Consider the following 135,903-nt stretch of genomic DNA (forward strand, 5'->3'; position numbering starts at 1 on the left):
CAAGAGCAGGGTCTCTGGCCCTCCCAGACTGAGTGAGAGAGGGGTGGCTCCCTGGAAGGGAGGGGATGGTGCAGCCAGGGGCAGGATGCTCATTTGCAAACTTCCAAGTGGAGGGCCGCTGGAGAAGCTGGGGTGGCATGAAGGTGTCCGTGTGGAAGGGGCCCTGCACACGGTCCCGGCCCCTCCCTGCTCCCCAGTGCGGCTGGACGGCGAGGAGAGAGGCAGGAGGCAGCCTGGCGGTGAGCAGCCGCCCACAGCACTGCGTTCAGAGTCATATAAACGGGCGTCCAGAGGCAGGAGGGCTGCTCACCCCAGGCCCGGGCAGGTCACTGGTGTGTGGACCTCGGGAAGATGAGCGCTGTGCTGCTGGTCGCCCTGCTGGCTGTGGTCTTGGCACCCAGCGCCCGGGCCGTGTGGCTGGGGAGGCTGGACCCTCAGCAGGTGATGGCTCCCCTGCGCCGGTGCGGGTCTGGGGCCACATGCGTCCTTGGGCCTTTGTGGTCTCCAGGCTCCCCTGGGGCCCCCCAGACCACAGGGGCTGCAGGAGGCTGGGCTGGGGCTGGAGGGACGGCCCCTCACCTGCACCCCTCCCTCAGCTCATGGGGTCCTGGTACGTCCTCGCCGTGGCCTCGGGGGAGAAGGACTTCGCGCTGGAGAAGGCCACGAAGAGCGTCGAGGGGGTCGAGGTGATGCTGACGTCCCAGGACACCCTGAAGATGCGGGCTTCCCGGCACAGGTGGGTGGGGCGGGGGCACGGCTGGGTGGCCGGGCCGCCCTCCCCTCCCTCTGCACCGGGCTTTGCTGTGAGCTCCACCGTCCGCCTGGTCTCCGGGGTTTACGTCCTGGGCTTCAGCTGGGGGGCGCCCCTGGGTGGGACTCACGCCTTCTCCAGCGAGGCCAGCACAGCCTCTGACTGCCCCCTCTGCCCCAGCCCTTGGGCAGCTGGGTGGCAGCTCTGGTCAGCGGGAGAGGCTGCTTCTTTGTTCAAGGCCCTCCTGAGTGGCTGCTCAAGGTGGGTCTGTGCATTTGAGCCCATATGGTCTGGGGGGCCCTGGGGGAGCCCGGAGACCACAAAGCCCCGAGCACCCGCATCACCTAAGTGTCCAAGTCCCCGCCTGTCGCTCAGGGTGGCTGGTGGGACGCTATCCCTGCCCTGGAGTCATCACGCAGGCTGAGCGGCCGGTGGCCCCGTCCCGGGAGGAGGCTGACTGCCCTGCTCCTTCCCGCAGCCGAGCCTGCTGTGGCTGCCGCCCAGCTGGGCTGGACCGGCCGCGGACAAGCCAGGACCGGGGACATGGGGCTTGGGGCGGGCGCCCTGCTGTGCTGGGTTTACACACGGTCACACGCGTCACGGGCCGTAGCCCCAAAGCCATGTGGCTCAGAGGGTCCTAACAAGGCTCCAACATGTTCCATCCAAACACGGAGGCTTGGCATCCGGAAGGCCAGGCCCCGTGGGACAGCCGTGGACGGTGAGGGGACGAGGGCGCTTGCAGCGGCGGGGGTCTCCCAGCCCTTTCTGGCGTTCGCTTGTGGGTGCCAGCGGCCTCGCTCCCTGCGGCGTGGAGGCGAATGTGGGCGGGGCCCAGGGCCGGGGCGGGCGGAAGGGGCGTGGCCCAGGGCCCGGGGGCGGGGGGGGCGGGCGGAAGGGGCGGGGCCCAGGGCCGGAGGGGGGCAGAAGGGGGGGCGGGCAGAAGGGGCGGGGCCCAGGGCCGGGGGGGCGGGGGGGGCGGGGGGGGCGGGGGGGGCGGGGCCCAAGGCCGGGGAGGGGGCGGGCAGAAGGGGCGGGGTCCGGGCTCGGGGCGGGGCGGAAGGGGCGGGGCCCCAGGGCCCGGGGGCGCGGCGCACACTTACCGCAGGGCGGAAGGACGGGCAAGAGGGCGCTCCGTTGTTTAAGGTGAATTTCGTGTGTTGGTCTTCGAATAGGAAACACGGTTACCTGGTTCAAAGATCAGAGTTCCCTGGCGCTTTCCTGGGGGTCCAAGGGTTAGGCCGCTGTGCTCTCACTGCCAAGGGCCCCAGTTCGATCCCTGGCAGCGAACTGAGATCCCGCAAACTGTGCCGAGTGGCCAAAAGCAGCGGGGAGGCGGACAGCGGGGGTCTTTACCCCCCTCTTCAGCCAGCGGCCCCCTCCCAGCAGGCAGCCCAGGTTTTGATCTGTGATGGCCCCTCGGAGATGTTCAGGAACACGCGAGGACATGCAAGTCTTTCAAGTACTCAGGCAAGCCGCAGTTTGGTGTCAGCCCCCCATGGTCCGCGCCCTCTTTTGAAACATTTAAGATTTAATTCTCTTTTGCTTTTCTTAAAGTTTTGAAAGCTGTGGTAAGATAAACATAACACCTTAAGTTCTAAGTGCACAGGTCAAGGGCCTCAAACACCTCAGGTTGGGCAAACCTCAGCAGCATCTCCGGGACTTTCTCACCTTCTCAGACGGACCCCCTGTCTCCCGCAGACCCTCACTCCCCGTCCCCTCCCGCAGACCCTGGCCGCACCATCTGCTTCCGTCTCTGTGGGGTTGATCCCTCTAGGGCCTCACATGAGTGGATCCTGCATTAGTCCTTTTTGAAGAAAAAGTGTTGTTTGAGCCTTTATGTTCCTTCTGGCCCTGCTGGGTCTCTATTGCTGTGTGGCTTTCTCTGGGGGTGGAGGGTGGGGGCTACTCTCAGCTGCACAGGCCTCTCTTCTCCTGTTTTGGAACATGGGCTCAGGAGAATGGGCCCAGTTGCTCTGCAGCATGTGGGATCCTCCCAGACCAGCGACCGAACCCTTGTCTCCTGCTTTGGCGGGCACATTCTCTACCACTGAGGTAAGGACGTGGTAGGAAGCCCCTGTGTTTGTCTTGTGTCTGGTTTATCAGAACATACTGTCCTCCAGGTTCACCCATGTTGTGAGTTGTGTCGTAATTTCCTTCTTGAAGGCTGAGTAATATTCCACCACAGGGATAGACCACATCTAGCTCCCTTTCATTCACTGATAGATGTCTGGATTGCTTCTGGCTTTTGGGCCTTGAGAACACGGGTGTGCAAATATCTCTTTGAGACCCTGTTTTCAATTCTTTTGGAGACACACCCAGATTGTGGGATTATTGGGTCATCTGCTGACTCTGTGACTTTTTTTGAGAAATTTTTTTCACAGCCAAGTAATACTCCCCTGGGCTGCCTTCCAGGGCAGACAGCGGTCTCCAGTCTTTTGCAACTGGAAACACACCTAGGGGCGTGGACGTTGGTGCACCGGCCTGGGAGGGACAAATCCCTGGAGCTGAAGTGCGTCTGCCCTTCTTTCTCCGTGTCACATGAGGCACGTGCCCCGAGCTGGTGCAGGACTGCTTGCCCTACGTTCTTGACCATCTGATGGGTGACCGATGGCCCCACGGTTGTTTTTACTGCCTCCTGTGATCACAGGGGGGCGGGCATCTCGGGGCCTATTCCTTCTGGGGCTCCTCCCCAGCCCAGTGTCTGTTCATGTCTTTTGCATATTTTTTCCTGGGGTAGGTTTTTATTGACATGCAAGAACACTTAGGTATCGGTGATTTTGGCCACGGTCTGTAATAAAGTTCAGTTGCAAATTTATTTCCCAGTCTGTCATTCTTCTTACACTTTCGAGCAGTTTTTGGTAAGAAGAGTTCTTTCTGTGTTTGTGTGGATGTAACTCCGGCTCCTTTTTAGGGCCTCTGGGTCTTGTGATGTAGTTGTTAGGAGGTCTTTACGTCTCCCTGGAGCTGAGAGGCCTCTGCTCTCTGACCTTCTCAGGGCTACGTCCTGGGGACCTGCGAGGTGTGACCGTTGATGGACGTCCAGCTGCCCTGCACCCCTTGCCCAGGGTCCCTCTTCCTCCACTGGCTGGAGATGCTTGCTTCGTGATGCGCTAACCTCCTGGGCATTTTGCTTCATTTCCGGACTCTTTCTGTTCCTTCAGTCAATCTGCCTTTGTGCCCGTGAGTCGGCTTGCTTTCCCTCTGGTGGCTCCGCGTTCTTAGGTCATCGGCTGGTTCTCGCTGGTGATGCCCCTTTCAGGCTTTTCCTCGTTACTCCTGGGTCTTGCAGGGAACTTGGCTGTGAGCTCGTCTTGCTGCGCTCACAGAAGGCAGTCTGCTCATTTTACGGGTTGACGGCTTAGGGACACTGGCCTCTTTAGACGTGGAGTCGCTTTACCCCAAACTGCAGGCCCCCTGTTGGTCTCAGGCCCCTTTCATGCCCTCAGCAGCGCCCCTAAGTTTTCTCCATGTGGATCTGGCAAAGCAGATCCCTCGGGAGGTAGCCGGCCTGCGGCCCCGACAGGTCTCCTGCTGTTGGGGGCAGGGTTTCTGGGTAACTGCGCCCCCGAGGGGTCACCTGCGGTTGAGGGCAGGGTTTCTGGGTAACTGTGGCCCCGAGGGGTCACCTGCGGTTGAGGGCAGGGTTTCTGGGTAACTGCGCCCCCGACGGGTCACCTGCGGTTGGGGGCAGGGTTTCTGGGTAACTGTGGCCCCGAGGGGGCGGCAGAGTCCCCTGCAGCCACCTGGCCGGGTCCGGGCGGCCGAACCTGTCTCCTGGTCCTGCACCTGGACCTGGGTGACGATGGATCCTTCTCTGCTCCAGGATGGAGAGATGCCACCTGCAGGCTGTGGAGCTGCGGAGACAAAATTCTGGATGGGTCTTCGGGAATCCCTGTAAGGATGACGGCCACGGCAGTCCTTCCGGGCACGTGGGGACTCCTGCAGTCCTCTGACTGCCTTCTGCCCCCAGCGGCCTTGGGTCTTCCACCCCGGCTGCATCCCCAGGCCCCTGTGCGTGGGGTCCGCCCTTCAGGGCGTTCCAGGGGCGCTCCCCCGGGAACTGGGAGGTCCTCGGGGCCAGTCCTGAGGACAGAGGGCCTGACCTCGGCCGGCAGCTCAGCGGGACCCCAGCCCTCCAGCTATGGTGTATGGGGAGGTGGGCACAGGTGGGGGTGTCCCGTGGGGACCAGATCAGAAGAGCGTGGCCCGGGATGAGGTGGGGTTCACCCACCATCCCTCGACCACCTGGAGACCCCGTGTGCCGGGGCTGGGCGGGGGCAGGGGACCAAGGGGACCCAGCCTGGGGGCTCTTGGTCGGCTGAGGCCTGACGCCCCCCGGGGACTCCTGTCTCTAGCCCTGGGCGTGCTGGAGTACCGGGTGCTGGGCACCAACTTCAGGGACTACGCCATAGTGTTCACGCAGCTGGAGGCCCAGGAGGAGGCCTTCAGCACGGTGGAGCTGTACAGTGAGTGTGCGGGCCTCCGCCCCCCTCGCACCAGCCTCATCCCAGCCAGAAACCACCCACCGGCCCTGCGCCTGCCTCCCGGGTGCCCCCTCCCCACGCACAGCCCCTCCCTGCTCGGGTCCCAGCTGCAGGAGTGATCCCGCCTGGAGGGGGTGGGCGGGGGGCTGCATGTGGCGAAGAGCCTTGGGCTCAGGGTGCGGAGTCCCGCCTCTGCGGTTTCCACCCTCAGTCCCGCCTGGCTCTCCTGGCTCCCCGGCAGGCCGGACAGCCCTAGCCAGTCAGGAGGCCATGGGCCACTTTGCCAAGTGGAGCCGGAGCCTGGGCTTCCTGTCGCAGCAGCAGGCCGAGCTCCAGAGGGACCGTGAGTGTCGCCGGATGCCGGGGGTCCGCTTGCCGGCTTGGGGACCTTCCTGGCCTTGGGGAGTCAGGCCGAGCTCAGGGGGGCTTCAAGGGGTCACCTGCTCCCTGCCCAGCGTCAGGCCTGCGGGGCGGGCGGGGCAGGCGGTGGGCGAGGGGCCGGCCGTCCTCACCGTGGCCCCTTTCCTCCCCAGTCACCTGCGCACACAAAGTCTTCCCGGTAAGTGGCCCCCCGAGCACCCCTCCCCTCCGTGTGGCAGGAGAGGCCTGGGGGCCCCGGCCCCTCTCGTCTGGAGGCTCCCCTGAGGGCAGGGCTGGGGGCCCCGGGGAGTCGATGCCTCGGCGGGCGAGTCCAGGGTGCCCGTGCTCCTCTTGGTTTCCAGTGAATGCGGCAGCCCCCAGGGGCCCGGAGGAGGCTGGCCGGACACTGCTCTCCGCGCCCAGCCACCCAGGGGCTGGGTGGGGGCCGCCTGCTCCCAGGGGCTCTTGCTGCGGATTCAAATAAAGCAGTTCCACAAACCCTCCCGTGGTCTCTTGCGTCTGTCCAAGCAGGGCCCTGGGCCGGAGACCACTGCTCCTCCCGGGGGGTCGCCCTGGGCCCTGGGCCGACAGGAGGCCTGTCTGCCTGAGCTGGAGCCAGACCCTGTGGTCTGGGTGACGTGTGGGCAGGGTGCTGGGCTGGGGCGCCCAGGGCGTGAGAGCTTGGCTTTTCCTGGGGCCCCGGGGCAGGGCAGGGGCCGGGGACCCCAGAGAGCCTGAGTCTGTCTGTCTTCCTGTGTCCAGAAGTCCTGGCAGGGGCAGGGGCCGTCAGGGAAGCCGGACCCGGAGCAGGGTGGGGGTCACCTCTCACTTGTGATGATATCGGGTGCACACACACACAGACGTATGTGAGCACACACGTATACATACAAACACGCACACACGTGTGTGCACACGTCAGGACCTGCCGAGGGCATCATGCAGGTGGCCCCAGCGTCAGCGCCAGCGCTGTCCAAAGAGCCCGCTTCCTGTGTGCACGCCCCGTGGGGTGACGCAGTGTCCCGTCCTGCCTTTGTCCCCCCGGGGTTGGGGGCTGGGACAGGAGCACCACCAACCTCCCAGGCAGTTGCCGCGGCTCCAGGGGACACTCGGTGACCCGGGGCCCAGGAGGTGACCTCGGGGTCATCGAGGCCTCTGTCTTCTGGGGTGTCCCAGGCTGGCTCCGAGGGCCAAGGGCGGGGCTGGCCCTGCCTGCGGGTGGGAGGGCCCTAGACCCCTCCCCGCTGGCCCCCCAGGCCGGCTCACAGCTGCGGTCGGCTGACGCCCACGGCCGGGCTGGCAGGCTGGGCATTTAAGCGCGGCGTCTGGGCGGGCAGCTGAGGCTGGTGGCGAGGATGGAGCTGGGCTGGCGGCCGGCCCTGCTGGCCCTGCTGCTGGGACTGGGTGGGGGCTCCCGGGCACAGGAGCTGCTCCCCCAAGAGTCCCATAACCTCAACTGGAGCAAGGTGAGCCTCGTGCCCCAGTCCCCGTGCCGGGCGCCGGGGCCAGGCTGGGCGGGGGCAGCGGGCAGAGGGCCCCTGAAGCCCAGGAGGGGCTGGCAGGGGGCTTGGGCAGTGGCGTCTGCTGGCCCCGAGGGCCTCTTCTGGGGACGGGCTGGGGCTTCAAAACTCAACAGCCGACCATAGTCTGGAGCTCCGAGACAGGTACTGCCGGGTCAGCCGGAGGTGCCCGTGGGCGGAGGGGAGGCGGAGTGAGCAGGCGTGCCCTGGAATAACGAGACCGCAGCAGGCAGCAGGTCCCGGTGGGGGCGGCCACGGGCACAGGCCGAGCAGACGCGGGGGAGCTGGGCAGCGGGCTTCGTTGCGGGGAAGCCGGTGGGATGGGGGCCAGCTGGAGGAGAAGGCCCCGAGGTCCGCATGGGCCGGACGCTCTGACCCTGCACCCCGGGCCCTGCGCTGCGCCGCCTCAGGTCCCAGACCAGCTGGGCGTCCGCCTCCACGGCCTGGGAGGCAGCGGGGCATCCAGGCCAGTCTGGGACATGGGCTGGGCCGCAGGCAGGGGTCACCGGTCCTGTGGGTCCTCGGAGACCGGGGCTGGGCGGGACCAGCGTGCCAGGCCCTGCGCCCTCCCTGCAGTTCTCGGGCTTCTGGTACGTCCTGGCCGTCGCCTCCGATGCCCAAGGGATGCTGCCGCGCGGAGGCCAGAGGAAGCTGGGGGCATCCGTAGTGCAGGTTCAGGAGGTGGGCCAGCTGAAGGTGTTGCTCACCTTGAACCGGTGCGTGGGCCAGGGTGGGGGTGCCCTGAACCCAGGGAAAGGGAGGGGGCCGGTGGGGGGACCAGACCCAGGGTCAGTCTAGAAATCCCACAAGGACTGTCCCCAAGCCCCCCATCACTTCCTGCTGTCAAACTCAAGTGACTGCTTTTTCGAGAAGTCCCCACAGCCCAAGGGGGGCTGGGGGCAGGGGTGTTGGAGCATTTCCCCTGAGCGGTGGGGCCGGCCCGGATCCCAGCTGGAAAGTCCCCGGACAGCAGAGCCCCGAGAGGTCTCCCAGGCCCCTAGCTGACAGCCCACTCCCCCCACCCAGGTCCCGGGGGTGCCAGACACACTCGCTAATCCTGCGGAGAGACAGGAAGAAGGCGGTGTTCAGGAACACCTGTGGGTACCCACGGCGCCGTGGGGGCTGGGGGAGGGTCGTCCAGGGCTGCCCGAGCCCCCAGGACCCTGGATGGGACCCCTGACCGCGCGGCCCCCAGCAGTCCTCCCCGGAGAACATGTGCCGGTGGGGACAGACGCCGGGACGCGCGTCCTGCCCATGGGCGCCCAGAGTTGGCTCGGCCGGCGTGCGCCTGGGGGGCGGGCCTGGGGGTGGGGGCCTCGCTGCCCTTCCAGATCGCCCCTCGGTGCGGGTGGTAGGGGCCCGGGGGCCTCTGGAAGGACCGCAGTGCTCAGGCGGGGACGGGCGACTCTGCTCGTCCTCCCTCCCAGTGAGGGGCGTGGAGGGCTTCCGCGTGATGGTCCCAGACTACAGCGCCAGCGTGGTCTACCTGCGCCTGGGCCGGGCCGGCCGGACCACCAGGACCCTGCTCCTCATCAGTGAGTCCAGGGGCGCAGCCGCGCGGGCCCCGCAGGGTGGACCCTCCCGAGCCTCTCCGGGGACCCCACTCCCGGCTGACGCTGCCTGTCACCCGCCGGCGGCTGCGGTTCTCTGACCCGGAGCCCGGGGGTGTTCCGGTGGGGTGGTGCTGGGGCCGGGGCGCCTCTCAGCGGCGGCTCTGACGCTGCGGCTCTGGTCCACGTCCCACCCCCGCAGGCAGACAGCTCACGTGCAGCTTCCTGAGCATGAAAAAGTTCGTCGACGCGTGTGAGGCCCTGGGGCTCGCCAGCCGTGTGGCCGTGCTCCCGAAAGACGGTGAGGCGTGGGCGGCACTGCTCCAGGGCCACCCCCAGCCTCCGGGGAGCTGGCCCCCGTGCGGGATGGAGGGACAGAGGGCGACGGGGCACTTTTAAAGGAAGTCACGGCCGCGGGCACGTGCCCATCCTGTCCCCCCAGGGCCCCCCGAGCACACGGGCGGCCGGGGCCGGATCCCCGCAGGGCGGCTGGGGGCCAGGGCCCGAGGCCCCAGGGGAGCTGCCCGGCAGACGCGGGCTCCCTCGGAGACGCCCAGCCCTCTCCTTCCCCCACAGCCTCCTGCGCGCACACCATCCTGCCGTGAGCCAGCTGCCCACCTGCTCCTCCCCGTGAGGCTTGGCTTGTGGTCCTCCCAGACCCCGGGAGCGAGTTCCAGATCGCAGGCTTCACACCCCGCTGCTTGTTGAGACGGGTCTGCAGACCCCAGGCCACTGATGGTGTGGACCTCGGGCGGGGCTGGGCCCAGCAGGGTGGGGGTGGGGGTGCACGCTGACTGGGGGGTCCCGGGGCTGGGTCCTCTGGATGGCGCAGCAGGCAGCTGCTGCCAGCCCTCATCTGCCGGGAAATAGACGGGGCCGGTCCAGCGTGATGTGCCGTGTGCCTTCTCTGCCACCGCCCTCCATGTTCCGTGACATCTGACACTTCCCAGGAAGCTGGGGAGAGAGCCCGGGGCAAAGAGGCAGACGCGACCTCTCACTGGGGAGGCCAACGCCGACACGGTCTCCCGGGTCCGGTCGTGGACCCTGAGGACTGTCCAGAGGTGCCAAATGCAAACCGCAGCAGGTCGGGGAGGAGGGGTTAGGGAGAGCATCTTGGAGGACGTGACGTTTGAGCTGAGAAAGTTATGGTGGCGCTGGAGTGGAGAGGACCACCCTGGAAGAGGAAACAGCCTGAAGACCCCCAGAGCAGTGGCATCGGCGGGCGTGGGGCCGCTTGGAAGGGGCGGAGGTGGACGGGCTGCCGGGGTCCTGGGAGAGATGGGAGCCAGAGCGGAGCTCAGGGTGGGGGACGGCCGTTAGAGTGACAGGGTTATTTAGGGATGGGGGTTGTCGGCGTGGACGAATGAGCCTGCCTACGGAGAAAAGAAACAGGACTGAATTGGTCAGCTACTATTGTGTAACAACCACACGCAGGTATTTCTATTTATCATTATTTTGGCTGCTCCTCGACTTGCAGGATCTTAGTTTCCTGACCAGAGACTGGACCCAAGGCCAGGGCAAGTGAAAGCACCCGGGTCCTACCCACTGGACTGCCAGGGAACTCCCCCCCACAAATGTGTTTAGCGTCCCCCCTGGGGCTCAGCTTGAGACTGGGGGCGCAGGCAGGCCGAGTGGTGGAACTCGGCTGGGTGTGCTCTGCCGGCTCCGGGGGGGCGGGAGATGGGCTGATCTGGGCCGGCTCAGCCCCGGGGGCTCGGGGGCCCTCGCCCTCCAGCCGCTGGGCTAACCGCAGGGCGTCTATCTCGTGGCCTCGATGAGGGCGCACGGGGTGGGGCAGAGACCAGGAGTCCTCTGAAGGCTCGGGCCCGCCCAGCGTCGATCGCCTCCGCCCTCCGAGTCACCGCCTGGCCCCACTCCCCACCGCAGCAGCTCACGTCGGGGGTCTTCCCTCCGCCTGCCTCTCCGCTCCCGGGGCTCCCGTCGCGCCCGCGTGGTCTGAGCCCTGCAGGGCCTCCTCTACACCACGCACCTCCCGGCCCAGCATTCGGCCTCCCGGGTGGACAGAGAGAGGAGGGCCGCCTGGGTGCCCCCGTCCTGGAAGGAGGAAGGGTGGCTCCCTCTGGGCTGGGGGTCCCCAGAGCGCTGGTTCTGAGGCCCCAGTGCTTTGTCCTCAGAGACACTTCTTTTTCACGTGCTCACGTGCTCGGCCACTCTGAAGGAGGCGTGGGCACGCGCGCTGGGTGGGCACAGCCCTCAGCCCATCTCCAGCTGAGGAGGGTCAGCCGGGCTCAGCCGCGAGACCCTTGCGAGGTGTGGAGGGTTTTCTGTGCATTTACCTTCGGCGTTCTCCAGGTGCCCCCGGCCACACCCACGGTTCCTCAGGAGACCTGCCTTTCTCTAGGCCCGGCGGTCAGAGTTTGGGAGTGCTCAGCCTCAAACACCGAGGGGCTCTTATGTGAACCTGGAAGCCTCAGTACTTCCCGCGGTCCAGCAACAGCGTTGCAGGATCTTGCTCTGCTCTGCACCCTGAGGCGGGGTCTCACCGTGGCACTGGGATTGGGTTTTGTTCCCTGTGTTTTAACAGGGATTTGATCCCTAGATTTGATCCCCGGCCAGCCTAAACCCTCCCCGGGGGTTTCCTCTGGGACGAGAGCCCCTCAGGTCCTGGAGGACCCCTGTCCACCCCTCCCATGGGGGGCCGATTCCTCCGGGCGTCCCCATGAGGGCCCAGGTGCACGGGTGCACACACACACAACTCAGTCACTGACTGCCCTGCTGGGGGTCAGAGGGGTGTGCACACGGGGGGAGGGGAGAGGGGTGAGAAGGAGGAGGTTGCGGACGGAGATAACGACGCCCTCAGCAACATGCCCATCCCATAGCATGGGAAGGGGGTCACCAGGGTGCCCGCCGGGCCATCCCTAGAGAGGCCTGGGGAAGACAGGGTCTGGGGTCCTGTGTCCACCTCTCTGGGCTCCAGGAGCTAGGATGAGGCTCCTCCCCAGGAGAGGACTCCCTGTAGAGGGGGTGCTTAGACGGGGTGCTCCCCGAGGCCCCGTAAGATCGCAGGAGAGTCTGCTGGCCTTGCTCCCCATCCATGACCCACTGTGCTCTGAGTCCTTGGAAAAAGCTTCTGCTCCCTGAGTTCCTTCTGAGCAGGCGGCAGCCTGGGGACGTGGGGGACTGGGGACCTGGGGGTGCAGAAGGCGGCAGGGACTGGACCACCCATCGGGGATCAGGGACAAGACCCTGCTTGTTGGCCCCTGGGGGTCCTCATTTGGAGCCCTGGTTGGGGTGAGGAGTCCTCTGGAGTGACCTGGGCATGGGGACAGTGGAGGGGGAGGGGGCGAGGGAAGCGCTGAGGTCCCTCTCGCCCAGGAGCCGGCAGGCCCTGCTCCCTCGGGGGTGGGGGGGCCCTGGTGGAACCACCGCCTGGCTGAGTTGCTGTCACATCCCGCCAGGCTCCTCTGTCCACGGGGCTTTCAGGGTAAGAGTATTGAGGGGGCTGCCTTTTCCCTTCTCCAGGGGGTCTTCCCGGTGTGTCTTCTGCGTTGCAAGCAGGTTCTTTACCCGCTGAGCCATCGGGGAACCTGGACCGCAAACACGGGATTTGGTCTCTGCCTTTCCAGCCTGGGGCTGCAGTGCTGGAGACGGCCACGCGGGGGCGGGCAGAGCGCGCTCTGCTCCGCGGAGGAAGCCCAGGGTCGTTCCGGGCGTCCGCCCGCCTCTGACTCCACAGGCGCCTCTCACTGTCAGCCTCCAGGCCCGCCGTGTCAGCTGCTCAGAGGCGGAGGGGGCGCCGAGGCCCTCGTTGATGGTCCAGCTGCTGCGCCCCCGGCACGAACGGGGGCCGTGTGAGGCCTGGGGGTGGTCTGGCCTGACAGACGGCCCCTGACCCGCAGGAGCTCACGGCCGGAGGGGCGGGTGGACGGGAGAGGAGAGCAAGTCCGCCGAGAGAAGAGCGCGCGCTCCGGGGAACGGGGTCGGGTCCTGGGGGAGGGCCGGGAGCCCGGGGGGCCCAGAAGGCTCCACGGGACACCGATGCGGAGACCAGAGGGACAGGGGCGGCCGGCCCCGCAGGCCCTGAGCGGTGAGCTGGGGCGGGGGTGGATGGGGGTCAGAGGCGAGGTCAGCCCTGCACCCCCTGAGCGGTGAGCTGGGGTGGATGGGGGTCAGAGGCGAGGTCAGCCCCGCACGCCCTGAGCGATGAGCTGGGGTGGATGGGGGTCAGAGGCGAGGTCAGCCCTGCACGCCCTGAGCGGTGAGCTGGGGCGGGGGTGGGAGGTCAGAGGTGAGGTCAGCCCCGCACGCCCTGAGCGGTGAGCTGGGGCGGGGGTGGATGGGGGTCAGAGGTGAGGTCAGCCCCGCACGCCCTGAGCAGTGAGCTGGGGTGGATGGGGGTCAGAGGTGAGGTCAGCCCCGCACGCCCTGAGCGGTGAGCTGGGGCGGGGGTGGATGGGGGTCAGAGGCGAGGTCAGCCCCGCACGCCCTGAGCGGTGAGCTGGGGCGGGGGTGGATGGGGGTCAGAGGTGAGGTCAGCCCCGCACGCCCTGAGCGGTGAGCTGGGGTGGATGGGGGTCAGAGGCGAGGTCAGCCCCGCACGCCCTGAGCGGTGAGCTGGGGTGGATGGGGGTCAGAGGCGAGGTCAGCCCTGCACGCCCTGAGCGGTGAGCTGGGGCGGGAGGGGGGTCAGAGGCGAGGTCAGCCCCGCACGCCCTGAGCGGTGAGCTGGGGTGGGTGGGGGTCAGAGGTGAGGTCAGCCCCGCACGCCCTGAGCAGTGAGCTGGGGTGGATGGGGGTCAGAGGTGAGGTCAGCCCCGCACGCCCTGAGCGGTGAGCTGGGGTGGATGGGGGTCAGAGGTGAGGTCAGCCCCGCACGCCCTGAGCAGTGAGCTGGGGTGGATGGGGGTCAGAGGTGAGGTCAGCCCCGCACGCCCTGAGCGGTGAGCTGGGGCGGGGGTGGATGGGGGTCAGAGGTGAGGTCAGCCCCGCACGCCCTGAGCGGTGAGCTGGGGTGGATGGGGGTCAGAGGTGAGGTCAGCCCCGCACGCCCTGAGCAGTGAGCTGGGGTGGATGGGGGTCAGAGGTGAGGTCAGCCCCGCACGCCCTGAGCGGTGAGCTGGGGCGGGGGTGGATGGGGGTCAGAGGTGAGGTCAGCCCCGCACGCCCTGAGCGGTGAGCTGGGGCGGGGGTGGATGGGGGTCAGAGGTGAGGTCAGCCCCGCACGCCCTGAGCGGTGAGCTGGGGCGGGGGTGGATGGGGGTCAGAGGTGAGGTCAGCCCCGCAGGCCCTGAGCGGTGAGCTGGGGCGGGGGTGGATGGGGGTCAGAGGCGAGGTCAGCCCCGCACGCCCTGAGCGGTGAGCTGGGGCGGGGGTGGATGGGGGTCAGAGGTGAGGTCAGCCCCGCACGCCCTGAGCGGTGAGCTGGGGTGGATGGGGGTCAGAGGTGAGGTCAGCCCCGCACGCCCTGAGCGGTGAGCTGGGGTGGATGGGGGTCAGAGGTGAGGTCAGCCCCGCACGCCCTGAGCGGTGAGCTGGGGTGGATGGGGGTCAGAGGTGAGGTCAGCCCCGCAGGCCCTGAGCGGTGAGCTGGGACGGGGGTGGGGGGTCAGAGGTGAGGTCAGCCCCGCACGCCCTGAGCGGTGAGCTGGGGCGGGGGGTGGATGGGGGTCAGAGGTGAGGTCAGCCCCGCACGCCCTGAGCAGTGAGCTGGGGCGGGGGTGGGATGGTAAGAGGTGAGGTCAGCCCCGCACGCCCTGAGCAGTGAGCTGGGGCGGGAGGGGGGTCAGAGGTGAGGTCAGCCCCCCACGCCCTGAGCGGTGAGCTGGGGCGGGAGGGGGGTCAGAGGTGAGGTCAGCCCCGCACGCCCTGAGCGGTGAGCTGGGGCGGGGGTGGGATGGTCAGAGGTGAGGTCAGCCCCGCACGCCCTGAGCAGTGAGCTGGGGCGGGAGGGGGGTCAGAGGTGAGGTCAGCCCCCCACGCCCTGAGCGGTGAGCTGGGGCGGGGGTGGGATGGTCAGAGGTGAGGTCAGCCCCGCATGCCCTGAGCGGTGAGCTGGGGCGGGGGTGGATGGGGGTCAGAGGCGAGGTCAGCCCCCCACGCCCTGAGCGGTGAGCTGGGGCGGGAGGGGGGTCAGAGGTGAGGTCAGCCCCGCACGCCCTGAGCGGTGAGCTGGGGCGGGGGTGGGATGGTCAGAGGTGAGGTCAGCCCCGCACGCCCTGAGCAGTGAGCTGGGGCGGGAGGGGGGTCAGAGGTGAGGTCAGCCCCCCACGCCCTGAGCGGTGAGCTGGGGCGGGAGGGGGGTCAGAGGTGAGGTCAGCCCCGCACGCCCTGAGCGGTGAGCTGGGGCGGGGGTGGGATGGTCAGAGGTGAGGTCAGCCCCGCATGCCCTGAGCGGTGAGCTGGGGCGGGGGTGGATGGGGGTCAGAGGCGAGGTCAGCCCCGCACGCCCTGAGCGGTGAGCTGGGGCGGGAGGGGGGTCAGAGACTCGGAGGAGGAAGAGACTTCGGCCAGAGGGCAGGTGAGGCGGGAGCCGGGATGGCTGGAGAGAGCTGGGGAGGAGGGCGGGTGGAGGGGGAGAGCAGACCCGGGTCTGGACGGAAGTTTGGAGTCTTGGTGTCTGAGTGGCTGGGATGCGTCGCCTCTGCAGACAGAACCAGCTCCAGAACCACCCTCAGTGTTGGTCCCGACACCCTCTACCTGCTCCTGGGCCCCAGAACTTTCCTTCCCTTCCCCCACTTCTTAGAAAAATTTTATTCTCTTGCATTTTGTATAGTGTTTTATATTTTAGGCTCTAAATTAAAACTAATCAAATATCACCTTGCCTCATTTAAACTGAGCTGCAGATGAACGTTAAGTCCATTCCCGATTATGTGCAGCCGTCACTCCGCAGAGGGAGATCCGAACCAAGACCCGGAGTGCTTGGTTCCCGGCCCCTCCCCCAGCCCTGGACAACCTCAGGTCTGCTTTCTGCCCATCCTCACTGTTCTGGACGTTTCCTATCAATGGACTCATACAAGGTCGCTTTTTGTGTCGGCCACGTATTTAAGAGGGGAGTAGTTAATTTTGTTTTCTTTTTTTTTTTTAATTTGAAATAGCATTTCTGTTATTTGACAAGGAAATCCCAGATGAATTAAAGATGACATGTACAAAATGAAGTCCTTCTAGTAAATATGTGCCTAGTGTCCGGGCAGACCCCGCTATCCTCAGTGTCACTCCAGAGACAGAAGGGCTGATTTTTGCCTTGGCCAAAATGAAAATAGGAAAAATGTAGAAGGCGGGAAAGATAGACCGTAAACTGGAACCGCATCCCTCACATCCCAGGGCCAGAGAAAGATTTGACATCCCTGAGGCAGACGTGGGCTCAATCCCTGGGTCGGGAAGATCCCCTGGAGGAGGCATGGCAACCCACCCCAGCGTTCGTGCCTGGAGAATCCCACAGACAGACGAGCCTGGCGGGCTGCAGTCCGTGGGGTCAGAGTCAGACACGACTGAGCGTGCACGTCTATGTGGTCCTCAAACTCTGCAAAGATAATGTTTTGAAAAGAAACAAAGAACAAACAATTCCGAGAGGCAACCCCCGTGGCCCGTGCCTGTGAGATGCCACATGCTATCAGACCCTCTCCCTGAAATGTCCACAAGAGAGAATCCTCGGTGCTGGAGAGCCGACGGGTGGTTCCCGGGGGCGGGGTGGGACCCAGATGGACGTTTGGCGCTTGGTGGGCAGGGGGACCCTGTTTGGGACGACGGGGATGTCCTAAAAGTAGGTTTCGCTGAAGGCTGCACGGCGCCTCAAATGTACTAAAAATCACTGACTTGTTCACGTGGGATGAACGATATCATGGCAGGAATAAACATCGCGGCCTGTAAAGTGTGTGTAGAAGCTGTTAAAGTGCATGTAACAGAGCAATCAGACCTGGCCGCCAAGTGATTCTGGCCCTCGTCGGAGGCAAAGGAAGGAGAGAGGACTTACTCGAATCTCCAGAACCAAACCAGCAGGTTTTACAGGAGTGCCCCCGCTGCTGGCGTCTGGAGCAGAGTTCAAGGTGAGGTGCGTCACCAGACTGCGTCCGTCTCACTGTCTGGGGTGGTTTCGACCACGACCTACAATGTCCCGCATTCACCCAAGCAGAGGAGATGGAACCCTGAAGAAGCTTGGGCTGCAGAGAGAGCTCTGGGTTTCTTAGGATGGAAAGGCGGTGGTTGCTGAACTGGCCCTGAGAAGCCGGCGGTCCGCCTGACCCGCTCTGGGGGTCAGTGCGGGGCTGCAGGTCAGCCCCCGCCCCGTTCCAGGCCATCCAGGACAGCCACCAGCTGACGCCGCACTTGGACGCGGGTGCTGCCCCCTCACGGGCGTGGTGAGCTGCGGCTGGAGGGAAGGCGGCGGCGCTGGGAGCGAGGTCGCGGCTCCTCTGCGGTTGTAAAGGTCACTTGCTGTGGAGGCACTTCCTGTTGCTTTGTCCTTGGGCCGCTTCCTCGTGGCTGGAAGCCAGCAGCGGCTGCCCTGGCTGACCTGTGCAGGGCCCTGCCCGCCCCGACCCCTCGCTGCCTGGCGGCCCCAGCTCCCTCGGTGCCCACTCTGCGTCACCCCCCCCCACCGCCCTCGGTCCACGGTGTCGGATGCCCCGAACACTTGGCGTCTGAGCCAGCATCACGCTTCGTCTCACCCCGCTGAATCCACTGGGAGCGTGCCGGCTCGAATGGCTGGACCCTAAGCCCTGGGCAGCCTTCTGCGATGCCCCTGGGTGCCTGGGCGCTTTCCCCGTCTCTCTCCAGGGTCCCGAACGATCACTCAGGCCAGGGATGGGTTACCGCAGACCCATCAGGCTCACCCTGGAGACGGGGGGGGGGGGGTGAGGGGGGGGCTGTGTCTGCCACCAGCACCCCAGCGGGGCCCTGAATCCCGGCACCAACGCCGTCCCCTGCCCCGCGCCACGTGCAGCAGCCCAGGACGCTGTCTCACGGGCCACTCAGGCGCCCTGGAAACCCTGACCAGCCATGTTCATCACGACAGGGAGCGGCCGGCCACCCCAGGGGTTCGATCAGCCCAGATTAAACGTGCGTCTGGCGACAGCCCTGTCACACTCCCGGGGGACACGTGGGGGGAGAGATTTTAGGCAGTTTCCACTTTTCCTTGAAAGATACACAATTACAACGCAAACAATTTGCCTGCTATTTAATGTGAATAGCCTTTTTTTTTATTCTGATGACACAAAAATCAGAAAATGCTGAAAACTCAAAAGTAGGAGTTAAAAAAAAAAACCCTATTTGTCCAGAGGGCAGCCTTTCGGTTGGTACTTGGTATGTGGGGGGCCATCCCGTGGGCAGTTCCAACCAAGGGCTTGCCAAACCAAGGAAGGAAAGAAATGAGAGAGAATTGCTGGGCGTCTGGGTGAGTCCCCGGTGAGCCGGGGACGAGGGCGGTGCCGTGGGCAGCGTGGGGGTGAGGGTGGGTGACGGGGCACCCGGGTGGAGGCAGCTCCTCGCAGAGCTGAGACCCCCACGCGACCGCACCAGGGAGTCCAATGTGACCCCTGGGCGCCGACGACCCAGGGAGCCCCGCCTCCAGAAGCCGCGTTTCCCGGATCTGCTCTGGGACGTGGGTGTGAGGAGCCAAGGAGCCCCCCCCTGGGCTGGCAGAGCGGAGGGGAGGCTCGCAAACCTCCCAGGAACCACGTCCGCTGGCTTGGACCTGGCAGAGGAGATGGGAGGACTTGGGTCCAAGTGGCCTCCGGGCATTTCTGTCTGTTCACCGTGACATGAAGCTCATTGCTGGACAAAGCCGTCGGCTGTTCAGACAGGCCGGGGCCTTGCCAGAGTCTGAGAAGGAGAAGCAGCCGGAACACAAACATGCTTGACCTTTCCCGGAGGCTGCCCATGGCAAGGGTGCAGAACGGCCCAGCCGCCACCTGGACCCGCTCAGCCGGGGCGGGCTGTGGGCACCAGGCCTGTGGGAGTCCAGCCCTGGGGTAGCCAGGGACCCCGGGATGGGGCGGCGGCCGCCTGAACCTCCGGGTCCCCACCCTGCAGGCCAGCAGGGGGGCAAGGACAGGCCCAAGCTCAGGCAGGCGGGCGTGGCGTCTAGCCTGGAACCCTCGGGGAGGCTGACAGCAGGGACGGATGGGCACGATGGATGGGGAGCAGAAATAATAAGAATCATGAGTCCAGGTTTGACAGGAGGATAAACATTCATCGGGAGGGAGAGGTCACCCACAAACTTACACATTAAAAAAGCTGGTAAGTACCAACTTCAAGAAAAGCCATAACGCGTGAAGAGTTACCACGTGGCACACTTCTGTCAAACTTCTTTTGCCCATTTTAGCCACTGCTCCGACGGTCAGCTCCTGTGAAACAGACTCATCGCTTATTGTGGTTCTGCTGTAAAACGACTTTCGATCGATAATGTGGTCGCCATCCAAACGGCATAAAGCCGGCATGTATCTGGAGAAAACTGTAGTTCAGAATGATGCATGGACCCCGATGTTCACTGCGGCGCTATTTACGACAGCCAAGACAAGGAAGCAACCTGTGTCCGTCGACAGATGAAAGGACGAAGAAGAGCTGAATGCACCCAGCATTCCACGGCCACACGGAGAAGGGGATGATGTCTCTGCAGAAACAGGGATGGACTGAGAGACAGTCACGCTAAGAGAAGCCAGTCAGACAGAGAAATACAACGCCATGTGGCGTCAGATATGCGAAATCTAAAAAACATGATTCAAATGAACTTATTCACAAAACACAAACAGACTCAGAGATAGAGAAAAGAAACTTGCAGCTTCCAAAGCAGAGAGTGGGGTAGCGATAAACCAGGGGCTTGGGATTCAAAGATACACACTACTATATATAAGATAAAGAGCAGGTCTTACTGTGTAGCCCTGGGAACTATATTCATATGTTGCAATAGCCTATAATGGAGAAGAATCTACAAAGAGTATGCATATGCAGCAATCCGTTTGCTATATGCCTGAAACTAATACGGCATTGCAAATCAACTATGTTTCAATTTGAAAAACGTCTCTGATTAAAAAAAAACAAAACAGCACAGAACCACATGTGAGTTTACACAGGTCCCACTATGAAGAAATTTTGGACAGTGAGGGGTGGGGTTTAGACTGGACATCGACAAGGACTCTTCAAGTTAGGGATGTGGACCCCTTGACCCCAGACTCACTTCCGGGCTCACGCAGAACAGAGCTCCCCTGTTCTCCGCTCCCCGCCGCTCACCCGCACACGCTGGGCCCTTGGCCGGCATCACTGGACCAGGCGGCAGGTGCAGCCGCCCGGAGGGTGGGAGGAGGCGGCTGAGCTCAGCCCCACAGTGAAGCGCCGGTGACCTTGACGTGCCCCATGAGCCTCACACTGCCCACGCCCCCCAGCACGTGGCGGGACGGCTTCCGCTGACTCAGAGCCCTGCTGGGGCGAGGAGGGGCCTTGTGGGAGCACCGCGGGTCTGAGGCAGTGCCGGCACGTGGAGCGTCACCCGGCCGCCTTGGACCTGGGCATCCGCCCTGGCAGCCCCTGTGGACCAGAGGGGACGCCCGAGCCCCTGGCGCCCGTCCGTTTCGGTCTGGTCACACCCTTGCCGTCATCCTGTCTACACTCTGCTCCGCATCTGTCCAGCTGGTTGTCTTTTTCCAGCTTGTTTGTGGGGCTCTCTGTGGACTCTGGGTGGACGCTTTGCGGCGAGCTGGTGGTGACTAGTCCTGCTCTGTCTGTGTCTTTCACACCTGTGGGGCCTTCCTTATGGCACAGAGGCGTTGCCACTCCCTTCTTTCATAGGTTTCTACAAGTCGGTTCATCTTCACGCCTGCTAATCTACCAGGACTCGATCGTATGTGGTGAGGTGTGGAGCCACACTTGTGTATCTTCTGCATACAGACACCAAGCTCCTTTCATTCAACGTTCTCTTGACAAATTCTGTTGCTACCTGTTCTCTACGTGCTCAGTTGCAAAATGGTGTCTGACTCTCTGCCACCTCAAGGACTGCAGCATACCAGGCTTCCTGCCTTCATTATCTCCTGGAGTTTGCTCAACTCATGTCCGTTGAGCCAGTGATACCATCCCACCATCTCATCCTCTGTCATCCCCTTCTCCGCCTTCCCTCAATCTTCCCCATCATCGGGGTCTTTTCCAATGAGTAGACTCTTCACACCAAGTGACCAAAGTATTGGAGCTTCAGATTCAGCATCTGTCCTTCCAAAGAATATTTAGGGTTGATTTCCTTTAAGACTGGTTTGATCTCCTTGCAGTCCAAGAAACTCTCAAGGCTCTTCTCCAACACCACAGTTCGAAAGTGTCAATTCTTCAGCACTCAGCCTTCTTTATGGTCCAACTCTCACATCCATACACGACTACTGGAAAAACCATAACTTTGATTGTATGTACCTTTGTCGGCAAAGTGAGGCCTCTGCCTTTTAAAACACTATCTAGGTTTGACATAGCTACTCTTCCAAGGAGCAAGCATCTTTTAATTTAGTGGCTACAGTCACACTGTCCACTGAGTGTGTGAATCTATGTCTGGGGCTGCCCTGGTGGCTCAGACGGTAAAGAATTCGCCTGCAATGTGGGAGACCTGGGTTTGATCCCTGGGTCGGGAAGATCCCATGGAGGAGGGCTTAGCAACCCACGCCAGTATTCTTGCCTAGAGAATCCCGTGGACAGACGAGCCCGGTGGGCTGCAGTCCACGGTGTCGCAGAGTCGGCCACAACTGAGCGACTAATGCTTCCACATTTATCTTTGTCTGAGCGCGTGTGTCTGAGTGTGTGTGTCTGTGTGAGGGTGTCGGAGTGCGCACGTATGTCTGAGAGGGTGTGTGTGTGACTGTGTCTGTCTACATGTGTGTGGATGAGTGTGTGTGCCTGTGTTGTGCGTGTCTGAGTGTCTGTGTGTGTGTGTGTGTGTGTCTCAGTGAGTTTCTGAGTGAGATCTTTATCTGAGTGACTCATGTGTCTGTGTGTGTGTCTGTCTTGGTCCTCTCTCCTCACATGTGATCCATTGCTGCTCTGTGTGTGGAGCAAAGAGGGGACGTCAAAGTGCCCACTTACAGCACGTCTTGTCAGGAGTGCACACGTCCCCTTAGATCCATGGTTGTATTCACACAGTGTACGCGTCTTGTCAGGAGTGCACACACCCCCTTAGATCCATGGTTGTATTCACACAATGTACGCGTCTTGTCAGGAGTGCACACGCCCCCTTAGATCCATGGTTGTATTCACACAGTGTACGCGTCTTGTCAGGAGTGCACACACCCCCTTAGATGCATGGTTGTATTCACACAGTGTACGCGTCTTGTCAGGAGTGCACACGTCCCCTTAGATGCATGGTTGTATTCACACAGTGTACGCGTCTTGTCAGGAGTGCACATGTCCCCTTAGATCCATGGTTGTATTCACACAGTGTACGCGTCTTGTCAGGAGTGCACACACCCCCTTAGATCCATGGTTGTATTCACACAGTGTACGCGTCTTGTCAGGAGTGCACACGCCCCCTTAGATCCATGGTTGTATTCACACAGTGTACGCGTCTTGTCAGGAGTGCACACGCCCCCTTAGATGCATGGTTGTATTCACACAGTGTACGCGTCTTGTCAGGAGTCCACACGTCCCCTTAGATGCATGGTTGTATTCACACAGTGTACGCGTCTTGTCAGGAGTGCACACGCCCCCTTAGATCCATGGTTGTATTCACACAGTGTACGCGTCTTGTCAGGAGTGCACACACCCCCTTAGATGCATGGTTGTATTCACCCTGTGTACGCGTCTTGTCAGGAGTGCACACGCCCCCTTAGATGCATGGTTGTATTCACCCTGTGTACGCGTCTTGTCAGGAGTGCACACGCCCCCTTAGATCCATGGTTGTATTCACACAGTGTACGCGTCTTGTCAGGAGTGCACACGCCCCCTTAGATGCATGGTTGTATTCACACAGTGTACGCGTCTTGTCAGGAGTGCACACGCCCCCTTAGATCCATGGTTGTATTCACCCTGTGTACGCGTCTTGTCAGGAGTGCACACGTCCCCTTAGATCCATGGTTGTATTCACACACTGTACGCGTCTTGTCAGGAGTGCACACGTCCCCTTAGATGCATGGTTGTATTCACACAGTGTACGCGTCTTGTCAGGAGTGCACACGTTCCCTTAGATCCATGGTTGTATTCACACACTGTACGTGTCTTGTCAGGAGTGCACACGTCCCCTTAGATCCATGGTTGTATTCACACAGTGTACGCGTCTTGTCAGGAGTGCACACGTCCCCTTAGATCCATGGTTGTATTCACACACTGTACGCATCTTGTCAGGAGTGCACACGCCCCCTTAGATCCATGGTTGTATTCACACAGTGTACGCGTCTTGTCAGGAGTGCACACACCCCTTAGATGCATGGTTGTATTCACACAGTGTACGCGTCTTGTCAGGAGTGCACACACCCCCTTAGATGCATGGTTGTATTCACACAGTGTACGCGTCTTGTCAGGAGTGCACACGCCCCCTTAGATGCATGGTTGTATTCACACAGTGTACGCGTCTTGTCAGGAGTGCACACACCCCTTAGATGCATGGTTGTATTCACACAGTGTACGCGTCTTGTCAGGAGTGCACACGCCCCCTTAGATGCATGGTTGTATTCACACAGTGTACGCGTCTTGTCAGGAGTGCACACACCCCCTTAGATGCATGGTTGTATTCACACAGTGTACGCGTCTTGTCAGGAGTGCACACACCCCCTTAGATGCATGGTTGTATTCACCCTGTGTACGCGTCTTGTCAGGAGTGCACACACCCCTTAGATGCATGGTTGTATTCACACAGTGTACGCGTCTTGTCAGGAGTGCACACGTCCCCTTAGATCCATGGTTGTATTCACACAGTGTACGCGTCTTGTCAGGAGTGCACACACCCCTTAGATGCATGGTTGTATTCACACAGTGTACGCGTCTTGTCAGGAGTGCACACACCCCTTAGATGCATGGTTGTATTCACACAGTGTACGCGTCTTGTCAGGAGTGCACACGCCCCCTTAGATGCATGGTTGTATTCACACAGTGTACGCATCTTGTCAGGAGTGCACACGTCCCCTTAGATCCATGGTTGTATTCACACAGTGTACGCGTCTTGTCAGGAGTGCACACACCCCTTAGATGCATGGTTGTATTCACACAGTGTACGCGTCTTGTCAGGAGTGCACACGTCCCCTTAGATGCATGGTTGTATTCACACAGTGTACGCGTCTTGTCAGGAGTGCACACGTCCCCTTAGATGCATGGTTGTATTCACACAGTGTACGCGTCTTGTCAGGAGTGCACACACCCCTTAGATGCATGGTTGTATTCACACAGTGTACGCGTCTTGTCAGGAGTGCACACACCCCTTAGATGCATGGTTGTATTCACACAGTATACGTGTCTTGTCAGGAGTGCACACGCCCCCTTAGATCCATGGTTGTATTCACACAGTGTACGCGTCTTGTCAGGAGTGCACACACCCCTTAGATGCATGGTTGTATTCACACAGTGTACGTGTCTTGTCAGGAGTGCACACGCCCCCTTAGATGCATGGTTGTATTCACACACTGTACGCGTCTTGTCAGGAGTGCACACGCCCCCTTAGATCCATGGTTGTATTCACACAGTGTACGCGTCTTGTCAGGAGTGCACACGCCCCCTTAGATGCATGGTTGTATTCACACAGTGTACGCATCTTGTCAGGAGTGCACACGTCCCCTTAGATCCATGGTTGTATTCACACAGTGTACGCGTCTTGTCAGGAGTGCACACACCCCTTAGATGCATGGTTGTATTCACACAGTGTACGCGTCTTGTCAGGAGTGCACACGTCCCCTTAGATGCATGGTTGTATTCACACAGTGTACGCGTCTTGTCAGGAGTGCACACGTCCCCTTAGATGCATGGTTGTATTCACACAGTGTACGCGTCTTGTCAGGAGTGCACACACCCCTTAGATGCATGGTTGTATTCACACAGTGTACGCGTCTTGTCAGGAGTGCACACACCCCTTAGATGCATGGTTGTATTCACACAGTATACGCGTCTTGTCAGGAGTGCACACACCCCTTAGATGCATGGTTGTATTCACACAGTGTACGCGTCTTGTCAGGAGTGCACACGCCCCCTTAGATGCATGGTTGTATTCACACACTGTACGTGTCTTGTCAGGAGTGCACACGCCCCCTTAGATCCATGGTTGTATTCACACAGTGTACGCGTCTTGTCAGGAGTGCACACACCCCTTAGATGCATGGTTGTATTCACACAGTGTACGCGTCTTGTCAGGAGTGCACACGCCCCCTTAGATGCATGGTTGTATTCACGCAGTGGGCTGGTGCTGAATCTGAGGTTCAGAAGCCGCTCAAGGACACTCTGATCCGAGCCACATTCTCCCTGGCGGCGAGCGTGTCGCCCTGGTGCTGGCACTGTGAGGCTCCCTTGCCTGGCCCCCCCTGGGGATGGGCCTGCAAAGCCTGGCCTCCAGCCTGGGCAGCACGGTGATGACTCTCGAAGGTGAACGAGGGTTGTTCAGCAACATCAACAATAGTGACCTTTATCTGCTAACTGCAGAATTGGCCACGGTTTATGGCCAGGAAGGGATTGGGTGATGGTCTCTGCCAAGTTCCATGGGGCCCCTGGGCTGTGGGACATAAAGGGCCGCTGCCTGAGTGGCTGGCACAGCCTCTCTGCGCCCAGCGAGTGACCTGTCAGCGGCCGTGCGTGCAGACCCCAGGAGATGAGGGCCCTGCTCCTGACCCTCGGCCTCGTTGCCTCCCTGCAGGCCCAGGTCGCCCCAGTCTTGGACAGCTTGACTGAGGACGTGAGGCTCGGCTGGAGCTGGGATAGCTGGAGGGGTCCCTGGGAGAGACACCAACCCTTGCCCCCGAGGCTGTGGTCAAACTGAGCGAAGGGGGTCTGAGACAAATGGGCCCAGGGTGCGGTGGGGCTGGCGCCCACCTGGGGTGGGTCCGGCGAGGGTGCTGAGGGGGGGAGGTGGGAGGCGCGCTGCGCTGCAGCCCGGGAACGCTGAGTGGGGCTGGGGCTGCTCAGCCTGAGCCCTGATAGCAGGCAGCTCTCTCCAGGTGTCAGGACAGTGGTATCTGAAGGCCGTGACCACAGACCAGGACGTTCTCGGGAAGGATCAGGAGTCGGTGCTGGCCATGAGCTTCAGCGTCCTGGAGGGGGGCGACCTGGAGGCCAAAGTCACCTCGCAGTGAGAGCCGCCTCCCCCCTCCCCGCTGACCCCTTCCCACGGCAGGAGAGCAGTGTCTGGGGGGTGGGCAGGTCCGTCCTGACCCCGGGAATGACGCTCAGCCCTGGACAGCTCTGAGGGGTCACTGCCTCCCTGGGGACCCCGTGCAGGGACGGGTCCCAGATGGGACCTTGTGAGTGGCGGGGCAGGGCTGGGAGACCCGGGGAGCTGCCACGTGAGATGCTGAAGGCCCCGCTGGAGCCTGGACTTGGTGGGAGAAGCACCATGCTCCCAGGGCTGCCTCGGACCCGGGCCTGCCGGCGGCTGCCGTGGGCGCGGTGCCCGGGCTGGGCCGGGTTTCCAAGGTGGAAAGCACGGCCTCTGTGTCCCAGGGCTGACGGTCGGTGCCAGGAGGCGAGCCTGTTCCTGGAGAAGACCGACGATCCCGGGAGGTACACGGCCTGTGAGTCCTGGAGCCCCAGGTGGGGGTGGGAGGTGGATCCCGGCACGTTTCTGGGGGTCACCGTTCGGCCAGGGAAGCCCCACTCCTTTCTGACCCCCTTAAGTGCCCGGCGACCCCTCCCACCGGTCAGTCTGCCTGAGAGGTGTGAACGCCCGACGCCACGTCCAGGTGTGATGAACTCGTCCGGAGGGGCTGGCCGGTCTCCGCTCCGGCTGGAGCAGAGCTGGAGCTCCCCCTGCTCTAGCCTCTTTGGACCCCCCGAAACCCCCTGGGACCTGCCCGCTGGGTGACCACGTCCTGGGCAGGGCCTCTCCCGGGAGCTGGGGGCCCAGGGCCTGGGGGTCAGGGGCCAGGTTGTTCAGGACCGTGTGCCGCCCTCTGCAGACGGAGGCAAGCGTGAGGTGTTCATCTTACCGTTGCGGGCGCGAGACCACTTCATCCTGTACTGTGAGGGCGAGCTGGCTGGGCGGCAGATCCGCATGGCGAGGCTTCTGGGTGAGGGTCCCGCATCCCGGCCCCGCAGAGCCCCTCCCGCCCCCTCCCCTGTGCCTTCTGCTCAGGAGAAGCCCCCGAGGAAGCAGCAGGCGCCACGTCACGGCTCGGTCTCCGCGGGGGACGCGGTGGGCGCAGGACGCCCGCGTCAGTGTCAGGGCGGGCCTCGCCGCTCACCAGGCAACTCCTTGCAGCATCACCCTCAGCTCCGCTCCTCGGGGGGCTGCCTTCGGGGGGAGAGCGGTGTCTGCATGGACCCCGAGTGGGAAGGAAATTCCAGCTCCTGGGGCTTCATTACGGGGACGAGGCTCAGGCAGGCATCGGAGCGTTAAGACCTTCCTGCCTGCGGACAAGGGGCCCCGAGGGTCATGGAGGGTCCCTGTGGCCAGGAGCACAGTGAGCGTCAGCCCAGGGGCCGGCGTGGACTCCCTCCCAGGCAGACCTTCCATCCTCGGGGCACTTCCTGCCCCGCCCCGGCTGGCGTGTGGGCGCCCCGTGCCCCCGAGGCTCCCGGGCGGGTCTGCTTACCCAGCCTGGCTCTCCGCCCGGCCCCGGGCCCGTGAGTCCAGCCCCCGGTGGCTGTGTGGCCTCCCCTCCGGCCCGAGACAGCCCCTCACTGCCCGAGGCTGGGACGCGGTCACTCTTGGTTCTGCCCTTCACCCTCCCATCTGGTTTCACCAACAGGAAGAAACCTGGAGAACAGCCCGGAGGCCTTGGTGGAATTCACGGAGTTCGCAACAGCCCAAAGTTTGAACCTGGACATCTTCAGGCCCCTGCAGAGCGGTGAGAAGTCCATGGGCCTGCTGCGGGTTGGTGCCCGCGGCGGGGCCGTCGGCAGAGCCACAGCTGATGAGGACAGGCCGCAGTGACGGGAGCTCCGTCCTCGCTGGGGTCACGTGAAGCGCTGGCTGACGGAGGGGCCCTGCGCTAGGGGATTCCCTGGGGTCTTCTGAAATGTGCTTCCTTTTTCTGCAGAAGCTTGCTCTCCCGGAGGAAACTAGGGTAAGTGGACAGCTGTAGCGCACACTTGGGGTCTTGGGGTCTCTGGGGCTTTGAGAGGTCAGCTGGTCGACTCCCCAGGCCTGCTCCCACCTGGGCCAGGCGGGTGGAGCGTCTGCTCCTGGGCTCACCTGGCCCCTGGGCAGCGCCTTCAGATGGGCTCAGAGCGTCCGTCCTGGGCAGCGGGGAAACCCCTTTGCAGGGGGGAGGCTGTCTGCTTCCTGGCACCACCCCCCCCCCCCCCGCCCCATGTGCTTGCCAGCAGGTGTGAAGTCCCTCCTCAACCCCATGCATCACCGTGACTCTGATTCCCAGTGAGCCGCTTAGAAGGGTCAGAGCTGGGGTGCCCCACGCAGAAAGCTCTGACCCCTGGGTCCCTCACCGGCGGCAGGTGCCTTGGGAGGGTGGCGTTTCAGCAGCGTGCCCAAGGTTACCTGCCGGTGTGAGCAGAGTCAGAGTCCAGAACGTTGTCACGTTGCCCTCACTGGCCTGAAGTCACGTCGTCACACCTTCACACGTGGGCTTGGAGACCTGAAGACAACCTCGTGGAAGGCCGCCCTTTACTTGCCCAGGGCTCCCTGAGGGCCCCATGCCCCCGCTGCGTCCCTCGGAGCACGCTGCCCCTCCCCCGTCCTGGCATCATGACCCGCCCCCTCCTCTGCAGGGCAGGGGGCACCGAGGGCCCTGGCAGCCCCGGGCAGGAGCGTCCACCCTGCAGGACGAGGACGGGGCCCTGTCCCCGGGGCACGGGCCGCTGCACCCCTCCCTCCCAGCTCCCCACCCCTCTCCTGGCTTCAAATAAAGACTTTCAGCATCCCCGCTGGTTCTGCTTGTCTGTGGGGTCGCTCGGAGGGGGCTGAGGCAGGGAGGGGGTGCCGAGGTGGGACCCCCCTGGCCTGGAGGGGGAGGACCCCAGGTCCGTGCCTGGGCAGCAGGGTTCTGGACGGCCCTGAGCACAGAGGCCTGCCGGGCAGGGCCGCGTCAGGGCTGCGCTGGGGACGGGGTGGCCAGGAGCTGGAGTCGTGGGGCCGCTCAGCTGGGGTGAGCGGGCTTTCCTGGCCTCCCTGTGGATGGGCTCTTGGAATAACTTCAGGGGCTCCGGGAACAGGGGCTGCCCCAGCTTCTGGGGCCTGGCCCTGGACAGTCGGGCTGTCGCATGGGGGCCCTGAGCAGGAGAGCCTGATGGGCAGGTGTGAAGTGGGCGTGGCCGGCCGCTCGGGAAGGGGAACTGCCCGCGCCCGGCCGCGGCTCCCAGTGGGCAGATGGCGCCGAGCCGACCCACCACACCCGGGCCTGGCTCCCCGGTCTCAGAAGGGAGCTGGGGTCTTACCCAGCGTCTGAGGGTCTCCACGCGGCAGGTCCTCCGGACGCCCAGCTCCGAGGTCACCTGCGGTGGGCGCACAGGCGCCTCGGGCGCGGTCACTCGGCTTGGCCGCACTCGGGGCTCACGGGGGCCACTCTGCTCCAAAGGGCAGCCTGCGGGCGTGGGTTCCCTGACCGCTCATCTGGGGAGGGCCCAGAGGGGGTGCACTGCGGCCCCTTCCCCTGGGGGTCTTGTCCGCAGCTCCTCAATGGCATCACCCCAGGGTGGAGCCCAGGAGCTCCGCGGCAGCTTCTTCAAGCCGCAAGGGCTCAGGGTTCCTATCAGAGCTCTGCCCGCTCCCGGTGGCGGACACAGGGCTGGCCGCAGGTGAGCAGCAGGGGGCCGAGGTATCGGGTCCAAGGCCCTTCGCTACCTTCTTCCGGGGCTGGCTGACCTGACCGTTCTGCCCCTGGTGGCTCTCCAACACCTTAAATGGGTGTTTTCACGTTTTGTTCCGAGTTAATAATTGCTCGCTGGGGGAGGCGTGGAGCCCTGGGAGCTGCTTGGCCAGCCTGGAAGTGGCTCAGTTCAGTCCAGTCGCTCAGTCGCGTCCGCTCTTTGCGACCCATGGGCTGCAGCGCGCCAGGCCTCCCTGTCCATCACCGGCTCCCGGAGTTCACTCAGACTCAGGCCCACGGGGGCGGTGATGCCATCCGGCCGTCTCGCCCGCTGGAAGCGGCTCAGCATTTCCTGAAGCACTCGCAGCTCACAATCCCGGCGGAAGGGGGCGCAGCGGTGGCCGGCGAGCGCCGCGTGTCACCGCTGGCTGACGCTGCTCACAGCGCTGCCGCCTGAGAAAGCGGGGCAGCGTCTTAGGCGGCTTTGCCTAGAGCCAGGCCCTGCGCGGGGCTCACTCCGCTGCCCCCGGCCCCCGTGCGGGGCGCGGTCGGCTGAGGAGCAGCCTGGCCGTCCGGCGCTGCTCCCGGTGAGCTTCTGCCCCAGAGGAGGCCCTGGGGGAAGGAGCCCGGGGGCCTGTGGTCAGGGCTGCCTCTGGGCCTGGAAGGACGGCTCTGGAGGTCCTGGGCGCCCTGGCATGACGGCCCCCTCACACGGCTCAGATGACCTCCTCACCCCACGGCGTGGCCACTGCTCCTCTTCAGTCCAGTTCAGCTCAGTCGCTCAGTCGTGTCCGACTCTGCGACCCCATGGACCGCAGCACGCCAGGCCTCCCTGTCCATCACCGACTCCCGGAGTTCACTCAGACTCATGCCCATCGAGTCGGTGATGCCATCCAGCCATCTCATCCTCTGTCGTCCCCTTCTCCTCCTGCCCCCAATCCCTGCCAGCATCAGGGTCTTTTCCAATGAGCCACTCTTCCCATCAGGTGGCCAAAGTATTGGAGCTTCAGCTTCAGCATCAGTCCTTCCAATGAACACCCAGGACTGGTCTCCTTTAGGATGGACTGGTTGGATCTCCTTGCAGTCCAGGGACTGTCAAGAGTCTTCTCCAACACCACAGTTCAAAAGCATCAATTCTTTGGCACTCAGGTTTCTTTATAGTCCAACTCTCACATCCATACATGACTCCTGGAAAAACCACAGCATTGACCAAACGGATCTTTGTTGACAAAGTAATGTCTCTGCTTTTTGATATGCTGTATAGGTTGGTCATAACTTTCCTTCCAAGGAGTAAGCGTCTTTTAATTTCATGGCTGCAGTCACCATCTGCAGTGATTTTGGAGCCCAGAAAAATAAAGTCAGCCACTGCTTCCACTGTTCCCCCATCTATTTCCCATGAAGTGATGGGACCAGATGCCATGACCTTAGTTTTCTGAATGTTGAGTTTTAAGCCAACTTTTTCACTCTCCTCTTTCAGTTTCATCAAGAGGCTCTTTAGTTCCTCTTCTCTTCCTGCCATAAGGGTGGTGTCATCTGCATATCTGAGGTTATTGATATTTCTCCTGGCAATCTTGATTCCAGCTTGTGCTTCCTCCAGTCCAGCGTTTCTCATGATGTACTCTGCAAATAAGTTAAATAAGCAGGGTGACAATATACAGCCTTGACGCACTGCTTTTCCTATTTGGAGCCAGTCAGTTGGTCCACGTCCAGTTCTCACTGGTGCTTCCTGACCTGCTCTCCTTAGGTGCATATAAAAACGACAGAATGATCTGTATTCGTTTCCAAGGTAAACCATCACTATCACAGTAATCCCAGTCTATGCCCCAGCCAGTAATGCTGAAGAAGCTGAAGTTGAACGGTTATATGAAGACCTACAAGACCTTCTAGAACTAACACCGAAAAGAGACGTCATTTTCATACTAGGGCAAAGGAAAAGGAAAGTGAAGTTTCTCAGTCGTGTCCGACTCTTTGCGACCCCATGGACTGCAGCCCACCAGGCTCGTCTGTCCACGGGATTCTCCAGGAAAGAGCACTGCAGTGGGCTGCCACTTCCTTGTCCAGGGGATCTTCCCAACCCAGGGATCGGAGGCAGGCAGACGCTTTACCGTCTGAGCCACCAGGGAGACAGGTCATCAAAGGGGACTTGAATGCAAAAGTAGGAAGTCAAGAAATACCTGGAGTAACAGGCAAATTTGGCCTTGGAGTACAGAATGAAGCAGGGCAAAGGCTAATGGAGTTTTGCCAAGAGAACACACTGGTCATAGCAAACACCCTCTTCCAAAAGCACAAGAGAAGACTCTACACATGGACATCACCAGATGGTCAACAGCAAAATCAGATTGATTATATTCTTTGCAGCCAAAGATAGAGAAACTCTATACAGTCAGCAAAAACAAGACCGGGAGCTGATTGTGGCTCAGATCATGAACTCCTTATTGCCAATGCAGACTTAAAGAAAGCTCTGCCTGCTCCAGGCGGCGCACATGGGGCTTGTGGGGGCGGCACCCCTCCTGCACAGAGTCTGGGGGTCTCTGGGGGTCGTGCTCCCTCCAAGAAGGTGCAACGGACCGCCTGCCTGGTCCTGCATTGCTCTGGGCTCCAGGTCTTACCTGCCAGTGGTCCCGGCAGCCACCCGCCTAAAAGCTGCATTGCGGGGCGGGGGCAGGAGGGCGCCCGCGGGGACCCCAGACCTCGGTTCTTCCGGATTCTCTGCTCTGTGGTTCTGAAGCTTTACCTTCTGCTTTGCCTCTGTTCACAAGTACCTCTCGTGTTTGCCTCTTCCTTGATCTCGTCTATCAGTCCTCCTAGGAGAACCAGTGTTGACTTTATTTACTTATTTTTAATGTCTGTTTACTTGTTCACTTATTTCTTGGCTGCGCTGGGTCTTCGTTGCTGCGTGAAGGCGGGCCCTGGTTGCAGAGAGCGGGGGCTGGTCTCTACTTGTGGTGGGAGGGCTTCTCATCGTGGAGCACGGGGGGCTGCGTGGCCCCTGGGCATGTGGGCCCTTCCCGGATCAGGGGTGCGGTGGGTGCCTGGGCACTGGCCGGTGGGCTCTTACCCGCTGGGCACCAGGGACGCCCAGCTTGGCTTTAGACGAGGCTTCCTCACGGCTCCTTTGCAGGGTTTTGGCTTCTTGGTGTTAAATCTCTCTCTCTGTCTCAGGTTTGCTCTGTGATTTGAACACTCAGTTTGAAACCGAGTCCCCTTAAAACCGAGTCCCTCTGCCAAGTTTAGCACTAAGCTCTATCCAAAACTGTCTTCCCTGACTTTTCCTGAACCTGCTCCCCTCAAGATGGTCAAGTATAAAAGAAAGGGGGGATTGAGACCCAAAACCAGCTCCTGTGTTCCTAGCTTTTGCCTCCTGGCCTCCCTTGGTTCTCAAAGGGTTGGCTCAAGACATAGTGATTAGGAAATGCGGAGGAGAAACCAAGAACAACCGTCGGGCCAGGAAGCTGCTGACAGGTTGGGCCCGACACACGCTTTAAAGGTGTTTTTACAGGAAGCGGACCCCCACCAGGCGAAAACTGCTGACCAGAAGCATGGAGACTTCAGACCCCTGAAACCAGCAGGCCGGCGATGCTCACAGCCACCCGAAGCTTTGAGCACAAGCTGCTCATACCTTTGAGGCCCCCTCCCCACGCGGCCTTTGAAGCTGGTCTCCTAACCAGCAGCTCGGGACGGTCTGGGGCCCTGGCCCGCCGTCCCCCCAGGCTGCCGGCCTCCTGAGTGAAGCAGCTTTTCCTTCTTCACCAGCTCTTGGCGTTGAGTATTGGCCTTTTGAGCAGCCGAGCGTGGGTTGGGTAGCGGTCTCATCTGATTACAGGTTCACTTACTGACTTCTTTGTCTGTCTGCTTCCGGCAGATTAGGCTGTGATCAAGGCAGAGATAATTCAGAAAGGGAGGCTGAGGCGAGGGGGACACGGAGCTGCCCCACGTGCAGGTCGGTGTCAGCCGCTCCAGCACAGGCTGTCGAGAAGGTCATCCTTTCTCCCAGAACTGCCGGTACACCTTTGTCCAGAGAACCCGTGGGCCTCCTGCTGACGTGCGTGCCTGCCTGACCATCACTCACACGGACCTGCGTCTATAAACACGGGCTAAATGACTTCTTATCTGCCTCGGGCTGGCTGCTCAGAGCCTGCTTGGCCAGCCAGCTTCTGCCCATTTCCCAGCGAACCTCAGCTGGGCCGTGGACCAACACTGCCTCTTGGGCTCCCGGTACCCGGCTGTCCCCTTCTGACAGTGGGCCGGGCTGAGGGGCCTCTGCAGAAGCCAGGGTGTCCTGGGTCCAGGCGACACCCTGCCTCTCCAAGACGTGGCAGGGGGCACCGTCCTGCCAGGCTCCGGGAAAGGGTCACACAGACCAGGAACTCGGGAGCCTCCCCCTGGGGCCGGACCTGCCTCCCCGTCTGCTGAAAGGGCACTGGGCCTGCCCCCTGACCACCCTGGGGAGGGCAGGCCGCTGCTCAGTGGCACCTTGGGCGGTAACTGTGGTAATTACTGGGTCCAGCTGAACGTTCGGTTCCGTCCCCGGGGGTTAGGGTCATGCGAGTGCATGGCGGCCGGAGGGGGCTCACCCTGCCCTCTACGGGCACAAACACGCCTTTGTGGGGCCCCAGGGCCCACCTGTGGCCCTGGCCGCCTTCTCGGATCAGCCCCGAGTCCCAGGAAGGCACGCCAACACCAGAACCTCCTCCGTCCCCGGGAAGAGAAGGGGGCCCTGGCGCTGGCCCAGTGCTCTGTGTTCCTGATCTGGCTGCTGTGAAATGCAGACAGCTGGACACCGCAGAGGGCGGCCAGACAGGGCGAGGGGCCGCCACGCGGGAGGCCTGACCTCCCCGGGGTCCGGGTGGCCCTCTGAGGGCCGGGGTCCCTCCGTGCCCTGGACGTGCAGTGTGAAGAAGCAGGCACCACCCAGGGTGCAGATGGGTGGACAGACGCCAGTGGGGCCATTCAGGCGGGAGCTCCAGGGCAGGGGGCTGGGCGGCCCCCGAACGCCCCATCCGGGCCTTGGAGGTGGGACTGAGTTACCGATGGTGAAGTGAGAGCGCCCTGCAGCCCAGGGTGGTGTCCAGACAGACATGTAGGAGGAGGCGTGAGGAGACAGAGTGGACGGTCAGGGGGTGGCCACAAGCCAGGGGCCGCCGGGGGCTGCAGGAGGCAGGAAGGACCACGCCGCCCCCCGGAGACTGCAGGGGGCCGGCCCTACGGGCGCCTGGATCTCAGACTTCGGGCCTCAGCTCTGGGAGGGGATACATTTCTACCGTTCCCAGCCTCCCCAGTCTGGGGCCCAGGACATGAAAGCTGTTCTTCACAGACAATCCATGGGGAGTGTGACACAGCTGGGGTGTACCTGGAGGGCTCCCCAAGGAGGCCGTGATGAAGCTCAGCCCTGAATCCTCAAAGACGGCAGAAGGTCACGGGCCGGGGGCCACAGGGACAGCCGGCCGCCGGGGCAGAGCGGCCGGGACTGAGCCGGACGCCCCCACCGCCTTCCTCGCCCGCCCTGTTCTCCCGCGGGTCAGACCTCCCGCTCATGGCAGACCCTGCAGGAGGGGGAAGGTGCGCTCAGAGAGGGGAGCAGGCTGAGGGCGAGGCCGGAGGCCCCCTCCCGTCGCCCCACCTGCAGGGCGGCCCTCCGCTCCCCACAGACCGCGTGGGGCCCTGTGGCCCGGCCCGAAGGCTTAATGAGCCGTGGGTGGAAATGACAGGTTCCCTTGCCAGCTGGCCACAGAGCGCCGGGGTCTGTGCCAAGTGCCCCGGGACCCTGGGCCGGGGGTATAAAAGGCGGCTGAGGGAGGGCCTGCAGAGCCTCTCGGAACCTCAGTGAAAGGACCTGCCGGTGGCCTGAGCCCAGAGCCCCCAAGATGAGGACCCTGACCCTGACTCTGACCGTCACCCTCGGCCTGACCTCGGCCCTGCAGGCCCGGGACAGCCTGTCCTTCCAGGGGCCGGATGTGAGGCTCTGGGGGACGGTGGGGGTCGGGGGTCCCAGGCTGAGCCCTCCCTGTCCACGGAGGCCAGCGTCTCGGGGTCAGGAGGGAGACACGGTTTCGGGCTCGGCCCTGACCCTCCCCACAGACAGTGACCGCCTGCGCTGGGAGACTGGGGGCCGACGGGGCCTCCGCCCCGTGCGCTCAGCCCCACGCGGTGCCCCAGGAAGCTGCTAGAAGGAGGGGCCGCAGATGTGCCAGGGGAGCAGCCTGGGGGCGTCCAAGGGGCTGCAGGGGGCGTCGAGGGAGCTGGCTGTGGGCGGGGTGGCTGGTGAGGCGGAGGCGAGGCGGCCGCCAGGATCACACATGTTTCAGGTTTCGGGGAAGTGGTTCATCACGGCCTTCGTGGAGAACAAGGGCCTCACAGGGCACAGGGTGCTCCCCATCACGTTCTCCGTCCTGAGCGGCACCCACGTGTGGGCCTCCCTGACGCACAAGTGAGTGGGCGGCTCCTGGACGCACACGGGCCCTGCTTTCCTGGCCCGAGGCCCTTCCTCAGGCCGGGCTGGGCAGCGGCCGCGAGCCCACCCCCTGCTGGCCCTCCCGCCATCCTGCAGGCGCGGGGAGAGGCTGGACGCCCGCTGAACTCTGCAGGATCAGGGGCCGGGGCTCTGCTGGGACGCGGGCGGAGTAGCGGAAGGCTCCACCTGGAGTTGGGGTCCCCTGCGCTGCTCCACGGTCGGGGCGGGGGCCCCGAGCGTCCCCAGGGTGGAGGGGATCTCAGGCCCCTGAGCACGGGGCTGTCTTCCAGGGACCGGGGCTACTGCTACGACGTGGACGTCGTCCTGGAGAAGACCAACGTGTCCGGCACGTACACTGCCTGTGAGTGTGGTGGGGTGGCCCCCAGAGCCGGAGCCCCAGGCCCGGACCTGTGGCTGGAGGGGGCCGTCAGGGTGGGGCGCCCCCTGCTGGGGCTCAGGGCAGGCGCGGGCCCCAGGGGACAGGTGACTAGATCTGGGGTGGGGGGCGTGGCAATCCGGGGCCCCCCGCCGCCCCCAAGCCGGGCCCCAGGACTCGCTGCTAACACGCCCTGCCCTTGGTCCTCCGCAGCGAGGGGCAAGACCCACATGGACGTGGAGGAGTTGCCCGTGAAGGACCACCTCCTGTTTTACTGCGAAGGGCCGTTCGAAGGGGAAATGTTCAGAGGAGCCAAGCTCTTGAGTGAGTCCCCCCCGACCCCGGGCTGGCCCCGTCTCTGCTCCAGGGGCCCTGTCCGCCCGGCAACAGCCCTTCTCTGCCCAGGGCTTTGGCACCTCCGAAGGGGCAGCGCCTGAGGGCCCGAGACAGGCGCAGGCCCGCGCTGGCTCTGGTGCGCCCAGGGGCCTGTGCAGGCAGCGACCTCTGACCCGACAGACCGCTCTGGAGGCACATTCCGAGTCCCGCTTCCTGGGGTCTCGGGCCAGGGCCGGGTCAGCGTGGGGGAGGCAGGAGGTGCGGACGGAGGAATTCTCCGGGCAGGGACCCTCACGGGGGGCAAAGGCCAGGCTTCTCTGCTCAGAGGGCAGTGCAGTTCCTCTGGTAGGGGAACCCTACCAGGTCAGGGGCCTGACCCTGCAGGGGGCTCTGGGATCTGGCCCGAGTCCCCCAAGAGCCCCTAGGGACTCGTCGGAAGCCCCCGGGGCCTCCCCCGCTCCTTCCCCGGGACCTGTTGGCTGGAGGGGCCGTCTCCTCCGCGCCTGCTCGGCGCCCACCCCAGACGGACCCCTCCTGCCCTGCGCCCTCCCTGGGTGATGGGAGGTACCCTGCTCCCGGGTGTCCCCCGGGGCCTGACTCACCGGGCACCTGGCCTGCAGGTAGAAATCCCGACCTGAGCCCAGAGGCCCTGGAGGCCTTTAAGAAATTCGCACAGCGCAAGGGCTTTTCCCCGGAGGACGTCTTCACACCTGAGCAGACAGGTGAGGGGCCGGCCCGCTTCAGCCCTGGGTCCTCTCTGTGTCCTCTTCACATCCCGGGTCTCTCCCTCCATCATCTCCTGCTCCTCCCCGGCCCCTGGCCACTCCTGCCCCTCACCAGCCCCTCCGTGGGGAGCCGTCAGCACTGTGACGGGTCACAGGAAGACCCGGGGACCCCGCTCTGGATCTCCGTGATCCACGTCCAGGCTGCGGGCGGTGAGGGGTCTGGATCACTGTGCGGGGCGTCTGCTCACTCGTGGGCTTGTCTTGGTCTCTACAGAAAGCTGCGAGCCTGCAACTGACTAGGGTGAGTGGTCCTTGAAGCTGTTGAGGGTCCCGGTTCAGTGGGGCGTCCGGGTCCACCTGGCCCGCCAGGGCAGGCAGGGGGGACTCCGCGTGGCCAGGAGGAGGCGTCTCTGCTCTGGGGGCCCCCCGGCCGGCCCCACCCTGCAGGGTCTGTTCCTGGGCTTCACTCCGCACGTCAGGCGCCCTCTGCACCCAGGGCTCACTGTTGTGTAACTCGGGACGTCTGTGCCTGCCCAGCTGTGCACCCGGGAAGGTGCATTCCACCCCCCACGCTGCAGCCCTGGGGGCAGGGAGAGCCCTGTCTGCCCCCTTCCTTCATGACCTCTCCCCTCCTCTCCCGGCAGGGGGCACCGAGGCTCCAAGGCAGCCCCTGCGCAGCGCCATCAGGACCCGCCTCTATTCTCCCCCAGCCCTCCCTCCCCACCCCCCTGCTCCCCGCCCCATTCTCCCCCAGCCCTCCCTCCCTCCCTTCTCCTGGCTTCAAATAAAAAGCTTCAACCTCCCCGGTGGCTTGGCCTGTCTGTGGGGTCCCTCGGGGGGTGTGGGGGGAAGCCGGGGAGGTGGAAGCATTGCAGGAAGGTCCAGAGGACCTGTTCCTGTCCTGGGTCCCCATGGTACGATGTGTCTCTGTCTGATGGCCATGGGGGTCCGGGGAAAGGTAGGTGCTGGCAGCTCTGCCTGAAGTCGTGGGGGGTCTCTGCAGGTCTGATGCCCACGAGCGCAGGTTTGGGTGGTCGTGTAGCTAGGGGAGGCTGTGAGGGTGGCGGGGTCAGCCCCAGCCCCAGGTGGAGACATGTGTGCAGGTGGGGATTGCCCGGCCCCCTGGGCCCCACAGGCTGGAGGCCGAGGTGGGAGTGAGGGGGGCCAGGCACCTAGGACAGGACGGCCGGACACTGGGCCGCGGACCCGGACGCCTCTGCTGGTCCCCCCGCCCCCAGGCTGGCTGCACACAGGCGCTGCCCCTGGGGAGGGGACCGCGTCAGCAGTGACCTCTGGCCTCTTCTGACGCTGACCTGCAGTTTCCCCAGATCCCCCTGGGGCATCGCACCACCTGACAGCCCGCCGATGGCGACCAGGGCCTCCTTTCTTGTGGTGGGAGGGGACCCCAGCCCAGCCTCCCTGGAGACTGAGGACGAGGGGTCCCTCCACACAGGGTCAGTGTGGCTCCCCAGTGGGGGCGGCCAGCTCGCCTGGGCCCTCCTGGACACAGCAGGCCTGCCAGGCAGACGAGGGGCCCTGGGCACTCTGTTCCCTCCTGACGAGGAGACACCAGACAGGGGGTCCCCCGCAATGCAAGCCCCTCCCCAGTGTGGGGGCGCCCGTGGAGCCGCCATGCTGGGTCCTCGGACGTCCCACCCCCACGTCCTCCCTCCTGCCCTCTCCCCATATCAGGGGTGACAACACTGGGCCCCGGGATCACCAGGATCGTCTCCGTCTCACGCTGAGCTGACCAGCCCCTCCCACCCCCTCCCCATATCAGGGGTGATGACGCTGGCCCTGGGATCACCAGGATCGTCTCCGTCTCACGTCCTCCCTGCCCAGCCCCTCCCGCCCCCTCCCCACATCAGGGGTGATGACTCTGCCCCCAGGATCACCAGGATCGTCTCCATCTCACGCTGAGTTGACCGGCCCCCTGGTCCAGCCGCACCTTCAGGTCTTCGCCCCGAGCCTCACCTCGTCCTCGACTGGCCGGGAAGGGCACGCAGGCGGCGCTGCCAGGACCAGTGAGAGGGACGGTTCCGGGGCTTCTCGGGGGCAGGGCCCATGCCAGGCTGACTGCACGGAGCAGGCGTTCCTTCCTGCCACCAGACAGAGAGGAGGGGCCACCGTGTGTGAGGAGCCACAGTGGGGGGGGACTCACAGAAGGGCTGAGCCCCTCGGGAGCAGCGGGGGGACCTCCCAGGAGGGGAGCCCCGGCCTCGTCGTGACCTCAGGGTGATGCGCTCCAGCAGAGGGCTGCACGGTCAGGGGGAGGGGTCACAGAGGGTTCTGGGGTCTGAGGGGGATGGGACCCCCACCATGGAGTCAGAGCTGTGCAGTGTGGGGTCGGTCTGGAGCCTTCCCCTACCTGCGCACAGGCAGACACACTCACTCACACACACTCAGACACACTCACTCACACACACTCAGATACACTCACAGACACACTCACACACGCACACACTCACACTCACAGACACACTCACACACACTCACATGCACTCACACACACTCACTCTCACACACTCAGACACACTCACTCACACACACTCAGATACACTCACAGACACACTCACACACGCACACACTCACACTCACAGACACACTCACACACACTCACATGCACTCACACACACTCACTCTCACACACTCAGACACACTCACTCACACACACTCAGACACACTCACTCACACACACTCAGATACACTCACAGACACACTCACACACGCACACACTCACACTCACAGACACACTCACACACACTCACTCTCACACACACACACACACACATGCACACACTCAGACACACTCACACACACAGACACACACTCACAGACACACACACACACACACACAGAAAGACGCATGTACACGTGAACGTGCACAGGAGACACACATCAGTACACGCTCACACACGTGTTCACACGTGCACACACACACGTACACTCACACTTCACACAGCCCTGCACCATGTGTCTGCACAAGACAAATTCTGTGTGCCCGTGCACACACAGAAACATGCATGTAGACACACACACACTTTATAGCATTTAAATATCCCCCAGGGTGGAAGATGTTAACATCTCCCTTGGAGACCCCTCAGCTGTCTCTCTCCTTCTGTCTGTCTGTCACATGCAGATTCATTCACCTCTGTGTGTGTCTCCCTGTCAACATCACATCCATGTGGTCTCACAGCCGGGATCCTGGATGCAGAGGGTTGGGCCACGTGTCTCAGGTAAGACCACCCTGGGATCTCCCTGCCAGCACCCACTTTAGTAGCTATGGGGCATTCAGTCATCCATGTGGACCACGCCTGGTGGATCCCATCCCCTCTCCATGGACACGAGTGTTTCTAGTCCCCTGTGATGGAGACTCTTGACAATGCATCTGTGAAAAACTGTGAGGATTCCTAGGGTGAGGTCCTAGGATTCACTCTGCAGGCGCACGCCCCTGGGATCCTACCCCCCGCCACCCCCAAGCGCACAGGCACACACGTGCACGCGGGCACACACATCACGCGAGGATCCCTGTGGGTGAGCTCCTAGGAGTCGCTCTGCAGGTAAAGCGATGCACCTGTGGAGCTCTGGGTCCCACACACGGCTCTCCCAGAGGGGAGTGTCCTTCCACGCCTCCCTCGGGGGCTGCTGGCCCCGCTTCCCCACGCTGTCCCCAGCGCTGCTCGTCAGCAGACTGGAAACCTGCCAGGGCGGGGCGACACGGCGTCCCCAGGCTTCCGTCCGTGTCATCGGGCGGCCGAGCGTCTCTGACACGCACAACCACGTCGCCTCGTTAGACGGGCACGTGTCTGTCCTCTGTCCCTTTCTAGGACGTTGACTTTCACCATCTGGGGGCCACCTGGGATGCGAGGGACGCTGTCCCAGCTTGCGGTCTGTCCTCCCAGCTCTCTGCATGTCTGTCTGTCTGGCCGCAGGAGGAGCCAGGAGCTTCCCTCTGTCTTCCGGCTCTGGGGCCATGCTTAGAGCAGGGGTCTCTACACTGAGATAACATAGATATTTACAAAACAGATTTCAATTTATGCATCTCATCTTTAACTCACCTGAAATTTCCCTTTCATATGACAAAAATGCTACTTCCAATTAAAAAAGAAAACAAAAATTAACTACTCCCCTCTTGAAATATGTGGCTGATACAAAAAGCGACCTGGCATGAATCTGTTCACAGGAAACACCCAGAGCCAGGCAAGAGAGAGACAGAAGCAGCTTAGGACTGGGGCCAGGGGGGGGAATGGGGGGGGGGCGTGAGCGCCTTGGGTCAGGGCTCCCTTCTCGGGAGGAAGTCCGTCCGCCTGCGGCCGTGGGGAGAGCTGTAGGCTGTGAACGTCCTCCACGCTCCAGAAGTGCACAATTTAAAATAAAAAAAGACTTGCTTATGTGAAGACATAATACTGTGTATTAATGCATATACACAGAATTGAGCAAGATGGTTAATGCCAATCCTACACGCAGGGCAGCAAAGGAGACACGGATGTAAAGAGCAGACTTTTGGACTCTGTGAGAAGAGGAGGGTGGGATGGCTTGAGAGGACGGCGTTGAAACATGCACATTAGCACATGTAAAATCAACGGCCAGTGCGAGTTGGGTGCATGAAGCAGGGCACCCAAGCTGGTGCTCCGGGACAACCCGGAAGGATGGGGTGGGGAGAGAGGTGGGAGGCAGGTTCAGGATAGGGGGACACGTGTGTACCTGTGGCCAACTCACGTTGATGCATGACAAGAACATCACAATATTGCAATTATTCTCCGATTAAGAGATAAAACAGTGAAAACAACAAAAAAGACACCATAAATGATAGGAAATGAAATAATGAAGTTAGAAACAGAGACAGTGACAGGGAAGTCTGGGGTGGGGGTGACGGGCAGGCTGGTCTCCGGGCGGGCGGCAGGTGCGGGCGCTGCAGCAGGTACCCAGAGCCTGCCTTCCAAAGATGGGAAACATCCCGCCACCTTTTCCAGAAGCCCCAGGCTGCGGTCCCCGGTGGCGGTCCCCACACGGGCAGTCTGAGGCCAGTCTCTGCTACCCCCGTGTCCCCCTGCCCGCCTCCCCCTCACCGAGGTCCGCGTGCTCTAGGTCGGAGCCGGGCGTGTTGAGCTGCATGGAGGCCACCAGCTGCCTGAGGCAGGGAAGCTCGGGGACTGACGAGTCCTCCGCGCCCTGGCCCAGCCAGGTGCCCAGGATGGAGGAGACAGCACGGGGGCGGGCAGGCAGCAGTCAGGGGCCTGGCCTTTCCTTCCTCTCGGCCTCCCCTGGCACCCGCCTGGGGGCTGGGCTTCTGGGCTCACCGCACCCATCTGGACGCCAAGGCCTGGTCGGCAGCGGGGGCGGGCAGTCTCGGCAGGAGGGAGGCCTCTGTCCATCGTGACCACATCTCCCCTCCTGGGGGAGCCCCACTCACTGTCTGACCGCCACCAAAAGGGAACCGCAGGAGGGCAGGGAGGCCACGCCACACACAGTAGGCGCTGCGTACGGATTTGCTGAATGAATGAACCCCAACCAGCACCTTAGACACCTGAGGGGCCCTGGGGCTCTCTGCTTCGGCTGCTCCCAGGAGGGGACCCTGAGACAGGATCCTGACCTTCCTTTATGAACGGGAAGACAGCTCTGCGCCAGGGCTGGAGGTAGAGAGCTTCACGGGGGAGGAAAAGCCTAATGAAAACCACCCCGTCCCCCAGGAGCCCTTTCCGCAGGGCCAGGCACGAGGCCACACCGTCCACGCGCATCCGATGGTCCTGACCACCCTGTGAGGTCTGGCTTCTCGTCGCCCAGCTTCAATGTGGACAAACTGAGGCTCAGAGACTTCCCCAAGCCACGCAGCGGTCGCTGGGCGTGCGCCTCTTGAACAGCGGGTCCAGGACCTGCTGGGCGGGGGGAAGGCTCGTAGGCGCATGGGGAGCTGGTGACGTAGCAGGGGTCGCTCCCCAGAAGGCGGGCACCCGCTGCTCCAGCGGTTCCTCCAGGGGGTCTGCTGTGCCCACCCCCACCCTGAGGGGCTCATCCAAGTGCGGGAAGGATCCATTTACACACGGGGCTCATTTTCAGACAAACAGGGACAAGTCAAAAAGCAAACAGAGCAAGAATACTCGAGCTCATGTCCTCAAATGCAAAGAACCACCTCGGGACACCACCAGAGCCAGGCGTGGATGGTGCCGGGGTGGAGGGGGAGCCCGGCTCCTTGGGTCGGGCCTGGCCCTGGAGGCGAAGGTCTGTGTTGGACCTGGGGGCAGGGCCAGGTGGCGTCTGCCCCCAGATGCCCAGGCCTGGTTCTGGAACCCGCTCTGCACCCACGCCCACCCGAGCCTCTGTGGCCCAGCTGGTGGTGGGCTGCGCCTGCCTCACCCGCGCTGGCCCCAGGTCCCCCTGGACCCTGCTCTCCTGGGCCCAGGATACCAGCTGGTCACAGCAGGTCCGATGGGCAGCGGGAGGGGAGGGCCTTCATTGCCAGACCCTTCTCAGGGTCTGTCTCCAGGCGGCCCCTCTGGGGTCCGTCCCGCTGGGTGGACGCCTCTGTACGCAGAGGCGGCTGTGAAGAGGCACAGGTACCACCAGCTGTGCCAACCGGTGGGACGCCAACCCCCGACCAGGACAGCAGCCTGTTCCGCGCCCCCTCCCCACTGAGCCCCCCGGGGGGCCCGGGCCGGCCCTCACCCTGGCTCCATGCCTCCCTGCGGGTCCTGCGCACCTAGACAGTCCAGCTCACCCGTGTCCGCCTGACCGGCGAGTCCCCTGCTCAGGGTGGCCACCCGTGCCTGCGGCTCCCAGGGCCCCAGGTTCCAGGGGAGGCAGGGCTGCTCCCCTCGGCCCAGGCCCAGCCCAGGGCAGAACCAGGCCAGCCCCGCATCTCAGGTGTCCGTGACCCCATGTGACCCCCGCCACCCTGCCCGCTGTCGCCTTCCCTAGACGGCCTGCTTCTGAAGGGTGCGGGAACCCTCTGCCCTGGGGAGGCCCGTTTATGGCCAGTGAGCTGCCTCACGCCGCACCTACCCCAAGGGCCTCGGCTGCCCACACTGGTGTCCCCAGGCGCAGAGGAACAGTCCGTGAAGAGCTACACAGACGGGCTCGGAAATGCGCACCCGCACACTGTGAGGGAGGCGCTCTGCAGTGGGAAGGCCCGTGAGGGCCCCTCAGCTCACCTCCCTGAACGTCTCCATTTCGTGTTCCTGGATTAAAGCAGCGCCTGCCGTCAGCAGGTTTCAGGCTGCCGCTCGACTCCCTCACCTTCCGAATGGGACCTCCGCCGTGCACCCCCGCCCGAGGGACAGGGGCCCCTGGGTCGTCTCCCTGCCCCCGTGGTTCCTGGGCGGGCGTGTCCATCCACAGCAGGGCCACCTTGTGCCGACCCCACCAGACCCCGGGCAGCAGACAGGTTCCTGGGGCGTCAGGTCTCCCGGGAGCCCTGGGGTGGGGTCCTGGGATGCAAGTGCTGCCCGGGGGGTCCCGCGGTGAGGAGCATCGAGTGGTCTTTGTGAACAGGGGGCCCCCTCCCCCACCCACGCGGAGGTGGCCCATCAAGGGAGCTGGGGGTCACGAGGCCTCCGCGCCCTGCTGAGCCCACGGCCACAAGTCACTGGTCCACCCGAAGCTCAGACTCGGCGGCGAAGGCGGGGGTGGGCCTTGCACGCCCTGTGGGCGCTGATGGAGAGAGACCACACAGAACAGGACCAGGGGCCCGGGCCCCACCCTGCCCGGATCCAGGTTTTATTTCTGTTGCAACCATGCTGTCTGCTTTGCTCAGCCTGGCCAGCCGAGATGGGACCCTCTGAACCGCTCACCCTGCAACCTAACGTTACGAAACAGCCCCTGAAACCAGGCGACCGGACAGCAGCCCGACCCGGGTCGTGGAGTCGACCTGCCGTGTGATCGCTCCGAACACAAGGGGCTTGTCTCAAGGTGGACACAAGCACTTCACGCTCCGGGGACACGGTGTTTTCCGAGCGGTCCTTTTCGGACAGGCCTCTGGCCAGGTCACCCCCGGGACGGGCCGCTGCTGAGCGCATTCCTGGCAGCAGGGGCCCAAAGCCTGGAAGGCCTGGAGGCGCCCAGGACCTTGGTGGGGCGAGGCGTGCCCAGCTCAGGACAGGCTGCTCCTTATCTGGGAGGAGGTCGAGCTGGTCAGGGGGCAACGCCCAGGCCCAGCCCGGCCTGCGCTCCCGGGGAAGCGGGGTCGGTCGGGTGGGGGCCTGGGGCGCCCTGCAGCCGGTACAGGGCCTCGAGCTGCCGGCGCTTCTCCTTGGCCCGGGTGACTGCCGTCTGGAAGAGCCGGCAGTAGAGCTGCACGGCCGGGGGCGAGTCGTCGTTGCCCGGGACGGGGTAGGTGATGAGGCAGGGGTTGCAGTTGGTGTCCACGATGCCCACGGTGGGGATGTTCATCTTGGCCGCGTCCCTCACGGCCACGTGGGGCTCAAAGACGTTGTTGAGCGTGTGCAGGAAGACGATGAGGTCCGGCAGACGGACCTGGGGGCCCAGCAGGAGGGGCGCGTTGGTCAGCAGGCCGCCCTTGAAGTAGCGCGTGTGGGCGTACTCGCCGCAGCTCCGGGCCGTGTTCTCGATCAGGTGTGAGAACTGCCGGGCGCGGCTCACAAACAGGATGACGCCCCCGCGGTAGGCCACGTGGGCCGTGAAGTTCAGGGCCAGCTGCAGGTGTGCGGCCGTCTGCTCCAGGTCAATGATGTCCTGGCCCAGGCGGCTCCCGAAGATGTACGGCTCCATGAACCTGCCGGACACACGGCCAGCGTGAGCCGCCCGCGGCCACCTTCCCCCGCCCTCGCTCATCCTGCTCCCCGCCACCCTCCTGGGGCCGGTACCGTCTGCGGCCTTCCCTGGGACGACACAGTGAGGACCCCGCCCCAGGAGTGACTCCAGGGGCAGTCAGGGGGCTGGGCTGCAGGCCGCGTCCACGTCTTGGGCAAGAAGACTCTACTCTCTGAACCTGCACCTCGTCACGTGGTGACCCTAACAGAAGGGACCCCACACGGACGTCTGGACACTCACACGTGACGTCCGGTGTCCTGCCCAGGGCTGCCTGTCTGGCGGCGACCCTCGTCATTATGGCTTTACCACGGAGACCACCCAGGGCCGGGGGACCAGCAGGGCGGGGGTGCCGCTGGAGCAGGAACCAGCCAGGCCTCGGAGGGGAACCCTGCGGCCCAGACCGGCCGGCCCCGGGCAGAGGGGCCAGGTGCAAGACTGCCCCCTCGTGTTCGTCTTCTCCCACCCCGTTCACGTTCCTGCTCACTGCCGCCTGGATTCTGTCCTCCCCACAGACGCTGCCCAAGGCCCCACAGGCCCAGCCGCCCTCAGCGCAGGAGACTTCCGGGAGGAACCCCCAGCAGCGCACCCTCTCACTTCCTGGCCCCTCCTCCTCCCCGACTCTGGGACGCCGGTCACCTGGGCCCCTCCCAGGGCCTCCTCTGCCCCACACATCCTCTGGAGGCCCTGGTGTGGTGGCCCCGGCCCAGCCTGCTTCTTCCGAGCGTGCCTGTGTGACATCACACTGTGGGGGCCAAAGCGTCACCCCGTTCGGGACCTAAGCTTCTAACGTGAAGAATACAGACACCTGCTCTGCTCGGCTCACCCCCATCACCCCAGGCTCAGCCACTGTGCGGCTCTGCGCAAGGAGCGGCCACCCCCTTCCTTGCAGCCACCTTCCTCCCCCGTCCCCCCGTCCCCCCCGCCACTCAACCTGGCCCTCACAACGGCCACCTGAGAGGATGGCCAGTCACTGCTCCTCTACCTGCCCCTGGGATGTCCCTCGAAGAGGGTGCCCTTGCCAGGCCCCGTCCATTGCCAGCTTACAGGACCAGCCAGCCTGCCCCTGCCCAGGACCATGAGCCCCACGGGGGCTTGCGGGGGAGCAGCAAGCTGATTCTGAGAATAAGCACCCGTCCCTGCAGGGGGCTCCACGATCTCATACGAAAGAAAAGGGGGTACACTCTCTGAAAACAAGCTGAAAAGAGGGGCCTGGACCTCAAGGCAGGGGCCCCAAGCGCCCTGGACAAGCCACACCCACCAGGGGCCACGCTCACCTGTGCCGACAGCCGGCTTTGTGGCCCAGGTGCACCCGTGCGTTGAAGAGACTTCTCACGGAAAACAGCTCCTTGACGTTAAAGAAGTCGGAGTGCTTGAGGGGCTCGCTCAGGATCCGGGCGCTGAGATCTGGGCGGGGAGGTGGAGAGCACGCAGGCCCTGGGTCCCGGCACCCCAGAGCCTGGGGCCTGCGGAGGGCGGCGGCAGGTGCTGGGGGCCCCCGGGGCCTTCTGCGGAGGCTCGGGGGAGGGAGACGGGATCTGACCATGGCTCCGCTCCCGGGTAAACCGGGCCACGTCCTCACCCGGCGAAGAGGAAGCCGGCTGATGTCTGTGTCTGCGGCCCCCGTGGTCCCGACGGCCGCCAGCAGAGACAACTCCCTCAAGGTAGCAGTTCGGGGCCCGCCGGCCTCGGCCCGCTCGGTGGCGGGGCGGGAACTCAAGAGGCCTTGGCAGCGCGTGCGGCGCGTGGGGCTCCCCCTCCCGGGCCCGCACCCCCTCCCGGGCCCGCGCCCCCCGGGGCTGCACGAAGACCCAAGGCGCCCGACCCCCGGGCCGAGGGCCCCCTTACCGCTGTCGCGCTCTGGCTCGGGGGCAGCGGCGGCCTCGGCGCTCCCCAGCGTCCTGCCTCTCGGCGCGGCCCGGCCTCGGGGCGCCGCCCGGACACCTGCGCGGACAGCGGACTCAGGGCGCGCTCCCCGCGCGGCCCGCCCCCCGGTCCCGGAGAGGGCCCCGCCGCGCCCGCCCCCCGGGCCCCGGAGAGGGCCCCGCCGCGCCCGCCACCCCAGGCCCCTCACCCGCGCCGAGCAGCCGGGACAGCACCGCGCCAGACGCCATGGCGCGGGTCCGGGCGGACGGACTGGGGGACGCGCGGACGGGGGGACGCACGCACGCACGACGGGCCCGGCGGCGCGGCCGCACGAGCGGCTCCTCCTCCCGCCGGGGCCCGCGCCGCTCTCGCCGCAGCGCCGCCCGCAGGCCCGGAGGTGCCACTGCGCCGCCGCCGCCGCCTCGTCCCCAAGCCCGGCGCGCCCCCGCCGGCCTCCCCGGGTCCGAGCGCGCGGTCCTCGGGGAGCCGCACCCCAGGCCCGCCCGGGCGGAACCGCAGGGAGGGCGTGGCGGCCAGGGCCCGTGGTCCGGTCGGGCGCGGGGCCGGGGGGCCCGTCTCCCCGCCCCGTCCCCTGCGTCCCGGCGTCCTCGCCCCCTCCCTGCACGGGGCCGGGCGGCCGAGGAGCCCCCACGCTGTCCGTGGGGACCCGCCGGGCAGCGGGGCCGCGCTCCCGCCCGGCCAGTTCTTACAGCAATGTGTGGCTTAGAAGGGCTCCATCAGGTTAGTCCGGTGTGCTGTCCAGCCTCAGACCCGGGGTACCGGAGGGTCTGCCGGCGGGGTGGGGAGGTCAGGGCGCAGCCCTGCCCGCGCGGTGAGCGCCGGGTCCCCGCAGCAGAGCGGCCTCGGAGCACCGAGCCCCCCTGATGAGCCCGGGCCGGGGTCTCCGGTGCCCCGAGACCCGTCCCGCATTTGGGGAAACGTGGCGTGCGTTCGCGCCGGTGGCTCCAGAGCACAGGGGCCTCCACACTGCGGCCCCAGCAAGTGATTCCTTATTCTCACAGCCAGTCCAGGGCCGCGGAGCTCGCCAAGGAAGCTTCTAGAACTCGGACTTCTGCCCAACCCGCCGAAGGGGGTGTGGGGAGGCTCCAGCCCGGGGGTCGCGGCGCCTTTAAGGACCCCGCCCGCGCATCGGGTAGCCCGGTCGTTGCTTAGTAACAGGACGCCGCTCCGCCGCCCGCTCCTTTTGCGCCCCCAGAGCTCGGGGCGACCGAGGCGGGATGTCGGAGGAGGACCCCCAAGCGAGCGCGGAGCCAGAGGAGCCCAAGGCCGGGCCCCCGCCGGAGAAAACCAGCGACTGCTACCGCGTGAGCGAGGACCTGCCGGCCAGGTTCAACAACCCGGCCTGGTTTCGGGGCTACAGGTGAGCACCCGGGAGTCCGCTCAGGGTCCGCCTTGCGTGCAAGCAGGAAAGACCAGTGCTCCTGGTCCGGCGGGCAGCCGGGTGCCCAGCTGGGCCTGCGCTCGGCTCAGCCCACAGGCCCCAGCCTGACCCTGAGTCAAAAGCGGGGTCAGCGGATCACCATCACGGGGCGGGAGGTGCAGGTGGAGGCAGCGGGCCTCCGGCTCGGGCGGTGGGCGGGGCGTGTCCGGGGAAAGGCAGCCCGCGGGCCGATCGCAGCCACACCCCTAGGGCGAGGCCAGCCTGCTGTCCTGTCCCGGAGGAGAGAGCCGGTCTGCTGGAGATGCGCGGGCGACGCGTCCGTCACCCGACTGCCGAAGGGCGCGCGCCCTGCGGGCTCTAAGACGCAGGCTGCGCGCCTTTCCTGACCCCCACTCAGTCCCTCTAGAAGCCCCCGGGATCGGCTCTGTTAGCATCTTCATTTCCCAGCAGGGAAACGAAGCTGGGAGGTAGAAAGATACGCTCTTGCCCACAGTTAGTATGAGGCAGAGCTGGGGTGTCAGAGCCCACAGCCCCGCGGTTACACTGCTGTACCACTAGCTGATATCAGGGCTGGAGACGGCAGGAACAATTTCTCCTGGAGGCTCAGAAGTGGAGGGGCGGCCCCCCCCAGTCCCCCCACCCAGGTCTGGAGGCTGAGTCACAGATCCCAACTTACACACCCACCCGGGAAATGACAGCATGGGCCCAGGTCTTGCTGGGGCTGAGAGCCAGCACTTCCCACCTGGGAGTTGTTTAGGCTTTGGCAGAGGTCAGCAGAGGGGTCAAGGGAGGCTGAACGAACCTGCCAGGAAGGCCAGCCCTGCACCCCACAGGAGCCCAGGTTCACGGCTGCATCGTGTGCCTACAAAGCTCTGTCAACCGAATATGGTAAAGCTGTGGCTTGGGCAAGCTTAGAGCAAATGAGTGGAAAATAAAGTGTTCTTCTCATCTGTCAGGACCAAGGAGCCCCTCTCAGTGTACAGGACCAGCAACCAAGCTTATGGGAGCAGAGCCCCCACCGTGCACGAGATGCCGGTAAGGAGGAGGCACGGAAGGGCGCTGGGGTGTGTGTGTGTGTGAGTATGTGTGTGTGTGTGTGAGTGTGTGGGCGTGGGTGTGTGTGTGTGTGTGTGTGTGTGCGCGCACGTGCGTGGGTATGTGTGTATGTGTGTGTGAGTATGTGTGTGTGTGTGTCAGTATGTGTGTGTGTGTGAGTGTGTATGGTGTGTGTGTGTGTGTGAGTGTGTCAGTATGTGTGTGTGTGAGTGTGTGGGCGTGGCTGTGTACGGTGTGTGTGTGTCCCGGAGTTCCAACATCACAAATGGAAAGGGGTCACCTCAAATCCTTTTGGAACAGGGACAGGGTAGAAATAAACGAAGGACTGCATTTAGCAAACCATTTCTAAGGTTGGGAAAGCGGCATGGTAGGCTTGTTTGCGTGCATGTGTTTGCCCAGCTGTGTCCAACTCTTTGGGACCCTATTGACTGTAGCCTGCCAGGCTCTTCTGTCTTTGGAATTTTGCTTGCAAGAATATACTGGAGCAGGTTGTCATTTCCTCCTCCAGGAGATCTTTCCAACCCAGAGATCCAACCCGTGTCTTTTGTGTCTCCTGTGTTGGTTGGCGGCGTCTGTACCAGCTGAGCCGCCGGGGAAGCCCGTACCCTGGTTTCCAACATCCCAAAGGACTGGCCCCATTCACTCGTACAACGAGCCAGCTCTTATAGGCAGTAGGTTTTGAGGCAAATAAATGAAGAACTGCTTTCATATTGGAGTGATACCTTATTTTATGAGATTAAACTGTGACCCTAAGAGGCAGCACTGGATGATGAAAGCTCAGATTCCAAAAGGACGGGAGTTCGTGCACCTTTGGGGAACCTGAGCCCTTTTTGATCGACTTCACATGGCAAGGGGCCTCCTCGAGCCCTCCGACGGCCCTGCTGCGCCACGAGAAGGGCTGGTGGGCTGGTGTGAGCCACCCCTGGGGACCCCAGACAGCGGGCCATCTGCTTGGGGGGCCATGTTGGTTTTTTTCCAAAATATTCCTCATTTTTTAAAGCTAACTGTGGTTTATGTATTTGACTTAGACTGTGCTGGACCCTTGTTGCCACACGGACTTTTCTCTGGTTGCGGCGAGCGGGGGCTGCTCTGGGTGGTGCTGTGGGGGCTTCTCACGGCGGCAGCCCCTCTCGATGCGGCCCACGGGCTCTAGGCACAGGCTCAGTAGTTGTGGATCACGGGCTCGATTGCTCTGAGGCGTGTGGGGTCTTTCTGGACCGGAGAGCGAACCCATGTCTCCTGCAGTGGCAGGCGGATTCTCTCCCACTGAGCCCCCAGATATTCCTCATTTTAAAAGATCTGGATAATCGCTTCTTTAGTTGTTTTGCGTGAGGGAGTACAGCTTTTAACAAAAAAGAGATTGTTTACTTAGAAAGTTTCCAGAGCACTAAAGGTCTTGCTTCGAAAGCCAAGGGATCAGGTATTTCCATGCAGAAGACCAGCATGCTCACCAACACAGGCCCGGATGTTTGGCTTTCGTGAAAAGGCCATTTGCTGGTCTCTCGAGGCAGAGGCAGTGGGGTGAAGCATGGGGTTCTCACGAGGCAAGTTTAGAAGGAGCTTTTCCTGCTGACGGTCGAGCTGCTGTGTCTGGAGCCTGGTCTCCAGTTTCCTGGCCTGAGTGTGGCCGCCGGACTCGGCGAGCAGGACTGTTTCCTTCCCGTGTAGGAACAGAAAATAAACATGCGTGTTTTGCGCTTTACAGCATATACTGAAGGAAACTATTCTTCCTGACGCTGTAATGGTGGATGCGTGTCATTCCTCGTTCCTTTGTTACAGCCCCGAGTGTACCGCTCGGAAAGTGGGCCCGAGTGTGTGGGCCTCGGTTAATGGGCACCCGCCCACAGCGGCTCAGCCGTTCTAGGCGCTGCGCTAAGAGACGCACACGCCGCGGCAGCTGTGTGTGCTGCAGGGGAGCTGCTGCTCTGGGAAATAAATGCACTGGGCACGCCCTGGCGGCCTAGGGGTTAGGACCGCGTGCGTGCATTGCAGGGGTCGAGAGTTCCATCCCTGGTTGAGGAACTGAGGTCCTGCAGGCTGCACGGCATGGCCCATGAAACCTCCGAAAACCAACAAAGCAAAACCAAACACAAAACAGCAAAAACTCACACACACAGAACAGCCAAAGACCTCCAAAACCCACCGAAGGCCGTGTTTCTTCGCATTTGCTTCCTGTTGAGACAGAATGTCAGGTGACCTTCTTGACACAGGGGGACTCTAGAACAGGTCGCCTGTCCCACAGTGCTCCAGACCCCTTCCATCAGAGACCCCCAGGTCACCTGGCGATGCTGGGTTGCTGAAATGACCGCCACCCCGGGTGCCCACACGGCAACCCCGCCTCTTGAGGGCAGCCCCTCCCGAGCCCCGGTGGGGTGGGGCCCTCGGAGTGGTTCTAAGGTTCTGCGAAAGAGTCTGATTCCCTGTCAGGGCTGAAACCTGAGTAGGTCATTTCTTTTCCACAGAAAGCTCAGGCTCAGAGACGTCCAGTAACTTGCCCTAATTGGCAGAAGCAGAGCTGGGGACGGCTTGGGGCCGGGATGGCGGTGCCTCGCCCGGGTGTTACAATCCACGTGACGGCGGAGGGCGGCACCGTTCGCCATGACCCCCCGGCATTAGGCGTAAACTGGGGCGGCCGAGGTGGTTCAGTCGCTCAGTCGTGTCTGGCTCTTGTGACCCCACGGACTGCAGCCCGCCAGGCTCCTCTGTCCCTGGGAGTCTCCCGGCAAGCAGGCTGGAGTGAGTCACCATGCGCTCCTCCAGGGGATCTTCCCGACCCAGGGGTTGCACCTGGGTCTCCGTCATCGCAGGCAGAGTCTCCCGGGAAGTCCAAGGGCAAACGAGGGCGTTCTGCACACCCGCCCCCTCCCGCCCCCCCGGCCTCTCTGTTTTCTAGTTTTAGGAACGACATTTTCTCACAAATCCTTGTCTGTCTTCCAAACGTGCGGGATGACTGACTGCTCGAGAGTTACTGATCCCAGTGTCCCCTTCTCACTTCCAGAAGGTGTTTTATCCAAATTCATATAAGTTTTCCAGACAAGTTGCAGCAGGTGGAATGTTCCAGAACAACACGCTCAATGTCTACATGGAGAAGAGCATCGTGACGGGTCCCGACAACTGCATCACCTCCTACGACCGGCTCAACTTCCACCCCAGCTACAGAGTCTGCAGGCCGTCCATCTGTGACTGAGGGGCTCCCGGCTGCTCTGGACGGCTGTCTGCCCCAGTCCTTGGTGGTTCGCCCCATCATAAAGGGACGCACTTCGAGACTTCCCCGAAAACACCTTTCCTCTCCTCTCTAGATCAGCCGGCAGATGGGGCGGCGATGCTCTGCTTTCTCTGTTTTACACCTGAGACGAAAGAGCCGATGGCTTGACTTTCCATTAAAAATCTTGCCACGTCCTCGGTTCCTGAGTCATCTGCGATCCAGGCGCAGGGTACTGGGCGTCCCGAGACCCCGAGCTCGGCCTGGATGCTGGGAATGCCTGGAGCGCTCCGCCTGCGTCTTAACCGGGATGCATCTTTGTTTTTATCCTCATGACAGATTGTGGGGTTTTTCTGTTCTCAAGTAGCCCGCTGGGGCACGGTGGGAGGGTCGGATCACCTGCCCAGGGTGTGGATGAGAGTCGGGTGAGGGAACAGGGCCTCCCTGGAGCGGGGAGGGCTCCCTGGAGCGGGGAATGCTCCAGGCGAGACCGGGAGAGCCCAGGCCAGGCTCAGAGCGACCCTGGGCACCCCCTGGCCACTGGGCACTCCCTGGCCACGAGCAAGGAGTGACTCTGAGCACTCCCTGGCCTCGAGCAAGGCCCAGGCGGAGGCAGAAAGAAGGCTGGCTTGCTGCTGAGGGGCGGTGTGTGCATGGGGCTCCCTCCTTGGTGTTCACCCAGGGAAGACCGTTGGTGGGGGTGATAACCACACGGGGCTTCCCAGGTGGGGCTCAGTGGTAGAGAATCCTGCCCACGCGAGAGGGGTAAGGGCCGCGGGTGTGACCCCCGAGCCGGGAAGATGCACAGGAGGAGGAAAGGGATTCTTGCTTGAGAAACCCCGCGGACGGGAGCCTGGCGGGCTACGGCCGTGGGGCTGCAGAGAGTCGGACGCGCCTGCGCCTCTGAGCGGTGACTGCGTGGAGCGGGTGTCTGTCTCTGTGCGCTGACCTCTCAATCAGCGTTCACTACGCTTAGACGTCCTCAGTGAGCCTTTTGGGGGGCCCCCCTGGTGGCCCAGTGGCTGAGAATCCGCCTCGCGGTGCGGGGGATTCTATCGGGTTCCATCTGGTGCGCCCCACCCGTGAGCCCACGCACCGCGCTACGGAGTCTGCGAAAAACCCCGCGGGCCGCAGCGAGAAATCTGCCACAACTAAGACCCAAGGCAGCCACGTAGCTAGACATTAAAACCATTTTCTCCGACAGCATGTATGTTCCAGACATCGATCCCGCTTCCCTTATGACCACTCGCTGCAGGAAACCTGGGAAGTGTTGGGACCAGAGAGACGAAACGGTTAAAGACTTGACGCTGCTTGTTTACTGAGGTTTTTATACAAAGAGAGTTTTTACTCACGTATGAATTTGGGAGGAAACGAAATACCGCGACCGGTTATCTCTTTATTAAAAACTTTGTGAAGCAAAAGTAAGCATTTCAGCAACATTCTTAAGGTTCCATTTGCGGTGGAAATGGTTTCTAGAGAAAATCAGCCCCTTGAATTGAAGCGATACAAAGCTGAGGCTGGAGCCAGGGTCTACTGATAGGTCACATCCTTCTCCTCTGCTGGAAAACCAGCACAGACTCCAGGCATCAAGCTGAAAATGCGTTTTTCACAGCTTGTCACCAAAAATAGCAAAATACTCAGAATGCTTCTGCATTCTACCTCTGTTGAAATACAAAAGGGGGGATAAAAAGAGCGCATATCAGTCCAGTTCTGAAGCTCCACGGAAGAGGAGCATCGCTTCCTTTGCGCTGGCCGGGAACGCTGAGTGCTCAGGGTGGACGCGGCCGTCCGGCCCGGGACTGTCTGCCCGCAGCCTTGACCGTGAGCAGGGCACTCCGGGGCAGGACAGCGTGCGACGGCCGGGGCCCAGGCTGGGCCGGTGAGTCGAGCCGACGTCCACAGACCCAGGAGGTGCCGAGCGCGCCGGTGAACTTCAGCGAGTTAGTGCTGGCATCAGGGTCCGGCGGTGCGGTGCTTTCATTCATCCTCACAGCCGGTCACCAGCGTTTCTGAACCAGTTGCTAATGAGTTAATGGGGAGTTAGACTGTACAGTGAATAAATGTCTGGAAAGGTGGAGGACCTTTTGTATCACGCACGTACCCGTCTTCCCGAGAAGTCACCCACCGCCTCCGGCTCCAGTTCCCGGTCCGCACGCCTCCTGGGGCTGGGCCCCTGCGAGCCGCCCGTCAGCCACGGGCCTCCCACCCATCTGCTGTCTCACGGTTTTCAAAGGGCTGGGCCGGTGTCGCCTCAGCCGATGCTCGCGCCTGCAGCGGTCTTACTCCACCTCCCTCTGTGGATGGGGAGTTAGGGACCAGAGGGGCTGCCCTGTCGCAGGCCCTGGGCCCCTGCCTTGGCGGTGGAGCGGGGAGGGTCCTGGGAGGGACAAGGTCATCGGCGTCGGACCCCACAGAGCCCCCCTGACTTCCTAGCTTTGCGTGGGTCATAGAGGAACTCCAGTGATTACCATGAGCTTTATCCTTTTAGCATACTTTCAGACTGCAGTCTTTATGTGCTGAGGGAAGGGAAAAGAGTTTAGATTGACAGGATGATCTTTTTTTTCTTTTTTTTGACAGGATGATCTTACGGCACAAGCCCGTGCCTTCTATCCGGGGTAACAGCACATAGAATGGTTGGTTGAAAAATGGAAAAAAATCACATTTCTGACCGCTGTGCTGAGATCTTTCAAAATCTTAAATCTAATCAGAGCAATTACAGGAAAGGGGATCGAAACACTTAGGGTAAGAAACACCAGTTTCCGCTGATTATTACATCAACTGCACGGCCATAGAGAAACCCTGTCTCCACTCAGGAGATGCTGTATCTGGCCTCTCTGCTACACTCTTAAATGAAACGTTGACACTTTCACGGCACTTTTCTCATCGCTTAATTTAGCTGCTGAGTCGGCCTAAAACCAGGAACTTCTTACTCCAGAAGTGTATTTTCATGTGTTTCCCTATTTTTATTCAGTGATATTTCATCTTTTATTTATAGTTAATTAGAATAAATGGTTTCAAATGCATAGTAAAATATGTTGATGTTGGGAAGACAAACCCCTCTGTCCAGCACACAACACAGCAGAGATCTCAAAGATTCAAAATACAAATAATGTATCTTCCTCCCCGGCATTGCCCGGCGCTGGCCTGGAGGAGGTCTGCAGACAGCGAGGGTGGCATTTGTTGCTGTTTGTCCCCGTCTACACCGGCCCTTAAGTGAATTTTGGGGAAGGGGTGGGATCAAGGTGGCAGTGCTTCCTAGATGAGCAGATGAAGCGCTGGTGTTTACGCTGAGCGTCCGGGGTGTTGCTGGCGGTCTAGTGGTTAGGGCTCTGCCTGCCAACGCAGGGCGCAAGGGTCGCATCTGTGGTTCAGGAGGCTCCCGCACGCCACGGAGCACCTAAGCTGGGAGCCGCGGTGACTGAGCCGGCACACCTGGAGCCCAGCTCCACAGCAGGAGAGGCCACCGCAGTGAGGACCCGGAGCACCGTGACCAGGGCAGACTCCGCTCGCCGCCACCAGAGGAAGCCGGTACGCAGCAAGGGAGGCCCAGCAGAGCCGAAATAGCAACCGTAATTAAAAAGAGCAACTAAACTCAGTGCCTGGGTGTCCAGGCTCCGCGCGTGTGTCTCCGCTTGGGAAAACCTGCTGACAACTCGGTCGGACTCTGAGCAGCAAACCTGGGAGTGACTTCTCTCGAGGAAGACCCTGTCCTCTGTGCGGACGGGCGGGTGGTGAGCATCGGACGCTCACCCCCGGGGCTCTCCCCTCCTCCCACTCCACTCCTGCTGTGTTAGGACCTCTGACCTGGGGTGGTTCTTGCAGAAACCCAGAGCAGCGGACCTCCACAATCGGGTCTCCCCCGCTTTGCGTTACGGGGAATGAGCCTGTGGCCAGCACGCAGCCTCCTCCCTCCACTGGGAAGCGAGAGGGGCCCTCGGGGTCGGACCTCTCTGTAGGGCCCCCCCCTTAAGTCTTTTCCTTCTGGCTGCGCGGGGTCTTCGTTGCCGTGCGGGCCTCACTCCCGTCGCGGGGAGCGGGGGCTGCTCCCTCCTTGCCGCGCGTGGCTTCTCTTGCTGAGCACCAGCTCCGGGGCCCTCGGGTGTGTCGCTGCGGTTCCCGGGCTCCAGAGCTCAGGCTCGGCAGCCGTGGAGCCCGGGCTTAGTTGCTCCGTGACAGGCGGGATCCCCCCAGACCAGGGAGTGGCCCTGTGTCCCCCGCCCTGGGAGGCGGATTTGTGACCACCGGGCCAGCAGGGAAGCCCTCCCCTGCTGGTCTCGGGACTTTCGACCTGCTCTGGCCACACGCCCGCCCCAGCGTCTTCCCATGGGCGGGGGCGCATCGGCCACCCAGAGCGCTGGGACCCACGGATGCGAGGTGGGGCTGGGGCCAGCGGAGGAGCTGGACTGGGGCTGCAGATGAGGCCGTCACTCCTCAGCCGTGCTCCCGCCGCCCCAACGGCAGCGCCCCACTTAAAGGAAATTGCCTAGTTCTGGCTGTGCCGGGCCTGCGTTGCTGTGTGCGGGCTTTCTCTAGCTGAGGCGCGTGGGCTCCCGTTTCTGTGGTTTCTCTTGCTGGGAGGCACAGGCTTTAGGCACCTAGGGTCAGTAGTTGTGGAGCCTGGGCTCAGGCGGCCCTCGGCGTGTGGAATCTTCCCGGACCAGGGATCAGACCCCGTGTCCCCTTCACTGGCAGCTGGATGCCACGCCAGCCCCCTTTGCAGACAGGCTGCAGGACCTCCCACCTTGGCCCCAGGGAGCGCCAGAGTTGATCGTGGAGGGGGGTGGGGGGGGTGGGAAAACAAAAGCTGTTATGCAGCCTGGCTTGTGGGCAATCCAGGGATGGGCCCACGCTAGCATGGTTATGACCAGTTCGTGAAAACCAGGCATGGCCTGCGCTGCCCAGGAAGCACCCAGAACAGGGGTGGGGAGGCTGGGGGAGAGGAAGGAACGGAGGGTCTGGGGGGCGGCGATGGGGCCAGGAGCAGAGAGGTGCCCACGGCTCAGTCCTCGATGGCAAGGGTGGAAGCCCGGCGGGTCCCGGACGCTGGGTCCTCACGCCAACATCCTGCAAAGGCCACGCCGCAGAGGACAGACCGCATCAACTGAGGTGTGAGCAGTGCTTGATTTATTAGCATTAAAAAAACCCACTTCATATATACAAAACAAGCTGATTCCTGTTGTCAAGTGTTAAAAGCACTCCTTTAAAATTAAATACAATTTAAAGCATGGATTAATGAGTTGTTTTCCTGGGAAGCACTTAAGTGAAAGAATATTTGCCAACGGAAACATCAGATGCACACCGTGGGAGCACCAGGGGGTCGCGGGATCCGCAGGCCTGCTCGCCGCGGCGTCTGGCCCCGCACACGCCCCCAGCGGGTATTCCCGCCAAGACCCAGGGCGGGGACACGACCTGTGAAAATCCACTTGCACTTAGGATAACGACCAACTTCAGCTGCACCTGAAACCTCGCCCCAGGCCGACCACAGCTGCAGCGATGAGCTGTGACACTCGGGGTGGCCGGTGAGGGCTCGCTGGACAAACACGCGTGAACACCCACGCTCGGCTGCGGCAGGCGCAGGGCAGCAGGCTCGTCCCGGCTGTGCGTGGCATCGTCAGGCAGACACGCCGAGAGCACGGGGCGGACGTGTGCGCCTGCCCGCTGCCGGAGCCCGCCCCGCCCCGCCCCGCCCCGCCCCGCCCAGTCCCCGTTGGGCTCGGGCCTCGGTCCTCAGGACTGCGGGCACCAGCCGCTCCGCGGGCACGGATGAGGACAAGGACACTGGAAACACACGGGCTGGCTGAGACCATCTGGAGCTGTGATTAAACGTGAGGGACGGCAGCTTCCGTGTGGAAAGGGGTTTACTGAGCTGGTGGAGTCGTGTCAGAACTGAGGACTGCACGCCGAACCACAGAGGCTCCAGGTGTGAACGGCTGGCCGGCGACCTCACCGGGGGTCTCGGCGTGCGCCCCGGGCGGCTGGTATGCCCGCCGGCCTTTGTGCTTTGAGACGCTCTTCCGCTGGAGGACCCCGTCGGGCCTCTGTGGGGGGAGGCGGGGGCTCTTTCACGTGGGAAGTGCTGGCCAGCAGCGCCCCGACAGGGACTGCTGGGGTGCCTGGTGAGTCTCGGGCCGGGCTCCGGCTGCTGCCTTCCCGAGGCTGGCACTGTGGCTGCAGCAGGCCCTGCCCACCAGCGGCCAGCCCCGAGCACGGGGTGCGCGGAACCGGATGTCCGCTGATCCCAGACTCGTGTGGAGACCACGGAAAACCGCTGCGAGGAACGCCCGGCAGGATCCAACAGTGGCGTTCATCAAAAATAGTTTCTACAGCACTTTAAATAATTTACAAAAAAGGCTACAAAAATCATATTTACCAGGACACATCTGTTAAATAAAAGCACGGTTTCACGTTAGTGTACAAAAGTACAGGCTGCATGGGGCCTCCAGGGCCCCCGTTCCATCAGGAGCGTGGCCGCGGGGCAGATGCGCGCCGCTCACAGCTGCAGGGCCGGGCCCTGGGCCGCGGGCCCGCCGCCCTCCTCCACAGACACGTCGCTGAGCTCGCTGGCATCGCTGCCCAAGGCCTCCGGCTCCTCCTCGTCTCTGTCCAGCCCTCTGCGCCCGAAGCGCAGGTCCAGGACGCCCTCTTCCGGCCCCGAGCCCCTCCTGTCGGACAGGCCGAGCCCTGCCCGGGGCTTCCTGCAAGGCCAGCGGCCACCCTCCTTCACCAGCAGGCGCGGGCTTCCGAACACTGGGCCGCGGGCGGCCTGGGCCTCCCGGAAGGCTGAGAAGGACGGGCCCTGCAGGGGCAGACCCAGGCCGGGGCTGAAGAGGCCGGCCTGCTTGGCAGTGCCCCAGGGCACGCACTTCCCGAAGTGGAACAGCTGCGTGGAGAGCAGCGGTGAGAAGCCGGTGAAGGGCAGGCCCCTCCGGGGGTCCACGGCGAGGCTGGGTGAGCCCTGGGCCTGGCTCCCCGGCCCCTTCTCCCTCTGGCTGCCAAGGCCCCCTCTCCACGCGGCCGCATCCCTGCCTTCCGGGCCCAGTACCCAGGTGCTCTGCAGCCGGCTCTGGGGGGCGAGGCCGGCCCGGGGTGCCCCATCCCGCTCGGAGCCCGGGGTCCGTGACAGCAAGCCACGGCCCTCTGCCCAGGCGCCAGCCTCCGCGCGGCTCGGGAGCTGGCCGAACGTGCCCTCCCCCGCAACCCCCTCAGGCCCCCTGGGGCCTGAGTCTCTGGGGGCACAGACGTTCCTCCTGGGGGCCGGCGCCCCTCTAGCAGGGGCAGGCCTGCTGGTGCTCCTGGGTGGCGCCAGCTCGCACCAGGCCAGGGTGGCCGGGGGGCAGGGCTGCTCGGGGTGCGGGCTGCCCCCACCGCCTGGAGTGAGAGCTCTTCCTGGCCCCCGGGGTCCCTCGGCCCCTGGCTGCGGGCCCCCTCTGACCCTCTGGCTCCGCGTGCACACGCCTGGCTGGGCAGCTGGGCCCGGAGGCTGTGCTTTCCGGCCTGGGAGCTCTGGCCTGGCCCCACTCGCAGTTCCCAGGACGGCCAGGCTCCCTACTGGAGTTTCTGATCCGCTCACAGACTCCTTGGCCTTTTCGGCCAAAAACTTCCTGATCTCCAGCTCGATGCTGTCGTCACTGTCTACAGAGCTGCTATCATCAGACAGGGAGCTGGGGCTGTCGACGGGACCGGGAGGCTCGCGGGCTTCCGACTCCCTGGAGAACAGGCCCCCGGCCGCGGCCCTGCCCCGGGGCCAGGGGGCAGAGGGGCCCGAGGGTGCGTCCTCCGGCCCCGAGCCGTCCGCCTTCGTCCCCGCTGTTTCCCGGGAGGGGACGTGCGAGGGTCTCCCTGGGGTCGCCCTGCTGGGCTTGCAGAGACAGCTTTTCAGCAGGCGGGGGCTTTGGTCCCTCCAGTCCTTCTGGAAGCCCCCCAGCTTGTCCAGGAACTGTGTCTCCGTGGTGCTGAAGCGGACCCTCTTCTTGCAGCCAGCCCGGGCGTCCCTGCACCTCTTCCGGAGCCGCCGCTTGGAGCGCAGCAGGTCCTTGATGGCCGAGTCCAGGTCCGCGTCGCTGTCCAGCGAGCTGCTCTTCTCCTCGGAGCTCCCGTCCCCGCGCCTCCCCTCGGCCGTCTGCACGGGCCCTGGCCGTGCAGCTCCCGGCGGGTCCGGGGCCCCGAGCTCGTCGCCCGGCCTGCCCGTCTTGAAGAGGGGAGGCTGGCTGCGGCTCTCGCCCTCCTTTCTGGGGGCCTCGGGGGCTCGCCCCTGGCCAGGCTGCACCCGGCCCTGGCTGCGCTCGGCGTCCTGGGCGTCCTGTGTCTCGGCCGTGTCTCTGGGCTGCCTGGGCGTGCAGGGCGTCCTGCCGCGCCTCCTCCTGCAGCCCAGGGACGGGTCTGGGATGCTGGAGGCCGGGGCGCTGAGGCTGGGCGGCAGGGGCGGGCTGTGGGTGGGCCGGGCGGAGGTCTCCGTGCGGGGCAGCGGGCCCCCCGACTGCGCCTTCAGGGCCAGGAACGTCCGGATCTCCCGCTCGATGCTGTCGTCACTGTCCACCGCGCTGCTGTCGCCGTCGGGGCGGGGAGGCCCGTCGGGGCCCTCGTGCAGTGCACTGGTGGGCGGGGGCCTTTCTCCACCGTCCACGGGGGCCGGCAGGATGGTCTTGGAGATGTCCAGGATGGCCTCGGCGCACATCAGCTCGGCAGATGCATCTGCCTGGTGTGGGGACCCGTCCATGCCCGGGGTCCCAGCAGCCGCGCTCCCCGGAGGCATGGGAGCTGTGGTTTCCCTGGGGGGCCTGGGTGGCTGGTCAGGGTCTGGGCCGCCCGGGCCGAGGTCCGTAGCCTTGGGGGCCGCTGGCTTCTTTTTGCCGGGGGTTTTGCTGTGGGCCTCTGGCCAGGCGCCCCTCAGGCCGTGAGCAGGGGCCGTGGGGCCCTTATCTTCCGCGGGCGGGGACCCCTGCTGGCCCGTGGCCTCCCGCCGCCGCTCCCGCTGGTACAGCCGGATGGCCTCCTCGATGCCGTCATCGCTGCTCGAGTCCGGCTCCTCGCGCACCAGGGCCATGCCCCTCGGCCGCCTGCCCTTCCGCGCGGAGCCCACGGCCCTGCAGACCCCAGCTTTACCTGGCGCGGCCTCTGCAGGGGGCCCCGTAGTGGCGGCAGCAGCAGGCTCGGCGGCGACCTTGCACCTGAGGCCTCTGGGCAGGGCGCTGGCCTTCGCGGACCTGGGCAGCTTCCGGAAGACGAACTCCTTGCCGGCTCCCGGCAGGCCCTGCTGCGGTGCCTTCAGCGGCGGCTCTCTGCCAGGCCTGTAGGTCGCTCTGGCCACACTGTCGCCGGGCTCTGCCTTTCTGCCGGCAGGGAGGTCACCTTTCTGTAGCCTCTTCTCGCTCAGGAACTGTTCGATCTCTGCCTGGATGCTCTGTTCGAAGGAGTCGTCGCTGCTCACGCTGAGTGGGGAGGCGGAGCCCCGGACCTGGCCGGGGCCAGCTGCAGGGTTTGGGGGACATGGGGCGGCTGGGGCGCCGCTCAGAGGGGGGTCTGGCCGGCACCGGCGGGCCGCATCCCCGGCTGCGGGCGGCGGGGCGGCCCCGCTCTTGGTCCTGAGGTACTCCTGGATGGCTTCCTCGATGTCCCGGTCCACCGAGTCGTCGCTGTCCGAGCCCGGCACCAGAGGCCCGAGGTTGGAGGCCTCCTCCTCCCCCTCCTTGGGGTCAAGACCCGCGGCAAGACCACAGACCGCAAAGGCGGGGCTGGTGGCTGGTCGGGCGCCCCGGCCCCTCTCCGCCCTCTGGCTTCTCGGCCGGGCATGCTCGCCGCTCATGCCCAGGGCTGCCCCGTCGCCCTGAAGCCTGCTGATGGCCATCTGCACCTTGGCGCTCACCGCTGCTCTCGAGACGCCCTCTCTGGGCTCCGAGAAGCATCTGGGAAACCTACAGCTCCCGGGCGGGCCAAAGGCCTCCCATGTGGACCGCAGGGCCAGCACAGGAGGCGCGTTCATGAGAAACATCCTAGCGGGCGTGCGCAGAGGCGGGGCTTCGCTTCTCTGCCCGCTTCACATCCTGCAGCGGGCCACGCCGGGCGGGCGACCCGGGTCAGGTCGCGCGGGAGCCACAGGCCCCCGGGCCTCAGCTGCCTCCGCTGGACGGGGCCAGTGGCCGAGGAGACTCATGAGAAAATGCTTCCGAGCGCCCTGGGCCGAGCTCGTGGAAGCTGACACGGGTATCCTTCCTCCGTCATCCCTCCGTCCATCTTCTCCAGTAAAGGAGCAGGAGCAGAGGCGTGGTTTACCTTCTGAAGTCGTCAAGAGCGAGCCACGGGGTGAAGACGCAAAGCCACTGGGCGGGTGGAAAGGTCGACTGGGGGAGTCAGGGTCAGCGACACATCACGGGTTGGTTGACTCTTGACACGAACCAGCAGCTCCTGGAAACAGAAGTTAAGTGATGTGAGCACCTAAACGCCTTTGAAGAGTAATTTACACAAAGGCCTTTTTATTGGAAAAGGTTGAATGTGTATTTGCCAGAAGATCTCAGGGGACCGTATGGCTATTTGCATGTAATTAGCACAGACACTGCCCCAAACAGTCACGTGCCCTTTCTCAGGCTGTGTGGCTTCTCCGCTTTCTGCTTCTCAGTCCAAACGTGGATGGGCTGCCCTTGGGAACACACTGAGGACTTGCTCCGAAAGGCCTTTACAGTGGAGGTCTGGGGCCACCGCCACGGAGGGGACATAACAGGTTGTACACAGTGGGTTAGAAAGACGCAAAATACACCATAAACTATCAATTCCGAACACGTCTCTCTGCCCTCTCCCGACCCCCCACAAACTGAGATGCAAAGCGACCGGGATGCAAGAAGAGAGCTTGGCTCCTGGAAGCAGGGAAATCGAGTTCCAACCCCAAACGGCGCTGGGCCAGGCCGATGCTGCCTGGGAGCCTGGGGGTGGGGGTGGCCGGAAGTGGCCTGGGTGTTTGCTTTGCTTCCCTGCAGATCCTTCTCCCGGAGGAGCTTCCTTCCTGACGAGCACAGAATCCTGTGTTTACACACCACAGTCCTTTCCAAGAAAGCCTGGCCCGGCCACCTAGGCATAGACGTGCCCAAACAGGTGTGACCAGCAATTAAGCAGAGGGTGTGACCAAATCAGAAGGAAGTCCTCTCGCTATGGCTATTTATGCTCAAAAAGTGAAACTGCAACATCAAAGAATTTGCTACAATTACCTTCCATTCTTTTCAAGTCCAGGTTCAGTATAACATTTGCAGAATGGTTCAGGGACTGGGTCTTCATCTCCCTACGTGTACTCTTTAGCATCTTGGGCCCACTTTTTAAATAGACTTTTGACTGTCAGGATTAAAGAGAATCAGAGACTTAATTCAGAGGCTGAAACTATAGCTGGTAAATATTCGGGGGGAAAGAAAGTGCATTAATTTAAGGGCTGGAAATTCAACTTTGGAAGAACTGACCCTGAGTCCAAACACAGCTAACCACGACAACTGATGGCTCCAACCCCCCTGAGCCACTGGTCTGATGCACCAGGACACGCCGGCTGTGGACGCGCGAAGGCACGTCCACGTCCTCAGACAGAGCCCCGACAGCCGGCGGTCCTTCCCACAGCGCCACACCCAAGGAGGTCCCCCCAAGGACAGTGGGGGCCAACAATGCCGAGGGAGAGGGTTCTGCCCCTGAGCTCTGCCCACCTCACTGTGGTCACTGTTCAAGCTGCCCTGGCAAAATAACACAGCATACAAGACACCCCCAGAGGCCTTCTCAGAGTCTAGATCAGGAATGTTAACTCGATGAGCAGCAGTGCCGTCTGAAGAAGAGGCCTGGGGATGGATCCCGGTGAACCAGGCTGCAGTGACTTCCACTCCAGGCAACAGAGGGTGCAGGAGGGAAAAACGCTCCTCTCTACTCCTCACCTTGACCGTGGTCACTGCTTCTAAATGACTGCCTCGAGCTCAGACTCCCAGGGAGTCGTTTTCTGAACTGTCAGATTATCTAGCCCAAGAATGAGGTTAAAAGCTCAGAGGGTGTCTCTGGCGACAGCTTGGCTTGTGGTTTTAAAACAATGGTCTGCATAAGATGAATCATTCTGGAAAACTCCCCTCAACTGTACTTTGGGGGACTGCGGGCTGAAACCAGAGGGCTCCCACTTTGTCACACTGCTAGCCTGCACCCCAAGAGCCCTGGAACCAGGTCTGGAGAGTGACTGTGGGGGCCCCAAAGCCGTGTGGTGCCAGAGTCTGAACCGTGCAGGGGGGCCCAGGGCCTCTCTGTCTAGACAGACACCTCCTGTCTCCGGGAGGGCAGAACCTCGCTAATGCTTATCCCCGGACAAGCCTGGCTCCCTGCACGGATGCCCAGCACAGTTCTGGGTTTCCCACAATGCTGTGCACCCCCGGCTGGTCCCCTAGCGTAGGGAGCTGAGGGTCAGGGTACAAAGACCAGGAGGGCCTCTCGGATTGCCGGCCTGAAGTGGGCGTGGGCTGGAATTTCGGCCTGTCTTGCCAGAAGGCGAGGCTTCACAACACAGCAAGGACGGCTCCAAGCGGGTCTGCAGGGCCGCTGTCCGTGCCTGGAGGGCCGCAGGCAAGGCGCCACCCTAGGCTGGCCCTGCCCGCCCTTTGCTCCCGGCCTGGGGGCGCTCACCCCCAGCGCGGCCTCTCCCAGGAGGCATCCCTGCGCCCGGAGCAGCGACCCGGTCCTCCAGCAGGAAGGGGTTGGGCTGCGCCCTGGCTTTATATTCTGGGCTCCGAGGGTTTGGGGGCGAGGGGCTGGCCGGGTGGACCCTCCCGGAAGCTGCGTGGGGCGGGACGCGAGGCGCGATCTCTGCTGGAGGGCTGAGCGCGGCCCCACCCCACCCCCCCGCCGCCGGCCCTCACCTGGCCTCACCTGGGCCCCGCGCCCGGCCGGCTTCGAGGAACGCGGGCGCGCGCTGGCGGGGGCCCGGCCCAGGAGTTGCCTCTGGGGCCGCGACCCCCGGCCTCCCGGTCGGTTGACTAGCCGGCGCACGGCCGAGTCCACGCGGCCCGCGGCGGCCCGTTCCCCGGCGGCCTGGCGCCGCGGTGCGGCCTGCGCGCCCGCCCTCCGGCCCGGCCCCCGCCGCCCACTCGGCCCTGCGCCGGCCCCCAGCCCTCGCCCGCGTCGGTCCCGGGTAGGCTGCGGGGTCCCGGACCGAGGGGCGGGCTGCGGGCGCCGGGGGCGCGCGGGAGGGCGGGGCGCGCGCAGGGCGGGCGGCCCCGGAGCCCCATCCCCGGACCTACCGGCGGCGGCGGGGCGGCGGCGGCCGCGCTCCGGAAGCCGTGCCCGGTGGCTGGGCATCATGGGAATGGCACGGCCGAGTTCCGGGGGAGGCGCGCGGCGCGGCCGGACCCCCGCCCGGCGAGCGCGCGCCCACCTGCCGGCCGCGCCGCGGAGGAGCCGCGGGAGCCGCGCGCCGCCCCCGCGCCCGCCCGGCGCCCGCGCCCGGCGCCCCGCGCCAGCCCCGCCTGGAGGCGGCCCGAGCCTCCGGAGACGCCCCTCCCCTCCCGTCTCCGGCCAGCCCCCAAACTGCGCCCGGGGCGCTCCGAGTGAGTAATCAATCGGTTTGAGGTCTGAACCCCGTCTGCTCCCGGCCAGAGGCGGGGCCCTCCGGCGCGCGGGGTACCTCTCCCCGGGGGCCCCCAACTGCTGGGCGCTGAGTCGGTGGCCGGGTCGGCAGACACTGCCTTGCCTCCGCGGTCCCGGGTGGGAAGTTCAGGCCGGGAGTGTGTGGGCCCCCGCCGGGCGCGCAGATGGGCTGCTTTGGGGCTGGTGCTGTTCCTGTGGTCGTCAGTCCCGCAACCAGAAACTCCTGCCCGACCGGGGGCCACTGTGTGCCTAGCACCGTGCCCCCTCCTCCCCTGGGCTGGAGGAGGGGGTTTCTTGACTCTGCACAGAGCTCAGTCTGGCCCCCTGGAAGCCGCCGGCCCCTCTGCGTCCCCCCACCGGCCCCCGGCGCCCCTACCAGTACCGCGAGCTCTGGGCTGCCCGTCCAGCCTTCTCTCTAGGAAAGCTGCCCAGGCCTCCAGCTGCCTTTGCCCAATGCCGCTGTGTCAGCGCCTCCTGTTTCACCTCCACCTGCGGGAGAAGGAACAGGGGCCGCGGATGGATAGGCAGCCCCCCAGGGGCAAGAGTCCTGCCGCAGGGGAGCTGGGCGGCAGACTCCAAGCCTGCTGTGCCATGGAGGCAGGGCAGTGCAGGGCGCGCCTCCTCACTCAGGGAGCGTCTCTGAGCGCCTGAGTGTGCGCCCGGCTGGCCGTGGGGAGGCCGGGCGGAGGCTGGGGTACCCCGGCCTGGCTGCATGGGCGTCCCGCAGGAGGAAGTGTGCTAAGACACACCTGTCATTGGCCGGTTTGGGGGGGGGAGCACTGTCTTCTAGGACCCCCCTCAGCAACCCCCAGCAGTGAAGGCAGGTTGTTTCTGGTCCCCGCCGAACTTCCCTGTGGGTTTGTGTGATTTTTCTAACAGCTCAGAGATCTTCACTCAAGGCCCCTCAGGGTCCTGAGGCCGGTGGGGCGGACCCCGGCCCGTGCGAGGGGCACATCGAAAGGAAGACGAACCCTCTGCTTCCGCCCCGGTGCCAGCCTCCGTGGCCCCGACCTAGACCTCTCTCGGGCTAAACTGGGGTTTGTTTCCTGTGTAGAAAGTGCCTGAAGTTGGACAGGAGAAAACAAATCAGAGGCTTTATTCCTACAGGGATGAGAAGGGGGCTGTTTTTTATCTGCCTGGGGAATTTGGGGCCAGGTGTCAAGAAACCCATGAAAACATTGAATTAATCCTTCGGTAAACTGTTTAATAAACACTGTCTTCCCATTATGAGAGTAATACTTCTTTCTTTATTACCGAAAGTTTGGGAAAAGGTATCTAATGAGCCAGAACTGGGGACTCCACATATTTTGGCATGGTTTTTTCACAGTTTTTAACTAGTGCCGTGATGAACATCTTTGCTGATGTGTCCCTGGAAGCCGGCTCAGTTTTCCTAAGGGTAAATTCCTAGAAGAGACACAGCCGGGCCAACGACTGGGGATATATTTTGGCCCAAATGCCCTCCGGAAAGGCCCAGCTGAGTACTGTCCACCCTCCGGGGCTGGCTCGAGTCCTTCCATTTGTCTCTGGCAATCTCACAGGTAAAACAAGCCTTTCCACTTGGAGTTTAATCTCTTTGCCTCCCGGTGGTGTAGAGCACCTTTTTATTTTTACTATTGGCCGTTTGGAAAATTGCCTGCATGTGTCTGTGCATCTGTAAATACTTTTCTGTGGGGCGCGTGTCTTCTTCTCGTTCACAGCTTTTCTCATCGAGGATTGAACCCATCTCCATCATATACACGTTTATTTTTCGGTTTGCCATTTTTCTTTTAACTTTGGGTTTAGCTTTTGGTTTGTTTTGTTGGTGATGCTTGGGTTTTCAATTTGTGTAGCCAAACCTATCAAGTTTCTTTCATGGTTGCCCGCTTGGAGACAAGACCCAGGGCGGCTATTAGCACGCTGAGGTTCCCTAACCCGTTTGCCAATTTAATGGCTGAACTTACAAATAAGAACTACTGAAGACCTGGAGGGGCCTGAATTACAGATTCCTGTGGCCATCAGAAGCCCAGGATGTGACGGGCAATAAACAAATTCTGGAAAGGGAGAGGCTTTCTTCGCTTCTTATTTGAAGCCTCGGCCTTCAGATATCTGTGTATGCACGCAGGGTTGTGTGCACATATACACAGACACACATGCACACGCACACAGACACGTGTGTGGACACACAGACATATATGCACGTGTTTATACTTTAGCTGTTAGGCCATCACTGGGAAAAGGGCCCCTGTTTTTATCGAAACTCTCCTACTGCAAGAGGTGCCGACCTTGGCGTTTAGTTCCCCCAGTCAGGCTCCTCACTGTGCGGGTTCAGGGCCTCCTGGGATCAGCCCCCAGGCCACCTTCCCCCGGTTCTTGCAATGGACCCACCAGCACCGTGAAGTGGGCTCCCTTCCCCAAGGCAGGGGTCCCCCAGGCAGGGGTCCCCCATGCATCTCTGCTCAGCCCAGTCCGATGTTTCTAGAAGGACAGCCAGTAGCTCTCCTGTCCTGCAGGTGGGTGAGTGGTGGGAGCGGGGGCCGGAGTGGTGGCTGGGCTTCTGGCCGGGCTCCAGGGCCCCTTGCGGTCACTGTTGACCTCTGGCCCTCCCCTTGTCCTTCTGTCAAGGGGAACAGGGAATTCTTAGAGACTGTCTCAGTTATTCTCTGCATGGAGGTGACCTCCAGGGAGGCAGCTGGGGTCCTGGGACCAGAGTCAGTGCCGGTGGCAGAAGCCAAATGCCCCCTTATTTGTCTGTTTTCCCTAAAAGAGTGAAGAGCGCCTTCACGATGAAAGAAACTCACATGAAAGGAGGCGCCGCGCCCCCGCCCCACACCAGGAGCTCTGACAGCCCCTGGGATGCAACACCCTAGCCAGCTGGCGGGAGAATGAGGGCGTGTCTCCGTCACGTCTGAAACGTGAGGCCTGCTGACCCCACTCCGAGGACTCTGTCCTGCGGTTATGGTCACAGTCCATGCGGGCGAATCGCCACAAAGACGATGCTTCACTTAGCAAAGAAGCCCCCCACACCCGGCTGTTAGGAGGGGTGGAAACACTCGCTGCAGGGTGCCTGGAGTCTCTGCTGGAGAGGACGAGGTGGGGCCCGTGGAGCCTCGGTGGGCTCTCCCCGTGACCGTGGGGTGGCCTGCCAGCAGAACAGACGGCATAGTGGCATCTCACCCTTGGATGCTCCAGCCACCGTTAGCAGTGGGACCTCCTCTGCAAAGGCCCCACGAGGCGGCTGACCCCTTCATACTGTTCCAGCTTTGATCGTTTGCTTTTGTATATACAAAGACCAACTTGTAAAGTGTGGAATGGAAATGTATGAAGGTTCATGTAGGAAGGCCACACACACATACCACCCAAACCAGGTCCATGTAATAACTCTGCGCACTCAGTTCAGCCTCGGCAAGTATTTTTCTGCAAAACTGGTTTTTAAAATCACTCACCTCCTGAATGGGATTGACGTATACACACTACCGAGTATAAAATAGATGACCAGTGAGAACCTCCTGTCAGCTCAGGGAACTCAGCATGCTCTGTAGTGACCTAGATGGGAAGCAAATCCAAAAAAGAGCGGATCTGTGTATACACGGAATTAATTCACTTTGCTGTATGGTGGAAACTAGTGCAGTATTGTAAAGCAACTAAACTCCAATAAAAATTAATAAAGAAGTCTCTTGCCTCAGAAGCGACTTTTATTCAGTTTGTTTCTCGAGTGTCGATTTCTTAGAGTTTTCCTGGTGTAATTTTCACCCAATTTATTATTTGCCATCTTAGTGACCAACCTGACTTTAAGATTGTCCGTTTACAAGGCAGCTAAACTAGGCAGAAATAAGCCCCTTGCGGGCACAGTGTTCGTCCCAAATGGAATGAAGACATGTTACCTCCAATTTATTCTCAGAAGAGCAGGGTACTTTCTAACCCCAGGTTTGAGAGAAAATCTTTTTTCTCTCTGATTCTTTGCAGAAAATAAGTTGGACAAAGGCCCTTATCCCACAACTCTGGGAAGCTTGCTCTCGCCTCTCGCTGGATCCTGGGGGCACCAGGGATGGAGCTGGGAGGTGGCCGGACGGGGGCTCAGGCTGGATGAAAGTGGGGAGACCCCTTTAAAAGCAGGAAAATGTGCTGGGCAAAGGCAGAGCAATGAGGCTGGCAGGAACGGGACACTCTGGTCCAGCTGCACTCTGGGCCGGAGGCCCCTGGGGACGGTCCACACAGCTGAGAAGGCCGCAGTATCCTTGGACACAGGCCTCGGTGAGGGGAGCTGGTGGTGACGTGGGTACAGAGAGGCCACGGGTGAGATGACCCCTCAGGCTGCCTGCTGAGGACGCAGCCGGGACTCTACATGCCTTACTTGGGGGCCGCTGCGCGTGGGCGCCCCTGGGAGGGGGCCCTCGGCCAGCAGCGTGGCCAGTGCAGGCCCATTCCCGCTGTCTCCACCCTGAAGGGGTCTGGGCAGCGGCTCTGCGTCCGCCACAAACAACTCCTCGAATCCCGTACATCAGAAACGTTGCTGTCTGCCCCTGTTGCAGGCCGGGGTCAGTTAACTCGTTACATCTTATAGGAGTTTTATCCCAGCTCCGTTCAGTGGAGGACGCTGCTCCAAATTGGTCAAGGGATGACAAGGTGGTAAGACTGGGGCGTGAAAATCTCAACTGGAGTGTTAAACGTCATGATGAGCAGGACGGCAGATGTCGCAGAGGAAACCGATTCCGGCGGAGCTTGTCCCGAGGACGCCTCTGTGCTCCTGGGAGATGAGTTGGCGCAGAGTAAAAATGGGAGAGTTCACACTTCAGTCTCAAAAATCTCCCCAAGTCTGCAAAAATGATTCTATTTCAGCTTTCTTTTGGCAGAAAGAAGAGGAATCTACTGCACGTTCTCTGAGTTTGGGAAAGGCAATATGGAAAACTCGACCTTTTTTGGTACAGAAATCTCCTTCTGTCCTGAATCACGTCTTCCCTTCCTAGGACGTGGGAGGGGGATGCGTGTCCTCAGACTGAGGAGGGAGCCTGGTGTCCTGGTTTCTCGGCCGCAGCTAGTTTGGTGCCATTGGAGGACAGCTGGGCATTCCCTCGCACCCCCATCCCCTTCCAGAAGGTGCCGTCTCCTTCCACACTAAAGCCACTTTCAGAAACATCCCCTCCACGACACCCTCTGTGGTCCATCTTGGGAGTGTATAGAACGATCGACAGGTTGGGAAAAAGTCAGGAACTTGCAGTCCGGGGAAGGGACGCAGGGTCTCAGCTGGTGGGTGGCGACCCGCTGGGAGGGTCCGGGTAAGGCAGTGCCCTGGGGTGAACGCCAGCTCCTTGGCGGGGTGGCTCCAGTAGCTGGCTCCTGGGCTGAGCACGGAGCTCGGACAGTGAGGCTTTTCCCCTCCCTGAAATCAGAGCGTCAGACTCAGCTTTCCCCTGCGAGCCTGGGTTTTACTTTCTTAGTTTCCGAGTGGCGGCGTTTCACTGCCTGGGGGTGACCGCCTGAGGGGGCGCGGCGAGGCCATCTGCGGGCCTGACCCGGGCAGCGCCCAGGCAGCAGGCAGGCCAGCTGAGCAGACCCGCCGCCCCACGGAGACGGCGTGTGTGGGCGCCATGGCGAGTGCGCAGAGGAGGACCCCAGCATGTTCCGCTCTGTTTATAAAGCGGGACGAGCCCCTTTATGAAAAGCAGTGGATGCACTTTACCCCACATGCAGAAACCACAGTCTCCAGCTACAATAGACAAGGATTTCCTCTGCTAGGAGGCAGAGGTAGGTTGACCAATAAGACAGACATGAAACTTAGCGTAACTCTTAGAGTGGAAGCCAGGGAGAAGGGGAGAAGGAAGGTTTAACCTGGGCCATCCTGCACCACTGAGGTTTTATACCAGAGACTCGCTGGGGACGGGCTGTCTGGTTACATGAATGGCGTGGGCAGAGGTGACCTTTTCTGTCACCCTCGGCAGTCCGCTTGCTTGTAGCCTAAGGACGCAGTGTGTTGGCTTCCCAGTGGTCAAGAATCCGCCTGCCAATGCAGGAGACGCAGGAGACACGGCTTTGATCCTTGGGTCGGGAAGATCCACTGGAGTAGGAAATGGCAACCCACTCTAACTCTTGCCTGGAAAATTCCATGGACAGAGGAGCCTGGCAGGACCATGGGGTTGCAGAGAGTTGGCCATGACTGAGCACACGCGGGGAGTTAGCTTCAGCCTTAATGCACATGTAGTGGAGGCGTGTGTGTGTCCGGTTTAGCTCGGCAGCTTTTAAGGGCATTCAGGGAAAGGAGTTGGACCACTAGAGGCAGGCTCAGAGCGGACTGTCTGGGGCGGTCAGGCCCCAGGGGAGCCCAGCCCTGCCTGCCTCTGCAGCCCCCGTCCCCCGGTACAGACAGGGCCCGGAGTGCCGTTCGAACCCTCTGACTGAGGAGCCGCCGCGTTCTGCTCTGGGAGCCTGGAAGGGAACACGCAGGCACAGTGTGAGGTCTTCGGGGCCGAGGGGCTGCCGTGGGCCCATGGTGACAGGCCTGCTCTGTCAGCCTCCCTGGATGCCAGGCTGACTGGAAAAGGGACTCCACCTGAAACCTGGAGGAGCCCAGGTGTTTAAAGCTGAGGCCTGGGAGAGAACGCACGTTTGCCACCTGGTTTCTGCTCTGAGTCACCTCTGTGCCTTTGGGAGAACTTCGGGGGAGAAGGGTGGAGCTTGGTTTTGCACGGAGACCTGGAGGAGAGAGGTCTGCTGGGAGCATGCTAGATCTTCCCGACGCGCCCAGCGCTGCCCTTGCCGTCGGGGTCGAGGGTGGTGGTAGCGGCTGAGACAGCGTCCTGTCGTGTGGTCTGGGGACCCCTGCTTTGGGTCTCGAAGACCAGGGAATGGAGGCCGGAACATTTGCGACTGGAAAAGGAGAGAGCTGCTTTGGGGGGTGTTTTCCTGAAGAATGCAGAGCTGATTGAGCGGCTGGTGCCGGAGGTCACTTCCGGAGAAGGGTCGGAGCACAGACCCTGACTCTTGGCTGAAGGTCCTGAAGACACGTCGGGGCTGCTTCTGGGACTGCCCGGCCCAGGGGCCCGGAGACGCCAGGCTCTAAGGACAGGCCAGAGGCAGAGAGAGCTTCATCTAAGACCCAGACTCATCCATCTTGGTAAATACGCTAAAACTTTAGGAAATGTGTTGCAGCCTCGACCTTGACAGTGCCGCCTGGTTTTCCCGCTGCTGGCGTCAAGACTTAACTGGAGCCCTCAAGCGGACAGAACGACATTGACCTTTGGACCTGAGACCTTGACCTGGGGCGGGGTCAATTTAAAGGGAGAATCTGCTCTGCTTCTGGGCTCTGTGTACCCTCGCAGGAGCTGGCGCCCGCCTACCTCCCTTCCCAGACCCGGGAGCTGCCCGCTTGGTCCTCTGCCGCGAGGGACGTGGACCCGCCGTCTTCCTTCACTGGCGGGACGGCTGCAGGTGCCCTCCTGCTGGGCACTCAAAAAAAAAAAAAAAAAAAAAAAAAACCCACCCACACACACACACACAACTCAGTAGAACTTGGAAATAAGTCAAAGTCCATGAGTTCACTCTAAGATTTCTAAATAGCCCAAATAGTCACCTTTCAGAACAGGAGTCAGCTCCGTATGTGGAGGCTGTGAAGAGGAGAAATCCAAAGTTTTTCCTGCCTTTCCCGAGTAAGCTGTGTTCCCGGGGAGCCAATAGTATATGAGTGAGTCTTTTTTTTTTTAAATTAAAACATTCCAATTAATAAATGAAAGAGAGTTGGAGAATTAAAATATCATCCTTTTGCAGCTCCCAGGGAATTAATGGGAATGGCAGCCACTGGTTCCTAAGAGGGGATGTTCAGACATTCTGTGCCCAAGGGTGGCTGAGGGGAAGGAGGCTGCCATCTCGCGGGGGTCCACTCGCTGGATGGGGGCGGGCTGACCGAGCGCAGGCAGGAGGCGGCCGGCAGCACTCCAGCGCGCGGAGAACCCGGCCGGGCGATCAGTCTTCCCCGATCAGCCGTGAGAAGACGGCAGCTTGGGAGCAGGCTCTGGCGTGTCCTTCCGCCCCACCCTGGCTCGGGACTCCAGGGGTCTCATCAGCTCTTCCCCAGGGCAACCTGGTGGGGTCCTAGAGCGAGAGCCCTTGAAAATATGCGCCCCGGCCTGTGGCCCCCGGGAGGTCCCCACGTCCCCATCCCGGCACCCTCTCCAGCCGTGGCTGCGGCCCCTTCTCGTCCAGGTGTCTGGGCTTCGGTGTTCTGAATTCCCGTCTCTGCAGGTTTTGGGGTGGCTATGTGACCCGAATCTCAGTTCTCCAGTGGGTGGAAGCGGAGTCGTGGCTTTGTGTGTGCAGTTTTCCTCCTCTTGAGGATGGGGTGACGGCCTTCCAGCGCTTTACATGCTGGGGGCTGAGCCGAAACCAGACGTGTCCCCTCTGCGGCTCTTGTCACACGCCTTCTGGATCCACGCTCCCTCTTCGCCTCTTGTTTGTTTCTTTGTCGTTCAGCCGCTCATTCGTGTCTGGCTCTCTGTGACGCCACGGACTGCAGGGCTGCAGGTTCCCTGTCCTTCACTCTCTCTCGAAGTTTGTGCAAACTCATATCCATTGAGTCCATGATGCCATCCAACCGTCTCATCCTCTGTCACCCCCTTCTCCTCCTGCCCTGGTGGCTCAGATGATAAAGAACCTGCCTGCAGTGCAGGAGACCTGGATTCGATCCCTGGGTCAGAAAGATCCCCTGGAGGAGGGAATGGCAGCCCACTCCGGTGTTCTTGCCTGAAGAATCTCATGGACAGAGAAGCCTGGCGGGCTGCAGTCCATGGGGTTGCAAACAGTCGGGAAATAATGGGGTTTCCTGTAAATCTGTCAAAGTAGAGGAGAAAAAGTCAAGGAGATCTGACGTCTGAAGAGCCAGAGTCCCTTACGGGGAACGCTCCTCCGTGCTGGGTCCGAACACTCTGATGCCGGGAGCTTGGGTTGACAGCAGACAAGTCTTCTCGGATTCTTCCAGCCTGGCCTCAGCCTCAGACGCCCCGGCTGCCCCAGGCAGCAGCCATGACGTGGCCAGGTGGCCGTTATCTGGTCAGGTGACTGTCCTCTGGGGCCGGGCTGGAGTAGCTCAGACCAGCCACTTCCTTGCTGACACCCTGCCGCAAGGTGACTTCCGAGGGTGGGTTGGTGACCAACAGCTGGGACTGCCTGGAGGACACACGTGGCAGACGTGGCTCCCCCCAACGAGAATCTGGAAGGTAAGCCTCCTGGTGTGAGCAGGGCCACGTGTAAGGGGCGTCCAGGCTCAGAGGGCGTGTCTTCCACCTCTACCCAGGAGACCCAGGGGGGCCTGGCAGAGCGACGGCACTCATTCAGAAAGCAAATAAAAATAGCCAAGCAGCCAGTCACCCATGGGGAAGTCTACCGTGACCCAGGTAGCCCGGGGGCTGCCGGGGCCGCGGTGGGGAGCTGGGGGCGGGGGAGGGTGGCAGCTGAGGGGCAGGGGTGCCGTGCTGAGGAGCACGTCCTAAAGGCAGCTGTGGTGATGGCCACCCACGCGGCAAGCTCATTAAACGCCACTGAGCGTGACGTTTGTCCAGGTGGTGACTTCACTAAAAGCCGTTGAACTGTACACTTTTTTTTCATTTGTGGAGCATCATTCACTTATTACAGTAACACAGCTGTGACTAATTTTTGAAACTCTTGGAATTGGCCTCTGTGCCTTGGATACATTTTGACAAGTTCAGTGGTCATATATCCTTACGTTTTTGAGATTTGGGATTCAAATTTTGGAAATAGCTAGTAGTGTCTTAAAGCCAAGTCCAGTGGAGGGCGTGGAGGGACTGAGTGGATCACTTCCATGTTGGGTTATCAACAAAGTGCAACTTATAAACTGTTTCTGCAGTTGTTTCTGGAAGAGAAGTTAAAAGCATCTGGACCGAATCAGCATTATTCAACCAAACTTACAACTTACAAAGGTAATCACTTTGAAGGACACTGCTCATTTGGCAAATAGTTTGTATCTGTATTATTCCTTCCATTTTCTTTGGATTAACTTTACTATTCTTTCTCTAGTATTTTTTTTTTTTTTAGATGGATGCTTAGCTATTAATTTTTAGCATTTCTTATTAATTTTGCATACCTTTTAAGGCTATACGTTTTTAAGTCATAAGATGCACAAGTTATATGGTATATTAATTTGCAATTTGATTATTATTTTAAGATATTCTCATAATAATTTAATGGTAATTTCCAAGCATGGAATTTTCCTAATTTTTCTGGTTATTGATTTCTAGCTTAAGTTGTCTCAGTTACATATTGCTTTGTGAGAAACCACCCCAAAACACAGAGATTTAAAATGACAACAATGGTGGTGTTTATTTTGCTTGTGATTTGAAGTTCAGGTCGGGCTCTGTGGGGATTTTTCTAAGGTGGGGCGGGAATTGTCTGATTTCTAAGGGGAACCGGACTCCATCTCTTCACAGATGGGAGGGGTGCCAAGGTTCTGGATGATCTTGAGACAGAAATACTGTTGTAGCTTCTTCTTTTTTGAAAATACAATCTGCTCCATTCCCTAGAGTCAGAGTCTGTACCCTTTATGATGTTAGCCCTTTCACATTTTTGAGAATTCCTTTCTGGCTCAGTATATGGTTAATTTTTATAAATACTCAGTGTATTTGGGAAGAATGTGTGGAGTTGTAAGAAGCAACCAACTCTCAGTTTTGTTGGGCATGTTGATCAAACATTCTATATATCCATACTGACTTTCAGGTGACTGTTCTATTTCATTACCCAGAGAGAGTGTATCAGAATCTCCCATGATGTGTAATTGTCTACTTTTCTTCCTTTATTTGAAAGCATTTGCTTTATGTATTTTGAGGCTACTTTATTAAGTACATAAAAATTTAGAATTATTATTATTACTGATATATTGGTTACTTTATCAATATGAAGTGTTTCTTTTTATGTCTAGTAATACTTTTTGCTTTAAAGTTTATTTTTCTGATATTAATATAGCTACCAAAGCTTTGCTTCGATTAGTATTTTATGCTATGTTTACCTACTCTTTACTTTCAACTTTTAAGTATATTTATGTTTTAGGTGTATTTCTTGTAAAGAGTATATAGTTTCCTAATACCCCAACTCATCTATCTGAAAATTCTAGTAGACTGTTACTATTATTACTTTTAGCACTCCAAAGGTATCATTTCATTGTTTTTTTTGTGAGAAAATCCAACAGCCTTCTTTATTTCTGTGGCTTCTTATGATTTTCTCTTTGTTGTGGATTTTTAAAGAGGTTTATACTGTGAATGTCTAGTTGTAGATTTATTCTCCTTGGTTTTCCCTACTTTCTTCAATTTAAGTCTGATTTGGCAACAAGGAGTTGATGATCTGAGCCACAGTCAGCTCCTAGTCTTGTTTTCGCTCTCTGTATAGAGCTTCTCCATGTTTGGCTGCCAAGAATATAATCAATCTGATTTTGGTTCCAAATAGGGAAAGGAGTACGTCACAGCTGTATATTGTCACCCTGCTTATTTAACTTCTATGCAGAGTACATCGTGAGAAATGCTGGGCTGGAGGAAGCACATGCTGGAATCAAGATTGCAGGGAGAAGTATCAATAACCTCAGATATGCAGATACCACCACCCTTATGACAGAAAGCGAAGAAGAACTAAAGAGCCTCTTGATACAAGTGAAAGAGGAGAATGAAAAAGTTGGCTTAAAACTCAACATTCAGAAAACTAAGATCATGGCATCTCGTCCCATCACTTCATGGCAAATAGATGGGGAAACAGTGGAAATAGTGACAGACTTCATTTTTTTGGGCTCCAAAATCAGTGCAGCTCGTGACTGCAGCCATGAAATTAAAAGACACTTGCTCCTTGGAGGAGAAGCTATGACCAACCTAGAGAGCATATTAAAAAGCAGAATCATTACTTGCCAACAAAAGTCTGTCTAGTCAAAGCTATGGTTTTTCCAGTAGTCATGTATGGATGTGAGAGTGGTACTATAAAGAAAGCTGAGCGCCAAAGAATTGATGCTTCTGAACTGTGGTGTTGGAGAAGACTCTTGAGAGTCTCTTGGACTACAAGGAGATACAGACAGTCCATCCTAAAGGAAATCAGTCCTGAATATCATTGGATGGACTGATGCTGAAGCTGAAACGCCAATACTTTGGCCACCTGATGTGAAGAACTGACTCATCTGAAGAGACCCTGATGCTGGGAAAGACTGAAGGCAGGAGGAGAAGGGGACGACAGAGGATGAGATGGTTGGATGGCATCACCGACTCAATGGACATGAGTTTGAGTAAACTCTGGGAGATGGTGATGGACAGGGAGGCCTGGCGTGCTGCAGTCCATAGGGTTGCAAAGAGTCAGACATGACTGAGTGACTGAACTGAACTGACTGATTCTCCTCAGGATTCACAAGGTTTCTTGAATCTATAGACTGATGTCTTTCATCAGTTTTGCAAAATTCTTAACCAGTACTTCTTTGAGTATTTCTTCTCATTCTGTCTTTCCTCCTCTGCTGGGGTCCTAGTGAAACGTGCGTTAGGCTTTCAGTCTTCATCCACTGTGTCTCTCACACCCCTCTGTATTTTCATCCTTTTGTTTTATACGTTTAACATTCATTTACATTTACTTGCATATTTACCATTTTCATTTTTCTTCATCACTTCCTCCTCCATTTGAGATCATGTGTAGCCTTGATACTTAGAAAGGTTTGAACTTTTGTGTTAGTGTTGCCTTTGTTATTATAAGTGTAGATATTAAACCTTATTGCTCATTTTCTGTAGACAGTATTTAACGTATAATCCTCTAACACATAATTGCAGTTGCTTTTTTCCATTTCCTGACATGCCATTGGCAACCTTTTATTTTCAAACTTGATGGTAATTTTAGATATATTTCTGTGAGCAGCACAGAATTGGGTTTGCTTTGAGGTACAATCTGAAAATCTGTTTAATAGTGAGTTAAATCCATTTATATTTAATGATATGCATGAGTGTTTTTCAAAGTTCTCTCCCATTTTGTTTTCTGTTAGTTTGGCTTTTCCAGACTTCATGTATAAGTGATGTCTTTGCCTGTCTGTCTCTGTCTGAGTGTGTGATTTCACTCGGCACAGTGCCCTCAGGGTCCATCCTTCTTGTCACAAACGGCAGGATGTGCTGCTTTCTCGTGGATGAATGATACTCTGTCGCAAACATGCACCACACCTTCTTTATCTGGTCGCCTGGTGACGGACACTTAGGTTGTCTGCGTATCTTGGCTGCTGTGATGATGCTGCACTGAACATGGCAGTGTTCCTCCTCTCGATCCTGTTTTCATCACCGTTCAACAGACAATCAGGAGTGGGACTGCTGAGTTGCTGGTAGCCCTATGTTTAGTTTTTTGAGGACCCCCCCCCATACAGTTTTCCGTAGTGGTTGCTCCAGTTTACATTCCCACCAGCAGTGCACGCGGCTTCCTTTTTCTCCACATCCTCACCAACACTTGCCGTCTCTGTTGTCTAGACAGCAGCCGTCCTGAGGGGGGTGAGGTGACACTCTTTGTGTTGCATTTCTGTGATGCAGAGTACCTTGCCATGGAGCTCTCGGCCATCTGAACATCTTCTTTGGAAAAACATCTGTTCAGCTCCCCTGCCCTTTTAAAATGTGGATAGTCTTTTGCTACTGTGCATGAGTTCCTTATCTCTTTTGGATATTAACCCCTTCTCAGACGTATGGTTTACACGTATTCCTTCCCAGGCTGGAGGTTGCCTTCTCGTTTGTGGTCCGTTTCCTTTGCTGAGCGCTTTCCTGCGGCGCCATCCACGCGTTAATTTTTGCTCTATTCCTTCTGTGGATGCTCTGGAGAGCTCAGGGCACCCCCCAGCCTCACAGCCCAGGGCTTGCTCCCTGCTGCCCTGGCGCCTCTTCCTGCAAACACCGCCGTCTGGGGCTCCTTCGAAGTGGCCTGGGCGTGGGGGGACTTTTAACCCCCTGTGGACTTCCTCCTCTTCCTGTGGGTCCCACACTGGTTACACGCAGATGTTTTCCTTCTAAGCGAGCCTCTTCCACCTGCAAGGACTGCGTGCTGCTGGCGATTTTTGGGCTCCCGCACACAGGGTTCTGCCTGCCGCCGCGGAGCTGCCCTCCCCACATGTGTTTTCAGAGTCTGTGTTTTACACTTCGCTCCTACTTTTCCTGAAAGATGGAGTTTTGAAAAAGATCTTGTTTTAACATGATATCTAGGTAGACAAAGGCATAAATTCTGGTTTACACAGCCATCCTCATAGCAAAACGCTCAAACTCATGCTTTTCAAGTAAATATTTAAGTTTTGTTTTTTTTTTTTTTTTTTTTTTTAACACAGTGACACAATGGCCTCCTTTGGGAGATTCTGTTTTTTTTTTTTTTTTTTTTTTTAAATTTATTTGTTTGGTGGCCCCAGGTCATAGTTGTGGGCATGCAGTATTTTCAGTCTTCTCTGCAGCAAGTAGCATCTTACTTCCCTGACCATGGGTTGAACTTGGGCCCCCTGCATTGGGAGCACAGAGTCTTAGCCACCAGACCTCCAGGAAGTTCCATGTTCTGGCTTATTTTTTAGGCAGCACTCGTTTTTCCTTAAAGAAAATTTTGAAGTCATCTTGGCTTTAGGAATATCTTCTGCAGCACTTTAGCTTGATAAAAACACATTTTATGATTAAGTTCCAATAATTTAAGCAAACCCTTCTGGTAGATCCAAAAGGTAGAAAGAGGCCACCTTTCGCTGGATTTTATTAAAAAATAGAAAATAACCAGGCATTTCTCTTTCTCTTTTCCTTGCTTAGAATTTTGCTTATTTGTATAAATGCCTTGGAGGAGAATAATGACTTTTCCTTTCTGATATTTGACGGAGTAATAAGTGCAGAGGTCATCTCCCCCTGGCAGGAGAATCTGAGCCTTGTACTGGAAGGTTCTGGTTGCTCCCAGCAGCTCACGGAGTTGGACGTAGGAAAGGTCCCACCCCACTCCCAGATGAGGAAGGGAGGCAGGGACTGAGGGTCTCCAGCGCCTGAGGGATGAGAACTCAGAAGCACATCCACATTGCATGGAGAGGCAGCAGCCAGAGCTCGGGCTGGGGCTGTGTCCTCAGAAGTGACCCCCTGGGGTCCCCTGGGGCTCCCGCGGCTAAGATTCCACTCTTCCAGTGCGAGGGGCGTGGGTTAGATCCCCGGTTGGGAACTGAGGGCCTGTGTGCCGAGCGGTGAGGCCAAAAAATTAGAACAAAAGAAGCGGTGAGCCCCTGGCTCCCGCCCCAGCTCCAAGCGCCTCCTTTGAAGCAATTATGCTCGGAGCGTTTCAGCGACTGCCTCTCTGGTAGGGAGGCTCCTTGGCTGTTTATATTTAAGATGAAAGGCTCCGGGTTAACATTTCTCTCACAGGAAATTCATTCAAACCGTGTTCAGTGGGGGGAGGCTGTCGAGATGTATCAAGAATGACAAGGCTCAGTTAGAAATAGAGCCCTGGGTGGACCGTCTGATCGCTGTGGGCCGGGGTGTGGAAGGGGCGGAGGTGGAGGGCAGGGGGCTGCCCAACCTGCTGTCCGAGGATTGCTCGTGAAAGCGTCCTGCTCGCTGGACCTGTTTCCTCGAGAAGGTGTTCTTGGCCGAAGGACCGTCCCCGCAGGTAAAGGAAGCTGTTATTTTCTCTAACGAGGCTCAAAAAGACTCAAATCTAGGAGTATTTCCTCTGAGTCAGTGGTGCTGGACAGCTGGGTCACGTGATGGTCTGGGGACGCCCCGGCGGTCGCTGTGAGGGCTGGCAGGGCGGCACGCTGCCTCACACCGCGGGCGCCCCCGACCGTCCCGCGACAGGAAGTGACCCCACGCCCGACCAGGAAGTGATCCCGCGCCCGACCAGGAAGTGACCCCGCGCCCGACCAGGAAGTGATCCCGCACCCGACCAGGAAGTGATCCTGTGCCCGACCAGGACATGATCCCGCGCCAGGAAACGATCCCGCGCCCGACCAGGAAGTGATCCTGCGCCCGACCAGGAAGTGATCCCGTGCCCGACCAGGAAGTGATCCCGCTACAGGGAGAGATCCCGCGTCCATGTCAGCCCTGCCGGAGCCGTGGCCCTGCTTCAGATGAAGCTCTCAGGAGAAGGGAAGTGGGAGTCTGCACTTTGGAGCAAATAACAGGAGGTTTTAGAGTTTGTGTAAAAGTTGTCTCTCTCAGGAAGGCCAGAGCGCGCTGCCCACTGAACTGCTGCCCTGGAGCAGCCTGCACCTCGGCGGTTCACGGCCATGCCTCTGTGGTGGGTGAGCTGAGGCTGCAGGAGAACGACGGGCCTAAATGTTCCCACCGGAAGGCGGGTCTCCGCTGGTGGATGCACGCAGCTGGTGAAGACGCTCGGTCAATATTTGTAGAATAAATAAAGGAGTGGGCGGCTGGCCGGGCGAGAGGCAGACGGAGCTTGCAGCTGCACCTCCGTCCTCAGCTGGCTGGCCGAGGCTTCGAGGTGGGAGGCCCTGCATGATCGTCGGCTGCAGTGCCTCGAGGAAGCCTGGGGGTCAGCGTGCGGGCCCAGGGGTGCAGGTCAGCCTCCAGGGCCCCTCCAAGGAGGCTGACTCCGCGAGAAGTGAGAAACAAGCTTTGGGGTTCCACACCCTACCAAGACACTTTCCAGCTTCAAAGAAGTAATTAAAAATGCTCTTTGGAGGAGCAATTTTACATTTCCGTGCAAGCATTTCCCTCTGTTAGATGGCTTTTAAGAAGGTCTGTTCGCCCTCCTCATGGAAAAGATAGGAAGCACGCGTTCTGCCATCCACCTGGTCTTGGAAAACTTTCGGTGGCCATGGCAGAGCTGGACCAGGGCAGGCGGCCCTGGCGTGAGTGTGGGAGGTCAGAGAACCCAGGGTGTGTGCACATGTGAGCGTGTGTGTGTGCACGTGTACCCTGTGCGCCTGTGCATGTGTGCATGAGCGTGTTTGCAGCTTCTAAGGAGTGATAAATGATGTATATTATAGGTGAGTCCTGCCCGTGTGTGCACGTGTGTGTGTGTGAGTCTGCGTGGGTGACGCACGCTGAAGGGACGTCTTCTATCTGGGTTGCTGACGTGGGACGTTGTCCATCTGGCACGTCTACCCTTTTCTGGCCTCACGGGGAAGGTTCAGGAGGGAAAGAGGCCCTCAGAGGCAGCGACATTATGAGAGGCTTGGGGACGCCCACGACCTCTCCGTGGTCCCTGGACCGGCCTGAGGCTGACCCGCTGCGCCAGGACCTGCCTTCCTGGGCTAAGCTGCTCTGGGCCGTGTTTCTGCTCTTCACAACAGAAGGTTCTGAGCAGTAGAGCTGTGTGGCGGGGTTCGGACTTTCTGAGATACCGCGGTTCACCAAGCTTTACATGGGAGAGCTCTGATGTCTGCAGAGCGTGAGTTTTTAGATAGAAAAGATAGCAGTTTGAGGTCATTCAGATTGGAAGCGACGGGGCAGCCGTCCCTCAAATCTCTCTTGATAATCTGGTTTTCTGTTTCTGTGAGACACACCAGCTCAACCTTAATTGTGTGAGAAAAAACGGCCACGCTTTCATGGCGCTCACGGAGGGCGTGGGGGGCAGGACTTCGGGCCGGGTGCAGGGGGCGGCTTTGCCTCTGTGTCGGGTTGTGTGGGCCCCGGCGGGAGGTGCCGGCGCCTCAGGCTGGGCCATCTCGGCGGTCCTGAAGGCTCCGAGGTCGCGCCTGCCTGCGGCTGGTCCGTGCAGCCTGGGCTCCTCCAGGCGGTGGCCGGGTTCAGAGAGGGAGTCTCTGCCCGGGAAGGCTCAGGGAGCTGATGTTGGGCAGCCCACTGACAGGCCTGTGAACAGACAGCCTCCTACCTCCTTCCTCTGCTGGAGGAGCCCTCATCCAGCTTGAAGGAGGCGACAGAGACCCCACCTCTTAGCGGGGAGAGGGTCTGCGGCTTTGGGGCCAGGTTTTACAGCGGCCATCCAGAGTCCCTATGACCTCTTCGAGGCTGCGGTACAGCCTCATGTGCAAGCTCTGATGAAGGCAACTTCTGGCCTTGGTGTCTGGGGGCATGATGGATGTATGGTACGATAACTGTTTTATCCCTCCAAAATCTGGAGCTCCCCATGTTCTAAATTACCCTAGACTCCGTAGATGGGCTCAGAATGTCCTGCAGGGATTCAAGCATTTCAAAAAAAGTTGAGGTGAAATTCATGTAACATGCAACGCACTGTCTTAAAGCACTTGATTAGGCGGCATTCAATGTCCACAGAATTTCCATCACTGTGAGCGGAAACCCCGGGTCCCTGGAGCAGGCGCCTCCAGCCACTTCTCTACTTCCCGTCTCTCTGGATTTGCTTCTGGGGGTTTTTCTCCAGAAGGAATCAGGTGATACGTGGTCTTCTGTGGCATCGAGTCTTTGAGGTTTGTCCCTGCAGGACAGCACCATTCTTTTTTATGGCTGAGTGACACTGCCCAGTGTGCACGGACCACATTTTGTCTCTGCATCGCTCGAGGGGCATTCGGGTTGCTTCCGCATCTTGGCTGCCGTGAATAGTGCAGCTGTGAAGTTCTGCATAGAAATTTTTGCTTGAATGTGTTTTCAATTCTTCTTGGAAAGAACTAAGAGAGAGAGAGAGAGGAGCCGATGGTCAGCGCAGGGGATGGTCGTGAAGGGGACTGTTTTGTAGAAACAAAGCCCACCTCTGGCTGTGCCTCTAGAGGGAAAACTGTGAACCAGACCCTCCTTCTCCCCAGCCAGCCCACTTCTGTGGGAAGGGTCTAGAACCTCTAGCAAAATCTCCCTTGACCTACTTCTTTCCCAATTTTGAATCAGTTGTTCCATGTCTGATTCGGTTGCTTCTTGACCTGCATACAGGTTTCTCAGGAGACAGGCAAGGTGGTCTGGTATGGCCATCTCTTGAAGAATTTTCCACAGTTTGCTGTGACCCACCACAGTCAACAGCTAACCCTAACCTACACAGTCAGTGGAGCAGAAGTGGATGCTTTTTGGAATTCCCTTGCCTCTTCTGTGACCCAACGGACATTCGCAATTTGATCTTTGGTTCCTCTGCCTTTTCTAAATCCAGCTTGAACATCTGGAAGTTCTTGGTTCACGTATTACTGAAGCCTGGCTTAAAGGATTTTGAGTATTACCTTGCTAGAATGTGAAATGAGCACAACTGTGTGGTAGTTTGAGCATTCTTTGGCATTGCCTTTCTTTGGGATTGGAATGAACACTGATCTTTTTGAGTCCTGTGGCCACTGCCGAGTTTTCCAAATTTGCTGGCACGTTGAGTGCAGCACTTTCACAGCATCATCTTTCAGGATTTGAAGTAGTTCAGCTGGAATTCCGTCACCTCCTCTAGTTTTGTTCATGGTGATGCTTCCTAAGGCCCACTTGACTTCGCACGCCAGGACGTCAGACTCTAGGTGAGTGACCACACCGTCGTGGTATCTGGGTCCTTAAGGCCTTTTTGCACAGTTCTCCTGTGTGTTCTCGCCACCGCTTCTTTACTCTCTTCTGCTTCTGTGAGGTCCTTGCCATTTCTGTCCTTTATTGTGCCCATCTTTACACAGTTATTGACGTGGAACATTAGTTTCAGCTGTACATTGTAGTGATTCAGTGTTCCTATATATTGTAAAGTGATGACGGTTCAGTTCAGTTCAGTTGCTCAGTCGTGTCCGACTCTGCGACCCCATTGACTGCAGCATGCTAGACCTCCCTGTCCATCACCAACTCCCAGAGTTTACTCAACCTCACGTCCATTGAGTCTGTGATGCCATCCAACCATCTCATCCTCTGTCGTCCCCTTCTCCTGCCTTCAATCTCTTCCAGCATCAGGGTCTTTTCCAATGAGTCAACTCTTTGCATCAGGTGGCCAAAGTATTGGTGTTTCAGTTTCAGCGTCCGTCCTTCCAATGAACACCGAGGACTGACTTCCTTTAGGATGGATTGTTGGATCTCCTTGTAGTCCAAGGGGCTCTCAAGAGTCTTCTCCAACACCACAGTTCAAAAGCATCACTTCTTCAGTGCTCAGCTTTTTTTAGAGTCCAACTCTCACGTCCATACGTGACCGCTGGAAAAACCAGACTTATTGACTGCAGTGAGTCTAGTTCTCACCCATCAGCACACATAGTCTACGTTTTAATTTTCTTGTGATGAGCACTTTTAAGGTCTGTTCTCTGCGCGACCCTCACAGGTACACTATAGTGTTATTACGTGCGGTCCCCATGCTGCGTCACGTCACTTTGTAGCTGGCAGTGTGTGCCCTTAGACTCCCTTCACCAGTGCTCACTGTCCTCCGAGGCCCAGCCGGCCGCAGGGAGGCCCCTGGTGCGGAAATGCCGGCTGGGCCCACTGGGTGTCAGGACTCCCCCACCGGAGAGACGGGTGCAGGCGGCGGCGTGCCCAGCAGGGGGCAGCCGTGCCCGCAGGTTGGCGCGAGGCAGGCTGCCGGCGCTGAGACGCTGGGAAAATCAGCCCTCAGCCCACCCTGGGGAGCCGGGGCCGCTAGGCTCCCTGGCAGCTGAGTGGGGAGGCCTCTGCCGCCCACTGCCCGCCCTGACCGTCAGCCTTTCGTTTCCGAAACGTGCATTTGCGGTTTCCTTTTTCTCACCCGCCGCCCACTGCCCTTTCTGCCCTTAAGTCCCACGCGGCCCCCCGGATTAAGAGTGACCGACACACCCCGATGCCGACAGCTCAGTAGGGAAACATGCGAAGAGCTCATTCATGATTTTTATGTTGGTTACCTGTTGAATTGACAGTTGATAGGTTTGGTTGAGTCAAATATCTGATTGGAATTCTCACCTGTTTCTCTTTGCCTTTTCAAGCACGGCTCTGTTCCAGTCCTCGGGCAGGCTCCTTGCCCTGTCAGTCTGGGGGCACGGGAGGCTTGTGCCCGCAGCTGGGGTGGAGCCGCGCGGCAGTGGGACGGCGTGCCCGATGGAGACGCCGGCCTGGCAGCACCAACGCCACGCTGGGCCCTCTGCACGCGGGAGGCGTGGGCCGCAACCCCTTGGCCAGTCCATTCCTGCTGCGGGCGCCCCGAGTCAGCACAGAAAACCAGGCCCTGGACAAGCCCAGCATGTCAGCCTGCAAACCCAGTGGGGGCCCTTCCAGGAGCCGAGGCCCGGACGCGGGGCAGACAGTCCGGCCGGAACGCCTGAACTTCGGCGTGTCCCGGGGGTGCGCCCGGCTCTGAAGCCCCCTGCCTGCCCGGGCTGGGGAGCCTGACTGTGCCCTTTCCCGGTGACGTTTTCTTGGGAGACGGGAGACGTCAAGGCCGAGCCTTCCCCTGCCCGTCAGCCTCTCCTGGCGGCGGGGTCACCGGCCTCGGCCGTGGGGCCGGCAGTCCCCAGCTGCCCCCTCCAGCTGTGGGCACAGCCTGCTTTGCCCCAAGAGGACGGAGGCCCCAGGGCCCGGGTGTGCAGGTCCACGGGGTCACCCTGCCCCCTCCCGGCCCAGAGCTGGGCCCAATCCCCCCTGGGCTCAGAGCCCTCCCGTCTCCCTGGGGTGTGTCAGGGTCCCCCAACTTCCTGCCCGCTGGATGTGCCCCATCCGTAGGGTTCTCGCCCTTCCCTCTCAGAGCCCAAGCTCTCCCAGCCTGCTGGCAGGGTGGAGGGGGCGTGGACTTGTAGGAAGACACCGGAGCTGAGAATCCTGTCTGTGGGGATTTCCCTGGTGGTCCCGGGGCTCAGTCTCTGAGCTCCTAAAGCAGGGGGCCCTGGTTCCACCCCCGGTCATGGAACTGGACCCTACATGCCGCAACTCAGAGTTCACACGCCACAACGAAACATCCCATGCGCTGCCGCAAAGGCCGAAAACCTGTGTGCTGCTCCTGAGACCCAGCACAGCCAAATAAATGAATAAATATTAAAAAAACGAATCCTGTCTATGAAGAGACAGATTAAAGGGAACAAAGAGCAAGCTACGGACGGAGTGGAGAGTCTCACTGCAAACAACGGACAAAGGACAGGGACCCAGCAAATGCAAACAGTCCTGACGATCAGGAAGAAAAGGACTCACGCCGCAGGGGCCAAGCGGGCAGAAGCCGTGGGCGGGCAGCCCTCCGACACGGGAGACGGGCAGCTGACAGCGCACGTGACGGCCACGAGTGCCTCCGTTTTACACTCAGTCTACAGTCTGCCACATGGCGAACGGGCTTGGGTCTGTAGGACCTCCTCTCGCCGGTGGGAGGATGAAAGTGAAAGTGAAGTTGCTCAGTCGAGTCCGACTCTGCGACCCCATGGACTGTAGCCCCCCAGGCTCCTCTGTCCATGGGATTTCCCAGGCAAGAGTCCCGGAGTGGGTTACCATTCCCTTCTCCAGGGGATCTTCCCGATGAGGGGTCGAGCCTGGGTCTTCTGCATTGCAGGCAGATTCTTTACCGTTTGAGGCACCAGGGAAGATTTGGACAATCACTTTGGGAGAACTTGGCTCGTGTCGTAAAGCTGAACATTCATGTGTCCCATATCCGGAGCACGGCTTGTGCAAAAGGCAGGAGGCACTGCTGAGCATCCGGGAGAAGACGGGCCAGGGGTGGCGCGGGGACACGGGGTGGGGGGAGGGCCCGGGCAGGCCGTGAGCCGCGCCGGTGGCTGGTGTCATTCACGAGCAGGACGTCGGGCTGAACGTCAGATGGCTCCCACACACCTCTGCACAGACAGCGCTGTTTACCAACCGCAAAGCAACGAGCACACGTCCATTCGGGCTCGAGGTCACCCCTGGGGTGAGGAGGGAGGGTGGATGGAGCCGGTGAGGTCTCGGGGTACTGGGGCTCCCTGCATTCTCAACACTGCAGTGAGCGCACCGGTGCACCCACAGATCTGTAGGTACGATAGCGGGGGCCCCGCATGGATGCGTCACGGCTGTGTCTCATCACTGCCTGCCTCACCCGCTCTGAGCCCGAGGCCACAGTGAACGGACAGGAGCGCCCCCCCTGCCCCGCAAATCAAGTGCCTGCTTAGCGTTAAAATTCACAGCAAGGTCACAGAGGACGCACCCGCCGCCCCACCCGTGGTCACCCTGCTGCGTGTTTCTTTCCCCAGTTCCCCGGAGCCTGCTCAGTGTCCATGGACGGGGATTTGGGAGCCGAGGAAGGGCTGGCCTGAGACCGCACAAGGAGATGCCTGCCTGGCCCCCCCAGGCTTCTTCTGAGCTCCGCTTTATGACGGCGATGATGTCCCGGGCGCAGAGGCGCTGGGTGGAGAGTCAGCATCATCTCCCCGGAGTTACTCGGGTCCCTGTTCAGCCTCGGATTGGGGGGAGCCAGGGGTGCTGGTGAGCTTCCTCTCCGGTCATTACTGAAATTGTTCACAGTTCTTCCCTCCCAATGCTAGCTGGAGGGAAGACTGCCAATTTCTGTTTTTCTGGAAAATCCATTTTGTGAGCGTCTGGGTCTGACCCAGTCATGGACACGGGCGTAAGCCGCTTCGTCAGTTGAATGATTTCCTGTCTCTGAACAGAGAAGAGCCTGAGGACAGGTGAGCGAGGGGTGGGGAGGTCACACCCACCCAGGCGTCCATTTGTAAAAGCCGAAACGCTTCCAGAGCCTGAAGGCGAGGGGGCGACTTCGCTGAAGCAAAGCGACCAGAAGTGACAGCATCGCTTCCGTGGGAGGAAGGATCCCACGACTTGCCCACGCCTTCTCTCCGCTCGCTCTTTCCTTCAGCAAATGGCTGGAGAGCAGGCCGGCAGCAGGGAGGAGCCGCCCCCTCGTGCTGGGGTGCTCAGCAGGGCGAGGTGACCCCGCAGTAACGAAGCGGAGGTGGCTGAGGCCCTGCTGCTCCCTGGGTCACCCCGAGGCCCTGCTGGCCACGTCCGCTGTGCCTACCCCCGCACCCGCCAGCGGCTGACACCAGCTCCCACGGAACTGCAGAGCCCCCCAAACGGTCCCTGATCCCCTAGAAATCCTCCTCTAGAAATCTCTGCTCCTGGAGCGCTGCCCCGGCCTGGGAACCCCGCTGCCCCTCACCCTGTGTCCCCCCATCACCGGGCCTGCCCATGTGGCCTCTGCACTGCTGTCTGCTCCTGCCCTTCCCACTGCCCCAGGCGGTCACCCTCCACCCCGCCCTGGACCCCGGGACAGCCCCCTCCAGGCAGGGCCCTCCCCACCGCGCCCTGGACCCCGGGACAGCCCCCTCCAGGCAGGGCCCTCCCCACCGCGCCCTGGACCCCGGGACAGCCCCCTCCAGGCAGGGCCCTCCCCACCGCGCCCTGGACCCCGGGACAGCCCCCTCCCGGCAGGGCCCTCTCCTCCCCGCCCTGGATCCCGGGACAGCCCCCTCCCGGGCAGGGCCCTCCCCATCGCGCCAGCCTGACCACGTTGGTCGTCTGTTCGGAGCCCCTCAGCTGCTGCGCCCAGGCCTGCCCAGAGTGGCCCCTGCTGCCCCCTCCCAGACCCTGCAGCCTGCCCAGCCTGGTGCCCCCTGCCCTGCCCATGACCCTCTGGGAAACACCCCTCCTCAGGCCCGGGGGGGCCCACGCACACCCTTCTGTGGGTGACCCCCAGCTCACTCACACTAGGGAGCACCCCGACATGGGCACTCCGTGAGTCGGGCCCCGAGCTGGGCCCTGGCTGGGGTTCCCGCACACGGCGCTCAGTGAAACGGTTAGCGGAGTGCGTGGACGGGGCCAGGGGCCCCTGGGCCCTAATGCCTGCCCCTGGATGAGGACCTCTGGGTCATCCCTCAGTGGGGTCCCAACCTTTCACCCTGGGAGGTGCTTCTGCCCCCGCTGGGCAGCTCACCGCCGGGCGGGCTCACTCGGGGGCGGCGCTCCCTTGCGGACCCCCGTCTGCTCTCCTGAGGCCAGAGTCTCTGCATTCCTGTGGCCTGTGCAGGGGAGGCTGGGGTTCCTGCCAATGCCTTCTGCCTGGAATTGGGACGATGGCTGGCCTGCGACGGTCCCCGGGGGGCGCAGGGAGCCGCCAGGTGGTGGGTGGCCTGGGGAGGGGTGAGGAGGAGGAGGCAGGGAGCTGAGGCCCAGCTGTGAGCGCCTACACGGCCATGAGCAGGCTAGTGCAGGCGTGCCCTCGTCTACACAGGTGGCAGGGCCTGGGTGAGGGGGTAGAGGGGCTTCTGCTGCAGGAGGGTGGTGGACCAGGGCGGCCACCTGGCGGGGAGGGGCGGGGGCGACCGGGGGACCGTCCGGGGGGACACGGTCTGCAAGGGAGTGGGGGTGGGCGGGGCGGAGAGGTGAGGGGCAGACCTGGGCGTCTTTCCGGGGCTGAGACCAAGTTCTCCAGGAGGAAGGGAAACCGGACCCTGCGGGAGCAGAGGGGCAGGGGCTGGGGGCTGGCAGGGGTCGCTTGGCTGTGGGTGTGAGAAGGTGCAAACTTGGGGATGAGGGGGCGGCGGGCCCCCTGGGAATTGGGTGGAGGAGGCTGGGCGGAGTCACGCTGGGAGCCGGCCCGGGGTGCGGGCTCACCCTCGGGGCGGGCCTGGGGTCAGCCCGGGGAGGCTCAGGGCCCTCCCGTGTGCAGCTGGTGCCCGCCGGGGTGTTATCCAGCTGAGGGGCTGCCACCTTCCCCAAGAGAGGGGTGTGGGGAGGGTCCTCACCCCCCACAGTCAGGCCCTCCCGGCCCTCAGGCCTCTGCTGCCCTGGGGACCGGTCTCGACAGTCACATCCTTAGGGCCGCTTCCCGGGGCTCAGGTCCCAGCCCCCCTGCTGTGCCAGCACCCATGTCCCTCCCGGCGGCCTTGAGGGTGACGTCGTCACCACCCTGAGGGGGGCGGACCAGCAGGGCCCCCTCGGTGGATGCCGATGGGAACGGGCTTGCTCTGAAGGTGCATGAGTTTTTGGGAAGAGGCTGGACGCGGCCCCCAGGCCGTCTGACCGCGGACTGCTGCCCGCTGCCCAGGGCTGAGCCCCTGCAGGCCTCGCCGGCTGTTGCCCCCTTAGCAGGAGGCACCTCCAGGGAGCGGGGCGGGTCCTCCCAAAGCGTGTCATCTTGGCCGAGGGCCGAGTGTGGACCAGGCTCCCGGGCGGTGGGGGCCAGGGCTCCGTTTGGGCTGGGGGAGCGCTCGCCATCCGCCACAGCTGCGCCCCAGAGTCCGCGGCTCCTGCAGCTGACGTGGCTCCAGGCGAGCCGGAGTAAGACGGCGCCTGGCCTCCCCGCCGGCTGGACGCCTTCTGAACGGATGACTAATGTGTTTTAATTCGTCCCCACTTGGCATGGAATCCCCACCCCCACGCGAGTAACTGGGTCGCCAGCAAAGGCACGCTGGGCTGACTCCAGCTCCCCGCCCTTTCCCGCAGGAGGGCCCTGGTCTTGTTAGCACGCTGACGGTCCTCACAGGGCTCAGGGCAGTCCAGAGACGGGCAGGCATTGGGGAGCTTCAGGGCGGCCCCGGAATGCAGCTCTGCGTCCTCAGGAGGGGGTCATTTCCACTCCTGCCTCTTGGGGAGGCAGAGTCGGAGGACTTGAGGGACCCCTCGGGAGCCAAGCCTCCCCTGCCAGGCGCTGAGACCTCTCAGGGCTGGGCTCCCTCCCTGGGGGCAGGGTGGGAGTGTCCTGGGGTGACCATACCTGTCTCAGATGTGCCAGTGTTAGGGACAGCACGCGTCCCCGGAGCCCACTGGATTCTGGGGCTGTGCTCTTGGCTCTGGAGTGTCCTTGAGCCTCCTTCCTGCCTCCTGGGTTCCAGGCCAGTCCAGATTCATCTGCAAGTGGTGGGCAATCCTCCCGACGGCCATGTGCTTGGAGGCGGAGACGTTGCCCAGTGGCCCGAGGCACACCTGGGGTCAGCTCCAGCCTCTGCCTTCTTAGCCAAGGCAGGTCACCCCACCTCTCGGAGCCTCAGTCTCCCATCTTGGGGCTGAGAGGCACAGACTGGGCAAACAGCCTTGTGTGGGCTCGGGCGGATGGGGCATGCGAAGGACAGCTGATCAGCGGTGGTGAAGGGGAGCCCGGGGTGGGCCGTGGGTGAGGGCAGAGCCCTCTAGAGCGCCTGCGGGCAGCCTGAGCTGGGCGAAGCTTCAGGCCCTCGGTGTTTGGGTCCCTGACTCTTCCTCGGTGCAGAGAGGGGCAAGCGGGGGCCCCAAAGGTTCGGTGGAATTGTCCTCAGCAGGGACCTGGGGGCTGAAGGCGCTCTTGTCTCCTGGAGACTCTCGGTGGGCAGTGTGGCCCTGGGGCTGTGGGGAGACCCCCAGGCCGGGGTGGGTGCTGGGAGCCGCGCAGACTGCAGACTCCCCCGTGGGCATCCCCTGATCAACACCCTCAGGATGACGGGGCTGCTGGGCTCCGGGGACTTAACCACACCTGGCTCCTGGCTCTGCCCAGCAAACAGCCCTGCTCCCCTGGGCCCGCTGACCCAGGGCCTCCAGCCTCGGCGTCTGGCCTCTGTACATCTCCTGCTTTTCTGCATCTCAGGTTAGGCCTCCACTTGTGTGTGGGGTGTGTTCATTGTCCAGGTGTCTACCCACTCATCCAGCCAACCATCCATCTTTCTATCCATGCATCCATCCCCTCGTTCTATAAATGTTCTCCTTGAGCAGGTCGCACAATGTTTAAAGCTGCGAGCAGGCAGGCAGGGAGAGATCCAAAGGGGAAAACCAGACAGTTTCTGCTCTCATGGAGACGAAGGGTTATGGGGCGACGATGGGTAAACCCACTGCATCCGCGGAGTGGAGCGGGCGGGATGAGGCAGGGCGGCTGCTCAGACGACCACAGAGCTTGCCTGTTGGGAGCAGGGGCGATTAAGGAAGGCTTCCTGGAGGACAGACAGCCTGGCTGAGATCCTGGAGGCCTGTCTCCCGGCCGACCGGTTCTCCCCACGTGTCTCCTGACAGGACTCGGGGAGGCATCACACAGACGTCCGCGTTGACGGCCCACACGGGCGGGGCCACCAGCCTGCCCACGCGCCATCTGCCGGCTCCTGCCTCCTCCGAGCAGCGTGCTGGAGTCCGTGGGCTGCCTGGCTCCCGCACGGTTGCTAGCTGCACATGTGGGCCTTGGAAGTCCAGCCGTACAAACGCCCGGGGGTACCGCGCCCCGGGGGAGAAGGCGCTGGGCCGGGAGAGCCGACGGGGCGGGAGGGGTGGCCCTCCTGGGGCGCGGCGCCTCACCGTCTACAAGCTCCCAGGTCCAGCGCCTTGTCCCTTTGTCAGGACCGTCCTGGGGGGCGGCCAGGTGGCGGTCACTGCTGGAAACGGAGGATCAAGGAAGGCGGTGCTCTGCTCCGGGGCACAGAGCCCCCGCCCGGGCCAAGCCCTCTCCTCCGAGGTGTGTGGTTCCCCCAGGGGCGCCCCCAGCAGTGTGACATCCAAGTGTATCTGACATCGCTGAGTGTTCCCTGGGGCCTTTCATCTGCAGCAGGGGATGGGGCAGGGCCCCGCCACCTTCATGGAGCTGAAAGTCTTCGCGGGGACACAGAGAAGGAAACAGCCAGGTTGGGTCGCCGAGGGACCCAGGAGAGGAGGGTGGCGGGTCTCACTCGGGGATGGGCATTCCTGGAGTTTCTGGAACATCCATGGGTTGTGGGAGGAAAGGAAGAAAGTGAAGGGCTCGATGAAGAGTCTCTGTGCTCTGATTCGGATCAGCTCCGTCTTTTCTCAGAAGCAAAAACAAAGGCCGGGGTTTCTTTTACTAACTGACTCTGGCCGTCGGACTCTTCGTCGTTGAACGTTACCACGGCCGGGTCGGGCTCGCTGGGACCCTGGGGGGCTCTTGGGTTTCGGAAAAGACACACAGCAAAGGGCAAACACCCTAACCCTCTCGGGAGGGAACACCTGCTTCGGAAGCGGCTCTGAGAAGCTGCTTGGAGTGGAAAATGCTGGTACAGAAGTGGGAGTGGGTGTCTCCTGGGCCTCAGGGGAGGGATGGGGGTCCCCGGGAGCTGAGGCTGGGTTCATCCCCAGCGGCTTGTGTCAGCCGACTTGATGTGGCCCTCGAAGCGGCCGGGAGCCCCCACGTCTGGGTCCCACGGCTCTGGGCCAAGACCCGTGATTCCGAGCCCCCACGTCCTCCAGGCTCAGAGGACTCACTGTCAAAGGCCACACGGCCAGCAGGCGGCCTCGTCAGTCGTCATTCTCACCCCCGGGCCCTCCCTGCATAAAGGTTCCTTCTTCACCGAAGGCTGAGACTGTCCACAGTGGCCACTGGTCACGCGGCCCCTCACCGGTCTGTGCGTTAGGGTGTGGCAGGGCCCACTGCCTGCAGATGCCCCCGAGCATCGCTGCGCCCAGCCTGGGCCCGGGGCACAGTAGGCGCAGGGCGTGCTGGCTGTCCACGGGCGGGAGGGGTGGACGACCGGCCCCTCAGACTGGCCCCTCCTGCTGCGTGCGGCCGGGCGATGCCCTGGGGGGAATCAGCAGGTGGCCTCTGAGCAGGCTGAGGCAGTCCTGAGGTTGGGGCGTCCAGGGCAGGGGCTGGGGAAGACCTTGGGGTCCCCTGGTGGGGGAGGCTGGGAGATCCCACTGCAGGTTCCTGCTTGTGTGGAAGCCACAGAGGCTCAGGGCTTCCTCTCCTTCCTGCAGAGCCGGGAGGGGCCAGCCCAGCTCCCCCATGCCCAGGCCACACACCTGCTGTGTCCCTTCAGGGGTCGCCGTGTCTCTACCCCACTCCCTGCCTTCCTCGCGTGTGCAAAGACGATGCACCCTTCTGGGTGCAGGTAGTGTGGGCTCACGAAGAGGGGGGCAGGTTTGGGCTTCACACAGCCTCAAACCTGTCTCCACCACAGGGTCCTGGGGCCTAGGCAAGTCTGGGGAGATGTAGGGCCTCAGGCTCTTCCTCTGGACACTGGAGACTTGAAGGGTCCCGTCTGCAGACCGCTCTGAGCTAGGACATGCTGGGGACCCGAGAGAATGGGGGGGCCTGTCCCCCCACAAGGGGCTGACCTCCCGGGCTCTCCCCTGGGCAGAGCTCCTGTCCTCACAGCTCGACAGTCGTATTATCTTATTCTATCACTTTGACCTATAAAATGCCCGTCTGCACCCAGTAAAATCCTGGCTCAGAAGGTGCTGGCTTCTGCCTCCCTTTTTAGCAGTGAAATACGGTGTTTAAACGTTTCATGGTCTGGTGGTAAAGGTTTATGAGCGAGGCCCATTGGCTGGAGGTCAGTGGCTTGGCTGGCTTTGTCTCTCCTGGGACCCAGAGAAGCCAAGGAGAGCCGGGGGACCCTTGGTTCCGAGACAGCCGCCTCTGGGACCCAACCCTGCGGGCCGGGCAGAGGGGGGACCAGGCTGGGAGTTGGAGGGGAGGTCAGGCTGGGCCTTTTGTGATAGTGGCCGTGTACCCGGGTAAAGAGGACGATGGTGACGAAATAACATTCCCGAGAGCCTCGCGGAGTCCCTCCCTTCGCTCTGGGCCTCCAGACTCACCCCGGCTCCTGACCCGGCCCAGAGCTGGCGACCCCAGGGGTGTGGGGGGGATGCCCCGCTCTCCGTGGGGCTCTGTCCTTCCAGTGGGCCCGCACCGTCTGTGCCCTGGGCCGTTGGCCCCGCCCTGACCAGTCTCAGAGAAGCCTGGCTGGGCCTCCGTCTGCAAACAGCCTTTCACCAGGGGTAAAGGCAGGCGTTTCCTACAGACCAGCGGGGAACGGAGGCAGAGAGGCGAGGCCCGGTGGGGTGAGGCCCCGTTTCTTGTCTCCCCTTAAACATAGGAATGACAATGGCAGTGACGATGCTGGCGCCGCCACCCAGACACGGGCCGGCTCAGGGCCCCTGCTTCGGGCTCAGGGCCCCCCTGAGGTCCCAGTGAACGTCTGCTTAAAGCCTTAGTGTTCCCCTCCGCTGCTCCCCAAACCTAGACATAGCCTATGAAACCACGGTTTTCAGGACACTGCACACCAAGCCAAGAAGGACAGTGATTGCTGAGAGGTGGAAGCGGGGGGCGGGGATCGAGCCCCACAGGTGCTCCCAGCTTATGGCCAAGAGGGGGCTTCCAGCTGCGGCACAGGGAGGGGACCACAGGAGGATCTGGGGAAGCCCTGGGTTCAGGAACCCAAGAGCCCAGGGAGACCAAGGCATTTAGAGTCACAGGGCAGAGCCTCAGAGGAAGAGCCGATGGAGATTTGGACCCCCACATATTCATGTCACAAGTGAGGAGGGTTCCTGAAGTCTAGGAGAGGACCAGCCACCCAAAATGATGAGAGGAAACAGTCCGCAGGCTGACAGAGCTGGGAGGCGGTGTCCTTCCCACCAACCAGAGGAGACACCTCATGACTCGTGGGTCCCTGGGGTGAGCGCCCAGCAGGGTCTGGCCTCAGTTACGAGGAATAACCAAAGCCAAGTTAGCCACTGTCTGGGCCTGCATAGTGAAGCTTAAAAACAAGACCCAAGAGGTTAAAACTGTTTCAGTGTAAATGTATCCCCAAACGAAGCTCTGAAGAACTGATGCTTTTGAACTGTGGTGCTGGAGAAGACTGGGAGTCCCTTGGACTGCAAGGAGATCCGACCAGTCAGTCTTAAAGGAGCTTTGGAACTCTGTCGCTGGAAGGACTGATGCTGAAGCTGAAGCTCCAATACTTTGGCCACCTGACGCAAAGAGTTGACTCATTGGAAAGATGCCAATGCTGGGAAAGATTGAAGGCAGGAGCAGAAGGGGACAGCAGAGGATGAGATGGTTGGATGGCATCACTGACTCCATGGACATGAGTTTGAGCAAGCTCTGGGAGTTGGTGATGGACAGGGAGGCCTGGTGTGCTGCAGTCCACGGGGCTGCAAAAAGTCAGACAAGAGTGAGTGTCTGAAAAACAAAACAATAAGCAAAGATCAAGACTTACTTCCCTGAGTAGAAAAGATTCAGCACCTAACAAAGTGAATGTCACAAGGCTGGACATTCAGTAGAAAATTACCTGGAGCACAAAAAGCAGGAAAATATGACCCTCAAGGAGAAGAAAAATCAGTTAATTGAAACCAGCTCAGAACTAGCACAGATGTTAGAATTGGCAGATGAGGATGTTAAAGCAGTTGCTATAACTGTGTTCAGAATGCACACACACAAATTGCACATATTAAGTAGACACACGGGAGCTGAGAAGAGACCCAAATCAAACTTCTGGAGGCGAAAATGACAAACTGCAGTGTCTGAGATGAGAATACACTGGATGGGGTTAAACACTGCAGAAAAAAAAAAAAAAAAGTAAACTTGAAGACATAGCATCACAAGATGTCCAGAGTGAGACCCACTGAGGAAAACACTTCCCAAGTAAGAAGAGTGTGCAGAGGGCCACGGGACAAACTCCAGCCCAACGTGTGAGCCCACGGAGCCCGAAGGAGGGAAAGGGAGGGCAGAGCGACACTGGAGGAAACGATGGCTCACATGTGTCCAAGCTTAACAAAAGCTGTGAGCCTGCAGCATCAGGATGCTCCATGAACCCCGAGCACAAATCACATGAAGAAAACAACAGGAAGGCGTGTTTTAACAAAATCACTCAACAGCTGTGATGAAGCAGCCAAAGAAAAAAGACACATCACACTCAGAGGAAAAGTGATGAGGGAAGCAGTGGGTTTCTCATTGGAAATCAGCAAGAAATGGGGGGCTAGATCTTTAAAGTGCTGAAGAAAAGAATCATCAGTCTAGAGTTCTATACCCTACAAAAACATTTTCCGCAACAATGTAGGTGAAATAAAAGATTTTCAGACAAACCAAGCTAAAAGAACATATCGCCAACCATCCACCCAACAAGGAACACGGAAGGCTGTTTTTCAGGAATAAGAGACGCAAAGCGGAATTGTGGATTCACACAGAGGAACGAAGTCTCCCCGACATGGTAACTTCGTGCGTAAACACAGTCTACATCTACCTGCCTGTGATAATGGTGTTAGACGCCTTTTGCTGAATACTTATTTGCACCCAGCCCTCCACGTCTTATACCACATTCCATGTTTCCTCTCCATTTTGCAGATGAGGAAACTGAGGCCACATGACCTGGACGACACAGCAAAGACCAAAAGTCCCCCTGGAGCTGAGCTTGGCTCCTTTCAGCCCCTGAGCTGGGCGGCTCACTACTCTCCTTGCCTTAGACCCTTCCTTTCTGGTCCTTCCAGGCGCCGCCTCATCCCGCAGCATCTCCCACTCTGCCCCCGCGTTCAGGGCCCCGGGGTCTGGCCAGGAGCAACCTGGGAGGCTGAAGCCCCTCCCCTTCCAGTCCAGCTCTTTGCAGCACTGGTGGAGCTTTCCTGAGTCTTTAGGAGATGAAATATGACAGGGCCGTCGCCGTGGCAACCACTCATCATTTATTGATAGTCTGAAAACCCACTTGCTCAAATAGCCGGCAGTGATCCGCCAGCTCTGTTCCCTCTGGTAGGCTTGCTGAACGGTGGGCTCTGCACCAGGTACTCTTGCTTTGACTCGGGGCGGGAGCCGGGGGAGGGGAACAGGGCGTGTGGGGGCTGCCCTCTGGCCTGGCTGCTTGCCGCTCACCGTGTTCTCTGACACCAGAAACCACCTTTCCTGCTTCTTCTGCAAGTGCTCAGTCACACCCAGAGTCACTCAGAGCAAACTCCACCCCAACCTGTGGGCTGAGAGCTGCATTGCCAAAAATTTTTTAAAAAATTATATTTACTGATACTGAAATAAATTACATAAAAACAAAGGTAATATATAATCAAAACTCATCACTTTCTAATTATTTACTACATTTTATTATCACCTATGCTCTTGAGACATTACTTTGCCAACAAAGGTCCGTCTAGTCAAGCTGTGGTTTTTCCAGTGGTCGTGTATGGATGTGAGAGTTGGACTGTAAAGAAAGCTGAGCACCGAAGAATTGATGCTTTTGAACTGTGGTGTTGGAGAAGACTCTTGAGAGTCCCTTGGACTGCAAGGAGTCCAACCTGTCCATCCTAAAGGAAATCAGTCCTGAATATTCATTGGAAGAACTGATGTTGAAGCTGAAACTCCAATACTTTGGCCACCTGATGTGAAGAGCTGACTCATTAGAAAAGACCCTGATGCTGGGAAAGATTGGGGGCAGGAAGAGACGGGAACAACAGAGGATGAGATGGTTGGATGGCATCACCAACTCAACAGACATGAGTTTGAGCAAGCTCCAGGAGTTGGTGATGGACAAGGAGACCTGGCATGCTACAGTTCATGGGGTCGCAAAGAGTTGGACATGGGTGAGCGACTGAACTGAACTGAATTTGAACCCATGTTGTATTTATAATTGTTGTGTTGTGATGAGTGCAAAAAGCTGAAGACATACTCTTTCAGCTTTCAGGAACTACTACCTGACTCAGCAAAGAAATCTGTCACTGACGAGCAGATGAAGTTCTCATATACGTCTCTGTTGTTTCTCTTTTGTCTTACTCCTTAAACAGTGAAAATATTAACCAACATTCATGCTGGAATTATACTCACTTGTTTAGTGACATGAGCGCCTTCTTTGCATTTGCGTGCTTCCCAAGTGGCGTTAGTGGTAAAGAACCTGCCTGCCAACGTAGGAGATGTAAAAACGTGGGTGTGATCCCCGGGTCAGGAAGACCCCCTGGAGGAGGGCATGGCAACCCTCTCCAGTGTTCTTGCCTGGAGAATCCCATGGACAGAGGAGCCTGGCGGGCTGCAGTCCGTGGGGTCGCTCAGAGTCGGACACGACTGAAGTGAGTGAGCAAGCGCAGCACAAGCGTTTACACACGTTCTGACTTTGTCAAGTCGTGGCTGAATTGCCAGCTTGACTATGAACACGAGAGTTCCATGAAGGTCCATGAAAGCGCCGTGAGAGCCTCCTGACAAACACAACGTCCAAGATCCCGGCCTCAGCACCCCCACGTGCAGAGCTCGGGCATCACGTCGCTGTGCAGCCGTCGCCACGTCCATCCCCACGGTTCCTTCATCTTCCCAAACCCGCGCCCCGCCCCACCCCCGCCACCGCACCGACTTCCTGTCTCTGTGGGTTTGGCTCCTCTCGGACCTCGCGTGGGTGGGCCCGCGGGACTGGCCCTTCTGTGACCGGCTCATTTCACTGAACACAGTGTCGTCAAGGTTCACCCGCGCTGTCGCCAGGGTCGGAATTCCATTCTTCTTGAAGGCTGAGTGACATTCCTGCCACGGACGGGCCACACCTAGTTTCTGCATTCATCTGCCATCAGACGCAGGAGCCTGTCACAGGCTTGTGGGAGGAGCTGGACCGGGAGGTGGGAGCAGATGGCATCTGTTCCTTCTTCTGGTTGGGCTTGGGCGCTCCTCCTCTGCCCTGCTTCTCATCGCTGATGAGGGATACATGGTAACAAACGGTCAGACCCTTCTCTGACGTCAAGCCCTTGTCTTCACGGGTGAGCCCCTTCCTGAGAGAGGAGGGGGTGCCAGCTGAGTGAGCCCCAGGGCGTCTCCCCCACCCACCCACCTGGCTCCAGCTGAGTCCTGCGGGGCCGGAGGCAGAGGAATGCCCGGGACGGTCCCTTGTAACTGCTGCTGGGGCCTGCCAGCCGTGACAGGCTCCTTGCAGTCCTTGTCTGGGTCTGGGAGACCTAATCTCTGAGGATCTCTCGCAGTGGGGAGCCTGCTGGCTGGCCGACCATCACTGCCCTTCTCCTGGGGTCACTTGCCCACTCCAAGTGGCCTTTCTAGGAGGGGTCTCTTTCGAGATGACCGGAGCCCAGGTGCCCTCCTGGAGAGAAGCCCAGCGGGGTCCTTGCCCCATGGCCGCGACACACACGGCCCAACTCCTCGTCTGTCCCCGGGATGCTCCGGGCACAGCCCCTCACCCGGGATGGTCAGGGGCCCAGCCCTCGTCCCCTCGCTTGACCTGCAGTGACGGAGGATCCCTTACCTTCCTGCTATGGGTGGGGGAGCAGAACACAGCCTGGGGCCGTGTTTTCTTTGGGGAAGTGCTCATCCCGCGTCTCTAGCCTCTCGTGGGCTCTCCACGACCCCTTCCAGGGTCGGGCGGTGTGGGAGGCGTGGGTGCTAGCAGGGCTGCCCCTGGCCTCCAGGTGGGCCCTGCGTGGGGGTCTGGCGCTAGGATGTACGGGTCGCAGGTCTCGGACGGACACTCAGGGGGAGGCGCTCATCCCCAGGAGCGCAGTGGAGCCGTCAGCCTCACAGAGTGGGCACCAGCTGCGCAGGGGGCCACGGGCACTCTCCTGCCTCTGTCTTGGGGAGCGCCTCCCCAAAGGGCGGCAGCGCTCGGGGGCCAGAAGGGGCCACTGGGAAGGGACAGCAGCCCACGAGAGTGGGGGCAGCGAAGATCCAGCCAAGGGGCTGAAGATGCCGCCAGGGTCAGCGGATCCACGGGGCACACGGGCCCGAGGACACCGCCCGCAGCTGCACCTTGGGCGCTGCTCGCCGGCATGGAGGAGCTGTTGGAAGGCAGCTGCGTGTGAGAGCCTTCATCCCACGACGTGGGAGCTGGGCTCCGGGCGGCGACGTCCCTGCCCCTCTTTGCGGGGCTGTGCTGAGCGGCGTGGCGGGTGAGGCGGGGAATCATGTGGTCTCTGCAGGGTGGGCTGGAGGCCCTCCTTCCCTGGGGGGAGCAGAGGTGAAGGCCGGAGGCTTCACCCCGGGGATCCCCACATGGACGGGCTGCTCCACAGACCCAGAGAGGTATGTGGTCACGCGGGTGGGCGGGAGGGGAAAGCGTGTCCTCGGCCACCAGGAAGCCAGCACAGAGAACCCGGAGGCCCAGGGTCCAGGGAGCCTCCTGTGCTTTGGGGGGTCCTTCTGACTCATCAGTGACCCCGACAGGTGGGGAACCCTGGCCTGCCTGAGCTACTTGGGGTGAGTTAAAGATGACTGCCAATTCTTTGTTTACCTTCCTGTTGAGAGCCAGAGTTAGTCCCCCACCTCCTTGAGGCTGGGTGGGTCCCTGTGACTCCCGTGGTTGATGGACGTGCAGGACTGGGGCCAGCAGGGGGGGGCCTTCTGGGGCTCGGTCGGAGGCCAGGCTGCATCTGGGCCTCTTGGAACCTAACCCTGTGGCCAGAGCTGCCGGGTAAGAAGACTGACTACGCTGCTGTCGGGACCACGTGACTCGCAGAGGAGGGGTGCCCAGCGGAGCCCCCGCTTCTGGCCGCCCCTCCAGGGGTGGGAGTTGATCTCCGTCTTACCTGGAGCAGCAACAATATGCATCTACACCTTCTCCGAGGCTGCGCGGACTCAGCTGCCCTCTGCATGTATATTAACTACCTGGGCCCCTGGACGCCTCACAGAGCGTCACATGGATCCACAGGACGGGTGACACCTTGGTGGCGTCAGCAGAGGAGGCCAGCTGGGCGTGAGTCCACGTGTCCACCGGGCTCGGGTCACACCTCCAGCAGAGGGGTGGGGACGCCCCAAGCGCCAGCTACAGCGCAGGGGCTGGGTCCGTCCCCCCAGCGCCCACCCATGCCTCTCTTGGGGAGGAGGCCCTGGGGTCCCGGAGCAGCCGCCCTCCCCTGGGTGCCCTGCCCCTGCCCTCCCGGGCGCAGGTCCTCCTGGCGTCGCTCGCGCAGACCTTGCTTGCTGACGGCCGCGGCGTCCGCACCCCTGGATCAGGACCCAGTGGCTCAGAGACAGCGGGGCGTGATGCGCCAGCGTTGTGTCTCCAGCCAGAGGCTGAATGCGCTGGCGAAAACCCAGGGCTGTGCTGACAAGAGGTGGGGGGACCTGGGCGTGTCTCAGGCACTTCTCCAAACTCTGGTGATTTTCTCCCTCCAGGTACTCCTTCCCAGGAAGATCTCCTGACAGGACGGGCTGTCTCGGGCCTCCGTTCGGGAGGACTTAGTGAAATCATAAAAGGTGTGAAGTTCACTACGCGCGGCCACCTCTGTGTGTCCCCCATTGAGAACGTGTTTTCTATTCATTATGGTTCATTTCTGTCCCCAGGACCGCCAGGAAGGCACGCGATCCCCCCCAGATCTTTGCGGGTGAGAGCCAGGCTCTCTGCGGGAGGCTCCAGGGCTGCAGAGAACCCGTATTTCAGGAACGACCAGCAGTCACGGGCCACGAGGGCCGTATGACCGCATTACTAGCAGGAAATCTCGGCAGACGCCTGAAAGGCATCAGAGTGCCCCATAGTCCGCATCTGATCATAATTAGAGGTTGAAAATCCGGGCCAGAAGGGGCTGGGTGTGGCAGACGTGTGGCTTGGGGCACACGCAAGTATGATTAATGAGGGGAACTTGCCGGAGACGGGCTTGGCAGGCCGCTCCATCCCAGTGGGCACAGACAAGGTGATTGTTGCCCCAGCACCCGAATCACGGTGGATGACGGCTCTGACCCCCGAGCTCTGCCCTGGACCCCCCTCTTGGGGTCCCCACCTTGCTGGGTGGCGGCAGCTGCGGGGCCAGGGCCGGGCGGGGTTGGGTGTGGGGGCTCGGACGACGGGAGAGGCGGGTGGTGGGGGCCGTGCGGGGCCGGCACCGGGACTCGGGGGGAGCGGGGCCACGCTGCCCGGGGTCCCTGCACCTGTGTGCCTCCGGGGAAGCAGGGGGCTCCCTACAGACTGGCCCGCTCCCGGCTGAAGACGGCAGCCCGGCTCTGGCCCGCGCCTTCCTCTGAGGGCAGCCAGCCTCCCAGACTGCTCGATGTGGGGCTGGTAGGGCTTGGTCTTCCAGACCTGGGACGGCCCTGAGTCCCTGCAACACGCTTCCCTGGGAGGGCTCCCAGAGCAGCCCCACACTCCATCTCCGTCTCAGGGACAGCGTCCAGAGAACCCACCCACCAGGGGAATCGAGCGGTCCTGGGTCTCGGGACAGCTGGGGCCGGGAACAGAGATGCAGAGACTGAAGGGCATGCCTCCCGGGGCCTCCCGGGGTGCTCACGTCACCCTGAGCCCACCCCCCAGTGAGAGCACAGAGAAGGTTCGAAGGCCCGCCGCAGGCATCGGGTGCTCAGATTGAATTCGAATCTCTTCCGACTGACTCAGTCTGGCCGCCTGGTTTCTGCTTTCCCGCCCGCCTCCTGGGCTCGGGGTGGCCCATGCGGACGCTGGGCCTGGGGTCCTCCTCACCCTCACAGCGGTGTGCGCGGGGGCCCTGTGGGCGGGGCTTGGCACAGCACTTCACTTTCTGCCCAGGTTTCCCCCTGTGAGTGGGGGAACTGTCATTAGAATCGGATTCAGACCTGAGTCTTGCTCAGCCAGAGACAGCCTGGGCTCCAGGCATCCAGAGATGCTGCATCTGAAACGGTACCGCGCCTGGGATGTCCTGGGGGTCTGGTGAGGTCCAGAAGTGGGACCTCCCTGCTGCTGGAACAAGTCAGCGCCCCCCGGGTGTCTGGAAGCAAGGGTTTTGGAGGTGAGCCTGGGCTCCAGGGTGCAGGGCTGGGCTCCCTCTGGAGACCCCAGGGCCCTCCCGTCTCCTCCAGCTGCCGGTGGCCCCAGAGGTCCTGGGTTCGTGGCCCCACCTCCCAGCCTCTGCCCTCTCAGAGCTTCTCCTCTCTGGTGTAACATTTCCCGCTGATCAGGATGCTCGTGGGGGCGGGCAGGGCCACCCGCAGCCCTTAACCCAGTTACACCTGCAAAGGCTTGTTTTTTTTTCCCCACATCAGGTCACCTCTAGGAGTTCCAGAGATTAGGACATGAATACCTCTGGGGCTATAGTTCAGCCGACCCCAGGTCGTCTAGGGTGGGACCTGCCCCTCTCCACTTCTGACGAGCTCCTGGCTGGGGCCGGTGCTGCCAGCCTGCAGACCCTGTGTGGAGTGGCCGTGGTGGATCCCTTGCCTTGGGGTGGGCAGGTTCCAGAAGCTTCTGGGGAGGGGGTGGCAGGGCCCCCCAAGGTTTGCAAGCGGCTCGCGCTGCCTGGGGTGGAGCCGAGCCCACCGGGAGGGCACTGAAGTGGAGCGTCTACTCCAAGGGTCATTTCCCGGTAGGGGCAGCTGCAACAGGAACGTTCTGGAACCCGCACGGCTCCTGCCTCCTCTTGATGTGATCTGTCTCCTTTCTCTTTGCCGCAAGCTGCTGCTCTGAACTGAAAACCTGCCCGGCTCAGGCTGGACCCCAGTCCCGCAGGGTCCGGAGGGCCGTGAGTGATGGGGACCGCGGGTGGGCTTTGTCCTGGCCCGGGCTGGGCTGGTGATGCTTCACTGTGATGAGTCCACATACCGTGAAGGTCACCTGTTTACAGAGTGTGATTCAGGGCTTCACATGTGCTCACAACGCTGTGAAGCCCTCACCCTCAGAGAGGTCTGGCCCACGCCCGCCGACGCTCCACACCCCGCCTGGCCCTGCTCACCCGCTCGCTCAGGCCTGGGTCTGTACAGGCCTCTGCGGGCAGCCATCGGGTACCGGGCAAGCCCTGAGCGTGCCTGTCCCAGGGCCGGGTGACGTGTGGGCTGGCAGAGAGCAAGTCCTCGATGCTCAGTGGCCAGCGGTGGGGGTGGGGGGTCCTGGGGAGCCTGGCCACTTCCCTTGATTGCTTACCCACGCCACCCCCACGACCAGCCTGGAAACAGAGTTGGTGTCCCCTTTGACAATCCAGGAGAAAGGAGCTTGGGAGGTCACGTGCCTGGCTAAGGTCTCAAGGGCTAGGAGATGCCAGGACTCAGAACTCGCCTCCTGAGGCCCCTTCTCCAAAGAGCCGGCCGGCTGGGGACCTCAGTGTGGGACAAAACCATCCCTGTTGCCCCAGCTGCCACTGTGCAGGGGACAAGCAGGAGCCCAGGATGGACCCAGAGACGGTCTAACAGGGGCAGGCGTGGGGGGGGGGGGGCAGAGTTCTCACAAAGGTGTGACCCGGGGTGGGTGACCGCGGGCAAGGTGCTCCCTGGAGCCTCGAGGTGCTCTTTCCTGGGACCCCTCCTGGGCAGGCGCAGCACTCCCTACGGGGGCCTTGGTGGGGGGTCAGGGGTCTGGCAGGGAGGGGATGGCAGGCATGGGCGCTGGGCGGAGGGGGCGGTGACAGGCAAATACACAGGGTGGACTTGCACCCTCTGAAAATTACAAAGAGCTGATTTATGAGCGCGGCTTTCTCGGTGGCCTGTATCTTGCGCGGGATCCTGTAAATGGATAAACAGGAAGGGATTTAATTAGGTGCCTGGAGCAGAGGAGTGGTGATTAGCAAGCGGATCCTTTAATGCCCTGTGTTACATGCAGTTAATTACACAGATTGCAGGGGAATTAATGTCGGGCCCTGCTAATGATTTTTTGGGGAAGAATAATTTTATTTACACAACAGCAGCTGCACGAATTATTGAAACAAGAAAAATGGGAATGGCTGAGGAACACTGGTTCCCAGGGACAGGGGTTCTTTGGTTCCGGGATGGTGAGGGCCATGGGGACTGGGGCTCCGCCCAGCTCTGCCATTCCAGGCGGACATACGGTGGCCTCGGCGTCCAGCATCCCCCACGTCTGTTTGTCGGATGACCTGCTGAGGTCACTGCCCCACCCTGTCTGGTCCTGAGGCTGCTGGCCCAGCCCCCTCCCACCAGCTCCCCTCTCCCCTTCTCCCTCCCCTCCTTCTGTTTCCTACCCCACCCCACCAGCATGTAAGTGTCTGAAGTGTCAAATCAAATCTCTGCAGGACAAGAAAGGCCTGTCCCTCTCGCAGGCTATCATGGTTTGCAGACACAGAGACACACAAAGAGATGAGCCCCACGGCCCGGCGTGGCTTGGAGTGGCAGGCAAAGCCGGTTCTCGGGAAGCGGTGGAGGGCTGGGCGTGCAGGGTCAGCTGCCCAGGGAGGGCCTGGGGGTGAGCAGCGCCCTGCACCTGGGAGCTCTGCCAGCCAGGCCCTTTCCCCGGGAGTCGGGAGGTGACCAGGCCACCGTGGTCCCCAGCGGTCTCGGCCATCTGAGATCTGGCCTTGGCCACCAGAGGCACAAGAGGGTCTGCCCACCGTCTCTGAGACTTGGACCAGGGTGCGGTCTACAGGCTGAGGGTTTCCTGGCAACAAGGATGAGCCCAGAACCAGGTGCCTATCCAGACCTGATTAGCTGCTGCCAGAGAGCGGAATAAATCACATGGCTACCATTCACAGGAGAGTGGTCCCTAAACTCTGGAACCCCACACCCCATGTGAAAACTTCCAGGTTTAGAGAAGGACATTGGGGAGGGTGCAGAGAGACACAGAGAGAGACAGAGACCGAGGCCCTGGAAAGACCTGATTCCCACTTGTGAAAGGCTGGATGGTGTGGAGACCAGATCCTATGGGGGGTGTGTGTGTGTGTGTGTGTGAATACATGGTGTATCTGTGCACACACACACAGACTCACATGCTCACTGCTTGCCAGACACGAGGTCTGGGGTCACCTGGGGCTCGACCGGCAGGTGTGAGGAAATTCACCTGAGGGGTAAGTCGGGGGAAGTCGCGGGCAGGAGAAGCTGGGGGGTGTCTGAGTGAGTGTCCTGATGCACAGACGGGTCCTGAGCTAGGCGGGATAGCGGGGCGGGGGCAGTGCTTGGGTGCCCAGAGCCGAGGTGCCCGGGGTGAGCATGGACCTGGCTCTGCACGCTCCCGAATCCTCGAGAAACTGCCTTCTCAGGGATGTGTGTGTGTTGGGGGGGGTTCAGGCTGGGCGGCAGCACCCTGTCCTCTGGGCCATTTCTGAAAGCACAGAAGTGTGAGCAGAGCACACCCACGCGGGAGCCTTTGCCCCAGCCCCGTCTGCTACCTGTGTCCTGGGGCGCAGGGCAAGCCCCCGTCACCTGACCGAGTGGGCTGGGGGAGGGGCTCAGCTGTGTGCATCCCTCGGTGGCCGGCAGGAGGGGAGCCCAGCGGCCGGGGCCGAGCTGGTGCACCGGGTGGGGGGCGGCAGGTCCGTGCTCTGCCTGAGCGTCTCAGGGGCTCCGTGGGGCAGGTCCCGCCCGGAGGGCCTCCGCTTCCTCCCCAACCCCCCTGAGTTTGGCTGGGCTTGACCCTTCGGCTCTGTCCAGACACGCCTCAGGAGCAAGCATGAAATACAAACTGAACAATTTCAGTGATTCCACTCATGACTTAGATGCTCTGATAAAATAATCAGAGAAGAAACCAGGATGAACGGTAAAATTCATGCTAATAAGCTACATTTACAAGTTTTCTTTACAGAACGACATTAACTAGCAGCAAGTAAGAAACGTCACGGGAGGCAAGGGCAGGGCCTTGGATCTGAGAGCCTCTGCGGGCCCTCCTTGCCTGCTTTCCTCAGCAGGACCCTGATTTCCTCACGCCCTAGGCCTGCGCCTGAAGCCCCCCCCAGCTCCTGCTCACTCAGGGCCCGCCCCGCCTCCGCCCCGTCCTCCCAGCCTCCTGGCCGCCCTCTCTGTCCAGGCGTGGGGTCCGGCCCTCCGGGGTCCCTTCCCGTCCCTGTCCTGGTTAAACCCCTCCTCTCCCCGGTCCCCGTTGCTCCCGCACGGCGGGTGCATCCAGAGAAAACCTGGCCGCTCTGCTGACCGGGCGTCAGGGCCGGACAAGGTGTCCAGTGAGTACCTGACGGGGAGCAAATGATGACTCCTGGAGCCCTTTGTCGCTTAGGCACCGGCTGCCTTGCCCTGCCACTCGAGGTCCAGCCCCGCCCACCATGCCAGAGCCCCGCCCACAGCCCCACCCACTGCCCCTCAGCCCCTCCCCAGCCCTCCCACTATCACCATAGCCCCGCCCACAGCCCCACCCACTGCCCCCTCAGCCCCTCCCCAGCCCTCCCACTATCACCATAGCCCCGCCCACAGCCCCACCCACTGCCCCATAGCCCCTCCCCAACCCGCCCACTATCACCATAGCCCCACCCACAGCCCCACCCAACATGCCGGAGCCCACCTTGTCATAGTCCCACCATAGCCCGTCCCGCCCCATCCATCATCACCAGAGCCTCGCCCACAGCCCCACCCACTACCCCACAGCCACTGCCCACCCCATCCATCATCACCAGAGCCCCGCCCACAGCCCCACCCACTACCCACAGCCACTGCCCACCCCATCCATCATCACCAGAGCCCCGCCCACAGCCCCACCCACTACCCCTCAGCCCCTCCCCACCCCATCCATCATCACCAGAGCCCCGCCCACAGCCCCACCCACTACCCACAGCCACTGCCCACCCCATCCATCATCACCAGAGCCCCGCCCACAGCCCCTCCCACCCGCCACGCCCCTGGGGCCTCTAGGCAAGGTGGCATGGACCTCCTCCCAGGTGATACGGGCTTGGGACCAGTAAGAGGATCAGATGCCTGCTTGGGGCCCCACCTCGGTAGAAGTCAGCTCGAGGCCACGAGCACAGGAGAAGACCCCGAGCAGCGTATGTCGCGTTCCCTCCATGTGGGCTGAGGGCAGGGGAGACTCTTGCACGGGAGAGGCCGTGGAGTAGGCCGGCCCTTCTCTGGCCGCCACTGTGCTGACCCCACTGGATCTCCGCGGAACTGCCTCCGCGCCTGCAGGAGGGCGGGGTGTGTGCGTGGGGAGGATGGCGGGGTGTTGGGGTGGAGGTTCCGCCACAGGACCCCCACCGCCCCTCAGCACAGATGCCACTTTCCCAGGGTTCCTGCCCCCACCCTCCCCCTCCCCCCACCTAGCTCCTTAGCCGAGGAACCCCCGGGGAAAGGAGAGGAGCACGCACCCCCGTGGGTGCCACGCCCCAGGAGTGGCTGTGGGACCACGGGGTCACCCCTTCCACCAGCAGGAGCGGACGGGTTGGTAAGAACCTGACCGAGTGTCGGTTGGGGCACCCCACTTTCCATGTCAGGGGGGTGCCTCTGCTGGGGAGACAACTTGGGGCAGCTGGAATTGTCAGGAAATGTGCCCCAGTTCCACCCCTTCCTCCTCGGCCTCCTTCCCGTCTCTGCTGGGTGGGGCTGTCCTTCCCTGCACGCTGGTCGTGGAGGCAGTTTAGGAAGGGCATGGCCAGGCTCGGGATGCCCACAGGGGCTCCTGCTGCAGAACGGTCTGTGGCTCCCACTGGGGCCCCTGCTGTGTGCCCTCAGACACACCTCTCCACGCCTCTGCTCACACGCCCCTTCTGGTCCAGCCGCCCCTGTCTGCTGACTGCCTGGGATCTCAGTTTACAAAGCAGAAGGTCCGTTTGCCCCCATCCTAATCAGGCTGACGGGGTGGAATTTGGCAAAGCCGGAGAAGGGAGCCTGGTTCTCTCCACAGACCGCCCCCCGGGGAGTGACTGGACCCCAGGCAGTGGGGCCAGGTGGTCTTGTCAGGGTCCTCCCCGTGAGAGCCTCGGTTTCCTCCTCTGTGGAGTGGGAATAATGCTGGCGTGGCCCTCCCAGGGCTGCTCTGGGGCATCTTACCCAGAAGGCTGGAGGCCAACGTGCCTGGGCTGCTCTTTGAGGCCTCCTCACTGACCAGGAGAGAAAGACCTGTAATTAGCACCTCCCAGTGGACCTGCTCCTGACGGCTGACAGCTGCTGGCCAGGAGCTGCTTCTGGCTTTTCAAAGGTCCCTGCGATCTTGTCTGCTTGTTAATTCGCACTGTCTGTGCAAATGTCACTTTCTGCCGGCCCCAGACGGGCTGATCACAAACCCCTAATTAGCGGTGTCTCAAATAATGAGGCTTCCCTGTGTTCTCATTACATGGAAATTACTTCCGAAAAGCAACTCCGAGGGGCATGTGGGCCCGAGGCAGCCCTTTCCAGAGGGACACTGGTCCTTGGAACAAGGGCGGCCTTTGCCCTGGGCAAGAGCTCACAGGGGCCAAAGCCAGAGTCAGGGGCTGAGCTGGGCTTGTGGGGACCCTGTGGGCCTGCCCGCCTTGGGGCTCGGTGACGGGAGATGCAGGGCTGGTTGGGGAGGGATCTGTTCATCTCAGCCCCCACTTCCCCGGGCTCCATGCAGGTGCATTTCTCGCTCTTCACTTAAAAGGATGCTTTTTGGCAAACCTCAGCATGTCATTAAAATTTCATGGGCTCCCCTTAAGTGGAGGACCGTTGGCTCTGACCTCAAGCCGAATCCGCGCCCGGCCCAGGTGTGTCTCCTGTCGGCGAGCCGTCTCCTGGACCTTGCGGGAATGAGCCATCAGCCGCGGCCGCAGGACAGGTTGGCTGGGCCCTGACGCTCGCGGGCTGGGATGCCGTCAGCTTGAATTCACTTCCAGACAGAGCTGTGTTAACACAGCTATTAAATGCCAGATGACTCTTTCTGCCTTCTCCATGCCGTATTTCAGGGCTTTGCCAGCAGCGATGAGCGCTGCTTTGTACATTGCTGTGTGGGCCTTGGTATGCCCCTCGCTGGCCATCGTGGTGGGTCAGCCAGGTGGGTCCTGACGACTCGCGGGGCCAGAGGGGCCCCCAGCCCGCACAGAGTGGACCTCAGAGACAGAAGCCTGCCGTGAGCCAGCAGACTCCCGGCATGGTGGCGAGACCTCTGCCGCTGGGAGGGCTCACTGTTGTCTCTGCTGCTGTGGGGCCTTCCACGCAACCTACTGCAATTCCATGCCTTCTGCACCAGGAGCGCGGAGGGCCCCTCCCCAGGAAGCACGCCTGCCCTCCTGGGGCCCCCGACTCGCCGCCTGCAAACGCCACACAGACCCTAGGGTTGAATGCCTGCCTGCCTGCCTGCCTGGAGTCTGTGGACATGTTGGTTCATAGATGAACGTGTGGGCTCCTTAGGAAGGTATTTGGCACACATTAGATGTTCGTGAAACGTTTGAAAATGCACGTGTGGCTGAATGAACACATGTATGAATGTGGATTGGTCCATTAATACACACCTGTCTGTGTGGCTATTGTAGTAGTGATCACCAGCTAACACACCCTGAGGCCTGGACGCAAGCTGGTGGCTCAGGCCAGTGACCCTCCTGGCTGCCACTCCCCCACCCTGCCTGGCACTCGCTCCTGCATCGTTTCCAGGGGTCAGTTCCCTGCACCCAGGGAGATCTGGGAGCCTCCCCACTGGGGTTGTTCAGTCACTCAGTCGCGTTTGACTCTCTGCGGCCCCATGGACTGCAGCACGCCAGGCTTCCCTGTCCTTCATTATCGCCCTGAGCTTGTTCAAACTCATGTCCATTGAGTCAGTGATGCCACCATCTCATCCTCTGTCGACCCCTTCTCCTCCCACCTTCAGTCTTTCCCAGCATCAGGGTCTTTTCCAAGGAGTCAGTTCTTCGCAGCAGGTGGCCAAAGTACTGGAGCTTCAGCTTCGGCATCAGTCCTTCCAATGAATATTCAGGGCTGATTTCCATTAGCATTGACTGGTTGGATCTCCTTGCAATCCAAGGGACTCTCAAGAGTCTTCTCCAGCACCACAGTTCGAAAGCATCAATTCATCAGCGCTCAGCCTTTAGGGGCTCCTGGCTTAATTGACCTTCTCACTGCTCATCTCAGAAAGGAGAGCCTGCTTGGCATGAGGCGCCCCTGCCCACGGTGCCCTGGACAGCATTTCTGAAATGATTTCCCTGGTAATGAGAATCTGAGACACCTCATTAACCCTGACAACTCTGACTGAGGTGACCAGTCGTTCTGCGGGGGCTGGCGGAGCTTGGAAGCGGCTTTCTTCTTAGACAAAGAAAGGGACTAAATGCATGAATGACTAAGTCTGTGAATCATGAACAATGAAGGCCTGACTCGCCAGTCACTCTGGGCACCATGCTATCAACATTTCGAAGGAATGAGTGAGTGAATGAATGAAGGCACGGGAGGTGTGCAGAGGTCCTCAGAAGCCCGAGTGGTGGCCCTCAGGGTCCTCTCATCTCCAGGACTCTCAGCCCTCCCACGGCCCTGGATGGAGATCAGTTGACTGAGAATAGCTTAGGCCCACTTTATAGATGAGAACACTGAGGCTGGGCTCGAGGGCTGTCTTTTCACATCTCGCTGCATCCTAAAAACAGCTGGTGCTTCATCTGAGTCTGAACTAGGACGACTGGGGCACCTCATTCACCCAGAACCCCTAACACCCCATTTTAACCTTTTAGGGGGCCTTAGAGGGAAATTATTTGTCCCCTCCAAAGTTCTGCTGGAGGTGGGGGGAAGCGAGGGATGGTGGGGGCTGCCGGTGAGCCGGTGGGAAGCAGCCTGGTCCCGTGTGTCTGGCAGCCGTTCCCTCCAGTTAGCAGGAATGAGCAGGCCTTGCCCTCAAGAGCCCCCAGCGATTAGAAGGTCATTATGCTATTCCTTCTGGTAATTACATTTGGGAGATGGCCGTGGCCACAAAAGAGCAAGGGAGTGACCCTTGCTCCTGGGGAAGAAAAGGAGAGAGGCCCACGGCCGTGAACCTGGGGGGGCGGGCCCTGCACCGTCCCTGCTGCCTTGGGACACAGCCGCCCACCCAGGAGGGGGCGCATCCGGGTGCTGTGGGGGTGCTTGAGGCACAGGCCCCATGGCCGGGCACCTTTTGGCGACTGAGCTGTCCTACCAGGTCCTGTCTGCAAACGGGGATCTGAGCTCCAAGCTGCAGGAATGCACCAAGGAGTTGGTTCTCACTAGAAAGAGCCGTGGCTTTTGTGGACACTGCGGCGTATGGACCAGGCTCACAGGATCCTGAAATCCTGCGGGTCCCTGTTCAGAACCCAGCATGTGCCGGACGCTTCCTGGGCACGGACACTTGTCTTTCCTAAAGCCAGCATCGCTGTTGATGCCCAAAGTCACCCAGCTTGTGGTTGATGAGGGCTGGAGTCACATCCACGTTTGTGGCCCCTAAAGCTGTGTCCTCCTCAATGCACTGTGCAGTCGGTGGAGGAGGCCTGTGCTTGGGGGCGGAGAGTCCCGTTTAATTCCCTTGCCCACCATCTGCTGGCTCTGGGGCTTGGGCAAGGAAGCCCCCTCTCCTGAGAGCCATGTTGGTGACCTCTGAGAGGATATAGGCCAGGACTGGATCTCGGGGGCACATGTGAGTGAGCACACATCTGCACGCTTTGGAAGCTGCTCTGCAAAAGCTGGTGTGTATGTGGAAAGAACTCAGGGCCCAGAGCTCCGACTCTCACCTCACAGCTCCGACTCACACGCTTCATCTTGGAGCCCAGAGGGACCACAAAATATGACGTAGTGCCCACAGGTCGCTCCAACATCGTGGGCAGGCTGGACTGATGACAGGGCTTCAGACTCCAAACGTGACTCTCTCCACTCCTCTGTGCTAGTGTGCCCTGAGAAGCCAGCACCTCTGCTGAAAGACATCCATCCTTCCATCCATCCTTCCATCATCCAACCACCTATTCGTCCATCCATTTATCCATCTGTTTCCCCCCCACCCATCCATCCAATATCCATCTAGCCTCTATCACTGTTCCATTATCCATCCATCCATTCAATATCCATCCATCCATCCACCAATCATTCACTGTCCATCCATCTACTTATCTATTCCTCAAGCACTGGTCAAGCAGTTATTATGTACCAAGACACAGGGCAGCTAGCACAGCCAGACCAGGCCCTGCTTAGAATCTACTGGGTGAGAGGCGTTTCTTGGCCCTCATGTAAATACAGCTGTAATATTCACCTTGCCAAGTGTCCACAGGATAAAGGCTCGGGTGGCCGGGTGGGTGTCCTGGCTCCAGAGAATCTGAGCGAGTTACAAGCTTCTTTGCGCTTCAGTTTCCCCATCTGTCAACGGAGAGTAACCACAGAGCTGACCCTCTGAGAGCATGTCCAGTATCAGGTGCTGGCTCCTCCACGAGCACCATGTTCTCAGATGAGTCTGCTGACTGGTTTTCTGTTACTGCGACTACCACCATCACCCTCATTGTTGCTTCAGGTACTGAGAAGGACGGCTTGGAGATGTGAGGTCCAGGAAGGGGAGCATCCCAAGTGCAGGGGCTCTCGGTTCCTTCTGCTGTGGGTACGATCGGAGCCATGCCTGCCCCGAGACCTCCAAACTTGCTTATCTTCACCCCGGGGCCTTGGTGAAGTTGGGGAGAGGTGATGTGATGGGGCAACAGTGGAAACTTGGGGGGGGCCTAGGAGTGGTGACCACTTCTCATGGTCTTTGGGTGCTAGATGTTACTTCACATAATCGCTCCCAATCTTCTGGAAGGTTCTAGTGCTGCTGCTATTTAGATATGTAGAGCCTGAGGCTCAGAGAGATTAAGTAACTTGCCCAGTGACGCAGCTAGCAGCCAGGTCTCCCACCTGAAGCACTCCCTTCCCGCTGGGCTCACTGTTTCTGGGCTTGCTCTCTGAGTGTCCTGGGCTGTCCAGATGCACCGGGGGGCTGAAGCCAATGGGAGTTTGCTGTCTGCCAGTTCTGGAGGTCCGAGGTCTGAAATCACGGTGTCGGCAGGGCTCTGTCCCTCCAGAGGCTCTGGGGGGGTCCTTCCTGCTTTTCCTAGCTCGTGGTGGCCCAGGCATCCTGGCCCGTGGCCACATCCCTCCCGTCTCTGCTCTGACTTCTCCGCTGTTGCTGTGTCTCTAACAAGGCTCCTTGTCATTGTGTTTAGGACTTACCTGGTCAATTGAAACTATGAACCATGAAACTATGGGCCATGCCGTGTGGGGCCACCCAAGACGGACGGGTCATGGTGGAGAGGTCTGACAGAATGTGGTCCACTGGAGAAGGGAATGGCAAACCACTTCAGCATTCTTGCCTTGAGAACCCCATGAACAGTATGAAAATGCAAAAAGATATGACACCGAAAGAGGAACTCCCTAGGTCAGTAGGTGCCCAACATGCTACTGGAGATCAGTGTAGAAATAACTCCAGAAAGAATGAAGGGATGGAGCCAAAGCAAAAACAATACCCAGCTGAGGATGTGACGGGTGATAGAAGCAAGCTCCGATGCTGTAAAAACAGTATTGCCTAGGAACCTGGAATTTTAGATCCATGAATCAAGGTAAATTGGAAGTGGTCAAACAGATGACAAGAGTGAATGTCAACATTTTAGGAATCAGTGAACTAAAATGGACTGGAATAAGTGAATTTAACTCAGATGACCATTTTATCTACTACTGTGGGCAGGAATCCCTTAGAAGAAATGGAGTAGCCATCATAGTCAACAAAAGAGTCCGAAATGCAGTACTTGGTGCAGTCTCAAGAATGACAGAATGATCTCTGTTCATTTCCAAGGTAAACCATCCATACCACAGTAATCCAAGCCTATGCCCCGACCAGTAATGCTAAAGAAGCGGAAGTTGAACGTTTCTATGAAGACCTACAATACCTTCTAGAATGAACACCCCAGAATGATGTCCTTTTTATTATAGGGGACTGGAATGCAAAAGTAGGAAGCCAAGAGATACTTGGAGGAACAGGCAAGTTTGGCCTTGGAGTAAAAAGTGAAGCAGGCAAAGGCTAACAGAGTTTTGCCAAGAGCATGCATTGGTCATAGCAAACACCTCCAAATCTGCTGGCATATTGAGTGTATCATTTTAACAGCATCATCTTTTAAAACTTGAAATAGCTAAGCTGGAATTCCATCACCTCCGCTAGTTTTGTTCATAGTGATGCTTCGTAAGGCCCACTTGACTTCAGACTGCAGGATATCTGCACTCAATGTGCCAGCAAATTTGGAAAACTCAGAAGTGGCCACAGGACTGGAAAAGGTCAGTTTTCATCCCAATCCCAAAGGAAGACAATGCCAAAGAAGGTCCAAACCACTGCACACACACTCATCTCACACGCTAGCAAAGTAACGCTCAAAATTCTCCAAGCCAGGCTTCAGCAGTGTGTGAACCAGGAACTTCCAGACGTTCAAGCTGGGTTTAGGAAAGGCAGACGAACCAGAGATCAAATTGCCAACATCGCTTGGATCGTAGAAAAAGCAAGAGAATCCCCGAAAAACATCTACTCTGCTTCATTGACTATGCCAAAGCCTTTGACTGTGGATCACAACAAACTGTGGAATGTTCTTCAAAAGATGGGAATGCTAGACCACCTTACCTGACTCATGAGAAACCTGTATACAAGTCAATAAGCAATAGTTAGAACCGGACATGGAGCAACAGACTGGTTCCAGACTGGGAAAGGAGTACGTCAAGTATGTTGTCACTCTGCTTATTTAACTTACATGCAAAGTACATCATGAGAAATGTTGGGCTGGATGAAGCACAAGCTGGAATCAAGACTGCCGGGAGAAATATCAATAACCTCAGATATGCTGAAGAGAAGAGGAACTAAAGAGCCTCTTGATGAAAGTGAAAGAGGAGAGTGAAAAAACTGGCTTAAAATCCAACATTAAAAAAACTAAGATCATGGCATCCAGTCCCATCACTTCACGGCAAATAGATGAGGAAACAATGGAAACAGTGACAGACTTTATTTTTTTTGGCCTCCAGAATCACTGCAGATGGTGACTGCAGCCATGGAATTAAAAGACGCTTGCTACTTGGAAGAAAAGCTATGACCAACCTAGACAGCATATTAGAAAGCAGAGGCATTACTGAGAAAGGTCCACCTAGGCAAGGCTATGGTTTTTCCAGTGGTCATGTATGGATGTGAGAGTTGGACCATAAAGGAGGCTGAGCACCAAAGAATTGATGCTTTTGAACTGTGGTGTTGGAGAAGGCTCTTGAGAGTCCCTTGGACTGCAATGAGATTCAACCAGTTAATCCTAAAGGAAGTCAGCCCTGAATATTCATCGGAAGGACTGATGCTGAAGCTGAAGCTCCAATACTTTGGTCACCTGATGTGAAAAACTGACTCATTGAAAAAGACCCTGATGTTGGGAAAGATTGAAGGCAGGAGGAGAGGGGACGACAGAGGATGAAATGGTTGGATGCATCATGGACATGAGTTTGAACAAGCTCTGGGAGCTGGTGATGGACAGGGAAGCCTGGCGAGCTGTAGTCCACGGGGTCGCAAAGAGTCGGATATGACTGAGCGACTGAACTGAACTGACTGTCTAATTGAGGATGACCTTCTAATCTCAAGATCTTTAACTTAATTGCATCTGCAAAGACCTTTCCCAAACAAGGTTGCATTCCTGGGTTCCAGGGGTGAGGACATGAAGACACCTTTGAGAAACCCCATTCAATCCACTGCATTTGGGAGCAGATGAGACATGTTCCTAGCTTCTCTGGTGACTTAGCGGTAAAGAATCCGCCTGTGGTGTAGGAGATGCAGAGATGAAGGTTTGATCCCTGGGTCAGGAAGATCCCATGGAGGAAGGCTGGAAACCCACTGCAGTATTCTTGCCTGGAAAACCCCATGGACAGAGTAGCCTGGTGGGCTCCAATCCATTTGGTCACAAAGTCAGACAGTGAAAACAACAAGTCGTGTTCCCGCCATAGGAAGAGTCGGCTGAAGGCTCTCTTAGTCCATGCTGGGGGCCCAGGGTCCCCCAGATGACCTCCCTCACGCAGTGAGCACCCGGACCCAGCTTGGTTATGTTCGCCCCTCCAAGCGTGACTTCTGCGTGGCCTGCCATCCCCCTGCTTCTGGAGAGCAGGACACTTATCCCGTCGTCTCTGCTCGCCCGGGCGCGCAGAATGGGCAAATTAAAGGTCAGGTCCACCAGGGAGGGTCGGGTTGATGCTGAAGTCTGACCCCATCCGCCACTGCCTGGAGGCCCCCCAGGCTGCTCTGGGGACCCCGAGCCCCGAGCGGGACCTGGCCACCCATGCGGCCAAGCTGCTGAGCCCAGTCCATCGGCTCTCTCCCCGCCTGTCCTCTCGGTGACACTGCTGGGGGTGGCTGAGCAAACCCAGGGTCCGGAGAACCCTCTCGGGCCTGGAACTTCCAATAGCATTTCTTTGAAGTGTCACAGCTGATCGGCATCTGTGGCCTCTGATGGTTTCAGGGGGAAAAGAAAGTAATTTGGACCCAGGAAATGGCTATTGATTGAGCAAGAAGTTACTGCAGCCGGGCTGCCTCTGCCTCCTCTGCCCCGATTCCCCCGCTGCCGTCCCGTTGGCCCCGAGAGCTTTCCCACTTACCCGTCTCGTGGTTGCAGCTGTGCTAACAGAGCCCGCCTCCCGGGGCAGGACAGCAAGGCCGGGGGCTCCCTGCTCAGGACTCACTCGGGGGTCCTGGAGGCTCTGCCCTGGCGCCCTCCTCTCCGGGTCCTCCTGCACTCTCAGTGTGGGGGGTGACCCCACGCACAGAGGCCCCCACGCCCACCTGTCCGGGTCCTCCTGTCCTGTCTGGGGGGTGACCCCACACACAGAGGCCCCAGCACCCAGGGGTGCCCTGAGGTTTGACACCTGTGACTGGAAAGGCTGCAAGCTCACCTGTACTGGACGTCACAGACTGCACACTGTCCCGTGAGACACACAGACCTTGGGAGCTTGGATGCCAGTCTGGGCTTCTAGAATCTCTGTCTGCAAATCCGAATGCAGACCCAGGGAGGGCGGCACCCAAGGGCAGGTTTGAAGGGGGTGGAGTTTTGAGGAGACTTTTCTTCTGTGCTCAGCTGGGTGGTTTGGATCCCCCCCCCCCCGCCTCGGTGGCCCAGATGGTAAAGAATCTGCCTGCAATGCGGGAGACCTGGGTTCGATCCCTGGGTTGGAAAGACTCCCTGGAGGAGGGCATGGCAACCCACTCCAGTATTTTTGTCTGGAGAATCCCATGGACAGAGGAGCCTGGAGGGCTATGGTCCATGGGGCCGCAGAGGTGGACACGAGTGAGCGACAAGGCACAGTCTAGCCCCGACAAGCTCCGGTATCTTCGAGGAGAGAAAAGCGCTGCTCTTATGAACGCAGCGATCTCCCGGAACGGCCTGCATCTGGGAAGGTCCTGCCGGGGGTCTGGGGAGGAAGGGGCCAGGCCCCTCCCCCTGCCCTGCGTCGGCTCCCCCTGAAAAGGGACCCAGGCGGTGCCCTGAGATTTGACATCTGTAACAGGACCCGCCAGGTCCTGGGGCTTGGCAGCCACAGCCCGGGCGGGGGGCGCCCTGCCGTGGACTCGGGCTCGGGACCAGGGGGCTCGTCCCTGGCCCGTGGCAGGTGGAAGCTGAGAAGGTCTGGCCTTGGTCACAGCCCTCTCTGGGCGGATGGGGTTGCCCCGACCCTGACGGTGCTCTGCGCCCTCGCAGGCTCGCTCTTCTGGCCCGGCGGGCCAGCCGTCATTTGCATCTGCTCACGGCAGCCGCCTTCTGCACTGGGCCTCCCGGGCCCCCCGGGGCCTGTGCCAACGACGAGCAGACACAGGTGGCGAGGAAGCCCGTCCCTCCCGCCTCGGGTCGGGGCAGCTCTGCGCGGCTGGCCTGGCCCTGGAGAGCACGCCTGGCCCCGCCATGTGACCAGTGGCGCCTCGGTGGCTGCACCTTCACTGAAGCACCCCGTCCCCAGGTACCTCTTACAGGGGCCTCGGCCCGGCTCCAGCAGCATCTCCTGGGAAGCAGGGCTGGCCCAGGCCGTCCCCCGGCGGCAGGCCACCCTGCCCCTCCTCCCCAAGGGCATAGGCCTGTCCAGCAAGGGGATCCTGGAGACCCCATGCTGCCCTGGGCGTGACCACCGGGCCCTGCCTGCCTGCCCCATCGGCCGTCCAGACGGAGCCTCTTCCCCGCCTCCCGGGGGACGGAGCACAGCCCCCGCCCCAGCCTGGAGGCCCCTGCGTGCTTGGTGGGCAGCCCGACCCTGGCATCCCAGACCCTCGGCGGTGAGCCTGGCGCACGCTTCCCGACTCAGGGAGACTGACGCCTGGGCCCCACTTGATTACTAGCTGGGGTATGACCTTCCGGAGCCCCGTCTCCTCCTCTGTAAGGGCGGGCGCCCTGCTGGTGTGAGGAATTTTTCCTAAGGAAGTAGGGATGTGCACAGAGATACATAGATGTCTTCATACTTTAAAAAAGGCGCTTACATGTCCAGTGAGAGGGCGTTGAATAAACTCCGGTGCACGCATTCACTAGAACACTGCACATACGGTAACTGACAACTATGTGGCAGAAGCGCATTTGTGGACACACATGTGTGTTCACGATAAATTGTGTGAAATTAACAGGCTGCAGACAGTCAGTGTGGAGGCTGTGAAGTGACGGGCCTCACGCACACGGAAGCTGCCACTGAATTATGCAGCCCCTCCAGCTGAGGGGTTTGGGAGGATCTTTCCCCTCGTTTTTTCAGTTTTCAGGATCATCCAGCTTTTCTGTGTTGACCCGTGTTGCTGGGGCAATAAACTGATAGGGCTTATTCTCTGTGGTGTGAGAGCCCATCAGAGCACTTAGCGCGTGCTCAGTTAGTGTCATGGGCATAACGGGGCCATGCTGTCCCTCTGCAGCAGCCCTGCCCCTGTCCCGACGGAGCGTCCGGCCCCGGAGCCCACGGGCTGGTGCCCGGGGTGGTCCTGCTGCACCTGGGCAGGCCGTGGAGGGGTGGGAGCCCGGGGCGCGCTGGGGGTCACGTCCGGCAGGCCTTGCGTGTTGCTGTGATTGCACTAGGCTTCCCTCTCCCTCGGGGGGGCAGATGGCGCTGTCAGCTCTGCTCAGGCCCAGGCTTCCCAAACCCAGCGGAGCGCTGGGACGGGAGGAGCTCCACCCAGTGGCTGGCGGGCCCAGACTGGCCTCTCCCAGGCTGGTGATCCTTGATGCTGACCCGCATGAGGTAACGCTGGGGGCAGGCCCAGTGCCCGCCTGCTGGCCCGGGGCCTGAGCTCATCCTCCCGGGTGAGGAGGGGCTTCCTGCACCCCCGGCTGGCCGCCTCTTGGGTGGCTGCCTCTGGGGCTGAGCGTGGGAGCTGGAGCCCAGGGGGGTTTGTCGTAGATTTTATGCCCGACTGAGGGTCAGAGGGGCGGGTGTTGTCCAGTCCTCGGCTCCAAGAGTCCTCTCTGCCCGGGACGCTGCCCCCTCCCAAAGGACCCGGTCTGCTCAAACCACACCGTCCTTCTACGCCCCTGGGCTCCTGACTTGCCCTCCCTCAGGCCATCCCCAAGAAAGAACCCTATTGGTGTATTTCCCCAGCAACACCAGTCAACACAGAAAAGCTGGATGATCCTGAAAACTGAAAAAAGGAGGGAAAACATCCTCCCAAACCCCTCAGCTGGAGGGGCTGCATAATTCAGTGGCAGCTTCTGTGTGCGTGAGGCCCGTCACTTCACAGCCTCCACACTGTCTGCAACCTGTTAATTTCACACAATTTATCATGAACACACGTGTGTCCACAAATGCGCTTCTGCCACATAGTTGTCAGTTACCGTATGTGCGGTGTTCTAGTGAATGCGTGCACCGGAGTTTATTCAACGCCCTCTCAACCCTGGACCTGTAAACGCCTTTTATAAAGTATGAAGACATCTATGTATCTATATGCACATCCTATTTCCTTAAGAAAAATTCCTAGAAGTGGAAATTGCTAGGTCGGAGGGTATATGTGTATGTATGTGTGTTTATTTTCAGAATAATGTGTCATCATCATATAGTGATTTTATAAAGTTTTATTGAAATATAATTGACGTGCCATACAACTCACTGATTTTAATGCCTTCACAGAGTTGTCCCAGTGCCACCGTCAACTGGAGGACATTGCACTGCTCCTGAAGGAAGCCTGTCCCCGCTGGGACTTGACTCCACCCCGCCTCAGCCCCCGTGTTCCCGGATTGACCTCTTCTGTGCCTGGGATCACCCAGAACGAGGGGAGGGCGCCCGGCGTCCTGGCCCGGCACACCGCTCTTGAGGTCATCCGTGTGTGGGATGATCCTTGGAGCTGCCCAGCGACGCCCACCGGAAGGGCAAGTGTGTTTTCTGGCTCTTCATAAGCGCTGCGCCTGCTGCGCCCCAAAGGCCGGAGCCGTCCCGACCCCAGCCGTCCCGGGGCTGGGACTCCTCCTCGTCCCCACGCCTGGTTGGGGGCGTGCACTGGGGTCTCAGAGGGTGGGCAGATTGCAGACGCCGTTACAGCCGGGCTCAGCCGCAGCCCCAGGGGGGCAGTAATGATCTCCAGGCTGTCACAGCAGTCTTTAAAATATCTTCAAACTAGAGATTCCTAGTTTACATTAATTAAAAAATGCCACGGTGTAGAGCAGCTTTCTTTTCCTTTCCTTTGGGTTGGTGTTGGAAAAATTGATGTCAGTCTCACAACATCTAACATACAGTAGAAGGCTGGATACTTTTTAAAAATGTGGTTGCTATGACAATACCGAAGAGGCCATTAATATTTTCCACGTTGTGGGGGACTGAGAAACTCCCCGTCCCTTTGGGGAGGTCCTTGCCCGGAGGTATGTGGAACCGGGACTGCCCCCCGGGGCCCCCAGTGATGCCTCCCCCACACTGGATGGGCCCCCCTCCAGCCCACACCCCTCGGTCAAGCGCTGCGCTCCCTCTGGCCGGCCTTGGCAGCCCTGCCGTGGACCACCTCTGCTCTGATGGGGTTCATGGCTCCGGCCGCGGTGCTCCCCGCGGGCTCGGCTGGGACGCGCGTGGTAACACAGACCTCGACTTCGTGGGCGCTCTGTCCCAGGGCCTCCGTTGCACAGCGAGTCCACCTGCTCACAGGCGGGAAGCAGGGCCCCGAGGAAGGACATGGGAAAGTGTGTTCCTGCTCCAGAACTCGGCTCGCACCTGGAGTCTGTCACCAAGAGCCATCCCGCCTGGAGACACCCTTGCCCTAAGAAGGACAGGCTCCTGGCCTCCAGTGGGCTCTCAGCTTGGTGGAGATGGGGCACCATGGGGGGCCAGCCTGTCCTACACGCCCACCGTGACGGGAACTGGCTGAGGACCCCGGCTGGAGGAGAGGGCTCCTAGCTGCTGGCCGAGCAGCGGGCAGGGAAGGGTCAGAGGGCTTAGGGCTACTTCCGGTCAGGAATGGCCCTGCTCCAGGCTGTGGAATGGATTCGCAGGCCCTTCGGAGAACACAGCTGAAATACAAAAGAGGGGCACCCTGAACCCCGCTCCCAGGGACAAATGGCCTCTGTGCAAAGAGATCTCATAAGCTCCCTATGCTCAGAAGAGGGCTGCACCTGTCACCGAGCCCCATGCCCCTCTGAAGGCCTCTGTCCCCATGGGTGGGGGGCTCTGTGCTGTGCCCTGAGCCTGGCCCAGGGGGAGGAGTCCGTCTGACACTGGCCGTACAAAGAAAGGTGCGTACAAACCCCTGCTCCCGGGTCGGAGCTGGGGTGTGATGAATATTTCATACCTGAGAAGACGCTGACATTTTGCTGGATGGCTTCAATTAGCTGCACAGCCTCATTCTCAAGCTAATAAGCAGCTTGCTTATCATAATGGCTTATTAATCTATTTCCCACTGTGAGGTCAGACAGCGTGTTTCGCAGATACCTCCTGCTGCTGCCTTGATTGGATGGAAATGAGTCTGGCCCTGCAGTTCTCGGAGCACTGAGGGTGGGGAGTGCGTTGGGGCAAGAGGCTCACAGTTCTGGGGTGTTTCTCTGTGTTCCTGGAGACAAAGGGGGCCCTTCTGGATGGAGCATGGGGACTTGGGGCCCCAGGTGGTGACTAGGTTTTCTCTTTTCTACCTCTGGCTGTTGGGGCTGTCCTGAGTTTCCCCAGAGGGGCTGGGGGAGCCCTGGGAAATTCCTCAGAACAATTTTTAGATAGGAAATTTGAGATGGGGTTAGGTAAAAAGAGAGATGGGAGACAGTAGAATCATCTGGGCAGGCTTTTTTAAATAGGATTTTTAATGCAAAGGCTGCTATGGTCTGTATCATGTGACCTGTCTCCTGGACACGAATGGACGCCTGACTCCAAGGCAGCCACGGATAGACTTGCCAGTGGCTAGGAGTTGGCCTGATGCTGCAGCAATGCCTGCCCCCTGCAGGGGTCATCTTTAGAGGGCATGGCATCCAGAGCCAGGAGCTGGTCCCCTGGAGGGGTAGGGGGTGTGGGGGTCCTCCGAGGGCTGCTTGGCAACGCTCAGGCGTCAGTGCTCCTCTGGGGGAGGAGACTGTTCACTGGGAACATGCCTGAATGAGCTGCTTTCGGAGGGAGCGCTCCGCCCAGAGGAGGCTGGGGCATGGGGGTGAGGAAAGGGGGCGGACCGGAGGGGACATGGAGCTGCTTGGGGCCAGGCCAGGGGCCAAGCATGCAAACGTGGCCGAGGAGACGCGCTCTGCACTTGAAATCATTCCAAAACAATGGAGATTTTCTGTAGACCGCTCCCCACCCAGGCTCTCCTAGCATCCCTACACGATTGTAGTGCAGTCAGCAAGAGGCAGCGACTACCGAGGGTGTGAGGCTGTCCCCTAAACCCCAGACCTCGCTGGCAGCTCCCCAGTTTTCCACGGGAGTCCCTCTCCTGTTTTAGGATCCGATGTGGACCCCGCCCCAGACGCCAGCTTGGTTTTGTGGTCGGCTCTCCCGTGCACTCCTGTCCGAGCTGTTCCCTCTTCCCGTTCGTGTCTCTGCCTTTGGGAGAGTGCTGGTCGCGTAGTTTTCAGAATGTGCCCCAATTTGTGTTTGTCAACTATTTCTTTCACAATGAGAGGGAGGCTTTGCGTTTTGGGCTGGAATGTGAGAGAATGGAGGTGCTTTGCGCAGCGGGCTCGTGGGGACTGCCTGATGTCTGTAGGTCTTGGGAGGTGTTACCCCGATCCTTCCACCCACCTGGTGTCTGCTGTGATTCTCTGCTCAAAATTGCTATTTTTTATTTTTATTTATTTATTGTTTTACTTTTTGGCTGCACCACGTGGACTGCAGGATCTTAATTCCCAACCAAGGGTCTGTCTGATCCTCCTCTCCTGCAGTGGAAGGCTGGATTCTCAACCCTGAACCTCCAGGGAAGGTCCCTAATTACTATTTTTTAAAACTTTCTGGAAAGCTACAATCCTTCTCTTCCTAACCAGTAAGTAGCTTGAGGGAGGAATTCGGAGAGTTTACAGTTCATTACTTCTCCTTGTACTTTTGTTCGTGAATTTGAGCTGCCATGCGCGGGTCTTGCTGGCAGTGACATGCTCACGGGATATTCAATTTCCCGCGTTCCTTCCACATGCGTTAATTAAAATTCTTCTCAAGGGAAGATTTGTCCCTTCCACTTATTTTTCCCGTTATTTTGACGCTGGTGCGGACTTGTGGACATCTGCTCTGTTCCAGGTGAATGCAACTCTCCGCGTGTTTACCTTCCTGCTCCAAGGCGGGACCCCTCGTTCGGCTCCGCCCCTTCCTCACGCCCCGCCCCTTCGCTTCCTGACGTCACGGGCGCTCCAGGCTCAGCTGGAGCTTGTCCTGCTCCACCCTGGGACCAGTCTCTTCTCCAAGGCGATTGAGGAGAACTTAGAAAAGGAAGTCAGGTGCCAACTTTGCCTCTTCTGCCTTGCAGCTTCCAGTGGCCACTCTTCGGCTCCAGTGGTGACCGTAGGTCACCACTGAAAGTCGCACCATCTGTCTGAGCCTGGAGTGGGGGGGGCTTTTGCAGGGTTGGGGGTCCCTCGTTGCGGTGGGGGGGTGTGTTGCAGGGTTGGGGGTCCCTCACTTGGGTTGGCAGTAGGGCGTGGAGAGAACGAAGCAGGTCAGGGCCGGTGGTGATGTAGAATGGATCTAGATGGGGACCCATCTCGGCTAATGGGTGGTCAGTGGGGGCCAGTGGGGGCTCCTGGGTCTGCTGGAGGCTGGTGGGGGCTGGTGGAAGCAGGAAGTGGGACCAGAGAAGCCTGGTCCACTGCCAAGCCCCTCACTGGACTGACCCCGGGCTGGGAGGGGTCTGAGCGACGGCGTCCAGACTGTAGACAAGGGGCCTGGCCGAGAATGAGGGGGAGCACCCGGTGTGCGCCCCCCGCCCGTGAACACCACCCGTGTCCCACGTCCACCACGTGGGCCCCGAGCCTGCGCTCTGCTCAGGTGCTCCCTGCTGAGTCCTGCTGGCTCCTCTGCCTCCCAGCGGCCTCCGCTCGGGCTCTGCCCCGACCTGTGCTCCCGCCTGGACTCCAGCGATGGAGATCTCTGCATCCAGCCTGGAGAATGACCATGACTGTGAGCCCGGACCAACAAGGCCGCCAGCCGGTCACTGCTCCCTGACCCAGGCAGAGCCCCTGAGCCCTGCCGCAGCTAGTTTCTGACCATTGATTCCACTTGCAGACCAGGAGGGCCCTCTTATTTGCAAAACCCCTGAGTCCTTTCCTCATACACCTGAGCACATACCCCTGAGTGCACACCCCTGTGAGCACACACCTGTGTGCACACACCTGTGCATACACCTGAGATCATACATCTGCATGCACATACTCCTGAGTGCACACCCCTTTGAGCACACACCTGTGCACACACACCCCGAGATCATACATCTGCATGCACATACTCCTGAGTGCACACCCCTCTGAGCACACATCTGTGCACACACACCCGAGATCATACATCTGCATGCACATACTCCTGAGTGCACACCCCTCTGAGCACACACCTGTGCACACACACCCCGAGATCATACATCTGCATGCACATACTCCTGAGTGCACACCCCTCTGAGCACACATCTGTGCACACACACCCGAGATCATACATCTGCATGCACATACTCCTGAGTGCACACCCCTCTGAGCACACACCTGTGCACACACACCTGAGATCATACATCTGCATGCACATCCTCCTGAGTGCACACCCCTCTGAGCACACACCTGTGCACACACATCGCTGCTCCGTGAGGGGCTCTGTGCTTTCTTGCTCCTTGCTGGCGTGCTCGGTTCCTGGATCGTGCCTGTCCTGCGCCAGCCCACAGCCCCTCCTGACAGCTGGCTCCTGCCGTCCCACCCAGGTCACCAGACCACCCCCCAGTCCTCCCCTTCAGGCCCCGGGAGCTCATCCCTGTAACCAACCTCCTTACCTTGGTCGCGCCTGGCAGAGGCCGCTCTTAGGAGCCAAGTAGCACCCCACAGCCTGTGTCCTGAAGGCTTTCCTCCTCTGGGCTGCTCCGGGGGCAGGCCGGGCAGACTGGCCATCCGGAGGCCGGAGGCTGTGGGAGCCGCTAGTCCTGTCGGGACCAGATGAAGGGCGCCGTGGGTCCGGCTCACCCTCGCCAACACCGGGCCTCGGCCCTGGGAGCTGGTTGGAAGTTCAGCCTCTGGGTCTGCAGGGAGAAGGGCGGGCTCAGGGCTCGGGAAGGAAGCTCAGACTCCAGGTGTGCTGAGCAGCTGCTGCTTGCCGTCCAGGAGGATGCGCTGGGTCTCGGTTCTCCTGAGGCCTGTGCGTCCGCCTGTAGGTGAGGTGGTGTGTCCAGGCTGCGGTGGTGAGGGAGGCGCACGCAGGCAGGAGGCGTTGATTTGGGTGCCCCGCCCAGCGCTGTGGGCACAGGGCACCCTGCCCGAGGATGGCTCTGTGGGCGTGGCTGGGGGGCCGGTAGGATGGAGGCGTGGCGGCCGCTCCCTTCTCTGCTCCCAGCCAGGCAGAATGGTCTCCGGCCTGGACCAAGGGAGACCCTTCACCTTGTCCTGCTTCACTCCCGCTCGCTGCTCACGACCCCCCGCCCCGCCCACGGCCTGGGTGAGCTTTCTCTAGCACCGGGCTCTCAGAGGTGGGCCCCACACCCGCAGCATCACCTGGAAGGGGGTCAGAAATGCACGTTCCCAGGCCCCTCCCGGGCCTGCAGGCTCAGGACCCAGGGCAGAGCCGGTACTCTGGGGCTTCCTCCGCACTCGTGGGTTTGAGAAGGGCAACACTTACAGGTTGTATCAGCCGCCCGGCAGGGGCCCAGGGGCATTCCCGAGCGCTTGCTGTGGGTGGGAGCTCGCTTAGGGCTCTGCATCACAAGAGCAAACAGATAGATGTGGTGTGTGTCCCCGTTTCCCAGGGGGAAAGAGGCGCGGCCCCTCCCTCGGGGGCCCAGCATGCCCTCCCGCCCCAGGGAGCAGGGCCCGGCAGGGGCCGGGGCGTCAGTCCCGGGAGTCCGCTCTGTCCGCCGGCCGCTCCCCTCCCCGCTGCCCCCGCGCCGACCTTCACCCGCGTGGCTCAGCAGGATGGCTTTCGGGCGGCATTTTGTCTCCCACGCAGCCCGGAGAGACAGCCCCACGCCGCCTCCTCAGTGTCGCAGGCATTTAAATTGCCGTTTTATTTAAATTTATGTCCGAGGATACAGGCGGAGAAAGGGCCATTTCAAAGTCAGTTTCTGTTTTATGGCTTTATGGGGGATCGCATCGGGCAGCTGCCGCCGGTACCTCGCTGCTCCCAGCACCGCGGAGGATCACGTGCCTCCGGCTTTTCGGGGAAGAAATCCCGCCTCTCCTCTCTCAGCTGCCGGGCTCTCGCTGAGCCCCGTCCTTCCCCCAGACTCAGCCCTGACGCTGGTCTCAAGCTGAGCCCTCCTTGCTTCCGACCCTAGTCCCAGACCCAGCCCTGATCCCGGCCCAGACTCAGCCCAACCCGGCTGGTATCGCTTCCTTTGTGAAGTCATGCCTTCGCTTATGAGGTGGGTGGGGGTAAGGCGAGGCCTCACGGTGTCTGCCTCCCCCGCCCCGGGCCGGCCTACTATGCAGAAGACGGCTCTGACTGCACTGTGGTTCAAGGTGGCTAAACTCTGCAGCGGGAGGAGCATCTGCCCAGGTTCAGGGAGAGGGGAATGGAAACGGTCGGCGCTCTGACACCTTCTCCAGCACAGATCGGCACCCTGGCCGTGGAGGCGGCCAGCCCCCCGGGGAGCCCAGCCTGGGCTCCAGGCCGCCAGGTTGACCTCTGCTCCGTCAGGCGATCTTGCTGAGTCTCCTAAATCCCTGCAGTTTCTCTCTGATTTAGTCAAGGGCTCAGACTCCACGCCCCCGTGGGGTGGTGCTCCGGGCTGAGTGGGATCACGTGGGGGGAAGAACTTTGCAGCCAATCCCCCTATGGGGGCTCCCGGCAGCCCAGCAGGTCCAGGAAGGGGCCCAGGGGAGCTCCAGGGCCTGACACTCGAGGGCAAGCCCAAGGGAGGGGTGTCCTGGGGCAGCCACAGTCCGCAGGCCCAGAAGTCTTTCCTTTAGTCCTTCAACAAAGATGTATGGGGTGCCGGGGGTGCAGGCCCAAAATGCCTGCTGGCCTGGAACACAGCTCTGCAGGGCAGGGGTGGTAGGAAGTCACCGTTTAAACAAAAGGAGGAGGTGTTTTGGGGCTGTGATGCACAAGAAAATAAACCTGGGTGAGTTTGCAGCTGCTCCTTCCTAGTGTGGAGTCCTGGTGCCTTTACCAAGGGGCCTGTCCTCAGTCTCCCAGCCATTCCTGCCCGATAGCGAGATGAAGGCCCTCTGAGTCCGGCGGTTTGTCCCCGGGAGGGCCGTCCGTTTGCAGGCTGGAAGGGGTCTGCAAAGCACAGGCGTGCTGGTTGCGGGTGGGGCCGGGACACAGCAGAGAAGGCCCCCGGCGCGGTTGGTCCCTGCCCAAGAGGCCCTGCAGGCCCCAGACACTGGGTGCCACCCCTTCACAGACAGCCCACGTCCCAGGAGCGCCCGCTGGTTCCAGGAGGCAGAGCACCTCCTTGGGGGTGACTGCCTCCGATGTTTGAAGGATGAGACACGTCAACCGTGGGGGGAGGGCAGAGGGCTCCTGGCGAGGGGACGTCGTGGACAGAGTCTGACGGCGGTGAGTGTGGTCAGTGGGACTGAAGCCCCACCAGGGCGCTGAGAGCAGGGCCAGGCCGGGGACGGGGGGCTGCAGGGGCCACGCCCAGTCGCTCAGTCGTGTCCAACTCTGGCCCCGTGAACTGTAGCCCCCCAGGCTCCTGAGTCCACGGGACTCTCAGGCAGAAGACTGGGGTGGGCTGCCATGCCCTCATCCGGGGGTCTTCCTGACCCAGGGACTGAACCCAGTCTCTTATGTCTCCTACATTCAGGCGGATTCTTTGCCTCGAGGTTGGGGGCAGGCTGTCTTAAGAAGAGGGAGCAGCCCTGAGGGTTTTGTGGCTCCGTCGGGGGGGCAGGTGGGAAGGCAGCCGGGGGCACAGGGGAGCCGGGAGAGGGGGCGGCAGCCTGGACTGATGGCGGGGGGTGACTCGGGGACTTGCTGGTGGATGCGGTGACAGGAGGTGGTGCCTGGACCGCTGGGTCTCGTGGCTGCAGAGTCTGCAGGAGGGGCCCGAGCTGATGGCACAGGTGGGACCCCAGCTGTGATGGGCAGCAGAGGGGGCGCCAGGGCCAAAGAGGGTGAGGGGCTGGAGAGGAGCAGCTCCTGGGGACGGGGCCAGGAGGTCGCGGGAGCCCGGGGCGGCTCCTAGGGAGCAGTGGCCAGTGCTTACCAGGCCTGCCTGTCCCGAGGCAGGGAGGTCCTGGGGAGTGGGGGGCGGAGCTGCTGGGGGCGGAAGCGCCTTGGAATCTGGAAGCCAGATGGGAGTGGGCGCGGAGCGAGGGGGAGGTGAGAAATGAGACAGTGGGTGCCGCCAAATCTTCTGATTATTTGTGATTCTGCAGTTTTATTTACACAGTCAGTGCAGGGCAGGTTCTAGAATACGAGCGTCATTCCTCTTCAAACCTGTCGTTCATGTCAGAAGCCAGCCGTAGGGAAAGAGAGGGTGAGGGCCTGGTGGGGACGCGGGTGGCAGAGTCTACCTCTGGGGGTGCCGGCAGCAGGGCATGGTCCAGGCCGGCGGCTCTGGGGGGCTTGGCGCTGTGCCGCGGGGTCAGCGTGGTGTGCTGGATCCCCCGGGCCACCGCCCACGAGAAGCACAGGAGCCCACTCAGCAGGAAGCGCCGCCCGCGAGACGGCGGGAGTCTGCGCGGCCCCGGGGGGCACACGGGGGGTGGTGGGCACATGGGAGGTGGTGGGCACACGGGGGGTGGTGGGCACACGGGGGTTGGTGGGCACACGGGGGGTGGTGGGCACACGGGGGGTGGTGGGCACACGGGGGGTGGTGGCACATGTGGGGGTGGTGGGCACATGGGAGGTGGTGGGCACACGGGGGGTGGTGGGCACATGTGGGGATGGGTCCTTGCTCCACGGTGACCACAGGAGAGGCTCCTGCGGGGAGGGCTGTGCGGATGGTGTGGGGGTGGTCTCTGGAGAAGGTGGGCAAGCAGACCCTCACCCCCTCACTGCCGGACGCCCACGCTGCCCTCGAGCAGCTGCCCCTGAGTAGGCGGGGCCGGGGCGAGGGTGGGAGGTTCACGTGGGGCCCCCGTCCTGCTGGGGTCAGAGTCGGGCTGGGCTGCAGTTGAGAGGATGGAGTGAGAGCCCGCTGGCCCTCACAGGCTCAAGCCCGCGGGCAGAGTGTTGGGCCTCCACCCGGAGCCGCCCAGACGTTCCCGTGTTCATGGATACACGCGGACGCACACATGCGTGCAGCGAGCACAGCGCACACGCAGGCACTTGGACACAAACAGGCAAGCGCACACGGGCACACACGCTGAGTGCACGCATGTGCATGCACGCACAGGCGCACACACACACGTGTGCAGGCCCTCAGGAGACGGGGTGCATAAGGAAAGCAGCTCTCCACTTCCTCCCCTGAAAGTCTCCTGCCCCCTGCCCAGTCACGAGACCGGGTGTCCGACAGCGGGGGTCTGGGGCCAGGCGGGCAGCTGTCTCCAGGGTCTGCTGGGGTCACATCTCTGTCTCCACCAGCATGACAGGTGGCTTTCAGCGTCTGATGGCGAAGATGACCAGCCTGTCCCCTCCACATCTTTCATTCTGAGCCCGCTGGTGCTCACGAGACGCTGGCCTGCCCCACGGCTGAAGTCCCTGCGGAGTGCTGGGCGGCATGTACCATGATCCTGGCCATGGCGTCTGAAAGGCGAGCTTGCGTTCACACAGAGAGGGAGGGCCTGAGTGGGTGGGGGCGTCCCAGACCCTGGCGAGGGTGCCGCCTGCGCTGACATGTGTGGGACCCCCTCTGGGCCGTCATCGCGGCGAGTGGGGGTCTGGAAAGGCGGCTGGCGTCTCGCGGTGAAGGTGGACGCCCTCCCCGTGTGGCTGTCAGAAGCTCCGGCCGCCCGCAGCCCCGCAGCCGCTGGGCCGAGATGGGGCCCCGGGGCTCAGGGCGTGTTTTCTCCGCGGAGCAGTCGTGGGCGTGAGAGCTCGGGTGGGCCACCCTGCGGGCTCCGCAGAACTCGGGCCACGTGTTCTTTGGTTTTCGAGGCTCATGTGCCAGCCGCTGGACCATGGCACTGCTCAGGGCCTTGTACGCGGCTGCCTCTGTCCTTGGGGTCCAGCCCAGGCCACGGAGGGGGATGCCAACGTCCTCTGTCCTGGGCGAAGGTGGGGTCTGTGGCTTCACCCTCGTCCCTCCCAACACACACACCTTGCAGTACCCACTGTGCCCACTAGATGGCGCTGCCTCAGCCCCGTCTGGCTGCCCGGGGACCAGGCGGGGCAAACCCTCAGCCCGGTGATGCACGGAGGCCCATTCCCCAGGGCCTGGGAGAGCCTCATCACTGGGGTCTGGAGCAGGTTTCGTCCACTCATACCAGGAGGAGCTCGTTTCTGAGCAGGACACCCATGCCTAGCGGAGGTGGGATGTGTGCATGAGTGTGCCTGTGTGTGTCAGGGAGGGCTGTGGGGACGGAGGCCGGGCCAGGCCCCGTGGGGGGTGCTGGGCTCTGAGATGACCAGGCCCCGCCCTGGCCTCGCTCTCTGTCCTCTCTGGACCTCGGGCCACGCGTCAGTAACACAGAAGTGCCCTGGACGCCCCCAACCTGCCTCCGGGGCGAGGGGAGGCCCCGCTGAGGCCCTGGGGGTGGCGGGCCCTCCCCGTGGACTGCAGGTGACGTCAACCGTCAGTGACGCAGCGTGACCACGTGGCGGCGGCCTCGGTGCCCCTGGCAGCAGCAGCAGGAAGGAGGGGCGCCTGCCCTGGGCAGCCTCAGCATGGGGGCCGCTGCCGGGGAGGCGTGCCAGCCCCCAGCCCGCGGGGCAGAGACAGGCGGGGGAGGAGCCGAGGTCAGCAGCGTCGCCGCCCCAGGGACGGGAAGGGCAGAGGCACACGGGGGTCAGCGGGGGAGCGGCCAGCCACCCGGGGCCAGGCGGACGGTGACCCAGGCTGGCGCTGGCCTGTGGGGCCTCCACCCCCTTCTCCACCCGGCTGCGGCCTCGGGCCCAGAGCCTTTCCACACCCGCAGCGGGGAACCCTCAGAAGCTGGAGAAAGCCAGGCGTGGTGGGGCCTCCTGGGCCCCCGGGCCAGGCCCAGCTGTCACTGGCCACAGACTCCAGCAGGGCTGAGCCTGCCAGCTGGGCAGAACCTGTTGCCGTGAGACGGGACATCTGTCCAGTGGTCACTGCGTCATGGCTCAAACACGGGGACCCCGTGGCGGAGCACCCCTCGTGTGGGGGGTGACTGCCGGGGCCCCAGTTCTCCA

The 135,903-nt window shown here is 60.8% G+C and overlaps 7 protein-coding genes across 15 annotated transcripts; 4 read left to right on the top strand and 3 right to left on the bottom strand.

The window, feature by feature from the left end:
• The first annotated feature begins 238 nt into the window (after positions 1-238).
• LCN6 (lipocalin 6) lies at positions 239-5,981 on the top strand. The gene is made up of 9 exons (XM_065927532.1): positions 239-441; positions 597-870; positions 1,230-1,469; positions 3,856-3,931; positions 4,575-4,645; positions 5,107-5,217; positions 5,477-5,578; positions 5,769-5,794; positions 5,958-5,981. Exons 1-9 carry the CDS (start codon positions 352-354, stop codon positions 5,958-5,960), a joined length of 993 nt encoding a protein of 330 aa, XP_065783604.1. The 5' UTR covers positions 239-351; the 3' UTR covers positions 5,961-5,981.
• A 966-nt stretch (positions 5,982-6,947) lies between these two features.
• LCN10 (lipocalin 10) lies at positions 6,948-9,456 on the top strand. Its single transcript, XM_065927534.1, has 7 exons — positions 6,948-7,058; positions 7,689-7,828; positions 8,139-8,209; positions 8,444-8,647; positions 8,865-8,963; positions 9,105-9,263; positions 9,320-9,456. The coding sequence occupies exons 1-7, from the start codon at positions 6,948-6,950 to the stop codon at positions 9,454-9,456; spliced, it is 921 nt and encodes a 306-aa protein (XP_065783606.1).
• A 15,908-nt stretch (positions 9,457-25,364) lies between these two features.
• On the top strand, positions 25,365-27,644 carry LOC136163102 (lipocalin-1-like). The gene is made up of 6 exons (XM_065927535.1): positions 25,365-25,448; positions 25,711-25,841; positions 26,213-26,283; positions 26,387-26,451; positions 26,589-26,778; positions 27,460-27,644. Exons 1-6 carry the CDS (start codon positions 25,365-25,367, stop codon positions 27,642-27,644), a joined length of 726 nt encoding a protein of 241 aa, XP_065783607.1.
• Positions 27,645-45,040: 17,396 nt separating this feature from the next.
• On the bottom strand, positions 45,041-48,299 carry MRPS2 (mitochondrial ribosomal protein S2). The gene is made up of 4 exons (XM_065928043.1): positions 48,201-48,299; positions 47,975-48,070; positions 47,404-47,533; positions 45,041-46,091 (listed from the first exon to the last, which is right to left on the bottom strand). Exons 1-4 carry the CDS (start codon positions 48,238-48,240, stop codon positions 45,491-45,493), a joined length of 867 nt encoding a protein of 288 aa, XP_065784115.1. The 5' UTR covers positions 48,241-48,299; the 3' UTR covers positions 45,041-45,490.
• A 120-nt stretch (positions 48,300-48,419) lies between these two features.
• PIERCE1 (piercer of microtubule wall 1) lies at positions 48,420-55,013 on the top strand. Of its 4 annotated transcripts, none has more exons than XM_065927091.1 (4): positions 48,420-48,733; positions 49,015-49,373; positions 50,351-50,429; positions 53,452-55,013. In XM_065927091.1, exons 2-4 carry the CDS (start codon positions 49,231-49,233, stop codon positions 53,635-53,637), a joined length of 408 nt encoding a protein of 135 aa, XP_065783163.1. In that variant the 5' UTR covers positions 48,420-48,733; positions 49,015-49,230; the 3' UTR covers positions 53,638-55,013. The 4 variants fall into 4 exon arrangements, with proteins under 4 accessions (XP_065783163.1, XP_065783162.1, XP_065783161.1 ...); XM_065927090.1 differs by having other exon boundaries at positions 49,209-49,373; positions 53,449-55,010; XM_065927089.1 differs by having other exon boundaries at positions 53,449-55,009.
• A 3,748-nt stretch (positions 55,014-58,761) lies between these two features.
• On the bottom strand, positions 58,762-67,028 carry PPP1R26 (protein phosphatase 1 regulatory subunit 26). Of its 6 annotated transcripts, none has more exons than XM_065928044.1 (3): positions 66,891-67,025; positions 64,848-64,968; positions 58,762-64,053 (listed from the first exon to the last, which is right to left on the bottom strand). In XM_065928044.1, the coding sequence occupies exon 3, from the start codon at positions 63,638-63,640 to the stop codon at positions 60,143-60,145; it is 3,498 nt and encodes a 1,165-aa protein (XP_065784116.1). In that variant the 5' UTR covers positions 63,641-64,053; positions 64,848-64,968; positions 66,891-67,025; the 3' UTR covers positions 58,762-60,142. The 6 variants fall into 6 exon arrangements, with proteins under 6 accessions (XP_065784116.1, XP_065784117.1, XP_065784118.1 ...); XM_065928045.1 differs by lacking the exon at positions 66,891-67,025 and adding an exon at positions 66,520-66,876; XM_065928046.1 differs by lacking the exon at positions 66,891-67,025 and adding an exon at positions 66,510-66,876.
• Positions 67,029-91,877: 24,849 nt separating this feature from the next.
• On the bottom strand, positions 91,878-102,913 carry LOC136163143 (collagen alpha-1(I) chain-like). Its single transcript, XM_065927583.1, has 14 exons — positions 102,783-102,913; positions 102,185-102,362; positions 101,990-102,120; positions 97,455-97,654; positions 96,800-96,922; positions 96,135-96,432; positions 95,727-95,801; positions 94,899-95,142; positions 94,141-94,268; positions 92,814-93,196; positions 92,562-92,734; positions 92,343-92,496; positions 92,135-92,296; positions 91,878-92,077 (listed from the first exon to the last, which is right to left on the bottom strand). Exons 1-14 carry the CDS (start codon positions 102,911-102,913, stop codon positions 91,878-91,880), a joined length of 2,580 nt encoding a protein of 859 aa, XP_065783655.1.
• Between the last annotated feature and the right edge of the window lie 32,990 nt (positions 102,914-135,903).

The sequence above is a fragment of the Muntiacus reevesi genome, chromosome 3 (assembly GCF_963930625.1).
Source record: "Muntiacus reevesi chromosome 3, mMunRee1.1, whole genome shotgun sequence".
In the NCBI taxonomy this organism is placed as follows: domain Eukaryota; kingdom Metazoa; phylum Chordata; class Mammalia; order Artiodactyla; family Cervidae; genus Muntiacus; species Muntiacus reevesi.

Excerpts from the sequence above, each read along its gene's own strand:
- LCN6 (XM_065927532.1), top strand. The coding sequence starts at position 352 with ATGAGCGCTGTGCTGCTGGTCGCCCTGCTGGCTGTGGTCTTGGCACCC. Across the intron at positions 871-1,229 it reads CAGCTGGGGGGCGCCCCTGG|CCGAGCCTGCTGTGGCTGCC; the intron begins GTGGGACTCACG and ends TCCTTCCCGCAG. Across the intron at positions 5,579-5,768 it reads GGCCGAGCTCCAGAGGGACC|TCACCTGCGCACACAAAGTC; the intron begins GTGAGTGTCGCC and ends TTTCCTCCCCAG.
- LCN10 (XM_065927534.1), top strand. The coding sequence starts at position 6,948 with ATGGAGCTGGGCTGGCGGCCGGCCCTGCTGGCCCTGCTGCTGGGACTG. Across the intron at positions 7,059-7,688 it reads ATAACCTCAACTGGAGCAAG|TTCTCGGGCTTCTGGTACGT; the intron begins GTGAGCCTCGTG and ends CCCTCCCTGCAG. Across the intron at positions 8,210-8,443 it reads GGCGGTGTTCAGGAACACCT|ATCGCCCCTCGGTGCGGGTG; the intron begins GTGGGTACCCAC and ends CTGCCCTTCCAG.
- LOC136163102 (XM_065927535.1), top strand. The coding sequence starts at position 25,365 with ATGAGGGCCCTGCTCCTGACCCTCGGCCTCGTTGCCTCCCTGCAGGCC. Across the intron at positions 25,842-26,212 it reads GAGGCCAAAGTCACCTCGCA|GGCTGACGGTCGGTGCCAGG; the intron begins GTGAGAGCCGCC and ends TCTGTGTCCCAG. Across the intron at positions 26,452-26,588 it reads ACGCCCGACGCCACGTCCAG|GGCCTCTCCCGGGAGCTGGG; the intron begins GTGTGATGAACT and ends CGTCCTGGGCAG.
- MRPS2 (XM_065928043.1), bottom strand. The coding sequence starts at position 48,240 with ATGGCGTCTGGCGCGGTGCTGTCCCGGCTGCTCGGCGCGG. Across the intron at positions 47,534-47,974 it reads CGAGCCAGAGCGCGACAGCG|ATCTCAGCGCCCGGATCCTG; the intron begins GTAAGGGGGCCC and ends CTCCCCGCCCAG. Across the intron at positions 46,092-47,403 it reads AAAGCCGGCTGTCGGCACAG|GTTCATGGAGCCGTACATCT; the intron begins GTGAGCGTGGCC and ends TGTGTCCGGCAG.
- PIERCE1 (XM_065927090.1), top strand. The coding sequence starts at position 49,231 with ATGTCGGAGGAGGACCCCCAAGCGAGCGCGGAGCCAGAGGAGCCCAAG. Across the intron at positions 49,374-50,350 it reads GCCTGGTTTCGGGGCTACAG|GACCAAGGAGCCCCTCTCAG; the intron begins GTGAGCACCCGG and ends CTCATCTGTCAG. Across the intron at positions 50,430-53,448 it reads CCACCGTGCACGAGATGCCG|AAGGTGTTTTATCCAAATTC; the intron begins GTAAGGAGGAGG and ends TCTCACTTCCAG.
- PPP1R26 (XM_065928047.1), bottom strand. The coding sequence starts at position 63,640 with ATGTTTCTCATGAACGCGCCTCCTGTGCTGGCCCTGCGGTCCACATGG.
- LOC136163143 (XM_065927583.1), bottom strand. The coding sequence starts at position 102,913 with ATGAGCACTTCCCCAAAGAAAACACGGCCCCAGGCTGTGTTCTGCTCC. Across the intron at positions 96,433-96,799 it reads GGACCCTGTGGTGGAGACAG|GGCATCGCCCGGCCGCACGC; the intron begins GTTTGAGGCTGT and ends GATTCCCCCCAG. Across the intron at positions 92,735-92,813 it reads GGCCGCCGGGAGGGACATGG|GGCAGCAGAGGCCTGAGGGC; the intron begins GTGCTGGCACAG and ends ACCGGTCCCCAG.